General features: G+C 34.4%; 6 protein-coding genes and 1 pseudogene across 13 annotated transcripts; 2 read left to right on the top strand and 5 right to left on the bottom strand.

Annotated features, from left to right (window-relative positions):
- Positions 1 to 86,654: 86,654 nt before the first annotated feature.
- On the bottom strand, positions 86,655 to 91,292 carry LOC115708145 (uncharacterized). 7 transcript variants are annotated; one of them, XM_030636350.2, is made up of 11 exons: positions 91,052 to 91,292; positions 90,454 to 90,513; positions 89,960 to 90,054; positions 89,719 to 89,839; positions 89,265 to 89,529; positions 89,032 to 89,139; positions 88,708 to 88,836; positions 88,459 to 88,508; positions 88,261 to 88,358; positions 87,860 to 88,144; positions 86,655 to 87,316 (listed from the first exon to the last, which is right to left on the bottom strand). In XM_030636350.2, the coding sequence occupies exons 3-11, from the start codon at positions 90,044 to 90,046 to the stop codon at positions 86,807 to 86,809; spliced, it is 1,653 nt and encodes a 550-aa protein (XP_030492210.1). In that variant the 5' UTR covers positions 90,047 to 90,054; positions 90,454 to 90,513; positions 91,052 to 91,292; the 3' UTR covers positions 86,655 to 86,806. The 7 variants fall into 7 exon arrangements, with proteins under 7 accessions (XP_030492210.1, XP_060964669.1, XP_030492208.1 ...); XM_061108686.1 differs by having other exon boundaries at positions 89,999 to 90,054; positions 91,052 to 91,288; XM_030636348.2 differs by lacking the exon at positions 91,052 to 91,292 and adding an exon at positions 90,705 to 90,843.
- An 80-nt stretch (positions 91,293 to 91,372) lies between these two features.
- Positions 91,373 to 94,587, bottom strand: LOC115704087 (uncharacterized). The gene is made up of 4 exons (XM_061108687.1): positions 94,261 to 94,587; positions 93,028 to 93,976; positions 92,815 to 92,942; positions 91,373 to 92,674 (listed from the first exon to the last, which is right to left on the bottom strand). The coding sequence occupies exons 2-4, from the start codon at positions 93,877 to 93,879 to the stop codon at positions 92,284 to 92,286; spliced, it is 1,371 nt and encodes a 456-aa protein (XP_060964670.1). The 5' UTR covers positions 93,880 to 93,976; positions 94,261 to 94,587; the 3' UTR covers positions 91,373 to 92,283.
- LOC115708147 (uncharacterized) lies at positions 91,601 to 91,841 on the top strand (annotated as a pseudogene).
- A 1,589-nt stretch (positions 94,588 to 96,176) lies between the features above and the next one.
- Positions 96,177 to 100,130, bottom strand: LOC115708322 (probable glycosyltransferase At3g07620). Its single transcript, XM_061108685.1, has 5 exons — positions 99,418 to 100,130; positions 98,525 to 99,292; positions 98,296 to 98,426; positions 97,519 to 97,867; positions 96,177 to 97,252 (listed from the first exon to the last, which is right to left on the bottom strand). Exons 2-5 carry the CDS (start codon positions 99,242 to 99,244, stop codon positions 96,584 to 96,586), a joined length of 1,869 nt encoding a protein of 622 aa, XP_060964668.1. The 5' UTR covers positions 99,245 to 99,292; positions 99,418 to 100,130; the 3' UTR covers positions 96,177 to 96,583.
- Positions 100,131 to 101,308: 1,178 nt separating this feature from the next.
- Positions 101,309 to 104,526, top strand: LOC115705634 (CRS2-associated factor 1, chloroplastic). The gene is made up of 5 exons (XM_030633028.2): positions 101,309 to 102,388; positions 102,503 to 102,630; positions 102,721 to 102,946; positions 103,060 to 103,187; positions 103,291 to 104,526. The coding sequence occupies exons 1-5, from the start codon at positions 101,542 to 101,544 to the stop codon at positions 104,383 to 104,385; spliced, it is 2,424 nt and encodes an 807-aa protein (XP_030488888.2). The 5' UTR covers positions 101,309 to 101,541; the 3' UTR covers positions 104,386 to 104,526.
- A 156-nt stretch (positions 104,527 to 104,682) lies between these two features.
- Positions 104,683 to 107,968, bottom strand: LOC115705635 (sugar transport protein 14). Of its 2 annotated transcripts, none has more exons than XM_061108683.1 (5): positions 107,827 to 107,968; positions 107,035 to 107,214; positions 106,079 to 106,401; positions 105,349 to 105,978; positions 104,683 to 105,257 (listed from the first exon to the last, which is right to left on the bottom strand). In XM_061108683.1, the coding sequence occupies exons 2-5, from the start codon at positions 107,171 to 107,173 to the stop codon at positions 104,799 to 104,801; spliced, it is 1,551 nt and encodes a 516-aa protein (XP_060964666.1). In that variant the 5' UTR covers positions 107,174 to 107,214; positions 107,827 to 107,968; the 3' UTR covers positions 104,683 to 104,798. The 2 variants fall into 2 exon arrangements, with proteins under 2 accessions (XP_060964666.1, XP_030488890.2); XM_030633030.2 differs by lacking the exon at positions 107,827 to 107,968 and adding an exon at positions 107,468 to 107,778.
- Positions 107,969 to 123,533: 15,565 nt separating this feature from the next.
- Positions 123,534 to 126,117, bottom strand: LOC115714745 (sugar transport protein 14-like). The gene is made up of 5 exons (XM_061108684.1): positions 125,887 to 126,117; positions 125,635 to 125,801; positions 125,214 to 125,536; positions 124,428 to 125,057; positions 123,534 to 124,144 (listed from the first exon to the last, which is right to left on the bottom strand). Exons 2-5 carry the CDS (start codon positions 125,771 to 125,773, stop codon positions 123,689 to 123,691), a joined length of 1,548 nt encoding a protein of 515 aa, XP_060964667.1. The 5' UTR covers positions 125,774 to 125,801; positions 125,887 to 126,117; the 3' UTR covers positions 123,534 to 123,688.
- Between the last annotated feature and the right edge of the window lie 18,062 nt (positions 126,118 to 144,179).

Below are 144,179 nucleotides of genomic sequence, written 5' to 3'. Positions count from 1 at the left end.
AAGTGGGTGTACGGTCAGTTGAACATGAGATGTGAGGAAGGAGGAGTAAAGGGGTTAAGGAGGGGTCAATCAACAGCTGGCATTATTATATATATATATGATATATGATATTTGATATAACATTTTACAATGAGAGTGAGAATGCAGTACTATACCTCCAATCCAAGACAATAAGGATTAATATTACCTTGTAGTAGAATGGGATACTCTTCCTTTACTTTGTACTCTTCAATCTTCTCTGCCCTTTTAACTCTTTCCTTTTTTTCATTTTGGCTCTTATTTGTTCACGGGCATTTTCAAATGTCATATATTAATAATATGCAGTGAATGCATCATAAATATTTTCTTTAATATTTTCCCTTGATGGGAAAATGGTTCTTAGTACTCCATTTGTTGGGTGTTTTAATTATTTACTAACTTTGGAGTTTTCTACTTCTAATAATAAGTTTATTTTATGTTTGATTAGGTCATTTTTTGTTTTGGTATTAGTAAAACGTGTATACATACATATTTATTGATCATGTATCATCACTTGGGTTATCATGGTCCCCTAATTAGTATGTACTCGTGTACAAACAAGCATCAAATATCAGACCTGCATACACTTTATATACACTAAATTATTGGATGAATCCTTGGTATAATTGGCATTTAGTATTTATTTTCGTTGTACCTTTTATTAATCCTCATCCCTTAAATAGCTGCTGCTCTCACCTAAGAAAACGAACTACTTACCACCTAGAGGCATTGAAAACAGTAATTATAGCATAAATTTTAAAAATGCTTTTTACTCACCTTCTTAAAATGATACAATTATTAGTAAATCAAAAGTAAATTTTTCCACTGGCACTTTTAATTTAAAAATAATTAATTAAGAGTAATTTGTGGAGTTTAATTTTGGTGTAAATAAATATTTAAGTTTAATTTTTAGTTGTAATATTAAGTTAAATTTGTACCTAGCGGTTAAATGTTAAATTATTATGTGTTATTTTTTTATTAGTATATTTAAACTATTTTTTTTGTAAAAAAAATAAAAATTAAATGACTTGAACTAATAAAAAATTACCATAGTAATTTAATTACTGATAAAAATTAAACTTAGATATTTATTTATAATTAAAAATTAATTTAAGTATTTATACTACAAATTACTTATTAATTAATTAATTAATATTTTATACATATATATATTTATTATATATGAAAAAGGCAAATCAAAATTTGGTAAGTGTTGCTAAGTATTTTTTTTTTTGTCAACACCACCTCAATGAAATGAAAATATATAATTATGTGTCACCATTACATATAGGAAGAGGAATTTCTTCTAAAAAATATTTATTGTTTATTTATAAAATATGTTTAACCAATATTTTATAAACCACAACATTAAATTTACTTCAGTCTATCATGGAAGATAAGCCCCAAACTTTTCGTTCATACTGAAGAAATCACCAAAGTATTCATTTTGTACAAAAGGTGATGAGATAAAAATAAATAGGACATAATAAGAAATCTCTTAGAATTATAGTGCGGTAACTAAACTGGTAAATGGTAATGCTAATTAATTTATAATATTCTAATAATTTTCTAGAGTGTTACTTTATATATTCTTGAATAATATCATTTTCTAAAATAACATTTCTACAAATTTCCTAATAAATTAAAAGCATAATAGAAAACTGTAATGATTTTTTTTTTATAATCATAAATTTGGTGATGTCGTCATGAGTCACAGATTTCTTTGGGGTTAGGAGTCAATCTACTATTGGTTTTGCGGCAAGACATAATGACATGGATATTTCTACCACACATATCGCATCTAGTAAAAGTAAATAACATGGGGTAAAAAAGAAAAAGTTAATTTACAAAAGAGAGATGCTAAAGAGTATCAGTGGTGTTTTAGCACCTTTCTATATGTCACTATTGTTATTAATTTAACTAAATATCGGGTCTCACATAGTTAAATATCATAATTTTAGAAAGTATCGCTAGTTAATCGTAACGTAACATGTCGAGAAAGTGTTAAACATCACTAGTGTTTAATAGCAATGCTCTTTACAAAATTATAATAAAATGTTCCTCTCAAAAAAATGTAAGTGGAAATGGATTAATAAACAACTAGAGGGGGCTTTTATTGGTGATGTCATTGGGCTTTACTGATTTGGTCCCAGCTTGAGAAAAAGCTAAATTTAGGTTTCATCAATTGTCCAATCACAAGGATAATCAAAAATATATAATTTATTTTGCTCAAAATAGGATAATCAAATCCCTATATTATAATATATGATACAATAAAAGGCATGATAGAAATTGATATAATTAATCCAAGTTTAAATCATTAATTGTTTGCAGCTGTGGCTGATGGACCAATAACTGACACTGTAACCCCTTACCAAAAAAATAAAATAAATAATAAATAAAGTTTATAAAAAATCTCCACTCTAGAAAAGCTATATATAATATGCCTTTCTCCAAATAAAAAATAAATAAATAAAGCTATATATGATGTTACTACTATACTGTGGTCTCACTAATTAAATACAAGTCTAGAAATGAATGAATCCATCCAATAATCAGATTCAGACAAAAAAAGCCTTTATTATGAGTTAGTTGGACTATCTATATGTGTTTTGGAATCTCCATTAGGGTTTTATTTGATACTCCATTATTTTACTAATCTTAGATTAACATTCTTCTTTCTTTTCTAATTTGACCCCTTTCTCTACCTGTGTCGATATATACCAACCTTTTTTTCTGCTGCTTTATTTTTTAATGACGAAATTTAATCATCCAAAAAGTTTTACTTTGTACGGTATATATGAGTATGAGATATAGATGTAATTGTTGTGTTTTATGAGGGAGTACTTTGATATTATATATTAAATTAAAATATCTTAGATTTGATATTGATTTACACCTCACTTTTTTTTAAGAGGAAATTATATTTTATACTCTTTTTATATTGTCCTCTTTTATTTTTACCCTCTTTTTTAAAGTCTATCATTTTTACCTCTTTTTTTAAACATTGCACCAATTTTGCCCCTGTCACTTCAAGATACTCTTCATGTGACTCTCTTATGTCAGGGTATTTTGGATACAATACATATAAAAAGAGGTATGTTTCAATTAAATATAAAATTAGAGGTAAATTTGATCAATTGATTAATAAAAGTGGTATTTTCCAACTTACCCCTTTTTTTAATGTGTGGCACCATCCTCTTATCATTTCTCGTGGTTAAAAATTGAGATTGTATCATAATTATCCAAAAAAAAAAAGATAAAAATATTATAAAAATAGGATACATGATTTTTTTTTTCAAATATTTCTACAAATTATAATTAAAAAAATGTTGAATTTGACTTAAATATTTTATATATAAATATATTTTTAATATAGTGTAATAAAAGATATTTTGTGATTTTTATAATTATTAAATATAGAAATTAAAAAAATTCTTTTATTATTCGCCATTGAATCATAATCTAATTAATGGTTTAATATTGAAATATTTACACCATATATTACTTTTCTCCAAAATTTATATTATACTTTGACGAGGGAATTTTTACATTTATACTTTCTCTATCTTTATTTTTTTTTCTTTTTACTCTTTTACATTTATTAAAGCTTATATAGTTTTTTTTCTTTCTTATACCTCTTTGAATTTTTTTTTTCATTAACTTATTTTTTTTAATAGTTTATTGATCTTTTTTTTTTCTTTCTCTTCTCTCTATTTATTTTTTTTAATTTTTTTTCTTTTCCAATTCCCTCTCTCTCTCTCTCTCTCTCTCTCTCTCTCTCTCTCTCTCTCTCTCTCTCTCTCTCTCTCTCTCTCTCTCTCTCTCTCTCTCTCTCTCTCTCTCTCTCTCTCTCTCTCTCTCTCTCTCTCTCTCTCTCTCTCTCTCTTCCCACATTATTTATTTTCTAACACTTTTTCACTCTCACAAAAGTTTATTTTATTATTCTTTTTTAAAAAATACACAATTATTATATAGGCAGAGTTCTTTATTATTATTCAACCATGAAGTTCTTTCGTGATGGGCTACCGAAAAATAAGATGTACCTTGTTGATATAGGTAGTACCAATCAATCCATTTAAGTCCTTTTCAACTATATAGTCCCATACCTACACAATTCAGAAATCATCACACATGACCTTCCTCAGGGAATGTGAGATTGTACAGCTACCAGTCTTTCCCCTTCGCATCATGGGGCTCTGACTGTCACAATGACTAAGGCTGAACACAAGTGAGTGCGAGGAGATGAAAATTGTACATGTCGGGACAGTTAGACCTGGAGCGTACGATCTTCGAGACAGCAAGCTAAATATTGAATAGTTGCTAGGCGAAAACTTTTGTATCTAATATCTTTTGTAATACAGTTTTAAATATTTTAAATACGGGATTCTAATTTATGCGAAGGATATTTGTTTTTAATTAAAAAGTAATTAAGGAAAGTTTTAATTAATTACGATTTTCAACAAACTCGTTTATTAGCAACAGATTGCACAATTAATATAAAATCACGATAACAGGCCTAAACTAGTAGGATCTTACCTTTTTATTACTAACTAATTACTCATTAGTAACTAATTAGTAATCATTAGTAACTAATTAGTAATAAATTAACTAGTCATAAATTATACAACTACTAAGTAGTTAAATAAATAAATTTTTAATTTTGTAGTATTCTTTATGCTATAGGTTGTGAGGTCAATTTATAAATATCCGACTTATTTGATGTTGATCGGTTTCTAGCTAGCCTGGGGTATATATTTACTAACTTTTATTATTAATTAATTATTAATTCTTAACAAAGTTTGAATATCTTAAATATTCATCCGTAGTGAAGTAGGTTCTGCGAATACATGTACTACGGTCAAATGAGTGGTAAATTTTTGTATTGTTAAATGTTGTTGTGATTGTTTTATATTATTTTAGATTGTATTTTGTTATTATTAATAGCTTTAAATTTTTTGGGAACATTCAATTATAGTTGTTATATATGCTGCTAAAATTTTAGTAGCATTATGACTAGTTATTACTAGTTAGTAATTTAGTATGCTTTATGACTTAGGAAAATGTACAACATGTGGCGTTATGTGACTTTATTAGAAGTCAAGTATATAATTTTTGGTATAAGGTATGCTTAGATAACACTTAAATACTTAGAGTAATTTTAGAATAATATTGATGTAATACATAGGGATGCACACGAGGTGAAAAATTAGTGGGGAGTGCTCTCCCGTCCCCATTCCCACTTCATCCATGCTTATTTACTATCGAGGACAGGGCAGATAATTCTCAAATGGGACGGGATCTAAGCAGTGAATCCCCTAATGTAAAAATAAAGTTTATTTTAAAAATATTAAATTACATAAAAATTAAAAATATAATAAATAATTTATTATTCAATATACTAATTATTATACAGAAGATAACTTAAAAAAATTAAAAAAAAAATGATACTAATATACTAAAAAAATACAAACACATGTTATAAAATTATTAAATTACACAAACATTAAAATATTACACATTATTTATTATTCAATATACTAATTATTATACAAAACATAACTTAAAAATTATAAAAATAATATTAACATACTAGAAAAATACAAAACATATTATAAAATTAAATGTATAAAAATATTAAGAAAAATTAAAATATTACACATTATTTATTATTCAATATACTAATTATTATTCAAAATATAACTTTAAAAATTATAAAATAATAATATACTAGAAAAATATAAACACATATTATAAAATTTAAATGTATAAAATTCACCTAATATACACACACTTAGAGTAATATAAATGTGTATTTATTTAATTTTTTAATTTAATTTTTATTTATGCTTATTATATATAATTTATACTTAATTTAAATATATTAATAATAAAATAATATGTAATTGAAAAAATAAAATTAGATCTTAATAATAAATATTCTATTTACACAAAATTTCAAATCGAAAAAAACCAAAGGAAGGGCTATGGCGCAAGTCATTTAATAACAACTGATGCCATGGGATTAAGGTCCCTATTTCGTCGTTTATTTTTCCCTCCTATGGCCTCACCTGAATAGCGTTGGTAGCAAATTTCACTGTAACCAACACTGTAAGCCCCAAAAATCGTCTCTAAAGCTTATTTTTCTAGTAGTGTTTTTCTATTGATTTATAGTTGTTCTTTTGTTATTTTATAGTAGTTTTATAGTTGTTTTTTATGTTGTTGCTTAGGTGATTTATAATTATTTTCTGTTATTTTTATATTTTTCATATAGTTGTTGTTTAGTTTATTATTTGCATAGAAAAAGTGTATATTTTTAGTTTATTCCGCATAATTTTTTTGTTATATATATGTGTATTTGTTTTGTTATTTTTTAGTTATTTTAAGTGGTTTTCAGAATATTTTTTTATTCAACAGTTATTTTTTTATTCGTGTATATTTTTTTTTATGGTGTATATTTTAGTTTCTTCCTGATAATTTTTTTTGGTTGTATGTGTGTTGTTTTGTAGTTTAGATTCATATATTTAGTTTGTTTAACAGATTTTATTAAAATACAATGATAATTTTTTTTATTTTTTTTTAATTGACCGATATTGTCATATTAATTATATATTATATTATATACCTCATTTTAAAATTATAAGATTTTTTTATTTCTATTATTAATGAAATTATTTATTGGATAAAAAATATTTTGTACTTTGTGTTTTGTAAGAGTTGCAAATTGGACCTTCTATTTTGTTAAATGATAAAAGTAGATCCTGTATTTTTTAAAATTATATAAATAGGATTCTGAGCTCAATTTTCGATAATTTTTTTAGGGGCTTTTTCATTTTTACACTTCAAATATATATATATATATATATATTTTGTATTTTTACGGAATTCTACATAGAAATCCCTATTGCAACTAGCACTGCAACCTAAATTGCAACGAAAAATCGTATAGAAACTCCTATTGCAACTAGCGCTACAACTAATTTAGAAACCCAAACCGTAAATTTGAAAAAAAAAGTTAAAAAAATAGTATATGAGATAATTTTTTTTTTTAATATAATCAACTTGAAAACAATTCCTAATATGAACAAATGTAAAAAATTTAACCATTAGAGATGGTCTAACATTAATACTTTTGTAAATTAATAGTTTATGTAAATTATGTGCTGATAATGGTTTATGTAAATTATATGCTCATAATAATATATACATAATTTTTGTTAAAAAAAATAATATATACATAATTGGGCAATTTACACTAATATATACATTATATAATTTTATTACAATATATGTGCATAATAATTTATTTTCATATAATCATACATTTTATCTATTATGAAGAAAATTATTTTCAATTTATTATACAATATATAAATGGTAAGTATTTAATTATTTGATTTATTATCACTCATTATTATAGTTATTGAATGATGTTATATTAATAATTATTTTATATTTTTATATAATTTTAAAAATCAACCATTATTACAAATATTGAAAGTTTGTATTTAGATTAAATCACTATTTAATTCTTCCCTATAAAACTATTATTCAAATACATACTATATCCAAATATAATATACTCAAATTTTAAACATTTATGTTTATAAAAATTATAATAAGAAGATTAGTTTTTATTTATTTATTTACAACTGTTTTCTTTTTATTTGTATTTTTTTTTTTATTATTTGTGTTATAAATGTAAGCAAATTTTTTTGTTTATATTTTGTTGATATATTATCTCATGTTTATTTATTGTAAAATATATGATTCTCAATATGATTTTTTATTTTTTTTGAATAGAGTTAAAAATAATTTTTATTTTTCCATAAATAGTTTTGTGTTCATTAGGTAAATTATATGCCAATATACTTATCTACAATTTATATTTTATTTTTTCTAATTAAATAATGTTTGAAGTTTATAAAGTTATGTTTGTTTATTTATTTTTTGATGTAAGAATTATTTTTCAATAGATAAATTCGTTCACTAACTCATTTGAAAATAATCAACATATAGAAACAATAGAAAAAAAAATATATTTATTTTAGTACAGTATATATATTAGCTATGTCTATTTTTATGTTTACAATTATAATAAACATACCAATAACATAAAATATTTTGTATGTATATACGTGTTTATTTTATTTTTTATTAATTAAACATACTAATTTAATAAACAAAATAATAATATTCACATATGTTTATTATATCACTCTATGTGTGTCATGTTTATTTTTTAGAAAATAAATAATATATATAAAAAAATTGTTTATCTTTTTTTTGTGTCCTGTTTATTTTTTCTAATTAAATAATATTTGGAGTTTATAAAGTTATGTTTATTTTTTTATTTTTTGATGTAAGAATTGCATGTATTTCAATAGAAAATTCGTTCACTAACTCATTATTAGAAAATAATAAATATATAGAAACAATAGAAAGAAAATATATTTATTTTAGTATAGTATAAATTGGCTATGTCTATTTTTATATTTACAATTATAATAAACATACTAATAATATAAAATACTTTGTATATATTTTTATTTTGTTTTCTATTTATTAAACATACTAATTTAATAAACAAAATAATAATATTCACATATGTTTATTATATCACTTTATGTGTGTCATGTTTATTTTTAGTAATTTTAAGCATTGATTTATATTTATATACATTAATGTTCATAATTTTTATATTGTATTTTATTGAAAAAAAAAACTTATTAAATTATAATAATTCATACTCAAATAGATAATAAACATTTATTCTTTAATAAAAAAATATTTAATTTGTTTATTTTTATAAAACTATTTATTATTTATTTAATTAATTTTACGGAATTATTTATTTTGAATTTTAATAAACATATTTTATATATTATTAATAATTTTTAAAATATTAATATAATAAACATAAGGATAAGATATTATAAAATAATATTACAAATATTAAATATATTAATCTATTTATGGTAATTAGTTTAATCATTAATGATTTATATTATTTAATGATTAAAATGTATGGTTTTATGTAATAAGTTTTCAAAAAGTATAAATTTTTCAAATAATTTTTTTTTGCACATTTTTTATAATTATTTTATTTTTGTTGTATATTTATGAAAAAAGCCCTACATAATTTCCATTCACTCTAAAAAGTATAAAACGGTTGGAGCTATATCTTATATATCGTAGAATAAACCATGCATTATGAGCTACGTTTGGTAAGTATTTCAAAATTTGATATTTTCATTCGGTAAGTTAAAAAACATTATGAGCTACTGTTGTTGGTTTAACTCCAAATATTTTTCAATGCGACAAAATATCTTTAGGTAAGGGCTTTGGTAAATCAATTTACAAAAGATGAATTATGCTTAGTGTACTACTTTGTTTTTTTGGATCGTTAAGTAAAATATATAATATATAAAATATCAGTTGTGTATTTCATTAAAGGTAGCTCTATTACCACGTAAGGTATATTTGATTGGCATAAAAAAAAAGGATTCACAACCATAAAGACAATAAAGAAAGAGAAAAAGAAAATAAAGAAAAAAAAAACTTTTTATTTAAAAGATAAGGCCAATATTGCAATGTCCTTGAAATAAAGATAAAGCATATTCCAATTATCTTTTTAATAACTCAAACAATAATAATAATTATAATAATCAAAAGAAGTATATTTTTTCTAATTTTTTTTAGGGAAATGCTTTTGATTCTTATACTATCAAATATGTTTGGTAGCAGTCACTGTTTTTTATATTTTTTAATTTGTATTATATTATATACGCATACTATAAAGTATTTTCTTATTAGAAAAGGAAAGATAGAAAAGTCTTGAATGTTCTCTCGTGAAAACCCTACAGGAGCGAATCAGCGTCATGTTTCTCTCATTTTCTCGGCCTCAACTCGTCGGTCGGCGTCGCCAATCAATGATGGCCACCAACTGCAAGTCTTGTCTGTTGTGACATGGTGTGATTGTTTTTGATTTGTGTTCGTTTCTTGTTTTTCTGGGTTGAGCTTGCTTCTAGTTTGAGAGTCTAGGGTTTTGGTTCTGTCGTTATTTATTCCAGGGTGCGACTGTCTTCCTGGGGTGCGGTAGTTGCTAGGGTGCGACTGGCCTGCCGTTTGGTCTCTGGTTTTGGCTTTCCTGGGGTGTGACTGGGATGTGGTGTGCGACTAGGTTTTGTCGTTTGATCTCCAGGGTTGTTTTCTTCTTTCGTGGTTATTTTTCCCAGTTGGAGATTGTCTTCATGGGGTCCAGTTGTCTTCGAGTTTGTCAGTGTTCGTTGGTCTACGATCAGTCCTAGGTTGTGGTAGTCAGATTAATAGTTCGGTTGTCTTCGTGTCTTACTGTCCAAGGTTGTCAGTGTTTTGTTGGTGTGTGATCAGTCCAGGGTTGTGGCAGTCAAAAACTATTTGTTTTGTTGGTTGCAGTCAACGCAGAAGAGTGCTCCCTCGTCGTGGCAGTCAACGCAGTAGCACGTTTCTGGGTCATTTTTTGGGTTCGTGTTTGTTTTTTCGGCCATGGCTTCATCGTCTTCTCCGGTGGACCTTAATTTAGAGCGTGTGTCGATTATCCCTCTGGAGGAGGAGGAAGAGCATGCAGTCAGTTATGAGGGGCCCCTTATTGCCGAAGCGGAGGTTGATACTCAATGGAGTATTGTGGGACGTTTCTTGACGGATACGCCAATTGATTTCATGGCAATGCAGAACCTTATGGCTGTGCTTTGGAAGCCTGGTATGGGCATGTATGTGAAGGAGTTAGGAGGTAACAAGTATATTTTTCAATTCTATCATGAAATTGACATCCAAAGGGTGATGGATAGGAGTCCTTGGACGTTTAAAAATGCTCCTCTCATCTTTGAACGGTTGAAACCAAGGGATGTTCCTCGGGAGGTTCCTTTTGCATCATCTAGATATATGGGTGCAATTACATGATATTAGGTCGGGCTTCAAAATAGAACAGGTTGTACGGGATGCTGGGAATTATATTGGTAGCTTTATTAAGTCTGATGAGAATAATTTTAATGGTGTTTGGAAAGATTATTTGCGGGTTCAGGTTCGTTTAAACATTGAAAAAAGATTGAAGCGAAGAATGAAGCTACAACAGCTTGGTGGCGACTTGTTTTGGATTAATTTTCAGTATGAATTTGTGTCGACTTTCTGCATTATCTGTTGGGTGATTGGGCATACGGATCAGTTTTGTTCTCGATTGTTGTTCAACCAATCTCAACAATCGTTAAGCCTTATGGCACGTTTATGAAGGCATTGCCTCGTCGAACTCAGTATGCGATGGGAGCAAAATGGCTCCGGTCATGGGCACCTAGCTCATCCAATATTGGTGGCATGATGGTGGTTGAGCCCAGGCAGTCAGCGATGGGTGTGTTGGATTATATTTTACCACTATCTAGATTTACTACCATGTATATCATTTAACATCCTAAATATGAATCTCTAAAACAATGTAAATAAACACATATAAAGTTTCAGAAACCTTACAGTGGGTGCAACGGAATTAAATGACTCCTTCCGCTCAGATCTCTAACCCTTGTATCCTTTCTGTAGCAGAGTATCACCTAGATCTGAGCCCGATTCTCCTTCTCTTGAATTTTGGATTCTTCACAGTCTTACACACTATGATTGAGGACCACTTGATGTGTGTGGGCACTTACTCAATCACTAAGGCTTGAAAATATTTGTGAAGATAGGCTATAGTGTTTCGAAATTGAAGAGGAAGAAGAAGGAAGAGGTCTCATCAAACCTAGAGAGAAAACTAGGTTTTTAGCTTTGGAGGCATTAGTTGGATAATGAGACCATAACCTTCCTTTTATACTATCTTCAATAGGGTTAGGGTTGAATTATTAGAAATAAAAAAAATGATAAAATAGTGTAAAATACCACTTGATGGCCAGCCAGGCCCCACACAAGTTTGGGTTTTGTCATTTTTTCCCACTATTTTACCTATGTTTCATACCACTTTTTGTAACTTCAACCCTATAAATGCCAAAACTATTATTTAATAATTAAAATAACCACCAAATAAAATTGTCATTTATAATATTTATTAATTAGACTCCATAAAGTCTCTTAATTAACAAATAAACCCAAAACACTATTTCTTCACAATCAAGCCATATCTTAGTGAAAAATTCATAAACTAGACATAGTCTAATTTTAGAATTATAATTGATTAACTAAAATTAATTAACTGAGTCTTACAAGCAGTTTGTCTCAACTAGTATGGGAACCATGGGCCTATATAACTGAGCTTCCAAAAAGCAGATCTAGAATTTACCAAGTAAATTCACTAACTCATTAATTCCTCATTGCAACCACCACAGAACTTGGCATTGCACTCTCAGTTACATAGAACGCTCTATATGTTCCACGATATAGATACCATAGTAATTATTCATTGTTATAATCCCAATAATCAACGATCCTCTATAGATGATCTACATTGCATAGGGACAAAATTACTGTTACACCCTTTCAATGTATTTTATCCTTAAAACACTTGACCACCTATAAATGATATTTTAGTGAACTAATAAAATCACTAAAATGAGTGCTCTATCATTTATCTCTATTTAGCCTAGCTCGAAGGAAATCATCGTTTCACTTCTATGTCCAGATAGAAGCTATAGAGATTCCATATCTATGATTAGCGCTCCCACTCAATTGTACTACCATGTTCCCAAAATGTACGTATTGTTGGGTTTTATGCCCTAAATAAAACTCTTTACAATCTAATTAAGTTATCAATATAAGAAATTTGAAGTGATTTATGTTTGCATGCTAATGGTTTAATATGTTTATTACATTTACACACAAAACCATTTAAATCCAGATCATATGTTTATTCGTAATGACAATATCGTCAATACAGTGGAATGTAATTGTGATCATATGAATCAAAAGACTAAGTCCCTGTTTCATCAGTGTTTTGGATTTACACTAATGTGATAATCAGCGATGATGTATACTTACACTTGGAGTAAGTGTTATGTTCTTTCCAAGACATTAGTAAAGTATACTAGTTTCGAATGTATGGAGTATACATTGGACTGGACCGATATTGCAACTTAGTTAAGATATTATAAACTTACCGTTATATCTTTCCAAGTCAATATCAGTAGTTGATCTTAAGATTAAAAGAATCTAAATCCTGATATGCTTAGGCTCAACTCAGGAGTACTATTCATGTTCTTTGATTTATTAGTTAAGCCTACTTTTGGGTCAGGGTGATACGTATATTTTGGGAACATGATAGTATGATTGAGTGGGCGTGCTGAACATAAATATGGAATCTATAGCTTCTACTGGTGTATAGAAGTAAAGTGATGATTCCCTTCGAGCTTAGCTAAATAGAAGTAAATGGATGAGCTCTTATTTAAGTGACTAATTCTTAGATCACTAAACATCATTTACAGGTAGCTAATTGTTTTAAGGGGCAAAATACATTGAGGGGTGAGAACAGTAAAATTATCCCATCTCGATGTAAATCATCTATATAGAGGATCTTTGATCACAATAAGATTATAACAATGGTTAAATGAGATAGCATATCTATATCGTGGAACATATAATATGCTCTATATAAGTCTGAGAGTGCAACTCTAAGTTCTAAGAGTGGATTCAACGAAGAATTAATAAGTAGGAATTTACTTAGTAAATTCGGTTCACTTATTGGAAGCTCAGCATATAGATCCATGGTCCCCATTCTAGTTGAGAATATACTGCTTGTAAGACTCAATAATTGATTCGTGATTAGTCAATTATAATTCTAAAATTAGACTATGTCTAAATTTGTGAATTTTCACTAAGTAAGGGTGAAATTGTAAAGAAAAGAGATTCTAGGTTTATTTATTTATTAATGGACTTTATATGTCTAATTAATAATTAAATTAAATGACAATATTATTTAATAATCTATATTAGTTATTAAATAATTAGTTTTGGCATTTAAATGGTTAGAATTGGAAAATTGGCGTTTTTGAGAAAATAGAAATAAAATTTGTGAAAATTGCAAAACCAAGTGGGGCCCATTACACACACCATGGCCGGCCACTTTATGTGGATTTTCAAATTGATATTTTCATTATTTTAATGCCAAATAATTCCTAACCTAAACCTAGTAGTTGCCTATAAATAGAAAGTGATGGCTCAGTCAAAATATAACTCTGAATAATCTTCTGACAGAAAATTCTCTCTTCAGAAAACTGAGCCTTCTCCTTTCTCTTCTTTCGCCGAAATCTCTCTCTCTCTCTCTCTCTCTCTCTCTCTCTCTCTCTCTCTCTCTCTCTCTCTCTCTCTCTCTCTCTCTCTCTCTCTCTCTCTCTCTCTCTCTCTCTCTCTCTCTCTCTCTCTTTTCTTCTTCTTAATTTCGAACCTTAGTGATAGAGTAAGTGCCCACACAGAGCAAGTGGTAACTCAATCATAGATTGGAAGACTGTGAAGGATCACAAACAAAGAGAAGGACATTCGGGCTTAGATCTTGATAATACTCTGCGACAGAAAGGATACAAGGGCTAGAGATCTGAGTGGAAGGAGACATTAATTTCGCTGCATCAATGTAAGGTTTTCTTAACTTTATATGTGTTTGTTTTATCGTTTTAGGAAGTTCATATTTAGGGTGTTAAACAACATACTTGTGAGTAGATCTAAGATCCTGGTAAAATAATATCCAAGAACTGGCCTCAGAGCCATGGTAATTGATTTGCTTGCAAGAAATTTGGACTTTAAAACGATTGTTTGTTATTTGGATGGTTTCATGTTGTATTGAGTGTTATATGATGATTGATTGATGTCTGTGAATTTTCGTGAAAAATAATTGAAATTTTGTTTCTAGAATTATTTTTATTGGATAGTATGGAAAAATTTAAGCAATTTACCTTTTTATAGAACTCAATTTCGATTTAATTTGAATTAGTTATGATTTTTTGAAGTTTTGGAAAAAATTAGGGTCGTGCAACAGGGCCACGAGCGCGGACAGCACGCATTCAGACAAGCTGCTCGACGAGCGCTTGTCTGAAGCCCCTTACGCGCGCGGAAATCATGCAGATTTTCCCCTGCACCGTGATTTCTCGGCCCAGCACTCCTTATGCGCGCGCGGACGTGTATGCACAGCATACCGTCCGTACAGCTCGCATTTTTTTTCGTTTTTCTTTGATTTATCATGCTTTTTCATGGATTTAACTTTCGATTTTTTGTGTAGTTTTGTATTTAGACATTTACTATTCCTATTTCAATTCTAATTATCATAATTAAATTAATTAATATTTTTTTATTTTAATTCATGATATTAGTGTAATTTGAATTTAAAAATAGTAAATATCTATCTTTTTGCTTAATTATCTATCTTATTTTTAAATTTGATTATATCTTATCTTATTTTTTAAATTTAAGGTCAGATATTAAATTTTTTAAATTAAATATTTTTTTAAAATAATTTGGCCTTATTTAAATTTAAAATAAGATAACTATAATCATGATATTTTAAATAGATGTAAGATATTTTGCTAACTTTTAAATTTTGTTATTTTATTTATTTAAATTAAATTATAAAATCTGAAAAAGATATTTATTTGTCTTTTTTTAATTTTTTATTTAATTTTTATTTATAAAATAACATTTAATTTTTAAAACTAGTTAGCAAATTTTGAAATGATATTTATGTTAGTTGAAACCTAATTTTTTAAAATTGTAGGTTTAATTTTAAATATTTAATTTATTATTTTCAAAATATATATATTTTTTTAAATTTCAAAATAAATATTTTTTTATTATTTATTTAATCTTCGAAATTTATTTATTTAAAATTAAATAAATCCTACATCCAACTATCCAGCTAACCTTGTTCCAGGAGTATGTGTTTTTTAGCTTGTTTGTAAGTTTTTTAAAACCTATTATTGCTTGATTGCAAATAGCCATGGTTAACTTGTTGACAGATCCAATGATCTGATTTTAACTCATGGCTCCCTTGGTCAAGTAAATAATTTGTAACAGGTAAAATTTACAATCTTCTTTCATCTGTGTATGACCTAGCAACATGATAGGATCCATCCAAATGTGTGTCTGTGTGAGCCTATATGTTTATTTTATTATATAGATGCATATAGGTTGTTGCTAAATAAAATGTCACACCCTGATAGATTTTATTTAGGTCCATTTAGTTTTTGGATGTAATGACCGCTCTAGTAATGTGGATTAGAAAAGGCAATTAGCACTAATTTTTATTATTTTATTATTATTTGTGAATTAATTTATTTGTGGACCCCAATATTTAGAAATAAATGTTAGAGTTATAATTTCTCAATTCCGGAGATTTTATTAAACTCACAGGGGTATTGTTAGCTTATATGTGAAATATGTTAATTTTGTAATTTTTGCTCGGCGACAACGGAAAATGCGATGGATGGCTAGATAATCACATGAGTAAGTTTAGAACCCTATTTCATAGTGGGGAATATTTTAGAAGAAATAAATTATCGGGATTGAGCGGGGTTATAGAAATTGACCATTTTACCCCTAGTTTCAAAGAAATACCTTAGTTTAAGTCTAAGGGCATATTTGTCATTGAAAGGGATAAGTGATAGGTGGCTTTTTGGTTGATTGACACCTAGCAAGAATACTTTCAGCCAAGGGTTAGTTAATCCTTTTCCCAATTTGGAAAATCAAAGAAAAGAAATTAGAAGAAAGCATTTTCCTCTTGAACTCTCTCTTTATTCGGTTGAGGCAAACCAAAGGATTGAGCTGAATTTTTTCTTCCATTTCCTTGAATCTAAGCTAGGATTCAAAGTGGTTTTATCTAAGGTAAGCCCTAGAACTCTTGCTTATGTTAATTTTGAGCTTTTTACTTAGTTTGAGCATGTGATTTTGGGAGTAAGTGGCTGTTAGGTTTCAAGGTGTTTAAGGTTCGAATTTTAGGGTTTAGTTGAGTTGATTCTAAGTTCTAGCTGCTGGTTTTAATGGTGTAGATGGTTTTTATGCAATTTTAGGTGTAAAGTTCAAAGCTTTACTCATTAATGGCAACTTGAGTTGTAATGGTTTATTCGCTTGAATTCTTGCTGGAAATCATTGTGTATGCATTGTATAGGTATCTTGGAGAGTTTGGTAAAGTTTAAGATTGAATTGAATTAAGGGGGATAATTTTTGGTTCCCGGCGGATGATAGGAATTGGGTTCGTTAGTGCAATACCAGCCGTGTCGGTTGGTGACCACAGCTCGGGATGCGGTTAGAGCACGATTATTTTGTTGGGGGGATTCTCGGGAATTTTTAGTTTTGGCCAATTTTGAGATATTTTCGGGTATTGCCATGAGGTTTATCGATAGGGAAACTTTTAGTTTCAAGTTTTAAGTCCGGAAAGTGATTTAGCGAGTCAGCGGTACGCTTATTCATAGTTATTGTGATTAGGGCATCCATCGCACGTGAATTCGCGTTCGGGTCGGCCGGCACGCAGATTCGGAAAACGGTAAGAGCGTAGTATAATGTATGATGTGATTATGCGAATGTGTGTATATGTGTTTATATATGCATGCTTGAATTATGTTAAACATTCTGCGACACTTGTATGATTAAGTTATAGAGTGTATTGGTACGGTGATTGTTGTTGATTTGAGTACGATACAGTGATACCAACACAAGCATAGGAAAATGCTAAGGTGTGTGGTACATCAACTCGGTGTTACTCGGTGATCGGATAAACCCTACCCAAACAACTCGTACAGTGCAGTGTGTGTGTGGTATAGTGGTTGTGTCTGGTATTGAACGTTCATACTCATGTTAAGCTACGTAAATAGGTGTATGGCGCCTATTTACGGAGTCCAGGAAAGTATATGATATGTTATATGCATTTCTTCTGGGTACGTTGACTCACGGTTTATAACTTCCATGTGTAGGTAAAGGAAAGGCGAAGGGTTAACGGGAGTGAACACCGAGCTCGGGTGAATTGTACATGTCGAGCGGCGCGACTTTGGAGTGTTCGGTCTCGGGACATACGGGAGTTGTATTTTGAAAGTCGGCTGTGCGACTTTTTTTATTAATCTAACATATTTTGGATTGTATGCTTGAAAAGTAAAGTTTGTAAGTTTTAAAAATAGGGATCCGTACTTGTAAATATTTTATTAAATTACAAAGTTTAGTATTTAATGCAAAAGTTTTAATTTGACACATTTTTCGAGAAATTTCTTTGATTAGCAAAGATTGCATAATTATTGAAAAAGCACTGTAGCGTGCCTTAGCATTAGGGCGTTACAATGGACCTATACAATTAATAACAGTTATTTATTTTAAGGTTAAATTCCTCTCTTTTGGGCCTTGTGTGAGAATTGGGGGCCAATAGAATTGGATACGACATACTGAACCCAGCTCCCCCTCACATGAATTACCCCAATTGTGAAGGCCCATTTGCCTAATTTGAATAACTGTGCTAGGTTAATTAAATTAGTTTAACCTAATAAAATTGAATTAGCAACATAATTAACTTTTAAAATATATGAAATTTATTTTCATTTTAATATTTTAAAGTTAATTTTAAGAAAAACACTTTTAGTTTTAGATATTTTTTCTAGACAAACTATTTGTATTTTTCTTGTATTTAATTAAATAAAGAATTTTAACTAACTAGATTCTTTCTGGAGCTTATTTAATTAAATATTCCTATTTAAGTTATAAATTAGTTATTTTGAATAATTTTTCTTATCTAACTAAAATTTGAATATTTTATTTAAATTAAAAATTAAGTTGAGGAATCCTAGGCATTAGTTATTAAACATTCTTAAGATATTTTTTAAGTTAGCTTTAAACTTAAAATGGAATATTTTTCAAATTAAGTGGTTACAACTTAATTTTTGATATTTAATTAAATTTAAATTTGAAAATATTTAAGTTCTAGATTTTTTCTATAACAACTTAAATAAGATACTTTTTCAAATTTTTGTTGAAAAGATACTTAGTCAAATAAGATATTTTCTAGATAGTTATTTCTAGACTAGTTATTATTTCTAATATTTAAATAGGAAAATATTATACATTGTGAAATTAATTATTTAAATAATTAATTTTGGTACAATTTATTTAAGTATATTTTTTCCTAGTATTAAACTAGAAATTAATAATTAAGCTTTCTCTACACTTAATTATTTATTTCTTGAATCTAATACATTTAATTAAATTGAAAAATTTAAATATCTAAGTTGATTCTCATCATGATACTTAAATATTTACTTTTCATGACACTTAATTAAATAGAAAATTATTTTTTAGTTGAAATTTAATTTTTCAACTTAAATTTAAATAATTTTCAAAATATATTTTTTCTTTATTTTATTAATCAATTTCGAAATTGCATTTTAATTATGCAAGATGATTTTTGAATTTATCTTGAAAAATAGATTAAGTTGTAAATTAATTATTTATTTTTAATTAATTCCTGGACCAACTTAAATCAATAATTTTTTAATTTATTGATTAATTTAAAAATAAATGAATTGAAATATATTGTTTTTTTTTTTTTTGATTAAGGAAAGTGCCATAGGCACAAAACAAAGGCACCAACGCCCCAGCACAAAAAACAACATGAATAGAAACTCAAACAGAAAATAGGCAAAACAAAGCTAACAAAGAAACAAACAACGAAACTAGCTAGAAACATTCCCTAATCCTAAGGTGTCCCTCCCTACACCAGGATCCCACTTCCTGAGATCATCAAGGACAGAATCCTCAAATTCGACATGGCTGATGTTTCCCAAGACATTCTTCAAAGCCGCCCATTTTGCAATGTTATAGGCCATGTAATTGCACTTGCGAGAGATATGGACAATCCCCCAATCACTCAACTTCGAGCAAAGCTTGTTGAACCTCGCCTTAGTCTCCTGCAGCATGAAGTCCATACATATATCCATAGGTGCCTCAAACGCCTTCACTACACCGAGGTTGTCACTTTGGAATATGACTTTTTTCAGCCCCAATTCTTTCGCTTTTTCCGCTGCCAAACAGACCGCTTTTGCTTCAGCCAGTTTTGGAAGAGTCACTCTACTTTCTTGAGAGGAAATAGAGATAATATTTCCCGAATCATCTCGGATTACAGCAGAGAGTATAGACCCAACTGGAGAGACTGCGACATCCGAGTCACTCTAATTGAAATATATTGTTAGAAATTGAATTAATTAGTCAAAAGAAAATCTAGATAGGTGATATTTTGCTTGAAATATTTTTCCTAATTATTTATTATTTTTAGTATTTTCAAAAATTTTGTATAGTTTTATACTTTATTTTTCAAAAATACAATAAATATATTCTTATGAAAATTTATTTTAAGTTGCTAATTAATTCAAATTAATACAACTTAAATTAATTTTCTTAATATTTAAATTTAAAATTACTACTAAGATAGAAATAATTCATTTATTTCAATTCCATTTAAGTATAATTTTATAAATATTAAATTAAATTCTTATTTAGAATTTTAATTCTAAATTCGATATTTAATGAATATATTTATTAGAATAATAAAGAAAATACATATTAAAGAATGAGCTTTATTATTATTAAGATATTTGATCTCCATTGTTGGTTTTACATCGCGTTTGTTTTAGTGAGTAATCTTCCCTAATGGATGAACGTTCATTAGCAATTTCGCACCATTTAATCTCGAAAGATGAGTAATTTGTAAGTGGTTTATATGGTATGGATCACCCTAATGGTGGCGACCATATTTGACTTGCAAATTATGAAACAATGGTAGAAGCTCATAAGATAGAATAGCCTTGACTCTCGCCTAAACGGGACAACGCTGGATTCCAATCTTGATCGAATAAAAGGTTGCTAGAATGTTTAACATTTTAGATGAGCTGACAACTCTATTCAATAGATGGTAGCTTTGACTCTCGCCTAAACGGGACACTGATATCAGTTTGTTGAAAAACCTTGGAAATTATTTAGGATTGTATTTTTTAGTATTTTCTCTTATCATTCCTACATGCTATGTGCTTATAATTTCTGAATTGATTTTGTGTTAAACCATTATTGATTTCTATTTATTATTTTGTAGTATCTTGTATAACCATGATGAATTCCATGTTATCACTGTTGACTGAAAATAAGCTAAATGGATCTAACTTTCCTAAATGGAATGAGAACATTAATATTGCTCTCATAGGAGAAAGTGCCTTGTTTGTGTTAACTGAGCCGTCTCTTGAAGTGCCTGGGGATAATGCATCCAAAGCTGTGAAAGAAAAGTATGAGCGTTGGCAGAAAGCAAATGACAAAGCTCTATACTTTATGCTTTCCAGCATGGTTGACACCCTTAAAACTCAGTTTTCTAAAACCGAAAAGGCTGCTGAAGTAATGACGAAGTTAACTGAGCTATTCGGTAGGGCATCTCTTCAGTCTCGCTTTGACGCGACTAAGAAGTACATCAATGCACGGATGGAACCCCATCAAAACGTGCGTGATCATGTTCTCCTCATGGCAAGTTATTTCCAAGAAGCCCAGGATCATGGTGCTGAAATGGATCACACTACTCAAGTAAGTCTTATCTTGAATAGTCTGACTCCAGCATTTCTGCCATACACATCAAATTATGTCATGAATAAGAAGGACATAGACTTTCATGAGTTAGTCAATGATCTTCAGACTTATGAAAATTTGATTGGAGGACCCCAAGAAGAAAGGGAGTAAGCCTCAAAATTCTGGGAATGGTAATGGGACGATCAAACCTGAAGCAAATGTTGCCTCTACTTCTAAACCCAAATCGAAGAAGAAGTGGAAAAACACCAAGAAGCGTGCAAAAGCCATGAAAAACAAAAAGGCTGCTGCTTCTGGTGATGCTATACTCAAAGGAAAGTGTTTCTACCATTGAAAACCCCAGTGTCCTAAACTTCTTGCAAAGACACAAGGTATTTCTTTTTATAAACTTTAAGAGTTTTAGTGAATTATTATCCAATTGGATTTATGATTCTGGACTAACTTTGTTTATTCGTTTCTTCTTCTTATAGATCAAGCTACTTGAACTCAAAAGAGTTGGATCGGAAAGTTGGACAAAGGGTGAAGTCGTCCAAGATGAAGATGATGTTCTTTTATCTATTTTTGAATTAATTGTTTTAGTTTAAACACAATTTGGATCTCGAATTTTAGTTAGGGATATTTATCCCTGTTTTTCTCATATTGTTGCAATACATTTTTTTTTTTATTAATAAAGTTTATTCTATTTTTCTATTCAAACAAATTGCAATTTATGAGATTGAGCTTCATTTACTTTATCTTTCAACAATTACCACATTATATTTATATGGTTGTATGTGTAAGTGTTTTTATTATTGATGCAAATTCTATAATATTTACAACTCTTCATAGAGTTATATTAAATAAACACTAGAAATTATTTCTATGTTTATTAATAATTGTTAATCCTAATACAATTATTAAGAATTTGTTTAATAAAAGGATCTTTTGATCTGATAAGGGTGGAGAAAAGTTAAGAAAACTATGCAGTTCAACGATCTTTTATATCTAATGAACTTTGGATAGTATTCAACTCCACATAAACTCTATAACACTTAGAGAATCGTGATCTTTACAACCTTTAGGGGTGGATCATAATCTCTATATACTTAGAGGTGGAGTTTATCCACAATACTCTATGTACCACATATTTTCTTTAAACATGGAAGTAATATAATGAATTAGCTATTATCAATATAAATCCTTGATCTTGATTGTATGTTCCCATTCGTTTTACTGTTGTAGTAAAAATTGATACCTATAAAAGTTCTTTGATAATGTTTCACACTACCTTAATTGAGTGGGAGAATTTTAAAATTCCTTACCCATCTTCATTAGGTTGATACTTGTGATAGGAACTTAAGAACACTACTGAAAAGTAAATCTAACCATTCATGTGGATAGATATAACTTATTAGAATTATGAGAATTAGATAATAGAACTCTAGTTCAGTCTATTCGAATGACTTCAACTATGAATTCTTAATCCTCATAAAATTTTATGGTATCTTAGTTTTGATTACTTAATCTCTAGCAAGTATTTTTTCACTTCAAATACTAATCTGCTATGTTGATGACTTAGTATTAAAAGAAACTTAATGTTTTTGACTAATACAATAAGTCACAACTAGATAACTCTCCAAACAATAAAGAGGTTAAATGCATTATTTAACCAGACATCTGCTATTGAGTGGGAGCTATCTGAGATGTAATCAATTAAGGAACATTAGAAGATATTCAAGAAAGATTTATGAAAGTGATCTATATGTTAGATATTAAGGAACTGTATATCAGTTATCCTTCTATCTTCACCAACTCATTTGAAATTATGAGATGGTGGTTACTTTGGGGGTGAAGGAATTATTCTATAATAATTCAAGCTCTACCAGAGAAGAATTATAACTTTGTAAATTCGAAATTACCAGAAAGTTATATTACTGAAGAAAATTCTACGCTGTATTATCTCAATTTCATATTTTATGAGAGATATGTCTTCTGTTTATTCAGATGTACTTTAAAACAGTAAGATTTCAGTATCCCTTGATGAGTAAAGCATATAGTAAAGGATGTTTCATAAATGTATTTATGAACTAGTTTCCAGAGGTTTGGGTAGATTCAAATATACTTGATAGCCACTTGATAGCCAGCCACTTAATGGGCCCCACACAAATATCAACCAAACGAAGATGGGTAAAGAATTTTAATATTCTCCCACTCAACTAAGGTAATGCGATACATTATCAAAGAACTTTAATGGTATCATTAACTATTACAATAGTAAATCTAAACTGGAACATATAATCAAGATCAAGGATTTATTCTGATAATAGCTAATTTATTATATTATTTCCATGCTTAAAATTATGTGTCACAAAGAGTACTGTGGATTAAAGTCCACCCCTAAGTTTATAGAGATTATGATCCATCCCTAAAAGTTGTGAAGATCATGATTCCCTAAGTGTGATAGAGAATATGTGGAGTTGAATATAATCCAGAGTTCATTAGATATAAAAGATCGTTGAACTGCATATTATTCTTAACTTTTCTCCACCCCTATCAGATCAAAAGATCTTTTTATTAAACAAATTCTCAATAATTGTTTTAGAATTAACAATTATTCATAAACATAGAAATAATTTCTAGTGTTTATGTAGTAATAACTCTGTAAGGAGTTTAAATAACTATAGAATTTGTATCAATAATAAAAACACATACACATACAAACATAATAAATATAACAATTGGTAATTGATTTATAAGATAAAATACTGAAGCTCAACTCATAAATTGCAATTTATTTGTAAAAAAAACTTTATTATAAACCAAAAAAATTGTTTGCAATATTATGAGAACCAAACAGGGAATAAATCCCAAACTTGAAATCCAAATTGTTTGAAAAATTAAACAATTAATTCAAAAAAAATTAAATGAGCTTCTTCTTTATCATAGACGACCTCCATCCACCATCCAGCTTTCAGATCCAACTCGCTAAGACAGCATCCGAGTTTAAGAAGCTTGAGCTATAAGAAGAATAATAAACAAGGTTAGTAGTCCAGAATTAATAATCCAAATGGATAATAATTCACTAAAACTCATCAGTTTATAAAGAAATACCTTGTTTCTTTGCAAGAAGCTTAGGACATTGGGATTTCCAATGGCCTTTCTCATTGCAGTAGAAACATTTTCCTTTTGGTGTATCACCAGAAGCTCCAGCCTTTTTGTTCTTAGCTGCTTTCGCAACTTGAGCTCGCTTCTTGGCATTTTTCCACTTCTTCTTATTATTGGATTTGGAAGTAGAAGCAACGTGTGCCTCAGGATTACTCGTCTTATTACCATTTCCAGAATTCTGAGGTTTATTCCCTCTTTTCTTGGGACCTCCAATCAAATTTTCATATGTCTGAAGGTCGTTGACTAAAGTATGAAAGTCTTGTTCCTTCTTATTCATGACATAATTTGATGTATAGGGCAGAAAGTCTGGAGTCAGACTATTCAAGATGAGACTCACTTGAGTAGTCTGATCCATTTCAGCACCATGATTCTGGGCTTCCTGGAAATAACTAGCCATCTGGAGAAGGTGATCACGCACATTCTGATGGGGTTCCATCCGTGCGTTGATGAATTTCTTAGTCGCGTCAAAACGAGACTGGATAGATGCCATACCAAATAGCTCAGTTAACTGCGTCATGATTTCTGCAGCCGTGACAGTGTTAGGAAACCTTGTTTTCAAGGTGTCAACCATGCTGGAAAGCATGAAGTATCGAGCTTTGTTGTTAGCATTCTGCCAACGCTCGAACTTCTCTTTAACAGCTTTGGTTGCGTTGTCACCTGGCTGCTCAGGGGACACCTCAGTCAACACAAACAAGGCACTTTCACCTATGAGAGCAATATTAATGTTCTCTCTCTATTTTGGGAAGTTAGCTCCATTTAGCTTATTTTCAGTCAACAGTGATAACATGGGATTCGACATTGCAATTCAGGATACTACAAGATAATAAATAGATATCAATTATGGTTTAACACAAAATCTTATTCAGAAATTATTAGCACATAGCAAGTAGGAGTGACTAGAGAAAATACTAAAAAATGCAATCCTAAATAATTTCCAAGGTTTTCAATAAACTGATATCACTGTCCCATTTAGGCGAGAGTCAAAGCTATCATCCATTGAATAGAGTTGTCAGCTTATCTAAAATGACAAACATTCTAGTAACCTTTTATTTGATCGAAAAGAGAATCCGACGTTGTCCCGTTTAGGCGAGAGTCAAGGTCATTCCTATTTCATGAGCTTCCACCATTGTTTCATACGTTTGTAAGTCTTATACAGTCGCCACCATTAGGGTGATCAATACTAATATAAATAACTTACAAATATACTTATCTTTCGAGATTAAACGGCGCAAACTTGCTAATAAACGTTCCTCCATTAGGAAGGATTACTCACTAAAACAATAGCTATGTAAAACCAACAATGGAGATCGAATATCTTAATAATAATAAAGCTCATTATTTAAAATGTATTTTCTTCTATTATTTATTTATTTTAAATATATATATCTATTAAATTTTAAATTTAGAATAAAATTCTAAACAAAATTTAATTTAATATTTGTAAAATTAAACTTAGATGGTTAATAAAATGAATTATTTCCATCTTAGTATTAATTTTCCAACAAATATTAAGAAAATTACTTAATTTAAGTTGTATTAATTTAAATTAATTTGCAACTCAAATTAAAATTTTCTACAAATATATATATATATTGTACTTCCAAAAATATACAATTTTCGAAATACTTTAAAATAAATCAAACTTTACTAGAAAAAATACTTCAAGCAAAAATACTATCTATCTAGATTTTCTTGACTAATTAATTCAATTTCTAATAATATATTTTAGTTCATTTACTTTAAATTAATCATTAAATGAAAGAATCATTGATTCAAGTCGATTCAAAATTAATTAAAATAATTAATTTACAACTTTAATCTATCTTCCAAGATAAATTCAAAATCATCTTGCATAATCAAATGCAATTTCAAAAAAAAAATGATTAATAAAGTAAATAAAATATATTTTGAAAAATTATTCAAATTTAAGTTGTTATGGAAATACCCAACTTAAAATAATTTTCTATTTAATTAAATATTATGAAAATAACAATATTTAAGTATCATTATGAAAATCAACTTAGATATTTAATTTTCAATTTAATTAAATGTATTAAATTCAAGAAATAAATAATTAAGTGTAGAGAAAGCTTAATTATTAATTTCCATTTTAATACTAGGAAAAATATTCTTAATTGAATTGTACCAAAATTAATTATTAAACAATTAATGTAATGACCGCTCTAGTAATTTTTGATTAGTAAAGGCAATTAGCACTAATTTTTATTATTTTATTATTATTTGTGAATTAATTTAATTGTGGACCCCAATTTTTAGAAATAAATATTAGAGTTATAATTTCTCAATTCCGGAGATTTTATTAAACTCTAGGGGTATTATTTAGCTTATATGTGTAATATGTTATTTTTGTAATTTTTGCTCGGCGACAACGGAAAATGCGATGGATGGCTAGATTGATCACATGGGTAAGTTTAGAACCTTATTTCATAGTGGGAAATATTTTAGAAAAAATAAATTATCGGGATTGAGCGGGGTTATGGATTTTGACCATTTTACCCCTAGCTTTAGAAATGCCCAAGTTATAACTTTAAGGGTATTTTTGTCATTTGAAAAAAAATAAGTGATAGGTGGCTGCCCTAGGTTTTTGACACCTAGCTAGGTTGATTTCAGCTAGGGAAATAGGTTTTTCCAACCATTTATTTCATTTAGTAAAATTAAGAAAAATCAAAAATTGAAGAACAACTCTTGTCTCCCTCTCTCTCTCTTCGAAGGCAGCTACAACAAGGGGAAGGGGCTGTGATTTTCTTGGATTTCAGACAAAGATTCAAGGGGAAATTCAACTAAGGTAAGCTCTAGCAACTCTTAGCCCTAATTCTTGAATTTAAGCTTAGGTTGAGTATGTGAAATTGAATTTCAGGGGCTGTTAGGTTTTAAAAGGTTTAGGGTTCGAATTCTAGAGTTAGTTTGAGTTGATTTAAGTTCCTAGTAGCTGGTTTTAATGCTTGATATTAGTTTTAAGCAAGCTTGAGTTTTGAAACTCAAGCTTTGAGCTTTAATGGCAACTTGAATTATAATGGTTTGTTCTGTGAAATACTGCCTGGATTTTATTGTTTATGCATTGAATAGGTGCTTTGGAAGGTTTCATGGCAATTGGTGGAAGATTGAGCAACAAATGAAATGCTTTGGGGAAACTGGTGCAAACCTGGCCAGCTGGCGGTTTGCGGTACAAAAATCGGCTAGCCGGTTTTGGCAGGGTTCCCCGAGCCTTTCATTTTCTCAATTTTTGCCATTTCGATGCCTCGGTTGGGTGTTTCCCCATTTCCAGAGTTAGAATAACCCTTTAAGAGCATAGCAGAACCTAGGGTTTTGGTTTTGGATTTCCCGGGATTAGCGTTTTAATCATGTGACGTACCCGGTTACAATATGTGATTAGGGCATCCATCTAGCACGAGAATTCCGTTCAGGTCAGCCAGCACACTTGAATTCGGAAAACAGGTAAGAACTGTGTATTATGTATGATGTGATTATCTGAATGTGTGTATATGTGTTTGTATACGCATGCTTAAATTATGTTATGCACTACCAACACTTGCATGAATAAGTTACAGAGTGCATTGGTATAGTGGTTATTGTCATTGTGAGTACGATACAGTGATACCAACACTGGCACGGGAAAATGCTAAGGTGTGTGGTACATCACTCAGTATTACTCAGTGTTCGGGGTAAACCCTACCAACACTCGTACAGGGAGGTACGATGTGTATGTGGTATAGTGGTTGTACCCTAGTGTTGAACGTTCATACTCATCTGTTAAGCTCTGTAAATAGGTGTATGGGCGCCTATTTACAGGTCGGAAATTTATGATATGTTATATGCATTTCTTACTGAGTCTGTTGACTCACAGTTTCTGCTTCCTTGTGTAGGTAAAGGAAAGGTGAAGGCTAAACAGGAGTGAACCTGAGCTCGGGTGAGATTGTACATGTCAAGCAGTGCGACCTGGAGTGTTCGGTCTCGGGACATCTGGGAGTTGTATTTTGAAAGTCGCTGTGCGACCAGTAAATTTGTGTATTTTGGAATGTATATTTTGAAAAGTAAATTTTACAAAGATTGAAAACGGGATCCCGGAATTTGTAAATATTCTATTATATTACAAAGTTTAATATTTAATGCAAAACTTTTAATTTGACACGTTTTTTGAGAAACTTCTTTGATTAGCAAAGATTGCACAATAATTGAAAAAACACTGTAGCGTGCCTTAGCATTAGGGCGTTACAATTAATTTCACAATCAATGATATTTTCCTATATTAGAAATAATAATTAGTATAGAAATAACTATCTAGAAAATATCTTAATTCAACTAAGTATCTTTTCAAGATTTGGAAAATATCTGATTTAAGTTATTATAGAAAGAATCTATAATTTACAACTTAAAATTTTCCAAATAAAATTTAATTAAATATCAAAATTAGGTGGTAACAACCTAATTTAAAGATATTCCATTTTAAGTTTAAAACCAACTTAAAAAACATCTTTTAAGAATCTTCAATAACTAATTCCTAGAATTCCTCAACTTAATATTAAATTCAAAATATATTCAAATTTAAGTTAAAAAGGAAAATTAGTAATAACTAATTCATAACTTAAATAGGAATATTTAATGAAATAATAAAAGTAAGTTTCAGAAAGAATCTAGTTAGTTAAAATTCTTTATTTAATTAAATACAAGAAAAATACAAATAGTTTATCTAGAAATAAAATTCATTAAACTATGTTTTTCTTAAATTAATTTCGAAGAAATTAATTATGTTGCTATTCAATTTTATTAGGTCAAACTAGTTTAATTAACCTAGCACAGTTATCCAAATCAGGCAAATGGGCCTTCAAAATTGGGGTTGTTCATGTTAGGGGGGCTGCGTTCAGTATGTCGTACCCACTTCTAAGGCTCCCAACTCTCACACAAGGCCCAAAAGAGAGGAATTTAACCTTAAAATGAACAACTGTTATTAATTGAATAGGCTCTATCAAGTTATGGCATTTTATTTAGCAACAACAACCTATATGTGTCTATAACTGAAATTAAACATATAGGCTCACACAGGCACACAGATTTGGATGGATCCTATCATGTTACTAGGTCATACACAGATGAAAGAAGAATGTAAAAAATTACCTGTTACAAATTATTTACTTGATCTATCATCAATTGAACCATGGGTTAAAATCAGATCATTGGATCTGTCAACAAGTTAACCATGGCAATTTAGATCAAGCAATAATAGGTTTTAGAAAACTTACAAACAATCTAAAACACATACTCCTGCAACAAGTTAGATTTGGATAGTTGGAAGTAGGATTTATTTAATTTTAAATATTAAACTTTATTTCGAAATTTAAAAAAAAAATCAGTTTTTAAAGAATTAAATAAAAAATATTTAAAATTAAACCTACAATTTTGAAAAATTAGGTTTTGAGTAACCTAAATATCATTTCAAAATAAATTTGCTAACTTTCCTTTTAAATTTCATGTTATGTAATAAACATCTTTCATTAACTTGTCGTTTACCATGAAAGAAGTTATTCATATCATAATGATGATCATTAGTAGATCAGCCTGAATCATGAGTATACATGAACTCCTAGTTGTGTTTATTGAGTTCTTTAATTCATTCATTAAATTATCTCAAAGAAGATGATTTTTACAACTTCTGTTTTGGGAGCTTAATAACATGAGTGGCTGGGAACATGTTATACAATAGTGGAATCTAAGCTTTCCTAACGGATCGAACATTAGTTCCCTTATAGTGTTAATTCTGAGAGTGCTAACAGTTAGATCCAAATCTATAATAAGTTATAGATTAATTGTTCACATTGAATTAATGGTACCTAAGGAATCAAGAGATAATTAAAAGGATAAAATAGTATTTTGACCAACTCTAATTATGAACTAATCATTGGAGGGCGAACTACTTATATTGATTATATCAATGGACTGCAAGTAAGAATTCTATAAATTAATTTTATATTGTCAAAGAGTGCAATTCTATATTTATAGTGGAGTAATAATAGAATTAATAAACTAAATTATTCTATTGATGAGATTGATAATAATCTTGGATTTATTGGAGCTTTGAAACATAGGTCCATAGTCCTCGAGTCACCTCTATACAACATTGTATGGGGGAAGGTTTTATTTGATAAATAGATTTTGAGTGAGAATTAATATTTATGGAAAAAAAATTCTTAAGAGCAAAATAGTAATCTGTAAAATTATTATTTTGATTAATTATGGCGATTAAGAATTGTATAATTAATAGTATTTTTTATCTAGTTTATTGGATAAAACTATATTAACTAGTTAAATATAATATTATTCTTAAAAAATATTAAAGAGAGAAATATATTATTTTGGAGAAAATAATATTTATTTAATTTTTTTGAATAATATTTATTTTAATCCTTGTGAAATAAGGGATTAATGAGAATTAATCAATTATTAATTATTGTCAGAATAAATAACAAATCTTATTTATGGTAAAATTGAGAAATTAATTTTGGACCTTAAAATATAGCCAACACGTGCATGCCCATTCTACATGTGTAAGGTGACATATAAAGACTCATGATTAATTTAACTTAATTATTTTATTATGGGAAATTTGCGGCAAAAGTCCCCAAAAAGTTCACGTTGATGCTGATTAGTCCCCAAGGTCCAAAAATAGCGGCAATAGTCCTCAAGGTCACACTTTTTATTTGTCCGTTGGTCTCCAAGTTAACAGATCTGTTAAACCCAATTCAAATGCCACGTGTCGAAATATTATTGGTGGGTATTATTATTTTAATTTAAAAAAGTAAAAATAAAAATAAATAATTTTAAAAAAAAATTCTTTTTTTCTTTTTCTTTTTTTTTCTTTTTTTTCTTTTTCTTTCTTTTCTTCTTCGTCTTCTTCGTTTTCTTCTTCGAGACCCAACACTAACCTAACCAGCCACCAGAGCACCACCACGACCCCACGGCCAGCCCTAACCCCACTCCAGCCCCGATCCCACGACCCCACGGCCAGCCCTAACCCCACTCCAATCCCATCCCCACGACCCCAACCACAACCCCGACCAAATTTGTTGAAATACATCAAATTTACTAAAAATTTCAAAATAATCCCCTCATTCACAGATTCAAACCCACAACAATTTCAAACTTAAAAACTACAAAATCAAGAATGCAAAACAATAACCAATAAAAAAGAATCAAATCAGATGAATGGATCAAAAAAAAAAAAAAACTAACCTTTGGAATCATATTTATATTTGGGACAATCGCAGATCCCCATGGGTCTTAACGACAGCTGATCAGTTAGAGGAGGAGGCTAGGGTTTCAGGAGGCGGTCAACGGTGCAATAGTGGGTCTCGACGGGGCGGAGGGTGGATCAGTTAGAGAGATGCAGGTGCAACGGTGACTGGTGTTCAGCGAGGGTGGGTCTCGACGGGGCGGAGGAGGGTAGGCTATCGGGTCAACGTGGTAGAGGTCTGGCTGTGGGGTCGTGGGGTCGTGGTGGCTATCGGGTTGGGTCTCGAAGAAGAAAACGAAGAAGACGAAGAACAAAAGAAAGAAAAAGAAAAAAAGAAAAGAAAAAAAGAATTTTTTTAAAAATTATTTATTTTTATTTTTATTTTTTAAAATTAAAATAATAATACCCACCAATAATATTTCGACACGTGGCATTTGAATTGGGTTTAACAGATCTGTTAACTTGGAGACCAACGAACAAATAAAAAGTGTGACCTTGAGGACTATTGCCGCTATTTTTGGACCTTGGGGACTAATCAGCATCAACGTGAACTTTTTGGGGACTTTTGCCGCAAATTTCCCTTTTATTATTTAAATTATTTAAATTAAATTGATTTAATTATCTTCTAATTATTAATTAAATGAATTATTTGATAATTATTTAATTGAAATGATAATTATTAAAATAAAAGATCTAATATTTGATATTCAGTTATTAGATATTTATATTTGAATTTGAATTCTAAATTTAAATCATATCAGATATTTTAAATAATAATTAAAAAAAATATTTATAACACTATATATAGAATATATAGTATCATAATTCAATAATCTGAAACAGATAAAAAATGCATAATAAATTGGGTAAATTGCGGCATAAATACCTAATGTTTCAGAATTTATACACTTAAATACCTAATGTTTATTTTTGGAGGCAAAAATATCTAATGTTACAATTCTCTTACAATGTTACTACTATTTATTCCGTTAACTCATAAATATAGACATGTAAAGGGTTTAGATGCATTACATTTATTTTTATTTTATTTTAAAACTTAATGTTCTTTATATCATAAACTAAATGCTACTTGTTCTAAAGAAAAGAAAAGTTCTCATAACAATTTTCACATGATATTGGTACTTCAATTCGATAATCATGTTCCATATATTGCACTGGTTCACTCAGCTATGATAATTTAGTATTGCATCTCTTTTTTTTTAAAAAAAAAGTAGTATTTAGTTTTTGATATTAAGAATATTAAATTTCAAAATAAAATAAATAAATGTAATGCATTTGATGTTGGGTTTTGTGCCCTAAATAAAACTCTTTACAATCTGATTAGTTATCAATATAAGAAATTTGAAGTGATTTATGTTTGCATGAATTTTACATGCTAATGGTTTAATATGTTTATTACATTTACACACAAAATCAGTTAAGTCCAGATCATATGTTTATTCACAATTACAGTATCGTCAACACAGTGGAATGTGATTGTAATCATATGAAATCAAAAGACTAAGTCCCTGTTTCATCAGTGTTTTGAATTTACACTAATGTGATAATCAGCGATGATGTGTACTTACACTTGGAGTAAGTGTTGTGTTCTTTCCAGGACATTAGTAAAGTATACTAGTTTCGAATGTATGGAGTATACATTGGACTGGACCGATATTGTAACTTAGTTAAGATATTATAAACTTACCGTTATATCTTTCTAAGTCAATATCAGTAGTTGATCTTAAGATTAAAAGAATCTAAATCCTGATATGCTTAGGCTCAACTCAGGAGTACTATTCATGTTCTTTGATTTATTAGTTAAGCCTACTTTTGCGTCAGGGTGATACGTATATTTTGGGAACATGATAGTATGATTGAGTGGGAGTGCTGAACATAAATATGGAATCTATAGCTTCTACTGGTGTATAGAAGTCAAGTGATGATTCCCTTGGAGCTTAGCTAAATAGAAGTAAATGGATGAGCTCTTGTTTAAGTGACTAATTCTTAGATCACTAAACATCATTTACAGGTAGCTAAGTGTTTTAAGGGGCAAAATACATTGAGGGGTGAGAACGGTAAAATTATCCCATCTCGATGTAAATCATCTATATAGAGGATCTTTGATCACAATAAGATTATAACAATGGTTAAATGAGATAGCATATCTATATCGTGGAACATATAATATTCTCTATATAAGTCTAAGAGTGCAATTCTAAGTTCTAAGAGTGGATTCAACGAAGAATTAATAAGTAGGGCCTATTACACACCATGGCCGGCCACTTAAAGTGATTTTTCAAATTGATATTTTCATTATTTTAATGCCAAATAATTCCTAACATAAACCTAGTAGTTGCCTATAAATAGAAAATGATGGCTCAGTCAAATTACAAGTTTTCACATGCTTTCATAACCTTTTCTATCAGAAAATTCTTTCTTCAGAAAAAACTGAGCCTTCCCTTTCTCTCTATATCCGAAATCATCTCTCTCTCTCTCTCTCTCTCTCTCTCTCTCTCTCTCTCTCTCTCTCTCTCTCTCTCTCTCTCTCTCTCTCTCTCTCTCTCTCTCTCTCTAAATTTCGAACCTTAGTGATAGAGTAAGTGCCCACACACAGCAAGTGGTAACTCAATCATAGATTGGAAGACTGTGAAGGATCACACACAAAGAGAAGGACATTCAGGCTCAGATCTTAATAATACTCTGCGACAGAAAGGATACAAGAATTAGAGATCTGAGTGGAAGGAGACATTAATTCCGCTGCATCAATGTTTAACTTTATATGTGTTTATTTTATCGTTTTAGAAAGTTCATATTTAAGGTGTTAAACAACATACTTGTGAGTAGATCTAAGATCCTGGTAAAATAAATTCCAACATTTGAACCCTCCACGTGTCTATATTTATGATCAGTTAACAGAAGTAGTAGTAACGGTGTAAGAGAAATGTAATATTAAGTATTTTTGCCTTCAAAAATAAACATTAGGTATTTAAGTGTATAAAATCTGAAACATTAAGTATTTATGCCGCAATTTACCCTAACAAATTAGAAAGAAATAAGAATTGATTTTCTCACTCTTATTTCTCTCTTTGTCTCATAAGTGTACACACATTTTTAAGTGTTGTGAGATCAAAATTTTAACTCAATTAGAGTGTCTCATAATCAAACTAAGATATAATCCATTTATATCCATTTCAAATATATATAATAAGGCACTTTAATGAGAAAGTTAAAAGTGAATTTTTTATTTTTCTTTAATAAGTGTAACGTGCCAAAAATGGTAAATCTTTCCATTTTATGGTAAAGTAAGAATCTCTCTATTAATAGAACACTAGATAAAAGTTGTAGTACAAAATAGGTTATGATGTACAGTAACATTTCATCTTTTTATCAAGTACAGACAACAAGATAAATTACTAGTTATATCCAAGGGTCATTATGTATTCTTCTTCAATTTTTTCTGCATCACTCCAATTTATGTTGGTACAAAAACAAAAGAAACTTACACATTTCATGAAATGGTGTTAAATTGTTTTTAATCATACAATGTCTCCCAGGGAATCCTTGTCAAAAAAGTAGAGGTCCAAGCACCCTCAATTATACATGAATGCTAAAAAAAAGTCAAATGCCTTCATTTTCAAATAAAATTTAACATTTTGGGTCGATGTAATTTTATTTAATAATTTGAAAATTACTATGATAAAAAAGTTACAAAAATATATTATTTATAAGTTTGTCACTTTCTTATAGTAATTTTTTACCTTTACAATTTTTTTATAGTATTTGATATGCTAAAATTTTTGTAAATCTAATATTAAAATTTCTATTTTATATTTTTGTTTCTAGCCCAATTAATTTTAACTTTTTCTTTAATTTATTTTGTATTTACATTCTTCTATTCTAATATTTTTAGTGGGTTTTATATTTATTTGAGGTGTTATTTAATTATTAGCGGACTCGTTTGGTATGCCGTATAAGGGTCATATTGTATTAAATAATAAATAACACTATGTTTAGATAAAGCAACGTATTGTATTAATTATACTAATAAAATTTTTAATACAATGTATGTTGTATTATTTAATATATAACAAATGATATGTATTAGTTTGTATTATAATATTTACAAAGGATTATGGGTCAACCTCAATCTTCGATCAGACTCGAAACCCAGTCCTGATTTCAAACTCGGACTCGGACCTGGACTAGACTCGGGACCTGAACTCGAACCAGGACCCAGACTCGGGACCTGGGACCCGGATCCCGAACCCAGACACAGGACACGGGGCCCGAACCTAGACTCGGATCTCGAACCCAGACACGGAACACGGGACCCGGACTCAAACGCGGACCCGGGGTCCTGACGTAGACCCGAATCCTGAACCCAAACCCAAACGCGGACACAGACCCTGGACCTAGACCCTAATCTGGAACCAGGCCTGGACACGGACCCAAACTGGCGCACAAACACGGACCCAGGCCCAGACATAGACCTCGAACCCAGACCTTAACCCGAACTCGGACCCAAACCTAGACCCAGGACTGGGACCTGATTATGAACCCGAGACCCGAATTCGCTCCCGGTCTCGGATCCATACCTGAACCTGGACCCTAGATCCAAGACCCGGACTCGAATCCAGACCCGAACTCGGACCTGGACCCCACTAGACTCGGGACCCGAACCCAGACACGGACTCGAGACTCGCTCTCTAACCCGGACCCGGACCCAAACCTCCCTTCCAAACAACTTCTATCATTCTACGAGACTCCTTTCGGATGGACAAGTTAAAATTTCGGGAATGTCTTTCTGAATGACTTTTAACTTTTTATAACAAAAATAACTTTTAGAGACCTTTACATTTAGAGAAACTATACCACAATATTAATAAAATTTCATGATTTATTAAAAAAATCTCAAAAATTATAATATATATTATATATTTTTATGGTTTTTCACTTCACATTTATACCTCGTTTAATAATATTACAATCTTGAATTCGGTACAAAAATCGCAAAGTCTTCATTCATGTGCTAAAATAAAACCTTAATATTCATTATGAAAGAAGACCAACAACCACATATATTTTTATATAGATATTTATCTAATAGTGTCTAGCACCACTTAAAAATAACTCCTTGTGATTGATGAGTAGTATTTAATAAAAATTATTAAATTATATGAGATATCATACTCAATTACAATAGTCATATCACCTTAAAGGGTGTTAGATACCACTTATTTCTTTTAACATTTCACACTTTTATATATGTATGAGGTGATAGTTTTTAATCTATTACCTATAAATAATAATTTTTATAATTTTTACACATAAATAAATAATAAATATATTTTATACATGACAATATATAATGTAGTTAATTACAAGAAATATGCATATATTTTTTAAAAAAATTATAATAATTTATAATGTCAAAATTATAATTTAAAGAACTTATACCATGCTCGGATAAATATTAAAACAAACACAAACGTTCAATTAACTGATTGAATGTTGGTTAAAAAAAACTTACTGAATGCTAATTTTGGTATGTTAAATTAACTATAATTCTTAACCAAAGTCAATTAAATTTTGTTAATCAAAGTTTGTGCTATGTGGATAGGAGATAATTTTCAATGTGCTTGTGACACTATTAGCCTTCAGTTACCAATTCTATATTGTTTCATGTGAATGAATTATGTTTCAGAAAAGATTAACTATAATTTTGGAAAATTTTAGAATTATCTCATGTAATTATATTAGATGCCATCATTTAAAAAAAAAAACATAAATTAAAATTATTTGTATACTAAAACTACCTATTGATAATAATTAAAACAATCACTATCCACAATTTGTGAGATATATAATATTTATTGTGCATTTATTTGTTTATTGAGGTTTGTTTTCTTTTGAGATTGATTGTAAGTTGTAAACAAATCTTTTTTTTTTTTTAAAAAAAAAAAAGTAAATGAAAAAAAAAAGAAGGGAAATTCTAGGTATGAAAAACCATTGGGTGTGTTAGTAATTTTATTCTATTATTTTTTTTTTATCAAGCATTGGGTGTTAGTAATTGAATATATTAATGGAGATGGCGACTGAAGTACATGATATTCTGAGTAGTTAATAGTCACTCAGGCCCACCAGGGCCCAACACCATTTCTTTCTTCTTCTTTTTTTTTTTTTTTGCATCATAAATACTGTGAATATATAATTTGTTATTTCTTTAATTATTTTTCTATGTGCACTCTGATTTCTACCAAGAACTATATAAATACCAACTTTATGCAATCTCATCCACATGCCAATCATGTGTCACCCATGCTACTATAGTTCAAGTTGTCATAGTTTTGATATTTTATTCTTTTTTTTCATAAATGTATATATACATATATTTATACTAGTATGTATGTGTATCTCAGTATCTGTATTAGGTTTACTGCCACCAAGGTTCTTGAAATCGTGTTATGTTTGCATGGCAGCACATTGTGGACCTATTCTTTTATTCATATATATTTATGAAGGTTAAATTTAATTCACTAGAAACACTCATATGTTTTGTAAACTCTCCACAAAAATTACATAACAAAAAATTATATGAAGGTTCTTGTACTTTCGTTTAACCTTTTGCTAGCTGTTTCGACTTGTACTTGTTTCTTATTTTTGACTAAAAGAAAATCATTTAAGGCTGGGACAGTGGGCCTACTCATTTAATGTTTTGGACTGGGATCTTGTCATTTTATGGGCCTTGAAAAATGAGTCTCGCGTGGCCCATAAATGTTTTCAATGATTATTACAACAAAATAATTGCATTCTCAAATTTTGACCACCAGAAATTTATGATGGGGTTACTTTTACACAATAGAATGACACTACTATTTCGATTTTGGACTGGTGATATAAAATGAAAAAATTATTTGGAATATTAGTAGCAAAACTACATTGTACTATACATTTTGTTACACTTTTTCAATAGAAAAAACACTTTATTAGGCACATGCCAAAATATTCAAAAACACTTGCACAAAGTCGGGTAACTTCGACTACCAAACTCTCGCAACATCTAAAGAATGAGCTGAAGTAGTGAGTTTATGAACAATGTGTTGGAATTTATTTTATTAGGATCTTAGATCTACTCACAAGTATGTTGTTTAACATCTTAAATATGAACTTCTAAAACGATAATAAACACATATAAAGTTTAGAAAACCTTACATTGGTTGCAGCGGAATAATATGTCTCCTTCCACTCAGATCTCTAACCCTTGTATCCTTTCTGTCGCGGAGTATCACCAAGATCTGAGTCCGAATGTCCTTCTCTTCAATTTGGATTCTTCACGATCTTCCAGACTATGATTGAGGTACCACTTGATGTGTGTGGGCACTACTCTATCACTCAAGGTATTCGAAATTTTGAAGAAGAAAAGAGAGAGAGAGAGAGAGGGGGGGTCGACTATAGAAGGATAGTGAGTGGCTCAATTTTCTGAAGGCAATCTCTTGATTCACTAGAAAACTCTTATTTTGGTGTGAGCCATCACTATCTATTTATAGGTAACCACTAGGTTTAGGTTAGTAATTATTTAGCATTAAAATAATAAAAATATTAATTGGAAAAAGCCTATCCAAGTGGTCGGCCATGGTGTTAATGGGCCCCACTTGGAATTTTGCAATTTTAACAATTTTTATTTCTATTTTCTCAAAAACGCCAATTTTCCAATTCTAACCATTTAAATACCAAAACTAATTATTTAATAACTAAAATAAATTATTAAATAATATTGTCATTTAACATAATTATTATTAGACATATAGAGTCTCTTAATTAATAAATAAAACCTAGAATCTCTTTTCTTCACAATTTCGCCCTTGCTTAGTAAAAATTCATAAACTAGACATAGTCTAGTTCTAGAATTATAATTGATTAATCAAAAAAAAAATCAATTATTGAGTCTTACAAGCAGTATGTTCTTAACTAGAATGGGGACCATGGACCTATATTACTGAGCTTCCAATAAGTTGAACCAAATTTACCAAGTAAATTCCCTAACTTATTAATTCCTTGTTGAATCCACTTTTAGAACTTGGAATTGCACTCTCAGTTATATAGAACGCTCTATATGTTCCACCATATAGATGCGCTATCACATTTAACCATCGTTATAATCTTAATTTGATCAAAGATCCTCTATATAGATGATTTACACCGAGAAGGGATAAATTTACCGTTTCACCCCTCAATGTATTTGGCTCCTTAAAACACTTAGCTACCTGTAAATGATGTTTTAGTGAACTAAAATATAATCACTGAAACAAGAACTCATCCATTTACTTCTATTTAACTAAGCTCGAAGGAAATCTGACTTCTAAACACCTATAGAAGCTATAGATTCCATATTTATGTGTAGCGCTCCCACTCAAATCATGCTATCATGTTCCCAAAATGTACGTATCACCCTGACCCAAAAGTAGGCTTAACTAACAAATCAAAGAACATGAATAGCACTCCTGAGATTGAGCCTAAGCATATCAGGATTTAGATCTTGTGATCTAAGATCAACTAGTGATATTGACTTGGAAAGAAACAATGATAAGTATTATAATATCTTATCTAAGATCAATATCAGTCCAGTCCAATGTATACTCCATACATTCGAAACTAGTATACTTTACCAATGTTCTGGAAAGAACATAACACTTATGCAAAGTGTAAGTACACTTCATCGTTGATTATCACATTAGTGTAAATCCAAAACACTGATGAAACGGGGACTTAGTCTTTTGAATCATATAATCACAATCACATTCAACTGTGTTGACATCACTGTAATTGTGAATGAATATATGTTCTGGACTTAACAGATTCTGTGCATATATTAAACCATAAGCATGAAAACTACATGTTAACATAAATCACTTCTAATTCTCTTATTGATAACAAATCAGATTAGACTGTAATGGGTTTTATTTAGGGCATAAATTCCCAACACAATGTCATTAGCAATACTATTATAAACCATAAACTTAAACATGGTAGAAACATTGCAAAGCTTAAGAATATCATGCAAAACCATACCGAATTCCACTAAACAACTCTCTTTTTTAGCAAGAAGTAAAACCACCAGCGCTGACAATCCTTTTCAACATTCACCTCGACATACCCCAACCGAAGACACAACTAAATATCGTGAAATACAACAAGAGCTTCAACAATAGGCAGGGACAAAGAACCACTCGTTGGTGTCGAAGCAGACGCCAAAACATGGTTGTCATGGTCTCGGATCACTGCTCAGAACCCCATACGCCTCTCCACCAACCTAAAACATGCATCTGTATTCAATTTAACATGTCCTTTAGTTGGAGAAAGCCACAAAGGGACACCAATAGCAGCAGGGGACGAACGAGCAGACTTAAAAAGTGACATCGTTTTCTTGTTTGCATCCTGAAAACTACTAGTAAAAGTCGAGGCCCATCCAACAACTTCCTCAATATTACATAAGTTCTTTCGATACCAAATACGTCCCAAAAGCACCAATAATAGTTTTATTTCATTTTTTTGAGAGAACAACCTCATGTTCCCTAAGTAAAGCATAGATGTTAGTTCTAAGTAAAGAAGTCAAAATAAGAACAAACTCAATTAACTCCACAATATGCATGAGATTTGAGCATCCCCAAAGAACATGGAATGAAGTTTTAAAATTTTTACCACAAATGGGGCACACTATATTAGTGGGAACCTTGTGAGTAGTCAATTTGAATGAAGTGGGAAACCAATTAAAGCAAGTTCTCCAAATAAAAATCTTAACTTTTGGAGGAATACAGAGACTACAAAGGTACTTCCACCAAGATGAAGGATAGGAAGAAATCACATTGCTCTCAACTAGGGGTATTCGCGGTGCGGGTGGTGCGGTTTTTGACCATTTTTTCAAACTAACCTGCACATGCAGTTTTTTTAATTTCCTAAATTGCACCCTCAGCGTGAAACTAAAAAATTGCAGAAACCGCACTGCAAAAAATAGTACGGTGCGGTTTTTACAGTTTCTGTAGTTTGGACTATCACCAATAATTAAACTATCACAAATGCAACAAAGCTTGAGCAACACTTGTTAAAAATATCATAAGACTTGAAAATAAATAAAAAATAAATTAAGGGTTTGATTGGTTTGTGATTCAAAAATTGTATTTTTTAAAAATGTGTTTTGGAAACAAAAATTTAAATTTTGTAAGTGAAAATTTGTTTTTAAATATGTGATTGGTTGTAGTGTGATTTAATGTTTTTGAGTTTTAAAAAATTGAATATGTGATTCATTGGGAATCTCAAAATAAAAAAAGTAAGAGAATAATTGGAGAGTTTTTGGATTCAATAATTTGAAAACACAAAAAACATAAAAATGGTGTTTTCATTTTTTAGCCTAAAACTCAAAATAGTATTCAAATTTTGTTTTTGAAAACACTCAACCAATCAAGAATTCTTAGGTGGACCCCCACTATTTTAATTTTCAAAAACATAAAATAATTTTCAAATCCTAAACCAATCACACCCTAAGTTTCAATAATACAATAATTAGTGAGCTTTGGGTTAGACATTCACATATTGGACCTAAATAAATATAAAAGTTGGTATTTTTATAATGTGCGGTGCTATGCGGTTTGAACCGCATATTAACAATTCAAAACGACAAACCGCACTCCACCGCGCAGTTTAGGAAAAATTCAAACTACGACCGCACCGCAAAGAATTTCAAACTACAATTTTTTACGGTGTGGATGGTTTGAGCGGTTTGATGAACACCCCTACCCCCAACAAAAAAAGTCTAATAGCATTTCAATATCCACTTTTGACGGAGTAGGCGTCAGATGAATTGTAATGCCAAATTAAATAGTTGGAAACATGATGCGACCTCAGAATGTACAAAATTTGCTCATCTTCTTCAACAGAGAAGAGTTCATCAACCAGGTCCCCATCCCAATTACCATTAGCATCCTTCAAATTACTAATCATCACAACGTGAGGATGACCATGGAAAGAGTAAGATAGAGAGGAAGTAGGTTTAGGAATCCAAACATGATCTTTTATATTCACCGTACTCTCATCACCAATAATCCAATGACCCCTATCAGTTCTTTTCCCGAAAGAATACTTTTCTAAATGTATGAATCTTTATATGAATTATCCACATTCAAAAAATCTCCATTAGGAAAGTATAAGCCCTTCATAACACGAGAAGCTAGAGAATTTAGAACCGAATAAATTATCCAAGCTTGTTTAGCAAGAAGAGCTTGATTGAACACAAACAGGTCTTGGAAGCCCATACCCTCATCCGTCTTATGCCAACAAAGCCTTTTCCAAGTACACCAATGAACTTTCCTATTGTCATCATCACCGCCCCACCAAAACCTTGCACAAAGCGTATGAATTTCCTCAACAAGCTTAACTGGTAGCTGAATAAGATTCATATCATACGTTGGGATAGCTTGAATAACTGATTCAAAAGAATCTCCCGATCCTCGACCAAAAAAAAAAGATTTAGCCTTCCAACTAAATAAATTATTCCACACTCTATCATGAATAGATTGGAATAAACTAGAGTTACTTTGTCCCGCAAAACAAAGAAGACCCAAATATTTTTCATGACAAGGAATGCTCTGTACTCCTAACAAGGAAGCCAAAGAGGACACCATGTCGCTATCTATACTAGGCAAAAAACAAACTGAAGATTTAGATAAGTTAACTAATTGGCCTAAAGCACATTCATAACACTCCATGATTTCTTGAAACTGAGAACAACTCTCCCTAGTAGCTTCCATGAAGAAAAAGCTATCATTAACAAATAAGATATGGGAAATGACCGACCCTCTTCTACCACATGGCAACCCCTGAAGACCCCCAACCTAACATTCATGATTAAAGGTCGTTGAAAGACTTTAAGCACAAATGAGAAATAAAAATGGAGATAATGAATCCCTTTGTCGAAGACCACGAGAAGATTTTATATTCCCCACAGTGTTACCATTAATGTAACACCCTAATGCTAAGGCACGCTACAGTGCTTTTTTCAATTATTGTGCAATCTTTGCTAATCAAAGATTTTTCTCGAAAAACGTGTCAAATTAAAACTTTTGCTTTAAATATTAAACTTTGTAATATAATATAATATTTACAAATTCTGGGATCCCGATTTCAAACTTTGTAAAATTTACTGTTCAAGCTTTACATTTCAAAATACATAATTTTCAGGTCGCACAGCGACTTTCAAAATATAACTCCCAGATGTCCCGAGACCGAACACTCCAGGTCGCGCTGTTTGACATGTACAATCTCACCCGAGCTCAGGTTCACTCCTGTTCAGCCTTCGCCTTTCCTTTACCTACACATAGAAGCAGAAACTGTGAGTCACCGTACTCGCAAGAAATGCATATAACATACCATATAATTTTTGACCTGTAAATAGGCGCCCATACACCTATTTACAGAGCTTAACAGATGAGTATGAACGTTCAATACTAGGGTACAACCACTATACCACATACACATCGTACCTCACTGTACGAGTGTTGGTAGGGTTTATCCCGATCACTGAGTAACACTGAGTGATGTACCACACACCTTAGCATTTTCCCATGCTTGTGTTGGTATCACTGTATCGTACTCACAATCACAATAATCACTATACCAATGCACTCTAAAACTTATTCATACAAGTGTTGGTAGTGCTTAACATAATTCAAGCATGCATATATAAACACATATACACACATTCAGATAATCACATCATACATTATACACAGTTCTTACCTGTTTTCCGAATTCAAGTGTGCTGGCCGACCTGAACGGAATTCACGTGCTAGATGGATGCCCTAATCACAATAATAGTAACACAGATGAGTGACTCGCTAAATCACTTTCCGGGACTTAAACTTGAAACTAAAAGTTTCCCTATCGATAAACCTCATGGCAATACCCTAAATATCTCATAATTGGTCAAAACTAGGGTTCTGGAATTTCCCCCAACAGTGCATCGGCTTCCCAACCGCAATCCGGCTTACGGGTCACCAACCGGTCGACCGGTTGGTACTGGTCCCCCAGAACCGGAATTCCGGTTTTGAGCTGGGAACCCAAAATCATTCTTCTTAACTCAAATCAAGTCCAAACCTTACCAAACTCTCCAGTACACCTATACAATGCATACACAATAGAATTCAAGCAGTATTTCACAGAACAAACCAATAAATCCAATTATGCCATTAAAGCTCAAAGCTTGAGTTTCAAAACTCAAGCTTGCTTAGAACCAATATCAAGCATCAAAACCAGAAGCTAGGGACTTAAATCAACTCAAAATAACTCTAGAATTCGAACCCTAAACATTTTAAAACCTAACAGCCACTTATTCTCAAAATCACAAGTTCAAACTAAGTAAAAAGCTCAATAATACATAAACAAGAGTTCTAGGGCTTACCTTAGATGAAACCTCCTTGAATCCTAGCTTAATCCCAGAAAAACAAGATGAAAACTCTGATTCTTTACCCTTGTTCTGTCCCAGCCGAAAGAAAGAGAGAGAGAGAGTTCAAGAACAACTCAAATTCCAATTTCCTTCTTTCTTAATTTTCTTTTCTTCAAAGTAATCTTTTTTTTTCTTTTTTTTAATCACTAACTAAATTAAACTAGGTGTCATCACCCATGGCTGCCACCTACTCCCACCAAGGAAAAGACTAAAATACCCTTTAATGTATAACTTAGGTATTTCTAAAGCTAGGGGTAAAATGGTCAATTTCCATAACCCCGCTCAATCCCGATAATTTATTTTCTCTAAAATATTTCCCACTATGAAATAGGGTTCCAAACTTACCCATGTGATCAATCTAGCCATCCATCGCATTTTCCGTTGTCGCCAAGCAAAAATTACAAAATTAATATATTTCACATATAAGCTAAATAATACCCCTAGAGTTTAATAAAATCTCCGGAATTGAGAAATTATAACTTTAATATTTATTTCTAAATATTGGGGTTCACATATAAAATTAATTCACAAATAATAATACAATAATAAAAATTAGTGCTAATTGCCTTTACTAATCCACATTACTAGAGCGGTCATTACAATTATCCCCCCGTTAATAGGATTTCGTCCCCGAAATCTAACCTGAATAGCTCTGGATGTTGAGTCCTCATATCTGACTCCAATTCCCAGGTGGCTTCTTCCACCTTACTGTTCCTCCAGAGCACCTTAACCAGTATAATAGTCTTGTTCCGAAGAACTTTTTCTTTTCTATCCAATATTTGAACAGGTTGCTCTTCATAGGATAAGTCTGGTTGTAGTTCAAGGGCTTCATAACTCAAGACATGAGTCGGGTCCGACACGTATTTCCTTAACATAGAAATATGAAATACGTCATGAACAGCCGATAATGCTGGTGGTAAGGCTAGCCGATATGCTACCTGCCCGACCTTCTCGAGTATCTGAAATGGCCCAATGAACCTAGGGCTTAACTTACCCTTCTTCCCGAAGCGCCTAATACCCTTCATTGGTGAAACCCGCAGGAAAACATGTTCCCCTGCCTGAAATGTAACATCTCTGTGCTTCGGATCAGCATAACTTTTCTACCTGCTTTGAGAAGCAAGCATCCGAGCCTTGATCTTATCAATAGCTTCATTGGTCCTCTGCACTAACTCTGGACCCAGGTACTTCCTTTCTCATGTCTCGTCCCAATGAATAGGAGAACGACATTTTCTACCGTATAACATCTCATAGGGAGCCATCCCTATTGTACTCTGGTAGCTGTTGTTGTAGGAGAATTCAATTAAAGGCAAGTACTTACTCCATGAACCCTCAAAGTCCATGACACAGGCTCGAAGCAAGTCTTCCAAGATCTGGATAGTTCTTTCTGACTGACCATCAGTCTGAGGGTGAAAGGCTGTACTAAACTTTAACTTGGTACCCATAGCCTTCTGAAGACTCACCCAAAATTTCGATGTGAACTTTGGATCCCTATCTGACACAATAGATTTAGGGGCTCCGTGGAGACGAACTATCTCCTTCACATACAATTCAGCATACTGATCCACTGAATATGTAACTTTCACTGGTAGAAAGTGAGCCGATTTTGTGAATCTGTCCACGATGACCCATACAGAATCATACATCCCCGTAGTTCTAGGCAAACCAGTTACGAAGTCCATTGCAATGTCCTCCCACTTCCATTCTGGAAGGACTAAAGGTTGCAATAACCCTGCCGGCCTCTGATGTTCAGCTTTAATCTGCTGGCAGGTTAAGCACTTGGACACATAATCCACCACATCTCTTTTCATCCCATACCACCAGAAGTAGGGTTTCAAATCCTGATACATCTTGGTGGTTCCCGGATGCAACGAATAAGGCGTGGTGTGAGCTTCATCCAGTATTTCTTTCTTAAGCTCATCAACACTAGGAACACAAACTCGAGCTTTATATAACAACATTCCACTGCTCGAGACTGAAAAGCCTCTAGGCCGACCAGCCACTACTTCGTCTCGAACTTTAACTAGCTCGGGATCTTCCAGTTGTGCCTTTCTGATTCTCTCCAACAGATCAGATTGGAGTGTTAAATTATGTAACTTCCCGACCACGAACTCAATCCCTGCACTAACCATTTCCGAAGCTAGTTGAGGGACTATCATAACCGTAGAACAAACTTGCCCTGGACCCTTTCTGCTCAAAGCATCGGCCACAACATTGGGTTTCCCGGGGTGATACAGTATTTCACAATCGTAGTCCTTAACCAACTCCAACCACCTTCTTTGCCTCATATTCAGATCTTTCTGGGTGAAAAAGTATTTAAGACTCTTATGATCAGTATAAATCTCACACTTTTCACCGTAAAGATAATGTCGCCAAATCTTTAAAGCAAAAACCACAGCAGCGAGCTCTAAATCATGAGTTGGGTAACGCTGCTCATAATCTTTCAATTGACGAGAGGCATAAGCTATGACTCTGTCAGCTTGCATCAGAACACATCCCAGACCCTGTCTGGATGCATCACAATAAACCACAAATTTTTCTTGATCTGATGGCAAAGCTAACACCGGAGCTGTTATCAAACGTTGCTTCAATTCCTGAAAGCTTGTCTCACACTTATCTGACCACACAAATCTCTGATTTTTCTTGGTCAATTCGGTTAGGGGCATAGAAAGTTTAGAAAATCCTTCGACGAAACGTCGATAATACCCTGCTAACCCGAGAAAACTTTGAACTTCCGTCACAGACTTAGGCCTCGGCCAATTCTTCACTGATTCTACCTTGTTTGGATCGACCATAATTCCATTCTTCCCAACAATATGACCCAGAAAGGACACCTCGGACAACCAGAATTCGCACTTTTTGAACTTGGCATACAGCTTGTGATCCCTAAGTCGCTGTAACACCATTCGAAGATGATGCTCGTGCTCCTCTTCTGACTGAGAGTATACAAGAATGTCATCGATAAACACTATAACGCAGTTATCGAGGAAATCCTTGAATACCCTATTCATGAGATCCATAAAGGCCGCAGGAGCATTAGTCAATCCGAACGACATTACCAGAAACTCATAGTGCCCATATCTGGTTCTAAAAGCAGTCTTCGGTATGTCCTCCTCCCGAATTCTGAGTTGATGATAACCAGACCGTAAATCAATCTTCGAAAACACTGTCTTTCCCTGAAGCTGATCGAACAGATCGTCGATCCTGGGCAACGGGTACTTGTTCTTAATCGTCAGCTTGTTTAGTTCCCGATAATCGATACACATTCTGAGGGAACCATCTTTCTTTTTCACAAAGAGAACCGGAGCTCCCCAAGGCGATACACTGGGTCGAATAAACCCAATATCAAGCATCCCCTGGAGTTGTAACTTAAGCTCCTTGAGTTCTGCTGGAGCCATCCTATATGGAGCTTTAGAAACAGGTTCGACTCCAGGTGCCAAATCAATTACAAAGTCAATCTCTCGCTGTGGCGGCAATCCCGGCAACTCCTCGGGAAACACATCAAGAAAATCTTTCACCACCCGGACTACCTCAGGCCCAAATGTTTCAGGTCTGCTGGAGTCAAAAACTACCGCTAGAAATCCTACACAACCATTGCATAGTAAATCCCTAGCCCTCAGCACAGAAATAACCGGGATCCGAGACCCCTGATCTGATCCAACATAAACAAATGGATTTTCACCTTCCGACTGAAAAGTCACCATTTTACGCCTACAATCTATACTGGCCGAATACTTGGATAGGAAATCCATTCCCAGTATGGTATCAAACTCAGTTAATTTCAATTCTATAAGGTCAGTACTCAATTCCCTATCTTCGATCCTAATTGGCATAGACCTAATGCGCCTATTAGAGATAACCAATTCCCCGCTAGGCATTAGGGTTCCAAACCCTCTTTCTAAAATATCACAAGGCCTACCCAAAAGGTCAATCACTCTTGTAGCCACATATGAACGTGTAGCTCCCGAGTCAAATAATACTGTAAATAACAAGTTGTTGACGGGAAGCTGACCTGTCACAACAGAAGGACTGGCTGCAGCATCAGCTTGGGTAATGGCAAACACACGAGCAGGAACCGGTTTCACCTCAGCTTTCGGCTCCTCTTTCTTTGCCTGGGGGCAATCTTTCTTGAAATGCCCCACCATGCCACACAGAAAGCATGTCCTCTGGTTACACTCTCCCGGATGATGTTTCTTGCACCGTGGACACTCAGGGTAAGAGTAACCCTGGCGTCCTCCTCTGCCTTGGTTCCCTCGGAACCGCTTGCTTTGCCCCGAGCCACTAGAAGCTGGAACAACTTTTCTTTTCTGCTCAGTGGTGGAGTCACCACCATCCCTACCATAAATAGGAGTAGGAACAGTGGGGGTTCCACCAACACTCGGAGTCACCCGGGGCTCCTGAAGAAATTTCACAGCACCCTCGGCTCTCAAAGCCTTTTCAACCATCTCCGCATATGTGGTTGCTTCAGTGGTAGTAATCACTAGGTCATGTCGAATCTTTGCACTCAAACCCGCCAAATATTTTTCTTTCTTGCTAAAATCAGTCGGCACAATTCCCGCCGCCAACTTAGCCAACCGATCAAACTTTGTCGTGTATTCAGTAACCGACATTCCCTCGGTTTGAACTAGATCAGTGAACTCTTTCCGCTTTGCACTGCGGTCTGCTTCATTATAATACTTGGAGTTAAATAACTCCTTGAATTCTTCCCAAGTCATCAGCGTGACGTCTCGAGTGAGGGTTATCAACTCCCACCACACGAGAGCGTCTTCCTGAAACTGGAAAGTGGCCCAGGTCACCCGATCATTACCAACCACTCCCATAAAATTGAGAATACGCTCGATCACCGAAAGCCACTGCTCGGCCTTCATCACATCAGGACCTCCCAGAAACACTGGAGGTGCCTGTTTCCGGAATCTTTCGTACAACGATTCCATAAGGTTGCCAACAACAGGTTGTTCTGCTGGCACCGCAGGAACTGCAACGGCCTGAACCACTTGAGGAGGCACGGCAGGAGGACCCTGCTGCCTCTATCTTTGAAACTCTTCATCTTGCTGGCGGATTCTATCTTGCATCTCAGCAAATCTTTGCTCCCAATCAGGAGGAGCTTGAGGTGGATTTACAGGGCGACCACCCTGAGCTCTGCCACGGCCACGGCCGCGACCACGAGGATTTTGAGGATTCCCCTGACCGCCTCCGGTCTCAACCATGCCACCCTGACTTCTTGTATTTCGCGGGGCGTCCATTTAATAGGACTTAGCCTGTGAATCCATAAGCCAGGCAGGTTAGACAACGATCAAAACTTAACACCGCTCTTTAAAGACTTAAAAGGCAACAAACTTTTTTTTTTAAATAATTAATTAAAATCTAATATGCTTCCTATCATGCTTTCACATTCACATTTATTTAAAATACTAAACAAGTACAGGCTTACTGAACCGTGAACCGATGTAACACCCTAACTATCTTAGGCGTATTACGTGATTTTTAAACGTACTGTGCAGCTCGTTGCTAATCAACGAGGTTTATGGAAAAACGTGATTAATTAAAATTTTGCTTTTTAATTAAACTTATAAACCATATTACAAAAGTCTCGGGATCCCGATTTATAAAATCATTTACAAAAGTTTAACTGTATAACTGTTACATCAAAATAAAAGTCGTCTAACGACCAGTTACAAAAAACTCAGCCTTGCTGTCCCGAGGATCGTACGCTCCAGGCCTAACCGCCCCGACATGTACAATCTCATAAGCTCGCTCACGGTCCATCAGCTATAGCCTTGCCTTTACCTACACATGAACATAAACTGTGAGTCGACAGACTCAGTAAGAAAAGCATAATAATATCATACATAATACTAACTGTCGTGTCCAACACGATACTGAGTCCCGCTACTGCCATGTCCAACATGGTACTGAGCCACTACTGCCATGTCCAACATGGTACTGAGTTTTGAACGTTCATAGGGACGGTACTATTGACAAGTATCCTCCTGATCGGTCGAACCGGTCATACTCCGGCTGCTGGTCATACTCCAGCCTGTACCGACGGGATAGGTCAATAGCACTGAACCACCAACCAAATGTCAGCCTGATCGGTCGAACCGGTCATACTCCGGCTGCTGGTCATACTCCAGCCTGTACCGACGTGACAGGGTTGGATGGTTCGAAGCCTAAATACATAACTAATGTAATCTAGCAGGCTTCCTACATGCACGCTAAACATGTAATCTACATATGCATACTGTTATACTAATCTTACCTGGATTCCGATTTCAGGTGTGCCGGTCAACCTGACTGGAACTGAAGCTGAGCGGCGGATTACTGGCTCCTAAACCATAAAAATCACAGCGCTATAAGTGACACGCTAAATCACTTCCCGGGGACTAAAACTAAGAACTAAAAGTTTCCCTATCGATAAAAAGCATATACCCCCTAAAACATAAAAACGAGGAAAACTAGGGTCCCTGAATTTTCCCCAACCGGTAGACCGGTTGCCCAACCGGAATTCCGGTTCTGGAAAATTCAGAACCCTCATCCGGAATTCCGGATGTACAACCGGAATTCCGGTTCCTCGCAGGCAGCCAACTAAAATTTTCATAACTCGACCAATTCAACCCCAATTGGTACCAAACTTTCCAGACCTGCTCTAAACACCCCAAAGAACAAATCTAAGGCCTCAAAACCACCCAGAAAACACATATACAAAAATCACCATTGGAGCTCAAGCTTTGAGTTCCAAACTCAAGCTTGAGCAAAACCACCTAAACATGCATTCCACTAGCTTAAATCTACTTAAACTAGCATATAATCACCTCTGAAAACTATAAAGAACATCCAGCAACTTCACAGCAACAAATAGAACCATTTCATTCAAAAATCACATATTTTAACATAGAAACTAAAAGCTTTGAACAACCTAACTAACATGCTTCAAACAACTCAATTAACATCAATTAAACATGCTTTGAACCACAGAAAACATCAACAAAACACAGCAGCAACAACCTCAATTAATCATGCATGCATCATCATTTTCATCATTTTTTTCAAGAAATTACAACAAGAAAGGTTAGAGACTTTACCAAGGATTAGAAGAACACTTACATTGGATGAAACTAGCTTGAAAATTGAAAGAAAACTAGCCCTTGAACCCCAAGCCTTCAGCCGAAAAAGAGAGAGAGAAAAGAGAGGTTTTCCAATTTTCTAATTTTTCTAAACTTTGAAATTTTTGGATAAATGAATTAAACCCCCATTACATAACCCTTATTTTAGCCAAATAATACTAAAAATTAAACATTTAATTTTCAAATAAAAAGTCACTAAAAGACAAAACACTAATGGGGCAAAAAGACCATTTTGCCCCTTCACCATAAAATCATGAAAATCATACTAAAGGGGTATTTTTGGGAAATTCTAAATTCCCGGCCATTCCCGACATTCCCAATGTCTAAAACCCGTCCCCAAACTACTAACATATTAAGTTGTGATTTCTACTGAGCCAAACGCTGAGTTCCAAAATACCGGACACCGGAAATGCAAAATATGCAAGATACTGAATAACATAAATAACCGAATAATAAATTATTTAAATAGCTATAAATAATTTCATAATTAATCATAACCAACTAATAATTTCCAAATTAACTAAGCGGGCTTTACAACTATCCCCCCCTTAAAAGGATTTCGTCCCCGAAATCTAACCTGAATAACTCTGGATATTGAGCTCTCATATCTGACTCTAGCTCCCAGGTGGCTTCTTCCACCTTACTGTTTCTCCAGAGAACCTTGACCAATGCTATGGTCTTATTCCGAAGGACTTTATCCTTTCTATCCAGGATCTGCACTGGCTGTTCCTCATAGGTCATGTCTGGCTGAGGCTGAAGACTCTCATAACTGAGTATATGAGAGGGGTCTGAAACGTATTTTCTCAACATCGAGACATGGAATACGTTGTGCACTGCTGACAAGGCTGGAGGCAATGCTAACCGATATGCCACTTGACCTATCTTCTCGAGAATCTCGAAAGGTCCTGTAAATCTAGGGCATAACTTGCCTCTTTTCCCGAAACGTTTAATCCCCTTCATCGGAGATACTCGTAAAAACACATGTTCCCCTACTTGGAACTCAACATCTCTGCGTTTCGGATCCGCGTAACTCTTCTGTCTGCTCTGTGAGGCAAGCATTCTAGCTTTTATCTTTTCTATCGCCTCATTGGTCCGCTGAACTGACTCTGGACCTAGGTATTTCCTCTCCCCTGTCTCATCCCAGTCGATAGGGGATCTACACTTCCTACCGTACAACAGTTCATAGGGAGCCATCCCTATCGTACTCTGATAACTGTTGTTGTACGAAAATTCTATCAACGGTAGATATTTACTCCATGAACACTCAAAGTCCATAACACAGGCTCTCAACATATCCTCCAATATCTGAATTGTCCTTTCGGACTGACCATCTGTCTGAGGATGGAATGATGTACTGAATTTTAGCTTTGTACCCATTGCCCGTTGCAAACTTTGCCAAAATTTGGAGGTGAACTTCGGATCCCTGTCCGAAACTATAGACTTCGGTACCCCGTGAAGTCTCACTATCTCTACGACGTACGGTTCGCCAACTGATCCACTGAAAATGTTGTTCTAACCGGCAGAAAATGAGCAGATTTCGTAAATCGATCCACCACTACCCAGATGGAATCATACAAACCCGTGGTCCTAGGTAACCCGACCACAAAATCCATCGTAATATCCTCCCATTTCCATTCTGGTAGGGTTAGAGGCTGCAACAACCCTGCTGGTCTCTGATGTTCAGCCTTGATCTGCTGACAAGTGAGGCATCTCGATACGAATTCTACCAAATTCTTCTTCATACCATTCCACCAGAAGTACGGTTTCAAATCTTGGTACATCTTGGTGGTGCCGGGATGCAGAGAATACGGAGTAGAATGAGCCTCCTCAAAGATCTCATTTCTAAGTTCCACACTGTTCGGAACACAAACCCTGGCTTTATACAAAAGCATCCCACTGTCTGACACTGAAAAGTCTTTGGCTTGACCAGCCAATATCTCACCTCGGATCTTCACTAACTCCAGATCTGTCATCTGAGCGACCTTTATTCTTTCCAACAGATCAGATTGCAGCGTTAAGTTGTGAAGCTGACCTACCACAAACTCAATGTTGGATCTAACCATATCCTCTACTAGCTGAGGTGAGATCTGAACCATGCTAGCTACTTGCCCGGGACCCTTTCTGCTCAGGGCATCGGCCACAACATTGGCTTTTCCGGGATGATAGAGGATCTCGCAATCGTAATCCTTCACTAATTCCAACCAACGCCTTTGTCTCATGTTCAAATCTTTCTGAGTAAAGAAATACTTGAGACTTTTATGGTCGGTATAGATCTCACACTTCTCCCCATAAAGGTAATGCCGCCAAATCTTCAGTGCAAAAACCACTGCGGCTAATTCTAAATCATGAGTCGGGTATCGCTGTTCATAATCCTTTAACTGACGGGAGGCATAAGCGATAACCCGATCGGCTTGCATCAATACACACCCCAAACCTTGTTTGGATGCGTCACAGTAGACTACGAACTTCTCCTTGTCCGAGGGCAAAGCTAGTACCGGAGCAGTAATCAACCTCTGTTTCAGCTCCTGAAAACTAGCTTCGCATTTATCTGACCAGATAAACCGCTGATTCTTCTTTGTAAGCTCGGTTAGGGGCATTGAGATTTTGGAGAACCCCTCCACGAACCTACGGTAGTATCCAGCTAATCCCAAGAGGCTTCTGATCTCTGTCACTGTCTTCGGTCTCGGCCAATCCCTGACGGATTCAATCTTCCCGGGATCCACCTTGATCCCATCTTTACTCACAATGTGCCCTAGGAAGGACACCTGAGATAGCCAGAACTCGCATTTCTTGAACTTGGCATAAAGTCTATGTTCTCGAAGCCGTTGCAGTACCATCTGCAGATGTAACTCATGCTCCTCTTCTGATTGAGAGTACACGAGGATGTCGTCGATAAACACAATCACACAGATATCGAGGAAATCCTTGAATACCCTATTCATCAGGTCCATGAATGCTGCAGGAGCATTGGTTAGTCCGAATGACATAACCAGAAACTCGTAATGTCCATACCTAGTGCGGAAAGCCGTCTTCGGAATGTCCTCCTCTCGGATTCTCAACTGATGATAACCCGAACGGAGATCAATCTTAGAAAAGACCGTCTTTCCCTGAAGCTGATCGAACAAGTCATCGATCCTAGGTAATGGATATTTATTCTTCACCGTCAGCTTGTTCAACTCCCTGTAGTCGATGCACATCCTCATAGATCCATCCTTCTTCTTGACGAACAAAACCGGGGCTCCCCAGGGTGACACACTGGGCCGAATGAACCCTATGTCAAGCAACCCTTGGAGCTGAATCTTTAATTCCTTAAGTTCAGCTGGAGCCATTCTATACGGGGCTTTGGAAACCGGATCCACCCCTGGTGCCAAGTCAATCACGAAATCAATCTCCCGCTGAGGTGGTAACCCTGGAAGTTCTTCGGGAAAAACGTCCAAAAATTCCCGAACCACTCTGATGTCCTCTGGCCGAATGGTGTCTGGCCGAGTGGTGTCCACCACCACGGCCAGAAACCCTAAGCGCCCGCCGTGCAACAATTCTCTCGCTGACATAGCCGAGATCACCGGGATCCGAGATCCCTGAACTGAACCCACAAATACAAACGGTTCTTCACTTTCCGGTTGGAAGACCACCATCTTCCTTTTACACTCAATGCTCGCCGAATATTTAGATAGGAAATCCATTCCTAAAATAATATCAAATTCGACTAAGCTCATCTCTATCAGATCAGCGCTTAACTCTCTACCATCTATCCTGATCGGCATAGACCTAATCCACCTATTGGAGATAACCAATTCTCCGCCAGGTAACAGGGTTCCAAACCCTGATTCATATCTATCATAGGGTCTACCCAACTTACTAAAGACTCTGGCCGCCACATAAGAATGTGTAGCCCCAGAATCAAACAGCACTGAATATAGCGAGTTGTTAATAGAAAGCTGACCTGTGACTACTGATGGGCTGGCATCTGCATCAGCCTGCGTGATAGCGAACACCCTGGCTGGAGTGGGTATCGCTGGAGCTCTCGGTGCCTCTGGTCGGAGCTGGGGACATTCCCTCTTGAAGTGTCCGGGCATGCCACAATGAAAGCATCCCTGACCTTTGCACTCGCCCCGATGGTGCCTCTTGCAGCTAGGGCACTCGGGATAGGAGAATCGGGTCTCAGTACCACCAGGACGACTCCCTCTCGTTGCGGTTCCCCCGGAACCTCTTGTTCTGACTCGAGCCGCCGGAAGCAGTGGGTGCCCTCTTCCTCTGATCAATGGCCGAACCACTACTCCCCCTGCTATAGCCTGATGCAGGAGGGGTAGGAGCCCCGCCACTAACCGGAGTACTCGCTGATTCTGACATGCACCCCACTGCGCCCTCAGCTCGCAGTGCCTTCTCCACCATCTGAGCATAGGTGGTGCTATCGTCTGTGGTGATCATCAGGTCATGCCTGATCTTGGGATTCAACCCGTCCAGATACTTCTCCTTCTTGCTGAAGTCGGTCGGCACAATTCCCGAGGCTAACCTCGCCAACCGATCAAACTGAGTAGTATACTCAGTGACACTCATGTTCTCCCGCTGGGTCAGGTGAACGAACTCTTTCCTCTTGGCGCTTCTGACCGCCTCATTGTAATACTTTGCGTTAAAGAGTTCCTGGAACCTTTCCCAGGTCATGGTGGTGACGTCATGGATGCCGAGACACCATGTCCCACCATACCCGGGCGTCCTCTGGCCCGAAACGTGGCGCACACCACTCGTCGTTACGGTGACACCCATGAAGTTCAAAATCTTGGTGATCACCGTCGCCCCTTTGTTCGGCTTTCATCACGTCCGGACCTCCCAGGAATACGGAGGTGCTTGCTTCGGAACCGCTCATACAATGGTTCCAATCTATGGGCCGCCACCACTATCTCGGCACAGGCGGCGAGGCGGTGCCCGGAACTATGGGCCGGGCTGCAGGAGCACCTGCCGTCTCAACCTACGAATCTCGAGGTCTTGTTCTTCGATCCGGCTTGCATCTCCGCAAACCGTAACTCCCGATTCGGGGCTCCCCGATCGGCCGGGGGAGCCCGGGCAGCCCGTGGCGGGTTCTCATCACCCCGCCACGAGCCCCCGCCTCGGGGACCTCTACCTCGCCCCTAGCAGTGGGGGAAACCGAGCTCCCCGTCCTTGGTTCGACCCCACGGAGTTGCCCCGACTCTGGTAGTCCGCCTGGCGTCCATCTAGTTAGAACCGCCTGCGAAACCAAGAGTTGGCATATCAGGTCGTATTCAAGGCGAGCTTACTAATGCCGCTTAATTTGGAAATTAAAAACGAAACATGCGCCTATTCTACTATCAGGCTACTAACATGCTTCCTAACAGGCTTTTCTTTTTCATAACTGAATAAAATAAACTACTAAAGCAATAAAGGCTTACTGAACCGTGAACCGAGCTAACTGCTGATGATGATTGTACATGTCGTGACGATCTTCGGAAGACAACACAGCGGCTCGATACCAAATTGTAACACCCTAACTATCTTAGGCGTATTACGTGATTTTTAAACGTACTGTGCAGCTCGTTGCTAATCAACGAGGTTTATGGAAAAACGTGATTAATTAAAATTTTGCTTTTTAATTAAACTTATAAACCATATTACAAAAGTCTCGGGATCCCGATTTATAAAATCATTTACAAAAGTTTAACTGTATAACTGTTACATCAAAATAAAAGTCGTCTAACGACCAGTTACAAAAACTCAGCCTTGCTGTCCCGAGGATCGTACGCTCCAGGCCTAACCGCCCCGACATGTACAATCTCATAAGCTCGCTCACGGTCCATCCCTATAGCCTTGCCTTTACCTACACATGAACATAAACCGTGAGTCGACGGACTCGCAAGAAAAGCATAATAATATCATACATAATACTAACTCGTCGTGTCCAACACGATACCGAGTCCCGCTTACCGCCATGTCCAACATGGTACCGAGCCACTACCGCCATGTCCAACATGGTACCGAGTTTTGAACGTTCATAGGGACGGTACTATTGACAAGTATCCTCCGATCGGCCGAACCGGTCATACTCCGCCGTCGGTCATACTCCAGCTCGTACCGACGGGATAGGTCAATAAGACCGAACCACCAACCAAATGTCACTGATCGGCCGAACCGGTCATACTCCGCCGTCGGTCATACTCCACTCGTACCGACGTGACATGGTTGGATGGTTCGAAGCCTAAATACATAACTAATGTAATCAGCAGCTTCCTACATGCACGCTAAACATGTAATCTACATATGCATACCGTTATACTAATCTTACCCGGATTCCGATTTCAGTGTGCCGTCAACCCGACCGGAACCGAAGCCGAGCTACGGACATTGGCTCCTAAACCATAAAAATCACAACGCTATAAGTGACACGCTAAATCACTTCCCGGGACTAAAACTAAGAACTAAAAGTTTCCCTATCGATAAAAAGCATGGCAATACCCCTAAAACATAAAAACGAGGAAAACTAGGGTCCCCGAATTTTCCCCAACCGTAGACCGGTTGCCCAACCGAATTCCGTTCGGAAAATTCAGAACCCTCATCCGGAATTTCGGATGTACAACCGAATTCCGGTTCCTCGCGAGCAGCCAACTAAAATTTTCATAACTCGACCAATTCAACCCCAATTGGTACCAAACTTTCCGTACTGCTCTAAACACCCCAAAGAACAAATCTAAGGCCTCAAAACCACCCGTAAAACACATATACAAAAATCACCATTGGAGCTCAAGCTTTGAGTTCCAAACTCAAGCTTGAGCAAAACCACCTAAACATGCATTCCACTAGCTTAAATCTACTTAAACTAGCATATAATCACCTATGAAAACTATAAAGAACATCCAAAGCAACTTCACAAAGAACAAATAGAACCATTTCATTCAAAAATCACCTATTTTAACATAGAAACTAAAAGCTTTGAACAACCTAACTAACATGCTTCAAACAACTCAATTAACATCAATTAAACATGCTTTGAACCACGAGAAAACATCAACAAAACACAAAGAAGAACAACCTCAATTAATCATGCATGCATCATCATTTTCATCATTTTTTTCAAGAAATTACAACAAGAAAGGTTAGAGACTTTACCAAGGATTAGAAGAACACTTACATTGGATGAAACTAGCTTGAAAATTGAAAGAAAACTAGCCCTTGAACCCCAAGCCTTCAAAGGTAGAAAAGAGAGAGAGAAAAGAGAGGTTTTCCAATTTTCTAATTTTTCTAAACTTTGAAATTTTTGGATAAATGAATTAAACCCCCATTACATAACCCTTATTTTAGCCAAATAATACTAAAAATTAAACATTTAATTTTCAAATAAAAAGTCACTAAAAGACAAAACACTAATGGGGCAAAAAGACCATTTTGCCCCTTCACCATAAAATCATGAAAATCATACTAAAGGGGTATTTTTGGGAAATTCTAAATTCCGGCCATTCCCGACATTCCCAATGTCTAAAACCCGTCCCCAAACTACTAACATATTAAGTTGTGATTTCTACCGAGCCAAACGCCGAGTTCCAAAATACCGACACCGAAATGCAAAATATGCAAGATACCGAATAACATAAATAACCGAATAATAAATTATTTAAATAGCTATAAATAATTTCATAATTAATCATAACCAACTAATAATTTCCAAATTAACTAAGCGGGCTTTACAACTATCCCCCCCTTAAAAGGATTTCGTCCCCGAAATCTAACCTGAATAACTCTGGATATTGAGCTCTCATATCTGACTCTAGCTCCCAGGTGGCTTCTTCCACCTTACTGTTTCTCCAGAGAACCTTGACCAATGCTATGGTCTTATTCCGAAGGACTTTATCCTTTCTATCCAGGATCTGCACTGGCTGTTCCTCATAGGTCATGTCCGGGCCGAGGCCGAAGACTCTCATAACCGAGTATATGAGAGGGGTCTCGAAACGTATTTTCTCAACATCGAGACATGGAATACGTTGTGCACCGCCGACAAGGCCGGAGGCAATGCTAACCGATATGCCACTTCGACCTATCTTCTCGAGAATCTCGAAAGGTCCCGTAAATCTAGTGGCATAACTTGCCTCTTTTCCCGAAACGTTTAATCCCCTTCATCGGAGATACTCGTAAAAACACATGTTCCCCTACTTGGAACTCAACATCTCTGCGTTTCGGATCCGCGTAACTCTTCTGTCTGCTCTGTGAGGCAAGCATTCTAGCTTTTATCTTTTCTATCGCCTCATTGGTCCGCTGAACCGACTCGGACCTAGGTATTTCCTCTCCCCGTCTCATCCGCCGATAGGGGATCTACACTTCCTACCGTACAACGGTTCATGGGAGCCATCCCTATCGTACTACGATAACCGTTGTTGTACGAAAATTCTATCAACGGTAGATATTTACTCCATGAACTCTCAAAGTCCATAACACAGCTCTCAACATATCCTCCAATATCTGAATTGTCCTTTCGGACTGACCATCTGTCTGAGGATGGAATGATGTACTGAATTTTAGCTTTGTACCCATTGCCCGTTGCAAACTTTGCCAAAATTTGGAGGTGAACTTCGGATCCCTGTCCGAAACTATAGACTTCGGTACCCCGTGAAGTCTCACTATCTCTCTGACGTACGCCCGCCAACCGATCCACCGAAAATGTTGTTCTAACCGCGTAAAATGAGCAGATTTCGTAAATCGATCCACCACTACCCGTATGGAATCATACAAACCCGTGGTCCTAGGTAACCCGACCACAAAATCCATCGTAATATCCTCCCATTTCCATTCCGGTAGGGTTAGAGGCCGCAACAACCCCGCTCGGTCTCTCGATGTTCGGCCTTGATCCGCTGACAAGTGAGGCATCTCGATACGAATTCTACCAAATTCTACTTCATACCATTCCACCAGAAGTACGGTTTCAAATCTTGGTACATCTTGGTGGTGCCGGGATGCAGAGAATACGGAGTAGAATGAGCCTCCTCAAAGATCTCATTTCTAAGTTCCACACTGTTCGGAACACAAACCCTGGCTTTATACAAAAGCATCCCACTGTCTGACACTGAAAAGTCTTTGGCTTGACCAGCCAATATCTCACCTCGGATCTTCACTAACTCCAGATCTGTCATCTGAGCGACCTTTATTCTTTCCAACGTATCGATTGCGGCGTTAAGTTGTGAAGCCGACCTACCACAAACTCAATGTTGGATCTAACCATATCCTCTACTAGCCGAGGTGAGATCCGAACCATGCTAGCTACTTGCCCGGACCCTTTCTCGCTCGTGGCATCGGCCACAACATTGGCTTTTCCGGATGATAGAGGATCTCGCAATCGTAATCCTTCACTAATTCCAACCAACGCCTTTGTCTCATGTTCAAATCTTTCGAGTAAAGAAATACTTGAGACTTTTATGGCTCGTATAGATCTCACACTTCTCCCCATAAAGGTAATGCCGCCAAATCTTCAAAGGCAAAAACCACCGCGGCTAATTCTAAATCATGAGCTCGGGTATCGCCGTTCATAATCCTTTAACCGACGGAGGCATAAGCGATAACCCGATCGCTTGCATCAATACACACCCCAAACCTTGTTTGGATGCGTCACAAGAGACTACGAACTTCTCCTTGTCCGAGGGCAAAGCTAGTACACGGAGCAAAGAATCAACCTCTCGTTTCAGCCCCGAAAACTAGCTTCGCATTTATCCGACCGCATAAACCGCCGATTCTTCTTTGTAAGCTCCTGTTAGGGGCATTGAGATTTTGGAGAACCCCTCCACGAACCTACGGTAGTATCCGGCCTAATCCCAAGAGGCTTCGATCTCTCGTCACCGTCTTCGGTCTCGCCAATCCCCGACGGATTCAATCTTCCCGGATCCACCTTGATCCCATCTTTACTCACAATGTGCCCTAGGAAGGACACCTGAGATAGCCAGAACTCGCATTTCTTGAACTTGGCATAAAGTCTATGTTCTCGAAGCCGTTGCAGTACCATCTGCAGATGTAACTCATGCTCCTCTTCTGATTGAGAGTACACGAGGATGTCGTCGATAAACACAATCACACGTATATCGAGGAAATCCTTGAATACCCTATTCATCAGGTCCATGAATGCTGCAGGAGCATTGGTTAGTCCGAATGACATAACCAGAAACTCGTAATGTCCATACCTAGTGCGGAAAGCCGTCTTCGGAATGTCCTCCTCTCGGATTCTCAACTGATGATAACCCGAACGGAGATCAATCTTAGAAAAGACCGTCTTTCCCTGAAGCTGATCGAACAAGTCATCGATCCTAGGTAATGGATATTTATTCTTCACCGTCGCCTTGTTCAACTCCCCGTAGTCGATGCACATCCTCATAGATCCATCCTTCTTCTTGACGAACAAAACCGGGCTCCCAGTGGTGACACACCGGGCCGAATGAACCCTATGTCAAGCAACCCTTGGAGCCGAATCTTTAATTCCTTAAGTTCAGCCGGAGCCATTCTATACGGGCTTTGGAAACCGGATCCACCCCCGGTGCCAAGTCAATCACGAAATCAATCTCCCGCCGAGGTGGTAACCCCGGAAGTTCTTCGGGAAAAACGTCCAAAAATTCCCGAACCACTCTGATGTCCTCTGGCCGAATGGTGTCTGGCCGAGTGGTGTCCACCACCACGGCCAGAAACCCTAAGCGCCCGCCGTGCAACAATTCTCTCGCTGACATAGCCGAGATCACCGAGATCCGAGATCCCTGAACTGAACCCACAAATACAAACGGTTCTTCACTTTCCGGTTGGAAGACCACCATCTTCCTTTTACACTTAATGCTCGCCGAATATTTAGATAGGAAATCCATTCCTAAAATAATATCAAATTCGACTAAGCTCATCTCTATCAGATCAGCGCTTAACTCTCTACCATCTATCCTGATCGGCATAGACCTAATCCACCTATTGGAGATAACCAATTCTCCGCTGTGTAATGTGGTTCCAAACCCCGATTCATATCTATCATAGTGGTCTACCCAACTTACTAAAGACTCGGCCGCCACATAAGAATGTGTAGCCCCGTAATCAAACAAAGACCGAATATAGCGAGTTGTTAATAGAAAGCCGACCCGTGACTACCGATGGGCCGGCATCCGCATCACCGCGTGATAGCGAACACCCCGGGCCGGAGTGGGTATCGCCGGAGCTCTCGGTGCCTCCGGTCGGAGCCGGGGACATTCCCTTCAAGTGTCCGGGCATGCCACAATGAAAGCATCCCCGACCTTTGCACTCGCCCCGATGGTGCCTCTTGCAGCCTAGGGCACTCGGGATAGGAGAATCGGGTCTCGCACCACCAGACGACTCCTCTCGTTCGGTTCCCCCGAACCTCTTGTTCGACTCGAGCCGCCGGGCGTGGGTGCCCTCTTCCTCTCGATCAATGGCCGAACCACTACTCCCCGCTATAGCCCGATGCAGAGGGGTAGGAGCCCCGCCACTAACCGAGTACTCGCCGATTCCGACATGCACCCCACCGCGCCCTCGCCTCGCAAGGCCTTCTCCACCATCCGAGCATAGGTGGTGCTATCGTCCGTGGTGATCATCGTGTCATGCCCGATCTCGGGATTCAACCCGTCCGCATACTTCTCCTTCTTGCCGAAGTCGGTCGGCACAATTCCCGAGGCTAACCTCGCCAACCGATCAAACTGAGTAGTATACTCAGTGACACTCATGTTCTCCCGCTGGGTCAGGTGAACGAACTCTTTCCTCTTGGCGCTTCTGACCGCCTCATTGTAATACTTTGCGTTAAAGAGTTCCTGGAACCTTTCCCAGTCATGGTGGTGACGTCATGGATCCGAGACACCATGTCCCACCATACTGTGGCGTCCTCCCGGAACCGAAACGTGGCGCACACCACTCGTCGTTACCGTGACACCCATGAAGTTCAAAATCTTGGTGATCACCGTCACCACCGTTCGGCTTTCATCACGTCCGACCTCCCAGAATACCGAGGTGCTTGCTTCCGAACCGCTCATACAATGGTTCCAATCTATGGGCCGCCACCACTATCTCGGCTCGGGCAGCAGGGGCAGTGTGCCACCGGAACTATGGGCACCGGAACCGGCAGGAGCACCCCGCCGTCTCAACCTCTCGAATCTCGAGGTCTTGTTCTTCGATCCGGCTTGCATCTCCGCAAACCGTAACTCCCGCGGGGCTCCCCGATCGGGCCGGGGAGCTCGGGCAGCCCGTGGCGGGTTCTCATCACCCCGGCCACGAGCCCTGCCTCGGGGACCTCTACCTCGGCCCCTAGCAGGTGGGGGAAACTGAGCTCCCTGTCCTTGGTTCGACCCCACGGAGTTGCCCTGACTCCTGGTAGTCCGCCTGGCGTCCATCTAGTTAGAACCGCCTGCGAAACCAAGAGTTGGCATATCGTGTCGTATTCAAGGCGAGCTTACTAATGCCGCTTAATTTGGAAATTAAAACGAAACATGCGCCTATTCTACTATCAGCTACTAACATGCTTCCTAACGGCTTTTCTTTTTCATAACCGAATAAAATAAACTACTAAAGCAATAAAGGCTTACCGAACCGTGAACCGAGCTAACCGCCGATGATGATTGTACATGTCGTGACGATCTTCTAAGACAACCCGGCGGCTACGATACCAAATTGTAACACCCTAACTATCTTAGGCGTATTACGTGATTTTTAAACGTACTGTGCAGCTCGTTGCTAATCAACGAGGTTTATGGAAAAACGTGATTAATTAAAATTTTGCTTTTTAATTAAACTTATAAACCATATTACAAAAGTCTCAGGATCCCGATTTATAAAATCATTTACAAAAGTTTAACCGTATAATTGTTACATCAAAATAAAAGTCGTCTAACGACCGCTTACAAAAACTCGGCCTTGTCGTCCCGAGGATCGTACGCTCCGGTGCCTAACCGCCCCGACATGTACAATCTCATAAGCTCGCTCACGGTCCATCGCCTATAGCCTTGCCTTTACCTACACATGAACATAAACCGTGAGTCGACGTACTCGCAAGAAAAGCATAATAATATCATACATAATACTAACCGTCGTGTCCAACACGATACCGAGTCCCGCTTACCGCCATGTCCAACATGGTACCGAGCCACTACCGCCATGTCCAACATGGTACCGAGTTTTGAACGTTCATAGTGACGGTACTATTGACAAGTATCCTCCTCGATCGGCCGAACCGGCCATACTCCGCCGTCGGTCATACTCCACCGTACCGACGGGATAGGTCAATAAGATCGAACCACCAACCAAATGTCACTGATCGGCCGAACCGGCCATACTCCGCCGTCCGGTCATACTCCGGTACTCGTACCGACGTGACATGGTTGGATGGTTCGAAGCCTAAATACATAACTAATGTAATCTGGCAGGCTTCCTACATGCACGCTAAACATGTAATCTACATATGCATACTGTTATACTAATCTTACCTGGATTCCGATTTCAGGTGTGCCGGTCAACCCGACCGGAACCGAAGCCGAGCGCGGACATCGGCTCCTAAACCATAAAAATCACAGCGCTATAAGTGACACGCTAAATCACTTCCCGGACTAAAACTAAGAACTAAAAGTTTCCCTATCGATAAAAAGCATGGCAATACCCCCTAAAACATAAAAACGAGGAAAACTAGTGGTCCCCGAATTTTCCCCAACCTAGACCGGTTGCCCAACCGAATTCCGGCTCGGAAAATTCAGAACCCTCATCCGGAATTTCGGATGTACAACCGAATTCCGTTCCTCGCAGCAGCCAACTAAAATTTTCATAAATCGACCAATTCAACCCTAATTGGTACCAAACTTTCCGCACCGCTCTAAACACCCCAAAGAACAAATCTAAGGCCTCAAAACCACCCAGAAAACACATATACAAAAATCACCATTGGAGCTCAAGCTTTGAGTTCCAAACTCAAGCTTGAGCAAAACCACCTAAACATGCATTCCACTAGCTTAAATCTACTTAAACTAGCATATAATCACCTCTGAAAACTATAAAGAACATCCAGCAACTTCACAAAGAACAAATAGAACCATTTCATTCAAAAATCACATATTTTAACATAGAAACTAAAAGCTTTGAACAACCTAACTAACATGCTTCAAACAACTCAATTAACATCAATTAAACATGCTTTGAACCACGTAAAACATCAACAAAACACAAAGAAGAACAACCTCAATTAATCATGCATGCATCATCATTTTCATCATTTTTTTCAAGAAATTACAACAAGAAAGGTTAGAGACTTTACCAAGGATTAGAAGAACACTTACATTGGATGAAACTAGCTTGAAAATTGAAAGAAAACTAGCCCTTGAACCCCAAGCCTTCAGCCGAAAAAGAGAGAGAGAAAAGAGAGGTTTTCCAATTTTCTAATTTTTCTAAACTTTGAAATTTTTGGATAAATGAATTAAACCCCCATTACATAACCCTTATTTTAGCCAAATAATACTAAAAATTAAACATTTAATTTTCAAATAAAAAGTCACTAAAAGACAAAACACTAATGGGGCAAAAAGACCATTTTGCCCCTTCACCATAAAATCATGAAAATCATACTAAAGGGGTATTTTTGGGAAATTCTAAATTCTGGCCATTCCCGACATTCCCAATGTCTAAAACCCGTCCCCAAACTACTAACATATTAAGTTGTGATTTCTACTGAGCCAAACGCTGAGTTCCAAAATACCGGACACCGGAAATGCAAAATATGCAAGATACTGAATAACATAAATAACCGAATAATAAATTATTTAAATAGCTATAAATAATTTCATAATTAATCATAACCAACTAATAATTTCCAAATTAACTAAGCGGGCTTTACAACTATCCCCCCCTTAAAAGGATTTCGTCCCCGAAATCTAACCTGAATAACTCTGGATATTGAGCTCTCATATCTGACTCTAGCTCCCAGGTGGCTTCTTCCACCTTACTGTTTCTCCAGAGAACCTTGACCAATGCTATGGTCTTATTCCGAAGGACTTTATCCTTTCTATCCAGGATCTGCACTGGCTGTTCCTCATAGGTCATGTCTGGCTGAGGCTGAAGACTCTCATAACTGAGTATATGAGAGGGGTCTGAAACGTATTTTCTCAACATCGAGACATGGAATACGTTGTGCACTGCTGACAAGGCTGGAGGCAATGCTAACCGATATGCCACTTGACCTATCTTCTCGAGAATCTCGAAAGGTCCTGTAAATCTAGGGCATAACTTGCCTCTTTTCCCGAAACGTTTAATCCCCTTCATCGGAGATACTCGTAAAAACACATGTTCCCCTACTTGGAACTCAACATCTCTGCGTTTCGGATCCGCGTAACTCTTCTCGTCCGCTTCCGTGAGGCAAGCATTCTAGCTTTTATCTTTTCTATCGCCTCATTGGTCCGCCGAACCGACTCGGACCTAGGTATTTCCTCTCCCCTGTCTCATCCCAGTCGATAGGGGATCTACACTTCCTACCGTACAACAGTTCATAGGGAGCCATTCCTATCGTACTCTGATAACTGTTGTTGTACGAAAATTCTATCAACGGTAGATATTTACTCCATGAACTCTCAAAGTCCATAACACAGGCTCTCAACATATCCTCCAATATCTGAATTGTCCTTTCGGACTGACCATCTGTCTGAGGATGGAATGATGTACTGAATTTTAGCTTTGTACCCATTGCCCGTTGCAAACTTTGCCAAAATTTGGAGGTGAACTTCGGATCCCTGTCCGAAACTATAGACTTCGGTACCCCGTGAAGTCTCACTATCTCTCTGACGTACAGTTCTGCCAACTGATCCACTGAAAATGTTGTTCTAACCGGCAGAAAATGAGCAGATTTCGTAAATCGATCCACCACTACCCAGATGGAATCATACAAACCCGTGGTCCTAGGTAACCCGACCACAAAATCCATCGTAATATCCTCCCATTTCCATTCTGGTAGGGTTAGAGGCTGCAACAACCCCCGCTGGTCTCTGATGTTCAGCCTTGATCTGCTGACAAGTGAGGCATCTCGATACGAATTCTACCAAATTCTTCTTCATACCATTCCACCAGAAGTACGGTTTCAAATCTTGGTACATCTTGGTGGTGCCGGGATGCAGAGAATACGGAGTAGAATGAGCCTCCTCAAAGATCTCATTTCTAAGTTCCACACTGTTCGGAACACAAACCCTGGCTTTATACAAAAGCATCCCACTGTCTGACACTGAAAAGTCTTTGGCTTGACCAGCCAATATCTCACCTCGGATCTTCACTAACTCCGTATCCGTCATCCGAGCGACCTTTATTCTTTCCAACGAGATCGATTGCGGCGTTAAGTTGTGAAGCCGACCTACCACAAACTCAATGTTGGATCTAACCATATCCTCTACTAGCCGAGGTGAGATCTCGAACCATGCTAGCTACTTGCCCGGACCCTTTCGCTCGTGGCATCGGCCACAACATTGGCTTTTCCCGGATGATAGAGGATCTCGCAATCGTAATCCTTCACTAATTCCAACCAACGCCTTTGTCTCATGTTCAAATCTTTCTGAGTAAAGAAATACTTGAGACTTTTATGGTCGGTATAGATCTCACACTTCTCCCCATAAAGGTAATGCCGCCAAATCTTCAGTGCAAAAACCACTGCGGCTAATTCTAAATCATGAGTCGGGTATCGCTGTTCATAATCCTTTAACTGACGGGAGGCATAAGCGATAACCCGATCGGCTTGCATCAATACACACCCCAAACCTTGTTTGGATGCGTCACAGTAGACTACGAACTTCTCCTTGTCCGAGGGCAAAGCTAGTACCGGAGCAGTAATCAACCTCTGTTTCAGCTCCTGAAAACTAGCTTCGCATTTATCTGACCAGATAAACCGCTGATTCTTCTTTGTAAGCTCTGCTAGGGGCATTGAGATTTTGGAGAACCCCTCCACGAACCTACGGTAGTATCCAGCTAATCCCAAGAGGCTTCTGATCTCTGTCACTGTCTTCGGTCTCGGCCAATCCCTGACGGATTCAATCTTCCCGGGATCCACCTTGATCCCATCTTTACTCACAATGTGCCCTAGGAAGGACACCTGAGATAGCCAGAACTCGCATTTCTTGAACTTGGCATAAAGTCTATGTTCTCGAAGCCGTTGCAGTACCATCTGCAGATGTAACTCATGCTCCTCTTCTGATTGAGAGTACACGAGGATGTCGTCGATAAACACAATCACACAGATATCGAGGAAATCCTTGAATACCCTATTCATCAGGTCCATGAATGCTGCAGGAGCATTGGTTAGTCCGAATGACATAACCAGAAACTCGTAATGTCCATACCTAGTGCGGAAAGCCGTCTTCAGAATGTCCTCCTCTCGGATTCTCAACTCGATGATAACCCGAACGGAGATCAATCTTAGAAAAGACCGTCTTTCCCCGAAGCCGATCGAACAAGTCATCGATCCTAGGTAATGGATATTTATTCTTCACCGTCGCCTTGTTCAACTCCCCGTAGTCGATGCACATCCTCATAGATCCATCCTTCTTCTTGACGAACAAAACCGGGCTCCCTGTGGTGACACACTGGGCCGAATGAACCCTATGTCAAGCAACCCTTGGAGCAGAATCTTTAATTCCTTAAGTTCAGCTGGAGCCATTCTATACGGGGCTTTGGAAACCGGATCCACCCCTGGTGCCAAGTCAATCACGAAATCAATCTCCCGCTGAGGTGGTAACCCTGGAAGTTCTTCGGGAAAAACGTCCAAAAATTCCCGAACCACTCGATGTCCTCTCGGCCGAATGGTGTCTGGCCGAGTGGTGTCCACCACCACGGCCAGAAACCCTAAGCGCCCGCCGTGCAACAATTCTCTCGCTGACATAGCCGAGATCACCGGGATCCGAGATCCCTGAACTGAACCCACAAATACAAACGGTTCTTCACTTTCCGGTTGGAAGACCACCATCTTCCTTTTACACTCAATGCTCGCCGAATATTTAGATAGGAAATCCATTCCTAAAATAATATCAAATTCGACTAAGCTCATCTCTATCAGATCAGCGCTTAACTCTCTACCATCTATCCTGATCGGCATAGACCTAATCCACCTATTGGAGATAACCAATTCTCCGCTGTGTAACAGTGGTTCCAAACCCCGATTCATATCTATCATAGGGTCTACCCAACTTACTAAAGACTCGGCCGCCACATAAGAATGTGTAGCCCCAGTAATCAAACAAAGATCGAATATAGCGAGTTGTTAATAGAAAGCCGACCCGTGACTACCGATGGGCCGGCATCCGCATCGCCCGCGTGATAGCGAACACCCCGGCCGGAGTGGGTATCGCCGGAGCTCTCGGTGCCTCCGAGTCGGAGCCGGGGACATTCCCTCTTGAAGTGTCCGGCATGCCACAATGAAAGCATCCCCGACCTTTGCACTCGCCCCGATGGTGCCTCTTGCGCCTAGGGCACTCGGGATAGGAGAATCGGGTCTCGCACCACCAGGACGACTCCTCTCGTTCCGGTTCCCCCGAACCTCTTGTTCCGACTCGAGCCGCCGGCAGTGGGTGCCCTCTTCCTTCCGATCAATGGCCGAACCACTACTCCCCGCTATAGCTCGATGCAGGAGGGGTAGGAGCCCCGCCACCAACCGGAGTACTGGCTGATTCTGACATGCATCCCACCGCGCCCTCGCCTCGCAAAGTGCCTTCTCCACCATCTGAGCATAGGTGGTGCTAGCGTCTGTGGTGATCATCAGGTCATGCCTGATCTTGGGATTCAACCCGTCCAGATACTTCTCCTTCTTGCTGAAGTCGGTCGGCACAATTCCCGAGGCTAACCTCGCCAACCGATCAAACTGAGTAGTATACTCAGTGACACTCATGTTCTCCCGCTGGGTCAGGTGAACGAACTCTTTCCTCTTGGCGCTTCTGACCGCCTCATTGTAATACTTTGCGTTAAAGAGTTCCTGGAACCTTTCCTGTGTCATGGTGGTGACGTCATGGATCCGAGACACCATGTCCCACCATACCGTGGCGTCCTCCTCGGAACCGAAACGTGGCGCACACCACTCGTCGTTACCGGTGACACCCATGAAGTTCAAAATCTTGGTGATCACCGTCGCCCACCGTTCGGCTTTCATCACGTCCGGACCTCCCAGAATACGGAGGTGCTTGCTTCCGAACCGCTCATACAATGGTTCCAATCTATGGGCCGCCACCACTATCTCGGCACGGGCGGCCAGGGGCGGTGCCACCGGAACTATGGGCACCGGAACCGGCAGGAGCACCCCGCCGTCTCAACCTCTCGAATCTCGAGGTCTTGTTCTTCGATCCGGGCTTGCATCTCCGCAAACCGTAACTCCCGCCGGGCTCCCCGATCGGCCGGGGGAGCCCGGGCAGCCCGTGGCGGGTTCTCATCACCCCGGCCACGAGCCCCGCCGGGACCTCTACCTCGGCCCCTAGCAGGTGGGGGAAACTGAGCTCCCTGTCCTTGGTTCGACCCCACGGAGTTGCCCTGACTCCTGGTAGTCCGCCTGGCGTCCATCTAGTTAGAACCGCCTGCGAAACCAAGAGTTGGCATATCAGGTCGTATTCAAGGCGAGCTTACTAATGCCGCTTAATTTGGAAATTAAAACGAAACATGCGCCTATTCTACTATCAAAGCTACTAACATGCTTCCTAACAGTGCTTTTCTTTTTCATAACCGAATAAAATAAACTACTAAAGCAATAAAGGCTTACCGAACCGTGAACCGAGCTAACCGCCGATGATGATTGTACATGTCGTGACGATCTTCTAAGACAACTCCGGCGGCTCTGATACCAAATTGTAACACCCTAACTATCTTAGGCGTATTACGTGATTTTTAAACGTACTGTGCAGCTCGTTGCTAATCAACGAGGTTTATGGAAAAACGTGATTAATTAAAATTTTGCTTTTTAATTAAACTTATAAACCATATTACAAAAGTCTCGGGATCCCGATTTATAAAATCATTTACAAAAGTTTAACTGTATAACTGTTACATCAAAATAAAAGTCGTCTAACGACCGCTTACAAAAACTCGGCCTTCGTCGTCCCGAGGATCGTACGCTCCTGTGCCTAACCGCCCCGACATGTACAATCTCATAAGCTCGCTCACGGTCCATCGCCTATAGCCTTGCCTTTACCTACACATGAACATAAACCGTGAGTCGACGGACTCGCAAGAAAAGCATAATAATATCATACATAATACTAACTGTCGTGTCCAACACGATACTGAGTCCCGCTACTGCCATGTCCAACATGGTACTGAGCCACTACTGCCATGTCCAACATGGTACTGAGTTTTGAACGTTCATAGGGACGGTACTATTGACAAGTATCCTCCTGATCGGTCGAACCTGGTCATACTCCGCCGCCGGTCATACTCCACTCGTACCGACGGGATAGGTCAATAAGACCGAACCACCAACCAAATGTCGACTGATCGGCCGAACCGGTCCATACTCCGCCGTTGGTCATACTCCGACTCGTACCGACGTGACATGGTTGGATGGTTCGAAGCCTAAATACATAACTAATGTAATCCAGCAGTGCTTCCTACATGCACGCTAAACATGTAATCTACATATGCATACCGTTATACTAATCTTACCCGGATTCCGATTTCAGTGTGCGGCCAACCCGACCGGAACCGAAGCCGAGCTTGACATCGGCTCCTAAACCATAAAAATCACAGCGCTATAAGTGACACGCTAAATCACTTCCCGGGACTAAAACTAAGAACTAAAAGTTTCCCTATCGATAAAAAGCATGGCAATACCCCCTAAAACATAAAAACGAGGAAAACTAGGGTCCCCGAATTTTCCCCAACCGTAGACCGGTTGCCCAACCGAATTCCGGTTCCGGAAAATTCAGAACCCTCATCCGAATTCCGATGTACAACCGAATTCCGGTTCCTCGCAGCAGCCAACTAAAATTTTCATAACTCGACCAATTCAACCCCAATTGGTACCAAACTTTCCGTACCCGCTCTAAACACCCCAAAGAACAAATCTAAGGCCTCAAAACCACCCAGAAAACACATATACAAAAATCACCATTGGAGCTCAAGCTTTGAGTTCCAAACTCAAGCTTGAGCAAAACCACCTAAACATGCATTCCACTAGCTTAAATCTACTTAAACTAGCATATAATCACCTCTGAAAACTATAAAGAACATCCAGCAACTTCACAGCAACAAATAGAACCATTTCATTCAAAAATCACATATTTTAACATAGAAACTAAAAGCTTTGAACAACCTAACTAACATGCTTCAAACAACTCAATTAACATCAATTAAACATGCTTTGAACCACGTAAAACATCAACAAAACACAAGAAAGAACAACCTCAATTAATCATGCATGCATCATCATTTTCATCATTTTTTCAAGAAATTACAACAAGAAAGGTTAGAGACTTTACCAAGGATTAGAAGAACACTTACATTGGATGAAACTAGCTTGAAAATTGAAAGAAAACTAGCCCTTGAACCCCAAGCCTTCAGCCGAAAAAGAGAGAGAGAAAAGAGAGGTTTTCCAATTTTCTAATTTTTCTAAACTTTGAAATTTTTGGATAAATGAATTAAACCCCCATTACATAACCCTTATTTTAGCCAAATAATACTAAAAATTAAACATTTAATTTTCAAATAAAAAGTCACTAAAAGACAAAACACTAATGGGGCAAAAAGACCATTTTGCCCCTTCACCATAAAATCATGAAAATCATACTAAAGGGGTATTTTTGGGAAATTCTAAATTCCCGGCCATTCCCGACATTCCCAATGTCTAAAACCCGTCCCCAAACTACTAACATATTAAGTTGTGATTTCTACTGAGCCAAACGCTGAGTTCCAAAATATCGGACACCGGAAATGCAAAATATGCAAGATACTGAATAACATAAATAACCGAATAATAAATTATTTAAATAGCTATAAATAATTTCATAATTAATCATAACCAACTAATAATTTCCAAATTAACTAAGCGGGCTTTACAACTATCCCCCCCTTAAAAGGATTTCGTCCCCGAAATCTAACCTGAATAACTCTGGATATTGAGCTCTCATATCTGACTCTAGCTCCCAGGTGGCTTCTTCCACCTTACTGTTTCTCCAGAGAACCTTGACCAATGCTATGGTCTTATTCCGAAGGACTTTATCCTTTCTATCCAGGATCTGCACTGGCTGTTCCTCATAGGTCATGTCTGGCTGAGGCTGAAGACTCTCATAACTGAGTATATGAGAGGGGTCTGAAACGTATTTTCTCAACATCGAGACATGGAATACGTTGTGCACTGCTGACAAGGCTGGAGGCAATGCTAACCGATATGCCACTTGACCTATCTTCTCGAGAATCTCGAAAGGTCCTGTAAATCTAGGGCATAACTTGCCTCTTTTCCCGAAACGTTTAATCCCCTTCATCTGGAGATACTCGTAAAAACACATGTTCCCCTACTTGGAACTCAACATCTCTGCGTTTCGGATCCGCGTAACTCTTCTGTCTGCTCTGTGAGGCAAGCATTCTAGCTTTTATCTTTTCTATCGCCTCATTGGTCCGCTGAACTGACTCTGGACCTAGGTATTTCCTCTCCCCTGTCTCATCCCAGTCGATAGGGGATCTACACTTCCTACCGTACAACAGTTCATAGGGAGCCATCCCTATCGTACTCTGATAACTGTTGTTGTACGAAAATTCTATCAACGGTAGATATTTACTCCATGAACTCTCAAAGTCCATAACACAGGCTCTCAACATATCCTCCAATATCTGAATTGTCCTTTCGGACTGACCATCTGTCTGAGGATGGAATGATGTACTGAATTTTAGCTTTGTACCCATTGCCCGTTGCAAACTTTGCCAAAATTTGGAGGTGAACTTCGGATCCCTGTCCGAAACTATAGACTTCGGTACCCCGTGAAGTCTCACTATCTCTCTGACGTACGCTCGCCAACCGATCCACCGAAAATGTTGTTCTAACCTACAGAAAATGAGCAAGATTTCGTAAATCGATCCACCACTACCCAGATGGAATCATACAAACCCGTGGTCCTAGGTAACCCGACCACAAAATCCATCGTAATATCCTCCCATTTCCATTCTGGTAGGGTTAGAGGCTGCAACAACCCTGCTGGTCTCTGATGTTCAGCCTTGATCTGCTGACAAGTGAGGCATCTCGATACGAATTCTACCAAATTCTTCTTCATACCATTCCACCAGAAGTACGGTTTCAAATCTTGGTACATCTTGGTGGTGCCGGGATGCAGAGAATACGGAGTAGAATGAGCCTCCTCAAAGATCTCATTTCTAAGTTCCACACTGTTCGGAACACAAACCCTGGCTTTATACAAAAGCATCCCACTGTCTGACACTGAAAAGTCTTTGGCTTGACCAGCCAATATCTCACCTCGGATCTTCACTAACTCCAGATCTGTCATCTGAGCGACCTTTATTCTTTCCAACAGATCAGATTGCAGCGTTAAGTTGTGAAGCTGACCTACCACAAACTCAATGCTGGATCTAACCATATCCTCTGCTAGCTGAGGTGAGATCTGAACCATGCTAGCTACTTGCCCGGGACCCTTTCTGCTCAGGGCATCGGCCACAACATTGGCTTTTCCGGGATGATAGAGGATCTCGCAATCGTAATCCTTCACTAATTCCAACCAACGCCTTTGTCTCATGTTCAAATCTTTCTGAGTAAAGAAATACTTGAGACTTTTATGGTCGGTATAGATCTCACACTTCTCCCCATAAAGGTAATGCCGCCAAATCTTCAGTGCAAAAACCACTGCGGCTAATTCTAAATCATGAGTCGGGTATCGCTGTTCATAATCCTTTAACTGACGGGAGGCATAAGCGATAACCCGATCGGCTTGCATCAATACACACCCCAAACCTTGTTTGGATGCGTCACAGTAGACTACGAACTTCTCCTTGTCCGAGGGCAAAGCTAGTACCGGAGCAGTAATCAACCTCTGTTTCAGCTCCTGAAAACTAGCTTCGCATTTATCTGACCAGATAAACCGCTGATTCTTCTTTGTAAGCTCGGTTAGGGGCATTGAGATTTTGGAGAACCCCTCCACGAACCTACGGTAGTATCCAGCTAATCCCAAGAGGCTTCTGATCTCTGTCACTGTCTTCGGTCTCGGCCAATCCCTGACGGATTCAATCTTCCCGGGATCCACCTTGATCCCATCTTTACTCACAATGTGCCCTAGGAAGGACACCTGAGATAGCCAGAACTCGCATTTCTTGAACTTGGCATAAAGTCTATGTTCTCGAAGCCGTTGCAGTACCATCTGCAGATGTAACTCATGCTCCTCTTCTGATTGAGAGTACACGAGGATGTCGTCGATAAACACAATCACACAGATATCGAGGAAATCCTTGAATACCCTATTCATCAGGTCCATGAATGCTGCAGGAGCATTGGTTAGTCCGAATGACATAACCAGAAACTCGTAATGTCCATACCTAGTGCGGAAAGCCGTCTTCGAATGTCCTCCTCTCGGATTCTCAACTCGATGATAACCCGAACGGAGATCAATCTTAGAAAAGACCGTCTTTCTCGAAGCCGATCGAACAAGTCATCGATCCTAGGTAATGGATATTTATTCTTCACCGTCGCCTTGTTCAACTCCCCGTAGTCGATGCACATCCTCATAGATCCATCCTTCTTCTTGACGAACAAAACCGGGCTCCCCAGGGTGACACACTGGGCCGAATGAACCCTATGTCAAGCAACCCTTGGAGCTGAATCTTTAATTCCTTAAGTTCAGCTGGAGCCATTCTATACGGGGCTTTGGAAACCGGATCCACCCCTGGTGCCAAGTCAATCACGAAATCAATCTCCCGCTGAGGTGGTAACCCTGGAAGTTCTTCGGGAAAAACGTCCAAAAATTCCCGAACCACTCTGATGTCCTCTGGCCGAATGGTGTCTGGCCGAGTGGTGTCCACCACCACGGCCAGAAACCCTAAGCGCCCGCCGTGCAACAATTCTCTCGCTGACATAGCCGAGATCACCGAGATCCGAGATCCCTGAACTGAACCCACAAATACAAACGGTTCTTCACTTTCCGGTTGGAAGACCACCATCTTCCTTTTACAGTCAATGCTCGCCGAATATTTAGATAGGAAATCTATTCCTAAAATAATATCGAATTCGACTAAGCTCAGCTCTATCGTATCGCCGCTTAACTCTCTACCATCTATCCCGATCGGCATAGACCTAATCCACCTATTGGAGATAACCAATTCTCCGCTGGTAACAATGTGGTTCCAAACCCTGATTCATATCTATCATAGGGTCTACCAAACTTACTAAAGACTCTGGCCGCCACATAAGAATGTGTAGCCCCAGAATCAAACAGCACTGAATATAGCGAGTTGTTAATAGAAAGCTGACCTGTGACTACTGATGGGCTGGCATCTGCATCAGCCTGCGTGATAGCGAACACCCTGGCTGGAGTGGGTATCGCTGGAGCTCTCGGTGCCTCTGGTCGGAGCTGGGGACATTCCCTCTTGAAGTGTCCGGGCATGCCACAATGAAAGCATCCCTGACCTTTGCACTCGCCCCGATGGTGCCTCTTGCAGCTAGGGCACTCGGGATAGGAGAATCGGGTCTCGCACCACCAGACGACTCCTCTCGTTCGGTTCCCCCGAACCTCTTGTTCGACTCGAGCCGCCGGAAGCAGTGGGTGCCCTCTTCTTCTGATCAATGGCCGAACCACTACTCCCCCTGCTATAGCCTGATGCAGGAGGGGTAGGAGCCCCGCCACTAACCGGAGTACTCGCTGATTCTGACATGCACCCCACTGCGCCCTCAGCTCGCAGTGCCTTCTCCACCATCTGAGCATAGGTGGTGCTATCGTCTGTGGTGATCATCAGGTCATGCCTGATCTTGGGATTCAACCCGTCCAGATACTTCTCCTTCTTGCTGAAGTCGGTCGGCACAATTCCCGAGGCTAACCTCGCCAACCGATCAAACTGAGTAGTATACTCGCGGACACTCATGTTCTCCCGCTGGGTCAGGTGAACGAACTCTTTCCTCTTGGCGCTTCTGACCGCCTCATTGTAATACTTTGCGTTAAAGAGTTCCTGGAACCTTTCCCAGGTCATGGTGGTGACGTCATGGATCTGAGACACCATGTCCCACCATACCAGGGCGTCCTCCTGGAACTGAAACGTGGCGCACACCACTCTGTCGTTACCGGTGACACCCATGAAGTTCAAAATCTTGGTGATCACCGTCAGCCACTGTTCGGCTTTCATCACGTCCGGACCTCCCAGGAATACCGGAGGTGCTTGCTTCCGGAACCGCTCATACAATGGTTCCAATCTATGGGCCGCCACCACTATCTCGGCCTGGGCAGCAGGGGCAGGTGCCACTGGAACTATGGGCACTGGAACTGCAGGAGCACCCTGCTGTCTCAACCTCTGAATCTCGAGGTCTTGTTCTTCGATCCGGGCTTGCATCTCTGCAAACCGTAACTCCCAGTTCGGGGCTCCCTGATCGGCCGGGGGAGCCTGGGCAGCCTGTGGCGGGTTCTCATCACCCCGGCCACGAGCCCTGCCTCGGGGACCTCTACCTCGGCCCCTAGCAGGTGGGGGAAACTGAGCTCCCTGTCCTTGGTTCGACCCCACGGAGTTGCCCTGACTCCTGGTAGTCCGCCTGGCGTCCATCTAGTTAGAACCGCCTGCGAAACCAAGAGTTGGCATATCAGGTCGTATTCAAGGCGAGCTTACTAATGCCGCTTAATTTGGAAATTAAAAACGAAACATGCGCCTATTCTACTATCGTGCTACTAACATGCTTCCTAACAGGCTTTTCTTTTTCATAACCGAATAAAATAAACTACTAAAGCAATAAAGGCTTACCGAACCGTGAACCGAGCTAACCGCCGATGATGATTGTACATGTCGTGACGATCTTCTAAGACAACCTCGGGGGCTCGATACCAAATTGTAACACCCTAACTATCTTAGGCGTATTACGTGATTTTTAAACGTACTGTGCAGCTCGTTGCTAATCAACGAGGTTTATGGAAAAACGTGATTAATTAAAATTTTGCTTTTTAATTAAACTTATAAACCATATTACAAAAGTCTCGGGATCCCGATTTATAAAATCATTTACAAAAGTTTAACTGTATAACTGTTACATCAAAATAAAAGTCGTCTAACGACCGATTACAAAAAACTCGGCCTTGCCGTCCCGAGGATCGTACGCTCCAGTGCCTAACCGCCCCGACATGTACAATCTCATAAGCTCGCTCACGGTCCATCGCCTATAGCCTTGCCTTTACCTACACATGAACATAAACCGTGAGTCGACAGTACTCGCAAGAAAAGCATAATAATATCATACATAATACTAACTGTCGTGTCCAACACGATACTGAGTCCCGCTACTGCCATGTCCAACATGGTACTGAGCCACTACTGCCATGTCCAACATGGTACTGAGTTTTGAACGTTCATAGGGACGGTACTATTGACAAGTATCCTCCTCGATCGGCCGAACCGGTCATACTCCGCCGCCGGTCATACTCCACTGTACCGACGGATAGGTCAATAGCATCGAACCACCAACCAAATGTCACTGATCGGCCGAACCGGTCATACTCCGCCGCTCGGTCATACTCCAGCCGTACCGACGTGACATGGTTGGATGGTTCGAAGCCTAAATACATAACTAATGTAACTGCGGAGCTTCCTACATGCACGCTAAACATGTAATCTACATATGCATACCGTTATACTAATCTTACTCGGATTCCGATTTCGTGTCTTGGCCAACCCGACCGGAACCGAAGCCGAGCGGCTGACATCGGCTCCTAAACCATAAAAATCACAGCGCTATAAGTGACACGCTAAATCACTTCCCGGGGACTAAAACTAAGAACTAAAAGTTTCCCTATCGATAAAAAGCATGGCAATACCCCCTAAAACATAAAAACGAGGAAAACTAGTGGTCCCCGAATTTTCCCCAACCCAGACCGGTTGCCCAATCCGAATTCCGTTCGGAAAATTCAGAACCCTCATCCGAATTCGGATGTACAACCGAATTCGGTTCCTCGCAGCAGCCAACTAAAATTTTCATAACTCGACCAATTCAACCCCAATTGGTACCAAACTTTCCGGACCGCTCTAAACACCCCAAAGAACAAATCTAAGGCCTCAAAACCACCCGTAAAACACATATACAAAAATCACCATTGGAGCTCAAGCTTTGAGTTCCAAACTCAAGCTTGAGCAAAACCACCTAAACATGCATTCCACTAGCTTAAATCTACTTAAACTAGCATATAATCACCTCTGAAAACTATAAAGAACATCCAAAGAACTTCACAGCAACAAATAGAACCATTTCATTCAAAAATCACATATTTTAACATAGAAACTAAAAGCTTTGAACAACCTAACTAACATGCTTCAAACAACTCAATTAACATCAATTAAACATGCTTTGAACCACAGAAAACATCAACAAAACACAGCAGCAACAACCTCAATTAATCATGCATGCATCATCATTTTCATCATTTTTTTCAAGAAATTACAACAAGAAAGGTTAGAGACTTTACCAAGGATTAGAAGAACACTTAGATTGGATGAAACTAGCTTGAAAATTGAAAGAAAACTAGCCCTTGAACCCCAAGCCTTCAGCCGAAAAAGAGAGAGAGAAAAGAGAGGTTTTCCAATTTTCTAATTTTTCTAAACTTTGAAATTTTTGGATAAATGAATTAAACCCCCATTACATAACCCTTATTTCAGCCAAATAATACTAAAAATTAAACATTTAATTTTCAAATAAAAAGTCACTAAAAGACAAAACACTAATGGGGCAAAAAGACCATTTTGCCCCTTCACCATAAAATCATGAAAATCATACTAAAGGGGTATTTTTGGGAAATTCTAAATTCACGGCCATTCCCGACATTCCCAATGTCTAAAACCCGTCCCCAAACTACTAACATATTAAGTTGTGATTTCTACTGAGCCAAACGCCGAGTTCCAAAATACCGGACACCGGAAATGCAAAATATGCAAGATACTGAATAACATAAATAACCGAATAATAAATTATTTAAATAGCTATCAATAATTTCATAATTAATCATAACCAACTGATAATTTCCAAATTAACTAAGCGGGCTTTACAACCGAGCTTTCTCTGATGAAGATTGTACATGTCATAGCAAGCTTCGGTAGACAAAGCTGGCGGCTCTTATACCAAAATTGTAACGCCCTAATGCTAAGGCACGCTACAGTGCTTTTTCAATTATTGTGCAATCTTTGCTAATCAAAGATTTTTCTCGAAAAACGTGTCAAATTAAAACTTTTGCTTTAAATATTAAACTTTGTAATATAATATAATATTTACAAATTCCGAGATCCCGATTTCAAACTTTGTAAAATTTACTGTTCAAGCTTTACATTTCAAAATACATAATTTTCAGGTCGCACAGCGACTTTCAAAATATAACTCCCAGATGTCCCGAGACCGAACACTCCAGGTCGCGCTGTTTGACATGTACAATCTCACCCGAGCTCAGGTTCACTCCTGTTCAGCCTTCGCCTTTCCTTTACCTACACATAGAAGCAGAAACTGTGAGTCAACAGACTCAGTAAGAAATGCATATAACATACCATATAATTTTTGACCTGTAAATAGGCGCCCATACACCTATTTACAGAGCTTAACAGATGAGTATGAACGTTCAATACTAGGGTACAACCACTATACCACATACACATCGTACCTCACTGTACGAGTGTTGGTAGGGTTTATCCCGATCACTGAGTAACACTGAGTGATGTACCACACACCTTAGCATTTTCCCATGCTTGTGTTGGTATCACTGTATCGTACTCACAATCACAATAATCACTATACCAATGCACTCTAAAACTTATTCATACAAGTGTTGGTAGTGCTTAACATAATTCAAGCATGCATATATAAACACATATACACACATTCAGATAATCACATCATACATTATACACAGTTCTTACCTATTTTTTGAATTCAAGTGTGCTGGCCGATCTGAACGGAATTCACGTGCTAGATGGATGCCTTAATCACAATAATAGTAACACAAATGAGTGACTCGCTAAATCACTTTTCGGGACTTAAACTTGAAACTAAAAGTTTCCCTATCGATAAACCTCATGGCAATACCCTAAATATCTCATAATTGGTCAAAACTAGGGTTCTGGAATTTCCCCCAACAGGCAGACCGGTTCCCAACCGGCAATCCGGTTCTGGGTCACCAACCGGTCGACCGGTTGGTACTGGTCCCCCAGAACCGGAATTCCGGTTTTGAGCTGGGAACCCAAAAATCATTCTTCTTAACTCAAATCAAGTCCAAACCTTACCAAACTCTCCAGTACACCTATACAATGCATACACAATAGAATTCAAGCAGTATTTCACAGAACAAACCAATAAATCCAATTATGTCATTAAAGCTCAAAGCTTGAGTTTCAAAACTCAAGCTTGCTTAGAACCAATATCAAGCATCAAAACCAGAAGCTAGGGACTTAAATCAACTCAAAATAACTCTAGAATTCGAACCCTAAACATTTTAAAACCTAACAGCCACTTATTCTCAAAATCACAAGTTCAAACTAAGTAAAAAGCTCAATAATACATAAACAAGAGTTCTAGGGCTTACCTTAGATGAAACCTCCTTGAATCCTAGCTTAATCCCAGAAAAACAAGATGAAAACTCTGATTCTTTACCGTTGTTCTGCCCCAGCCGAAAGAAAGAGAGAGAGAGAGAGAGAGAGAGAGAGAGAGAGAGAGAGAGTTCAAGAACAACTCAAATTCCAATTTCCTTCTTTCTTACTTTTCTTTTCTTCAAAGTAATCTTTCTTTTTTTTTTTAATCACTAACTAAATTAAACTAGGTGTCATCACCCATGGCTGCCACCTACTCCCACCAAGGAAAAGACTAAAATACCCTTTAATGTATAACTTAGGTATTTCTAAAGCTAGGGGTAAAATGGTCAATTTCCATAACCCCGCTCAATCCCGATAATTTATTTTCTCTAAAATATTTTCCACTATGAAATAGGGTTCCAAACTTACCCATGTGATCAATCTAGCCATCCATCGCATTTTCCGTTGTCGCCAAGCAAAAATTACAAAATTAATATATTTCACATATAAGCTAAATAATACCCCTAGAGTTTAATAAAATCTCCGGAATTGAGAAATTATAACTTTAATATTTATTTCTAAATATTGGGGTTCACATATAAAATTAATTCACAAATAATAATACAATAATAAAAATTAGTGCTAATTGCCTTTACTAATCCACATTACTAGAGCGATCATTACAATTAATGTTGACCAGATTCCGAATAGAAGAGATATACTTGAAAACCAGGAAAACCCGTAATTTAGGAAAGCCCAATCTCCTCATCATACCACAAATGAAGTTCTATTCCATCCTATCATAAGCCTTAGTCATGTTAGCCTTGAGAGCCAAGAAACCCTTTTTTCTTTTCGTGTGCCTTTTGATAAGGTTTAGAAATTTAAAAACAATCATTGCATTGTCAGGATAAGTCTTCCAGGGATAAAAATACTTCTCTTCTCTAAAATCACGTCACTTGAAACCCCCCATAGTCGGTTCGTCATCATCTTGGTAATGATCTTATAAATCACATTACATAAGAAAATAGGTCTAAAGTCAAGCTCTTTAATCTTTGAAATCAGACAGATAGTAGTATCAATGACACAATCTAAAGAATCATAACCATTTGGAACCCCTAAAGCATCCAAACACACGTTATTACCAATAAGATCCCAAAATTTCTGATAGAAGTCGGCCCCCATACCATCAATACCATGACTCTTATACGGACTCATATGAAAAAGAGCATATTTGACGTATGACTCCGCAACAAGCACAAGAAGTAAATCAAACATCTCAGGAAAAACCTTAGCATGAACCAAATCAAAAACTCTTTACATATCTTCTATAAGAGGGGAATCAGACGTGAGCAGATGATTAAAATAGTCAATAAACTCTTTTTCAATGCCACAGTCTAACACCACCCAAACACCCATACCATTTAAAATCCCCTTGATTAATTTTTTTTTCTTACGAGCAAAAGCAGAATTATGGAAATAGAAAGTATTACGACCACCAACCTTCAACTAAGAGGGCTTAAACCTGGACGTCCAATACTTATCATCCTTCTCCACTATGACATTGAGCTCTTTCTCTACCTTTTGATGCATCTTCCAAGACTCTTCAGTATTAAAATCTTCAAATTTGGAAAACTCAACGTTTTTCTTTTTGATTTCTTTCTTGGTACGTTTGAAAGTATTCATAATCCACTTAGCCAAATTCTTGGAAGCATATTTGAAACGATGAGGAATACCCTCTAGACCTGAACCAACATCACCCACCACTCTTCCAGACAGCAAACACCAACTCCCTACAGTCATCTTCATTAGCCCAAGCTATTTCAAAGAAAAACCTCTTGCTTTTGGAGAAAACTGGAACCACATCTCCACCCTTACCGATAGAAGTAAGCAACAGACAATGATCGGACCTCCAAAGACCAAGATGCTTGACCAAAGAATTATAAGAAATTAGACTCAACATTATTACACACTATATAATCAAGACGGTCCTGAATTAAACCACTTTGCCCACATTTCTTAGCCTAACGGAGAACCATCAAACCCCATATCAAATAATTCTATGCCAGAGAACGTATTACGAAAATTATCCATCAGCTTTGAGCTTTTAGGGACCCCTCCTCTTATCTCATGGTTGAATAAGATTTCATTAAAATCTCCCCTTCACAACAAAGGCCATTGTAACCATGAGCAAATTTAGAGAAAAATTCCATAGCCACTCAACATGAACTTAGCCATGCATGGGGAAATGTCACTCGCGTCATGAGTTACTTGACATGCCCTTCTCAACAACATAGCTATACTTAGTGAAATTTGTGTAAGTATTGAAGAAGAAGGAAACGGGGTACGATCACAAGGACAAGGTGTGCATGCAAGGAGAGTACAATCACACCTCCTGCAAGTTCTGAAGGCAAAAAGGTAAGAGTAGTGAAGGCACCACACTTGCAAGGCCTGACATCCCGACCAAGGATGCACAACAGTCATTACCCCTGCAACTCGGGACCACCTAATACCAAGCAAAGGTACAAGGCGTGAGGCCTCCACCTACACCTCCAGCTCATTGATGTCATCTTGTCCCTTGGGACCACAATTGTATCCCAAGCCATTAAAGCCTATAAATACCTCTTTCCCAAATGTGAGAGGAGATTGGAAAATCATTGTAACTTTTGACTCTAAGAAATACAAGCATTCCTCTCCCACTATTGTTGCTCTAAGCATTTCCTTAAGTTTTTTAATTTCTTTACTTTTATCTTCATTTTAAGTCTCTAGTTTAAAGTTTGATTTTTCGGTCTTAAGTTCGTTGATGGGTTTTCACTGTCAACATGTAGTATGCCAATAAAATTATATACATACATTCAAATGTATATATTATGCTAACAAAATATATACCACTATTATACAAAAGAAAAAAATAATAAATATGTATGTAAGAATAATAATAATATATCATACAAAAAATAATAATGTACAACAAAATATGTATACTAACAATCCACAATGGTCCGTAAAAAAAACATAACTTTAAAATAAAAATAATTTTAATAAAATTAATATAAATATACCATGATATTTAAATAATATGCTTGTAAATCTTGGAAAAAAAATATATGAAAAAGAAATATAAATCAAACCTAAAAAATATAAAAACTATAAAGAATTTATGTAACAAAAGACCATATTTAAGTAGTAAATTTTATGTAACAACAGACAATTACCTACATTATAATATGTTTTTGGGTCATCTACTATAACAAGACAAGAAAAAGTAATTCTTCTTGATCTACTACCCCAATTATAACGTACAATGTATTATAAACACTTTTTTTTTTCTCTCTTTCATCTGAGTATTAAATCAAAACAACAGGTTTGTCAAAAGGAAAAATCAGGTTCACATCTACAGGTTGTTTGTTCCAAGAACTTCAACAAGAATAAAGCAAGTCCATGAATTGCATATCAAAATATTTGTGATTCTGATTTCAAAACAACAAATCTTTTGCCAAACAATATAATATTGTAAAAAAAAGAAAAAAAGAAAAAAGAATTGCTTATGTTGAAGTAATTGCTTGGTTCTCAACTTTGTCCAATTTCTTCTTGCTTCTTCTTGCCAATCTCCACAAGGAGAGTCAAAAGAGCCTCACACATTTCACAGGCATCTGGCTCCATGGGATTCTTCTTCGAAGAAGAGTAAACCATCCAAGCATGGTCAAGCTTCCTATCTGGTTTGACAACAACTGAACCCGGGACTTCAGCATCTCGACGTGTTACCAAACCATCACTCTTCTCTCCGTAGCGCAGCTGCAGGTGGAGTGCACACAAAGCCATGGCAGCAGATATAGGCATCACCACAGGCACCTGGCGTCCTGCTCGAAGAAAACTATCAGACTCCTCGTTGTCAAACTTGAGGAGAGGAAGCCAAGGAAGCTCTGCATGAGCTATCTGAGTCATGGTAGCAAGGACACCAGGAGCCGTACTAGCCTCGGTGTGGAAAGAGATTAGAGGGACTTGTTCTGGTAGCTTGTATTTCATGATAAATTCCTTCCTTTTCTCATATGTCAGATCCTCTAGTGCTCGTATGTCACCCTATAAATTATACAGAGATCAGTTTGAAAGTAATTTTCCAAAACATCCAAATAAGTTTCATGTCATTTTCCAAGAGCTTCAGAGTGAGTGATCCCATGCATACACATAAGAGAAGAGAGAAAAGTTTATCACTAATGCATCAAATTATATCAAATATAGCTCCCTAGTAGTGGCTACTAAATCCTTTGGTAGAAGAATTATAGATGGGCTTGTTTCATTCTCTTCATGAGCATGCAGCTCATGCAATATTAAAGCTTTGACCCATGAACTTTCTGGGTACAAGGAACCCAAATCATAGCATTTTATAGTGTAATAATATGAACACCAAATAACCCCTGAGGCTAAAAATGGTCTAAAAGCATAAACATCCAAAATTAGCATCAAACAAACCCAAATTATAATTAAGTTTATTTCATTTACATCATTTCCTTCTTCTAAGGAAAAGCTACTCATATAAATTCCAGTTTTATTCCCTTCCAATTCCCCCACAAATAAATAATTAATGAGTTTTTAGACAAATAATTTGAGAAAAGAAATTGTTACCTTGATCAATTTGCATATTAAAAGCTCCATAATTCTCCTGGTTTCCTTGTCAGCAATCTGGCCTTCTCGAAGAGTATCAGAAGCTATTGGGGTGCCACCATATGGGCTTTGTACCAGTGCTAAACCAGCCACTTTGTCCTTCAAATCACTCCAATAGATTGATAGAGCAGCTGCAGCATCAACTCCACCCTTACTGTGGCCTAGAAGCATCACGGGTTTGCCAGATCCCCAGTAAAGCTCCTCAATGTATTGCTTAAGTTCCCAGGCATTGTGCTCTACAGACGCCTTCATGCAAAAAATAAAGCAATGTGAGTGAAGATGAATTACAAATGGTTCAAGAAAACATTTGACAAATCGGGAATGTTTAATCTGCACTTATTCAAGAGTAAATCATTCGATACCTCACTGTGAATCTTTGCAATATGGCAAGCTAGACCCATTTTTGAAAAGAACCTTTTAGTTCCCACGAAGTACAAAGGACCATGGTTACTAAAGAGGCCTGGCAAATCAAAATTTGTAGAAGATGTTATTAAATTTACATGTTCAATGAGCCGAGATAAAGTCATGTTAAATGTCGTGACAAAGGGATCTTCCCGTACCAGGTATTAGTAGATAAACATATGAATTAGGGAGGGAGTGCTCTCCATTCCTAAAGTGAGTACAAGTAATAATTATTAAACTAAAAGTTAGCAAACAGCTAATAATAAGATGAACTATGAAGAAACCAAACTCCATATGAATTCTATCAAAGCACCTATAATGGTTAAGCTCCTAAAGTCATTACTCAAATACATATAATGAATTTAAATGAAGAGTTAATAAGTATCAAATTATTATGGAAATGGCACCTTATTTCAGCAAGCAATTCCAGAAATCTTGCTGTACCATCTGTCACAGAAGGCATTCCTGGAGTTTGCTGTAACCATCCTATATCATCAGAAGAGCCACGCAATGTCTTCCGTATTCGAGATAGGATACTGCAGATAAAGGATTTAATGACCCGTGAGATGCTAAATTAAGCAACAAATAATTGTAGAAGTAAATAAGTCACAATTCTTAGAAAGTTAAAAGAACGTGTCCTAAAATAAAAAGCTGAAAGAAAGCCATCAAACGCTCTTCAATAGGTATAAGAAACCCACTAATTTGAGTAAAGACTGAATTATTTTATTTACCTACGAATACGAAGTTCAGCACATCTAATGTAAGATAAAGAGCATCTACAAGAGTCCAATGCCAACCTCCAGACAAACTGCAATCCGAATATAGGGAAAATCAACAACCTTCAGCCAAAGAAAGAAATGCAAATAAGATCATCAGCAAATGCATTAAAGCTTATGCTAAAAAATTACAAAAACTTTCAACCATTCAAGAGCTTTATAGATAAGAAGTAAATATTTTTAATTACCCTTGAAAAATGATAAGCGAACCCGCATAATAATCAATAATTTCTACAATGTCAGAACTTGTATTTACAGTAAACTCTTCCCTGGGTTCTTGGGCTCTTCTTCCACGAAGTCTGGGCAATGTACAGTCATAACAAGGTTTGGATGATGAGGAAGAACCTTTAGAAAATGTTTCACATATATTTCTCAAATCTAATGAATCTTGTTCAGGAGAATAATACACTAAATTCTCTAGGCATCTATTAAGATCTCTGAGCACAAGATCCTCTGCAATAACATCATCAAACCCAACACAATAAGAGCAAAATTAGGTTTCATGGGCATAAGTATAACATAGATAATGGGTAAACTTTTAAGTGAATTCGTGACTTGCCGAAAACAATACATCTTGCATATCGAAGGAATTGATCTTATTGTGACAAATACATGAACAGCCATCACAGGCCAATAACTCACCAATAAATTGCATCAATTGTTCACCTATACAGCTAGTCAATGTCCACAGACTGGTGAAAATGTCGTCTATTGACAAGTTGAATTCAGTAACATCTGTATTATTCACAGCATTGTCATGAGCCTGATACAAGGATCAATATTAGAACTAAAAAAGCAATCGTGCATCACTCATTAGGCAAAGAGGTACTAATATATTTGTCAAGAGAGATTCATCAACACAGAGAGAAACAAACACATTTACCCTAAGATAAAAAGGATGATATGAGCTATTTGCACTTACAGCTGAGGGTATTTCATATATTTCATTGCTCACGTGTACATCTCCCATCAAATCTTCTGCAAACAAAAATAGAAACTTAAAGCTAAAAGAGTACAAGAGTTGATATCAAAGATGAACTCAGTTTATACAATATGAAGAACTATGACAATATGAATAGCTTCCATAAGATCATACAATATGAACAATTTCTATGACACTACGGGCAAAAACACTATTGGAACATTCAAACAGAACAAAAACAAATATTCATATTCAAACTCATTGGATTTGAAGACCCATCAATTAGTAACAAGTAAAAAAACCAAAAGAAGCAAGAGATTATAAAATGCATAGATATAACATTACAAAAACAACCAATTTAAACTATCAAACTAACTCACATTCAGGTATGCTACTAATCATTAATTTGCAAAAAGAAAAGTGCTTGTAGACAAAGGTATAAGAGAATGAATTACACTAAATACAGCTCCCCAACTCTGAACTTGGAAGCCCAACAATGAAAGAGACACTCAAATCTGCAAAACCCAGAAACGGTTTAGTCTCCAGAAGCCAATAACCAAATCGGAATCGAACTTAAAGCGGGAAAAGGGGACAAGAAATAAAATCAGAAACCCATTTCCAAGAAAAGAAAGTATTGAAATTTAAACTTTAAAGCAATAAATTAAAGTTGAATCATGAAAGATAAATGTTTTGAAAGTGTACCAACCGAACCAACAAATTATAGATTTAGTCATGAGAAAAAAGGGGATGGTGAAGCAATTGATGATCGTTATCCAGTTGCTTTAATTTCCACATCTGATATGGCCCACCCACAAATAATTAATAATAAATAAAAGATTATTCCATCTACGTACATCGGTATGTAGATTCAAATTCCTCTCTTTAAAAATGGTCAGAAAAGATAAAAACCGACCTAGAAGTAGTAATCACATGATTTATTATTGGTGTTTAATCGAAAAAACCACCAAGTTTAATGTTAACATTTAAGTCTATAACTATAACTTTCTTTAGGGAGAAACTTGAGAAAGAACAGAAAATGGATTATGGACCCACCAAAAGATCTGGAACTGGATTGCTGAAGTTTGAAGAAAGGGACACGTGTCGTGTTGGTACTCTGTGTTTGGGGGTGGCGTGGAAGAACATCATTGGATAAGTTCCATAAAAATGGTGACTTGATTGATGCCCCTTTAGTTGCATGCGTGGTTGTTCAAAATGTTATATTTTGGATAGAATTTGTCGCTTAGTAAGAAAAAATAACAAACAATAATAAAGAAAATTCTTTTGGCTCTAATCCAATCCTATCCATGTTTACTTCTTTTGAATAACTTCACCACCTAAGACGATTAAAGGGCCTGAAAAAGATTAATGGAAATATGAGCCAAATTGGTCGAGTAATCCAGAGAAAGAGTCATAAAATTCCTGACATTACAATAGGTAACAGACTTAACAGTTACATTCATAAACATATTATGTGTTTCACAAGATCGTACAGCAAAATATGTACAGGCAGATATGTTACCCAAAAAAAAACCATTTTTTCTTTCATAGACTAGCATTATTTTATCTGGGTTTTATCTGAAAAACTCTATTGTACCAAATTGAATGAAGGGTCATATGGAAGAGGTCATACTTCATGGGTTTAGCATGCCATAGAAAATGCTTCTGAGCCTTCCTGACTGCAAATTGCATCTCCAGATACTTGTCTTTCGGTATTGCGAGTAAAATGTCTTTCAACCTTGGAATGTCTTTCTCAGCAAGAACTACAGAGAATGCTTCCCAATTCAAGACATCAAAAAATGGAGGCACAAAATTGTCAGATATGATCACTGGAACACATTCATAAAAGATGGCTTCGACGACCCTTGGGCTATTCACTTCATAACCTTTGGGGCAGAGGCAGTATTTGCTGCTTTTCATGAGCTGGATGTAGTCCATTTTGCTTGCAACACCAAGAGGCATTCGACCAAAGATTTTCATATCAGGGTCTTTATCTTTCCAGTACTTCAACAAGTTCGGGCGTAAGTAGCCATGCAAGCTCCCTGCATAGAAGGCAAGAATGTGCCTTTGAGATGGAGGCTTTCCACCAAGATCTCTTAGAGGGTTCCTCGCTGACCGGACATATGTTTCAGGAAGTGATACATCTCTTCCAATCTTGAAGCCTGCAGTTACATCAGCATTGCAAAGGGCCTTCATACAACGCTCCATGTGGTGCCTTGTTTCATATGGAGCCTGTAATGTAAGAATCCAATTTACATCTTGTTAGAATTGGTCAAAGTTAAATGAAATTAGCTGTCTATAGACAAGAGTTGCACAAACAAAGAGCTTACCCAGTCATGGCAGGCGACAAGAAAATGATCAGCTCCACCAGTTCTGTTGAAGTAAGGATACTTTGCAGATATTTTTTCTGTGTACTCCTTCAAATATTGGCGCAGGTTTGTTCGATTGTGAGAGTTCCTTACGTACAGGGTGTGTTCTAGCATTCGTGAACTAAATGGCATATAAAACAGATGAGCCCTCCGAGGGTCCTTTACCACAAAACGCCTATTTCCCTCCATCAGTTTCATAAACCATCCCTCTGAAGCATATAATCCTTTTAAAATTGGTTGATGGAAAATAGGTTTTTCGCCATCCTTGTAGACATAGACTCTGAGGGTTCGTTCCATGAGCTCATAACTCCTAGAGAAAAATTAAGCAAGTTTTTGACATCAAACAATTTTCAGAAAGAGACTGCTTTTATTCATCCTCTAATTTTAACACATTGAATTTAACTAAGTTTGAAACTAAGAGCAATGGTTGAAAATGGTTACTTTGCTTACTTTTTGAACATGGAAACATTTCGAAATAGAGGAGCATAAAGCTCCTGATCATTTGTTGTAGGAGCATGCTCAATTTGTGGCTTCAAAGCCATAATGTCACGATCGCGCACAGAGGACCACCTTGGTCTCTACAATAACCATAATCATGTTAGTTCGAAGTTAATAAGAAACAAAAAGTAAATGTCTTGATCAATAAAGTCTATATCTTCATACCATTGAACGCGATTTGGCACGATGCTTTACTATTATGAGGTTCATCTCCTGAAACGTGGTTATTGACTTTGGGGGCATGTCACACCTCATCTTCTTTCTTCTTGGGACACTAACAATTGCAGAATTGTTCTTCGAGATTTGTTGATCACTTTGATTGGAAGCAGAAGCTAAAGAAGGGTTTTCACTGAATGTTGAGGTAGTTAAATATGTCATATTGTTTGAAGCCGAAGCAGAAGATACAAGCGTAGAATGTTTGAAAGGAGTGTCTGAGCCACCATCAATTGTTTTCTGCACCAAAGTTATACCATCCACTACAACATTGTCCTTAGAAATTTCAGTATCTTGTTCCTTAATCTGCTCTACAGAGAATTCTAGCTGATCTCTGCTAGCATCATCATCCATTACAGGATCACTCTCCTCATTTTTTATGCTTACAAGTGCTGTGGACACCACATTTGAATCTCTAGAATCCTTGAATGGAAGACTGTTATCTACAAATCTATCCAGAACATTATAAGAAGTTCCATCAATGCCAAAGCTAATCTCCTTATTATCTATGTCATTTTCCTTTTCTTTTGTATCAAACCCCAGTTCTCCTCCAGCATAAACTGTAAGAGGGTTCCGAACCATCACAGATTTGGAGGAAGAGGAAGAACGAACAGCAGTACTAAGCACATTATATTTCACATTAATGGGAAATTCTCTCTCGGGAAACAAAGAGCGAAGGGCATTCCCATATGGGAACAGGAAAGACTGAAACAACAAATGTGTTACAGCCACTAACACCACCACAAAAATCCATCTATGAGCTCTTTTTCGACCAAGCTTGCCAAACTGGAACTGGTACCCCATGATCACCCAACACTTAAAACCCAATTCAAGTGGAAGTTAAGTTATCATGTTCAAGCTAGACTAGAGGAGATACAAACTTGGACTTGCTTCTTAGTTGCTGCAGCATAAATTTTAGAAGCAGTTAAGCTAAGCTAAGCTTTTGTAGATCAAACTATGCACATGGGTACTCCCCATTTGCAAGTGGGAATACATTGTACAACTCTAATCCTTGCTATTTTAAAGCATAATTTTGTAATTAAATGTTAGGTTAGAATCTAATGGTATAGAAATTAGCAAGTATAACCCAGTACTACCGTTAAGCAAACAAAGAAAAATCTTGATTAGAATAGTAAATACATCTAGTTGAGAGAAAAAGACATTTGGAGTTGAAAATTAACTTACTATTGTGAAGATTCCATGAGATGAGAGTGAGAAATCCAAAGAAGGAAACAAATAGGTTGGGTAGTATAGTGAAAGTGGAAGTGTTGGAGTTGAGGCAACCTGCGGAACGGAGGAGGATTCCTCTGGAATTTTTGAGTTGATTAAAGAAGTGAGTTTTTGGAACAGTAAAAGAACATGATAATGATACACAAAGATCGAGCTTTTCTATTGTTTTAACTTTTACGACACTCTTTACCATTTTTTTTTTCTGGCAAAATAATATTATTTTTGATAGTGGCGATTGGGAAAATAATATTATAGGAGCCGAATCTACCTCATCCTTTTAAATGTATAGTCGTAATATTTTAAAGAGAAATGTTAAAGATTACTATTGGTATTGCTTATCACTTTTTTCATGTGTTAATATTATATAAGAGTTTTTTTTTAAAATTTTAATTAAAAAATAAATAACATTATAAAAATATTTTAAGTTGGCAAAATTAATAAATATACAGTACAAATAAAAAAAATTACACAAATATCACTTATACACACCTTCAACTTACGATTCATACTTTTTGGGATTGAAACTTTCGTCTAATGTAACTTTTGGGCAACCACCCAATACCACTGAAACAAAATCCAACCAGAAAAAGAACCACCATTACTCCGGCAACTTTACATGAGGAGATGACTGGAATCAATCAAAACAGGGGTTGCTTCGAATTCATGAAAAAAAAAGTGCAGAAAAACTATTACGATACTAAAATTCAACTAGAAATCTAATTTAATGCTCATAAAACTAATGTTCTAACTTCAATTTTCAGATCTATGAAATGCAGATCTCAAAAAGTTGAACTGGAGTTCCCAAACAATCTAATTCAAATATAATCCAAAAGATCACATCAATATACTAAAGTAAAATATTTATCCTGGTGTATTTTTCGTTGTTTTCCAAATTTCTAATGGTGAATTTATTCATATTAAATCATGAAGAGACATGTAGATAGAGTTACGTACGTGAAAATATTATTTTGATTTTTAATATTTCATAACAGTTGCATAAATATTTTGCTAACAGTTATTTATCCAAATATTACTATTAAGATACAAGTAATTATCGATTAGTGACAAAAAAAAATACTGACAAAATTTAACATTTTTAGTTGCAATCACGTTAGTTGAATAATGGTTTTCCTACAACAATATCATAGAATTATAAAAATAGGGCTTAGAATTTTCAAATACACGACCTGAGCAGATAAAACACAATTGTTGTAATATTTATTTGTATTAAATATGTGGAATTATTAGTTGTTTTGTGGTTTTATGTTAGTTGGCTCGCAACAGATATAACTGTTGCATTACAATTTCATCACAGTTGCCTTAAAAATTGACTTCTTCTTTCCCTTTTGCCCGTGAAAGTTGAATTTTTTTTAGGCAAAGACACCTTCGACTTCTTCTTCACTAGATGACAACCACATTTAGCCACGGGGGAGCGAGATTTGAGTCAATATTACAAAAAAAAAAATTCAACCGACCAAATAAATAAATGTACAGCCCAAATAAAAAAAAAATTAAACAAATACCTCTTATATACACCTTCAACCCACGATCCATGCTTCCTGAGATTGAAACCTTCGTCTGATGCAACATTTGGTCAACCACCCAGTAACCTTCATCTGATTATGTGCGTAAGTGATAGTGTAAGAGATATTTTGGTAATTAAAAGCACATAAAATGTATAAATATTATTTACACTTATTTTGTAAATAAAGTGTCAATTTGTATTTTTCATGTAATAATTCCAAATTAAAACTCATAAACATAAATCCATTGTTATATTTTTCTTCTATACTAAAATTAATAAAGAAATTTACAATTTAACTAAAAAAATTGCAATTTAATTTGATTTTTCCCAACTTTTAGACAGAAAATTAATAAGTTTGATCATCTCTGTATTTATTTATTTTATGAAACTGCTCCTTTATTATACAAACTACATTTGGAGGATCGTATATTGGTGAATGCCAAAGCCAAAACTCTCAATTATGTAGGCTCTACATTGAATTTTTCATTATTTAATTTACAATTTACAAAAATTTATACACGTATCCAATGACTAAGTAGCTTATTTTGCAATTCCCATTCAAGAATGGGAAAAAGAGCAACCCCAAAATGGCATTTCATTTGAGAAATTTGTATTCTTGGCCTGGCTCAAATAATTTTTCTTCAACTTCAAGGCGATGCCAACCAAAATTGCCTCTCTATTGTTAATAATGGCATGAAAAAAAACAGCACCATCAGACTTGTCAAGGCCAACTATGCCCCTCTCATGTCATATTCATATGGGTTTTACCTGAAGAATTCTATTGTTCCAAACCGAGTGAAGTGTCATGTGAAATAAGTCATACTTCACAGGTGTTTTGTGCCAAAAGAAATGCTTCTGAACCATCTTAACTCCTAATTGCATTGCTTTGTACTTCTCATTCGGGATTGAGAGTAGAATATTTCGCAAGTTATGAACATCCTTCTCTTGAACGAAGACTGAAAACGCCTCCCAGTTTAAAACCTCAAAGAAAGGAGGGAAATAGTTATCTGATATAATAACAGGCACACACTCATAAAAGATGGCCTCAATAACTCTTGGTGTGTGAACCTCATAACCCCTGGCGCATATGCAATACTTGCTGCTCTTCATGTACTCCCTGTAAAGAGTTTTGCCTTCGATATCACGTGGCATTGGGCCAAAAACCTTCATGTCTGGTTCTTTGTTCTGCCAGTAGTGCAACAGAATTGGCCGGAGATAGCCGTGCATTCCACCTGCAAAGAAAGCCAAGATAGATCTCTCTGAAGCCGGTTTTCCTCCAACGTCCTTCAAAGGGGCTTCTCCAGAGCGAATATAAGTAACAGGTAGACTACTGTCCTTGCCAATTTTGAAGTCTTTACCAACATTGGCATTACAAAGAGCCCGGATGCAATTCTTCATGCACTTTTCTGTAATATAAGGGGCCTGAAATTTCATATGCACAATAGTTGTAAGTGGTACTATTATAGGTTGTCGCCTTGCCACTGATAATACTTTTGGAAAGGTGTATTATGAGACATAAGTATACTACCATTTGAACAGTAATCAGCTTACCTTATCAATTTTACAAGGTACAAGAAACTTGTAGTATGTAAGCTCCCAACTATTTCAATTTGAAGATTAAAAACAGCCTTACTTGATACTGGCAAGCTATAAAATAGAAGGTAAAAATGATGGGAAAAGCAGCTTACCCAATCATGACAAGCAACAAGAAAGTGATCTGCTCCTCCAGTTCTGTTCCAAAATCGATATTTTCTTGAGATTAAACTCACATAGCTTGTTAGATATTTCTCAAGGTCCTTCTTGCCCCCAGATTTTTGTTCAGAAAATGTTATCCTTAGCATTTTTGAGCTGAAGGGTAAATAAAATAAATGAGCCTTCTTAGCGTCCCGCACAACGAACTTTTTACTTCTCTCCATCAGTTTCAAAAACCATCCTTCTGAGGCATAAATTCCTCTCAGATAAGGTTGATGGAATCCGGGCTTTTCTCCTTCCTTGTATATATAAACTTTTAGCAAACGTTCCATCAATTCATAACTCCTGCAATGGAAATGTGAAACCTTTAGCATAAGTAGTATAAAGAACAATGGGTCAAACAGAAGACCAGAAATCCTTATATTCATCAGTCTTGAAAGTAATCTATATAGCTCATAGATTAGAATAATTAACTCTTCTTTGGCTGTAAGAGAGTACTTGCTTGTCAGATGCCACTACTAATCTAATTTCAAATTATAATTGGAAAGACATTTGGAAGAGATTACAAATGAAAATAAGTGTTAGAAGACTTACTTGCAAAAGAAACATTGTGCTTAAATAACAAGAATAAGAAAGCATTATTTGGAGAAACATAGCAAAGTACAATACTTCCCAAAACTTAATAGACCATGTATCACTACTATAATAGCAAAAAGAAGTCAATGCTCATCTCAGTACCAAGAAATACTAAAATAAAAAAAGTTGGTGTTCACCTCTTAAACTTAGAAACATTTCGGAAGACATATGCACTGAGTTCTGGATTGTTTCTGATGGTAGGTGCATTCTCAATCTCCAGCTTAGCAGATTGAAGTTCACGATCACGAACAGAAGACCACCTTGACCTCTATCACCAACAAAAGGTATTGAGTGAGAAACTAGGACATATCGAATCATGCTTATCACACTAATCGAATATCCAAACTATAGGTGATAGATCCATACCATTGAGTGAAAAGAAAGTGTACTTTGAAGCAAAAGTGAGTTCATTTGAGATAGTGTTGTTGGATTGTTAGCCCACCTCTTTGGCATGAACAGACTAGAGTTTGCCATATTTTCTGAATCAGTGGTTATTCGCAACTCGGTCTCCCTAATATCACTTTCTCTTTTTATATCCAAATCTCTTATGCTGTCTCTAAAAACAGAAACAACTTGATTCCTAGCTTCACTAGAAGTTGTTCTTGAACCAATTGCAGGTTCTGCTTCTTTCTCATAACTCTCATTTTTCATACTAACCTGATTAAAACCATTGTATCTACTAGAATCAGATTCCATTCCAAAACCCTTTACTCCCTTCTCAGATATGGACATTTTGCTTAAATTGCCCAAACCATCTGATTCTAAATCATTGTAATCCTCATTATCCACACCATTTTCATATCTGAATTTGTTGTCCAAATTAGAAGGGCTAGAATCATTACCGGCCACTACTTCAACTGCATAAATTTTAGCCGATTCTAAATTGCTTAAACCATCAGCAGCATTGGCAATAAGCATAGGAGTTGAACCCATATTAGCAGATAAAAAGTAAAGGGTTTTCCCAAATGGAAAAGTCCAACACTGTGAAACAACCATAAGAGAAACTAAAAGGCCGACAATGCAGATCAGTCTCCGCATTTCAGCACGAAATATCATCTGGGTAACTACAGAAATATCCACAATCATAATATTTTGCAGCGTAGCCAACCTATTATATAGATTGCTTTGTCAATGCTGAAAGAAAAAGCTATAAATCTATGACAACAAAGACCCATAAAATGTTAAGGTGTAGTTGGGTAATTTTCTTTGTAACTAAAGGATTAAACTTTCGTACTAGAAACTGATAAAAGGGAGAGTACCTGAAACATTTTCCTGAGAAAATATTAGAAATGGAGGAATCTGGTAACTGGTAAGCAGCCAAAAGTTAACTGAACTGGCGTCTCTGTACTTAAAGTTTAACAGTAAGAAAGAAAAGAGGAAAGATTCATTATTGGGCACTGTACTCACTTAGTCACTGAGTAACTGGGTTGTTTAGTATGGGAAATTTGATTTTTTATGCTTACATGTGGTTAAAATTTTTTTTCTAAACAAATAATAACTAATATTTATAAAATATGACAATTTTTATGATATCCCTAAAATACCCCTATTTACATCACCCTATTTACACCATCGAACCACCCATCGGGCTACCCATCGGACCATCCATCGGGCCACCCCATCGGGCCACCATCGGACCACCCATCGGGCCACCCATCGGACCCATCGGACCACCCATCGGACCAAATCTGCTACTAATTTTTTTTTTTTGTTTTTGTACATACAAAAGTAGCATCAGGTGACCATCGGACCACCATCGGACTACCATCGGACCCCATCGGACTACCAATTTTTTTTTTTTTTTTTTTATGTTTTTGCACTAAAAAAAAGTATGGAAAATTTGAGAGTGGTATTTTTGGGTTTTAGATAAAGTGGTCATATATTTTCAATGATGATATGTATTAGTTTAGAAATAAAATATTAGGTATATGTAAGTATAGAAAATCAAATTTCCCTTTAATATTTACTAAATTTTATTCCTATTATGCCCTTCTATTATTTAATTAATCTTTTTATTTTGAGAATTATTATTTAATTAATCTGTATCTTAGTTTCTAAAATAAAAATAATAAATGATTTGGTGATTCGTGCATAAAATTAAAGAAAAAATGTACGGATACATTTTTACTGTTTTGATAATTAGAAAAAAAAAAGTACCATTTTTTTAATAATTTATATATGTAATAGTTATTTAAATTTAATACACTTAAAATTTTAAAAATTTCAAAATAGTTTATAATATAAAAAAAGTCTTCGTCTACTTTATTTGGGAAATTTGATTTTTTATGCTTACATTTGATTAAAAAAAATTTTATAAACAAATAATAACTAATATTTGTAAAATATGACAATTTTTATGATATCCTTAAAATACTCTCATTTACATCACCCCATTTACATCATCGGACCACCCATCGGGCTACCCATCGGACCATCCATCGGGCCACCCCATCGGGCCACCATCGGGCCACCCATCGGACCCATCGGACTACCATCGGACCAAATCTGCTACCAATTTTTTTTTTATGTTTTTGTAGCATCAGGTGACCATCGGACCACCATCGGACCCCATCGGACTACCAATTTTTTTTTTTTTTTATGTTAAAAAAGTATGGAAAATTTGAGAGGGGTATTTTTGGGTTTTAGATAAAGTGGTCATATATTTTCAATGATGATATGTATTAGTTTAGAAATAAAATATTAAGTATATGTAAGTATAGAAAATCAAATTTCCCCTTTATTTATCTATAAAAAAAAAAAAGTGGTGCATGTAATTTAATATTTTAACCTTATTTTTAGTATGTTAAAATTTTATAAATTATCTTAAATAACTACAAGAATATAATTGTGAAAAAAATTAAAACGAAAAAAATTGTATGCACCATAAAAATTGGTTCAAAACAATTTTCTAAATTTAAATAAATTTTATAATTTTTAATTTGAAATTAATTTTTTAAAAAATAGTTGTTCACTTGAAAAAAATAATAAAAAAAAATCATATCATTGTTATATAATTAGTTATCATATTCATAGTTGAGATTTCAAAGAAAAAAAAAATTAACTACCATATTTTTATAAAAACGACAAGTAGATTGTGAAGGAATAAAAACATTTGAAGATGAAACGGTTTGTCGTTTTAAATAATTTAGTTGCCAGGAAGATAATAAAGGAGTTCTACCATATCCTCTGTTATATCTTCTACTTCTCTGTTAAACCCTTCTTCTCATAATTGTGAGCCACAAAACCCCGCCAAAAAAGCCACCGGAAATTACAGTCAGTCCAGTCCAATCCACCGGTCCGACTACCTCCGCCCTGGGTCCCCATTTCTTCTTATCCAATCCAAATATGTCTGTTCACTGAGCTTCTTCTACATACTCTGAAAAATGGCGCTAAAGTTCCCCATACAATTCCCCATTTTCTCGCCTACCGCGAACCCGAACCCGAACCCGTTTCTCAATCCGCACCACCATCGCTCTCCGTCGGAGCTTCGCTTCGCCAGATGGAACAACGCCAACGCCGAGAGGTTTAACGAGCAACGCAGGTCCCTCCAAGATATCGAGGATGATATCCGCCGAGAGCGTCGCTTTGATTCCGCCACCAGGATTGCCACTGTTTACGACTCCGCCTCCACCAGAACCACCAACGGCGACGACGGTTTCAAATCCATTGGTACACCTTCTTACCCGTCGACTCCTTCTATCCCTGGTAAGAAGTCCAAGTACTCTAAGAACCCTAATCCTCCCACCGATTCGCACCCGGCATTTCGCCGGGCTTCAAAATCCGCTAGAAAGATCTCGAAAGTGACCAAAGAGAAGCCCACAGGCGATCGTGCAGCTCGTGTTCAAATTGGTGAGGATGGGATGTCGTATGTGATCGACGGAGCTCCATTTGAGTTCAAGTACAGTTATACAGAGACTCCAAAGGTGCAGCCTCTTAAGCTCCGGGAGGCGCCTTACGTGCCGTTTGGGCCCACGACTATGCCCAGGCCGTGGACCGGTCGTGCCCCATTACCTCCGAGCAAGAAGAAGTTGAAGGAATTTGATTCTTTTCAGCTGCCGCCGCCGCATAAGAAGGGAGTTAAGCCGGTACAGGCGCCCGGCCCCTACTTACCGGGGTCGGGGCCAAAATACGTGATGTCAAGGGAGGAGATATTGGGGGAACCATTGACACGGGAGGAAATTAAGGACTTGATTGATGGGTGTCTCAGAACCAGGAGGCAATTGAATATGGGTATGGAACTTGAAGAGGAATAAGCTGTTTTGTTTAGTTTGATTGTATTTACTATTTGTAATAGTGACCATGAAGCTTATGGTTTCTATGCATTCAAATTATGTGTCTTTTTAGGTAGAGATGGCTTGACACATAACATGTTGGATAATATACATGCTCTTTGGAAGAGGCGGAGAGTTTGCAAGATCAAATGCAAAGGAGTGTGTACGGTCGACATGGACAATGTTCGCCAGCAGTTAGAGGTTGGTTTAGTTTGGCATGTAATATTATGTGTCAGGCGTTCCTTTAGTTGGATGTCTTAGCTCTTGGGTTCACTTTTTGGTATTTGACAGGAAAGAACTGGAGGAAAGATAATCTATAGTAAAGGGGGAGTAATATTTCTTTTCAGAGGCAGAAACTACAACTACAGAACTCGGCCGAAGTTTCCTCTCATGTTATGGAAACCTATTACACCTGTATATCCTAGGCTCATTCCGCGGATTCCTGAAGGTCTGACATCAGAAGAGGCATTTGAAATGCGCAAGAAGGGACAGAATCTGATACCAATATGCAAGCTAGGTATCTTTTTTGTTCGATTTTCATAGATGATTTCAACTTTGGATTAATGGACTTTAAAGTATGAGTAAATGAAAAAGAAAGGAAACTTACAACTGCAATGACCTTTGAGACAGGGAAAAATGGTGTGTATTGTGACCTGGTACAACATGTCAGAGAAGCGTTTGAAGAGTGTGAACTAGTACGGATTAATTGCCAAGGAATGAATGGTAGTGATTACCGAAAGATAGGTGCTAAGCTAAAGGTCTGCAAATTTAATTTGTTTGATTATTCACATATTTCTTATATGAATAACAGAATACAAATGTGATAAATAAATAAAAGTGCTTCTCTTAATTTGAATATAGGATCTTGTCCCTTGTGTGCTGTTATCATTTGCTAACGAGCACATACTTATTTGGAGAGGACGTAATTGGACATTCTCCCTCTCAAAACCAGAAACGGATTCTGAGGATGCCAAGGAATCTGGTATTAATAGCGAAGGTTCCGTTGCTTCAACTATGGAAAACAAATTAGTAACCACGATGACAGGCTCAATTAGTGATTCAAGTTCTGATTTGCTCAGTACAAACACAATGCAAAGAGGATTTGAAGTTATGGGTACAGAGGGAAATGAGGATTTATCATCTGTACAACATGTTGAATTATCCTCTTCAACTGGTGAAGTTTCAAATGAAGTAACGACATTTGAAACTGAAAATAGATCTGATATTAAAAGCCCTGTAGATGATGTTTCAGGAGCTACGAGGGAAATGTACTACAATGCAAGTGTATCAGATAGTCCTGGCAGGACTGATGTGGAGCCTCCTATTAATACTGATGCATCTAGAACTGAAACCATATTGGATATAGCCCCAGATGATCAATTGTCGATGACAAGGTCAGGATCTGATACCATACCGCCCGATGTTGGTAGTATTGAAACGAAATTGGACTCTGCTGCAACAGTTTCCTTAGCTAATGAGAAGCAGCAAGTTACTTCAGAAGCCTTGCTAGATGCTAGCCAGCCATCAAAGATTTATGCGCCTTGTACAGAGGGAGTATTAGCACTCTTGCAACAAGCTGTTGAGGGTGGGATGGCAATTGTTTTAGATGATCCACAGTTAGATGCTGACATTGTCTATCAAAAGACAGTTGCCTTTTCTCAGTCTGCTCCCCCTGGCCCTGTCTTTAAGCTTCAGCCAAAGAAAGTGCGGATCAAAACGGCTGAAAAAGAAGATAACAAGAAGCAAAATGTTGAGGACGTGGAACCAAAGAAGACATTAACAGTAGGTGTAAAGGAAAGAAACACGAAAAAGGAAATATTGACAGTGGCTGCAAAGGAAAGAAACACAAAAAGGGGTTCAAAAATTCTTAGGAAAAATGATTTTGATGAACCTTTACAAAATGTTGTACCTTTGGGAAGCTTAAGAGTTGATGAACTAGCCAAACTATTAGCATGATGTATATCATTTCTGAAATGTATTATATCAATAATTACATTCATTCATTACCTTAAGCTATAAAGTTCTGCATTTACTTTTATGCAGCTCCTATATTTGTCAATTGTTTTGGCTTTAATGAAATTTTCCGTTTCAAATGAATAGAGTGAAACAACAGCAATAGTCATAACCCTTTTTTTTCTTGCGGCTTGATGATAAATGACAGTGTTCATGTACAACTTTACATCAATTGTTTTAACTAATGTAGTTTTCTGTTTTGGCTTCATTTGTAACTGAATGTTGTTCCGAAACCTCTACTAGGCAGGCATCAATGGTAAGCTTCTTTCATAAATATTTGTACAACTTACAAACAAAATAAGTATAGGCAACAAATTTGGAAATATTTATTAAAATGCTAAACTCGTGTTCTTAGTTTACTTCCCATCAACTTTTCCAGGCATCACATTATGTCCAACTTCGTCCCCATCGTTTACATATCTTTTCCAAAACCAGTGGTTTTGGAACAAAAGATAAATCTCTTCAATAGGAACTTGCTTTGTTTCAGGCAAGAGGAAATAGATGAAGCTGCTCATAATGAATATCAAACCAGCAAATAGCAGAAAGATCCCATATTGAAGATGGCAAAGAGATACAAGGAAACACTGTGCTATAAGAGCTGTGAAGAATAGGTTGACACACACCACCACACTTTGTCCAGCTGATCTTGTTTCCAAGGGGAAGAGCTCACTCGGAACTAGCCACCCCAGAGGGCCCCAAGACCTTCCGTAACACAGAACGAATTGAAAGATCAGAATAACAAGGAAAATTCCAATTCCCTTGGGAAGAATCTCTCCTTGTCCGAATTTCAGAGCTAGAGTTATGGCCACAGCAATCTGTAAATGAAAAAGGTTGGTAAGTGCTATGACATAACATTATGGTTTGCTAAATGTAAAATTGGACTTGTAAATTTTGAAGTTGATTTACCAAGCAGCATATCATTTCACAACCAGCTTCCAAGAAGAAAGCTCTTCTGCCAAACTTGTCAACGAATCCCATCGAAATGAATGTGGCAACAACAAGGGCTACACTGGTGATGACAGAGGAATACAGAGATGCACCTGAACCAAAACCCAAGCTCTGAAATATAACAGGAGCGTAGAAGAGTATGGAATTCATGCCAGTGAGCTGTTGGAAGGCAGGAATTCCCAGAGCCCCAAGAACCAACTGAGGACGGTTTTTCCTTTGAAGGAGATTCCTGAAAGGGTGCTTTATAGCTCTTGCTGCATTGCTGGCATCGATCAAATCAGCAAACTCGGCATCAACTTTTGTAGTTCCTCTAACTTTCTCAAGAACTTTTCTTCCTTCATCTAATCTGCCTTGTTCTACAAGACTGTTTGGTGTCTCAGGAAGGAAGAGACCCCCAATGAACATAAGAGTAGCTGGAACTGTAGCCAAACCAAGTGATAATCTCCAGCCCCACGGATGGATCTTTTCAGTTCCATAGTTTATTAAGTTTGCTACTAGGATTCCTAGGCAGGTTGTCAGCTGAAATAGTTGGTTAACTGCTCCACGAATTTTCGCAGGAGCCATTTCTGATAGGTACAAGGGAACTGCCTGCACAATCGGAACAAGAAAGCATTACTTTTTAGTGAATGGACAAGTTTCTTATTATAAGTGTCTTTCGATCATTGTTTTGTTAGTAATTTAGACTTACTTGATTGCCAAATCCAATGCCGATTCCAAGGAAGATTCTTCCTAGGATCAACATGGCAATGTTAACCGCAGATGCATTTAGGATCGCTCCTATGAAGAAGCTGATTGATCCAACGATGATGCTAGCTCGCCTGCCTTTGTTTCTAGTAACATAAGAGGCAGCAAAAGTAGAAACAAGCCCAGCAAAGTACAAGGAGGAAGTAAACAGAGTCAGAATCTGATTATCATATTTACAATAATCTGTTTCTTTCAAATGCAGTTGCTTCCTTCTATACACTTTTGGGAAAAACTCTTTCAAGAAATCGTCCATGGAAGTCACTCCACCTAAATTTACCATAAAAAAGTATCTTTGTTAGTTTGTTGCAGTAGTGTAAAACTAAAGGAAAAGTGTAAGTTTTGTTACTTTAATCCTGAGAATTAGTAAGCAAACAGTATTATGGGACTAGTTTTAGTTTGAATCTTCTCGTTTGTTTTCATGGATAAATGAAATCATTAAAAGACGTCATTATTGTTAGGTGAGGCAGCAAGCAGCACATGATTGACTTTTTTAGCATTTGGAAAAATACTTGATATTATGGACAAAAATGAGCTATTAAATTATTAGCTATCTCCAACAAATTTCAAAACCAGGACAGTAAAGTCTAAAAGAGAAAGGTTTAAGTGAAGAGTTCAAACCAATCTTGTTAATCATTTCACCAAACAAGGCCTATTTGTACTGTACTCACAAGTTACATTTTACTATTCTCATGGAAATTAAATGTCATATAATCATTTCTGGGTTTTCAAATAATATACATCATGAAAAAGGATAATGAATTTTGTAATGAACAGCTAGCATTTCAAAGATGAAAAAAGAGCAGTATACTTTGATCTCATGAAGTTTATTTCATCAAAAACCCAGATCAAAGAACAGGCTAAAGTTTTAAGATTTACAGAGAAAATCAACAAAAGAGTAACCTGAAACACCAAGATCATAGCCAAAAAGAGAGCCTCCAAGAGCTGCAACAATGCAAGCATAGATGAAATATCCAGTTATTCTATACTCATAAAGATGAGCCCTTTCAGATACTCCTCCACCCACAAATCCTCCAGCCATTTCTCCACTCTCTCTCTCTCTCTCCCCTGATATTTCACTATCTGTGAAACAAGCACATGAATGATTTAAAAGCAGAGCATATAACAGTATAGCACACACATATATATACTGAAGAGAGGACAACTTGAAGCTTTAAGCTCTAGAGTCAAACTTAAATGAGGTCAGACGTCTAAAATACAAAACTCTTTTCCTTTGAAATCTACTCAATCAATTATTATTACACATAAATACATATTTATATATTTATATTTAAATATCCAGTCTACTAGTAGAAAAGAAAATTGAGAAAATGACCTGTGGGGAAAGCTTTGAGGAATTAAATAATATTATTTGATTATCTGTATTCTTGGAATCATTTTATATCTATAACACCTAAGCCACCATTACCAAAGTCAACAAATTGCCTATTTTCTTTCATCTCTGTCCTATGCCATGCCAATTTGTATAAATCTTAGTAGACAGACTTAAAAATATAAACTGGGAATTAATGCAATATTTATGTGACAGAAAACGATTTTTTGGTAGACGATTTACACGAAATGACCTGTTTGGATAATAATGAAAAAAAAAACAATTAATTGATTAATTTAATTGAAAAATTAACAGATTTGATTATAAATTGCATGATACAACTTATTTTCAACCATACGCACCAGCTAGCTACGATGAAGATAAGATAGATGACTTTGTGTTTGACCAAAACGCCCTCATCTTACTATTCTATAATACAAATCAACATCCATGCTTATCCAAGATTTTTTTCTTTTAATATATTTCCAACTTGGTCTACTTTTACCATTAATTCATTTTCACACTTCTATTTATTTAATTTATATTTGTTGTATTACTGTATGTGAATGGGAGTTTTCAAGAACAGAAAGTTTGTTTCTGTATGTATCTATATATAAAAACAGTTGTTGTGTTGTGTAAGAAGATAATTAAGTTTTGTTTTGGGGATTATTTTTATACACTCTCAAACTGCAGACTATTTCTGTATGTCTCGTTATTTTATCCATTACGTAATACATGGACAATTTTAATTGGGAAATTTACAGAAATTATTATTTTTTTAATTTTTATGTTTTTAATTTTTTTTAATATTTTTGGAGTGTTCATAAAAAAAAATCACATGAAAATAACAAAAAAAATAACATTCAAACAACATCAAAATAACATAAAAAAAAATGATGTACAAATACAAAAAGCCAATAATAAAATAACAAGAGTATAACATAAAACTACATCAACTTAATTTATGTAAGTAAAATCTTAAAATCCAAAAAGAATGTTTAAAATACCATTCAACTGTATTTTTGTAATTTTTAGTTGTTGTTTTTGTGTATTTTTAAAATAATCTTATTTTAATTTTAGTTATAAATAATTTGACATCCCTACTACAAATAAAATAAAATAAATACACATCATACTTAGTATGCAAAAATAGTGTATAATTTTGAAAAATTTACAAAATAGACTATAATTTTAAAAAAAATTACAAAAATACTTTAACACAAAAAATTTTTATTTTTACTTTTTGAACTTTTTAATTTTCAAAAATACATATTTAGTAAAAATAATAATTTTTTTTATAATTGTATTATAGTTGTCATAAAATTATTTTTCTATTTAGTTTATAGTTTATTTATGGTTATTAATTTATAGTTTATGCTAGGGGCGGACTCACATAGAACCGAGGGGGTAGTCGTCTCTAACAAAATTGGAAAAAAAAAATATATGTGCATTTTAGTTAGTTACGACATATATTTGTAATAAAAATTAAAATTTATATACATAATATTAATTTTGGTGTAATAGTTAAGATATATTGCAAATGTGAATGGTTCAAATCCCAAGAGCAATTTTTTTTCTTTTTAAATTTACTTTTGCTCCCTACCTTACAAAAAAAAAAATTACACTCCCCTCAATTGAAATTTTAGGTTTGCCATTGGTTGTCATGAGATTGATTTTTGGTTGTTTTTAGTTTATTTTATATATTTTGCTGAGCAAAGTATATTTTTACAATTTTGAAACTTAAAAAATGTATAATTGTAAATACAAATTTTAGGTCATAAAATTGTAAATAAAATATAAAAAAGAGTACTTTTAAAAATTAAGGTGGCGTTTGGTTGAGAGGAATGAAAATATAGGAATAAGAATCGGAATTGGAATAAGAATGGAATGGAATAAAATTTAAAATGCATAAAAAAATTGATAAAAAAAATTATTAAATTTATTCAAATATTGTATTAGAATGGACTTTCCTTCCATTTCAAAATAGAATAGTCATTCCACTAAAATGATGGAAAGGTCATTCCATCGGAATGGTATTCCAATGATTTTAAAATACAACCAAATAAAGGAATGGAGTAAAAATTGTTTCCTTTCCATTCTATTCCATTGCATTACCTCCAACCAAATGTAAGCTATAAGTATCTTTTTGCATTAATCTAATGAAATTTAAATTATCTAAAAACATATAATATATATCAAACTTCTCACAAAATAAAAAAAACAATTGTAGGAATTATTATTATTATTATTATTATTATTATTATTTTGAAGGGAAACCGATACAGGTTAAAATAACAACAGTAACAAAGTTACGTAAGCAGATGAGGATTTTCTTCCATCTATAATAGTTCATTGTCTATCCTAAGGGCATGAAGAGATACCCTAAGAGAACTAGACATTAAAACCATAATATCAGAAAAGAAAACCTCCAAATTAAGAGTTTTTACTTCCAACCCACTAATAGAACACCTACAAAATAAAGAGAAAAAAATCAATACATAATAAAACCATAATATCAGAAAAGAAAACCTCCAAATTAAGAGTTTTTACTTCCAACCCACTAATAGAACACCTACAAAATAAAGAGAAAAAAATCAATACATAATAAATATTTAATAAAATATGAAATTTCCCTTACAAATAAAATAAAATAAAATATGAAATTTTATATAAATAGTTACATACAATTCTCTGATGTAAATACTAGAACTTATCTATTCTCTTCTCCATTGCTGACAGTGACTACATTACATTGTTGTGTTATTATTAGACCAAACTGACCTTACAAAATTAAAACTAGTCATACAATAACTTTACAAAACTTTTTAGTCATGTTAGCCTTACTAAACTAAAACTAGTCATACTATCCTTACAAAATTTAAAATTAGCCATACTAGTCTTACAAAACCAGAAACTAGTCATGCTAGCCTTACAAAACCAAAAACTAGCCATACTAGCCTTATAAAACCAAAACTAACCATATTGACCTTACAAAACCAAAAACTAGCTACATTGACCGTACAAAAGAAAACTAGCCACATTAACCATACAAAAAAACTATCAATATTGGCCTTACAAAATTAACAAACAAACCACTTACAAAACTAGACATATTGCCTTACAAAACTAAAAGGCACATTAACCATAAAAACTAAAAACTAAAAAGCCATATTAGTCATAATTATAATAATTATGTGAAAAAAAATTATTTAATATAGAACTACTATATACAAAAACATATACAATCAATAATAAATGAAATAAATACTGATACCAATCATACTTCAAAAAAGGCTCAACATTAATTTCAAATTAATAAAAGACCAAATTCTTAAATTATATTTATATCATTGAGACTAAAAAGTAAAAAAACCTATTAGTAAATCATAATTCAAAAGAAAATCGTTAAAAACAAAAGAAAAAAATAAAAAAATTATAAAAGGAAAACAAATTACATAACTTACTCAAAAAATAGGAATAATTACATAAGGCACCATTTTTTGTAAAATATTTACATTTTTACGTTCAAAAAATGTTTTTTTACAATTTTACAGTTTTCCAAAAAATAACACGAGAACAACATATAATCAACAAGATTACTACATAAAAGTAACATGAAAATAACATTAAAATAAAAATAAAAAATAACATACAGATAACAAAAATCAATAACAAATTAACAAGATTACAACATAAAAAAACCGTATTTTCTGTAAATAAAATAAAAAAATCGTGAAAATGTTCAAAATTCCGTGAAAACGTATTTTTGTAATTTTTTTGTTGTTTTTATGTTTTCGTGAAATAATCCCAAAAAAATACTAATACTAAAGATTGACTTTATCTCATAAAATAAAACTAATTAATAGTCAATTAATAAAATAACAAATTTCAAAAGGAATAAAATAGGCAGGTCACCAAAATAATTAAATTTAATACTAGTAAAATAATTTGACTTTAACAATAAATAAAATTAATAAATAATAAATACAAAATAATACTAATAGGCTGGCATATAAAATGCACAAAATATAATTATTGAAAAACACACAAATTCACGCTAAAAAATACAAAAGCCAAAACATAAACATGTAATTAATTACCAAAAAAAAATCAAAAAATGCCACAGGAAAAAAACTTTTCATCTGTTAAAACTTGTTTGAAAAACAAACTTTAATGCTAATAAATAGGGGTGGTCATCATCCAATCCAATTACAATTATAAAAAGTTAGATATCCAATTACAATTGGATTAGATTGAATGCTAAAAGTTGGATTCTAATTGGATTGGATCGGTTATTAGATGTCAATCTCAATATCCATTTAAAACCGATCCAATCCAATTACATTTATATATATTAAAAATTATTTATATAATAAAAAATATTGAAAAATATTTATTATATTTTTATTAGATTTTTTTTTGTATGTTAAATTTGTAACACTTGATTGTTTAGTGTATTTATTTTCATGATGTTTTGTTCTATTTTATTACATAGAAATGTTATTATTTTAATTATTTAAAACTTTTAGCTACAATAATCTTGTAAGAATATTATATTTATGAAGTATTAAACTTAAATAGACTGTTTGGAATAAGTTAATCCTAGTAAGGGAATGATAATGTGAAACATTACCTTGTTTGTTTGGAGGGTTTAGCCTTGGAATATTATTCCCCTAGTAATATAACTACCCTTGAGGAGATCAATGTTCATACCTTAAAAAAGGGTAGGATTGAATTATTACCTTCCATCATATTAATTTGAATAATATTTTTGAATTAATAAATAAATTTAAATACCAATAATATTATCATTTATTATAAATAAAATATTACGATATAGATATTTAGTCTGTGAGATCATTTTTTTTAACTGAGTTATTTTATATTATTAGCAATAACATATATATATATATTTATTATACAAAAAAATTATGCGGATGGTGTACATAAATAACATATCGAACAAAAATAAATAACATAGTAATAAAATATATAGAAATGTATTATGAAATAATATAAAATAATATAAAGTAGATGAGAAGAAAGAAGAAGAAGATGAAGAGAGAAAGAGAAAGTGAATGAGAATTTCTGAGTTGTTTATTCCAATGGGGTGAACCCCTATTTATACAAATACAAGAGTGAGATATTAAGAAACTAAGAAAAAGGGAAACTAAGGAAAAGAGGAATGTTGATTACAATTCATGGTAATAAATAAAAGATTTGGACATCCACATAATTATTAATATTTATAACACTCCCCATTGGATCTCCATAATAGCTGCCTTATTAAAAATCTTGCTGAAAACTTGGTCAAAGGAAAAAGAGTATAGTGTAAACTAACTCCCTCCCCCTCATTTAGGCATTTGTGGAGATCTTCTAATTGACGAATTTCGATCTTGTCTGCCGTCTTCTCAAATGTTGATGTTGGTAATAACTTTGTGAATAAGTTTGTAAGATTGACACTTCATTGAATATGTTGAACACCAATATGCATTTTCTTGAAGCGTATAAAGAAGAATTTCGTGAAATGTGTTCTAACTCTATCTCCTTCAATGTACCTCCTTTTAGTTGAACGATGCAAGCAGTATTATCCATAGAGAATTGCTTGGGTTGATACTTCTTTATTGAGTGCAATCCATATGTTTCCCGAATATGCTATGTCAATGATCTCACTCACACACATTCTCTACTTGCTTCATAAAATGCAAGTATGTTAACATGATTTATAGTTGCCTCGTTAAAAACCTTGCCAGAAAAACCCAGTGGGACAAAATCTGAGCTAGGAAAAAGAGTACAATATATATTTCATATTCATAATTATTTGCAAGTTGCCTCGTTAAAAACCTTGCCAGGAAAACCCATTGGGACAAAACCTGAACTAAGGAAAAAAGAGTGCAACATGAATATGTCTCCCCCTCATGCACATATGATCCATAATTCTTTTGGTGATAATATATCTCATAAGATTATTGTTATCACTTTTAAAATATCACCATATATAATCTTTGATCATATATTTTCTACAACTCTTCCAGAGTATGCATGGACTTCTAAATTATAGATGAGGGGTTCGTGGAACATTAGTCTTTATCCAACTAATTGTATCATTCATGTGTGTACACAACTTTGTTCATACGAAAATTTAAAATTTCAAGTAGATATGAACATAACACATTAATGGTACTACAAATTTTCATTTGTGACAATGATGGTACTCCAAGACCATATATTTATTCCATCTTGTTTTATGATCTTAATTTCCATATCAAATGATCATATATTTATAATTCTTGATACATATGAAGTACTTCAGGACTTCAATACTAATGAACAAACTTTATACATTAATATTTCTCGAAATACAAAAGAAATAAAAGTTTGTTCTTCAATTAATCAAAAACTCTTAAAGAGTCTATCACAACGTATAATTTACGTATTTATATTGCATAGACAACCATAGGTATTTTTCAAATAATAATTTACTTACATGTCTTTATTTCATACAAAGATCTTTGTCATATAGTGCGCGCGACTTTGAATTTATATCACTTAAGACATGTATTAAATTCTTCTAGAATTTTTAGATAAGGCTTATTTCAAATTCTCACTACATTAGGAGCTCCAAATAAATAACCTTTTGTTGCAACATTTATGTGACGCTTATAAATCCTCATAAAATATATTCCAGGCTATAATCAAATCATGATTATATTTTCTCAATATTTAAGCCTTACTTCAATCAATCTCATGTCTATGCAAACTTTGTACAACAATTCATTATGTACAAATACATATATGCAAATTTCTCATTAGAAATATTTATTTGCACACCCTACAGGTCTTACTTCACTTTATGTGAGTGAATTTGCCTGGATTGCGTCATAATATTTTGGCAAAAAATCAAAATGTATGTCGATAATTCTCGACAAATCTAATACAATGATCCTTGCTATCTCATGTTAGTTTATTGCATATGCACACATTCAATATTTATTGTCGACAAAAATTTCAATAAATGATAATTTCCTCCCATATTGACATAACTTATAGAGATCTCTTTAAATTACATATTTTCAAATATGTTTATCATTTATAGGTACCTATAACGAATCACTTCAAGGATTCAATTATGTCTAACTTCTCTTGGGAGTCTCTTCGAGTACCGTTTTCATCACGGTTATCATTTTAATACTTTATAACATTAAGGTATCTCCATGAGTACCTCTAGATTTAACAACTTCAGGGCAAATCAAATGAACATTTACTAATAATTTCTATATTGTTCATTTACGCTTCAGGCGTTTTCAACTCATTCTATCTCAACTTTGAGTAATATTGATTTGCAGTTGGTATATATCATTTTGAACTATATCGTTCTTATAACTTTGTGCAAGGATCATTTTTCAAAAATTATCATCGATCCCAACTGCTTCTCTCCCCCTGATCGAGAGAATTTTAAGAAATTGTGATATCTAATAATATTAATACACCTGTAGGGATTTCAATACATCACAATGAATCAATATCTATTTAAACTCATATATATTATATGACATTGAACTTCAGGTTCAATAACTTCAGTTTCAAGTTCAATACTTATGAACTTAATTCATTTCTAAGAATGAGTCATACGTGTATAATTAGAAATACATAAATTTACACATTTTGTAAATGCATGATCATATAATCTTATCACATCGATAAGAAACTATGCAATAAAAATCTAATAATGGCTCAAGACTGTTAAAGAAATATAATTTAAATATTTTCTATGTGCAAATATATGCACATTCTTCTTTTGAGCCTTATAAATTAACAATGAGAAGAATCTTCTGGTTCTTCAACAAAATTTAGTCAAATTCTTTGACAATTTATTGCATATGATTGATCATGTCGAAAAATTCAATTCATGAACTTCAGGTTCACTATAATTTGTATTTCAATGAAACTTTCAAAAGGTAATGTAAATTCATTACAACATAATCATTACAAGTTTCATTTTATATACACGAATAATATAATTATATTATTCTCCAAAACATATACACTCTTCAGGAGTCACTAGTATGTTTATCAAACTTTATATTTCTTCAGGAATCACTATCATCAATTCAATGATGTGTATAATATAAAATGTACATGACAACTTCATCATGTTGTTATAATGGTCAAATAGCTATAACCATAATATATCATTCATGTTTCCTGGTATCTTTTTAACAAGTCGTCTAATTTATTAATAGACTATTCATCAGTCTAATTATCATGACTTGATATATTATATATTTAAATGTACAACCAGTACATATAATAAGTTTTACTTATTATACTTTCATAACTAGATAAAAGTTATACATCTAGGTACATACAAATATATTTTACTACTCTAAGTAGCAATTGTATGTAAGACTTCTTTAGGAAGCTTTTCAAATAATTATTTTGTGATTCTTTATCACTTTGATTATATTAGATCACTAACAAATATTAGTAAATTATATATCCACTTTTGGGAATATGCAAACTAAATTATATAGTAACTATATATATACACATATTCTGCACCAACAATAGTTTGAAACTATTGATTTCAAGAAATAATAAAATATGTATATATTAATTTACTTCTGGCATTGCCAATATATGTGAAATCTATATTCTTTGAAATAGAATTTCATGTCTATTCATTCTCTTTAGGTAATGATATTTAAATATTCTAAATGTACAATAAGTTTGTACAATTCACATTCTATTAAATAATCAAGTATACTTTTATCTTGATTATAAGTATGTCCGTACTACAGGTACGCGACCACTATTATTAAATTCCACACATGATATATAAATTTCATGCACTTTGATTATGTGTGGTATCTCATCTTTTAGTTGTTTCCACTTTTTCTGGAAATATTTGAGTAGTAAATAATGTCATTGATTATTTAAAATCATTACATTCACTTCGGGGAATGACGTTGAACAAGTAGAACATTATTATAAATTTCTTAAAAATTTATTACTTGTTCATCCATAAAAAATATAAGAAATTATTCAACAATTTCTTTTACGATATTTCAAAGAATATATGAATGCAATTTTTGCATAGTCTCCAAGATGTATGCAAAATTTAATCTTTAACATATGTCAGATTCAATAATTTCCAACATTGCAAGTAATAACAATGTATAATAACATGACTAATACGAGGAATCTTTAAAAGTGATTGACTTCAATTCGTATCATTCTCTCATGGGGAATGATGAACAATAAATACTGCCTCATGTATTTAAATAACATTAGTCATGCTCATTGTTATTCTTATACTTTAATGTTTCAATGCAATTTTCTTAACATTCTTTTTGGGTATTCAAAACCCACTATAAAATTGCATCAATAATAATCATTTTTAATGATTCTTTAGTTGTATTCACATAAATACAATCATTTTTTTTTCTTCGATAAATATAAAACATTTACTTCAGAAAATGTTTGTCAAAATCTATATCGATATTAGATTATTTTTCATTGTCCTCAAAGAATACAAGAACATATATATAAATATGTATTCATCTCTTTCATTATATATTCATCAACTATATAATGAATATTACGTTTGCATAATCTTCAGGATATATGCAAGATTTTATTGAGGACGCATAATCATCAGGATGTATGCAATATTTTATCGAGGATGCATAATCTTCAGGATATATGCAATATTTTATCGATGATGCATAATCTTCAGGATATATGCAATATTTTACCGATGATGCATAATCTTCAGGATATATGCAATATTTTATCGATGATGCATAATCTTCAGGATATATGCAATATTTTATCGATGATGCATAATCTTTAGGATATATGCAATATTTTATCGATGATACATAATCTTCTGGATATATGTATAATTTATATAGATTTTCTCTATCATATCATAGGCACACATATATTGTAAATATTATGAATGATAAGACCATTATATATATATGAAATCAATAATAAATATATAAAAATATATACATACATATATAATATATAGATATATAGATAAAAAGAAAAAAAGAAACCAAATAATTCTTGAAATTGTTTCAGTCAGAGGAGTATATATATAAATATATATTTAGTGTATTTTGACTTTGAAACAATTCAAGAACTTTAACAAGATACTTACATTGGGACTTGGGCAGAGACTCATGCTTGAAGCTTGGGCAGAGACTCATGCTTGAAGCTTGGGCAGAGACTCATGCTTGAAGCTTGGGCAGAGACTCGTGCTGATAACGTATTATGAAATAATATAAAATAATATAAAGTAGATGAGAAGAAAGAAGAAGAAGATGAAGAGAGAAAGAGAAAGTGAATGAGAATTTCTGAGTTGTTTATTCCAATGGGGTGAACCCCTATTTATACAAATACAAGAGTGAGATATTAAGAAACTAAGAAAAAGGGAAACTAAGGAAAAGAGGAATGTTGATTACAATTCATGGTAATAAATAAAAGATTTGGACATCCACATAATTATTAATATTTATAACAAAATGTTCATTTTAATTAATAAAAAATACAATAAAATTTAATATTTACTAATTAATAAATATATTTCTTTAATAAATAACTATTTTATTTTTATATGTAATTAACATTAAATAGATATAATAAAAAATATTTTTATTTTAATTTTTCAAAATAATATATATATAAGATTCCTGTACTCAATCAAACAGTGTAATTTAATTAACAGTAATATGATTACATATTACCCTACACAGCCAAACACAGTTTTACACATTTCCCTATAATCATATTCTCCTTCATAATATTCCCTATAATCAAATTATTTTGAACACCTCATACCAAACGTCCCCAAAAAGTTATACTTAGTTTTTACGTAATTTTCTTTATATTTTTAAGCTAATATTAAAATTTAGGTGTGTAATTGGATATTCAATTAAAAAATTGATCCAATCCAATTAGTAATTGGATTGGATTGAGGTCTAATTGGATTGGATCGGATGATAATTTTCCAAATCCAATTACTAATTGGATTGAATCGGATGAGGAAAAAAAAGTTGGATTAGATCGGATGCCCACCCCTACTAACAAATAACATAAATCCAACAAAATTGACTTTTTAAGGTTATAAATTGTAAAAACATTTCGAAAAAATTAGATACTATATAAATATACAATAAATACATTAAAAGGCCATGAATAATAATAATAATATTATTATTTTCTGATTGAGGATGAAATTGTATCTATTAAAATTTCTCCTTATATACTATAATAGAGTGTAATTACATAAAAGCTAGGTTTGGTGTGATTTTATATTGTATTATTTTGACATTATACGGTTGAGTAACTGAGTTTAAAGTTAAATTTGTACTTTTGTAATTTTAAATAGGGTTTTTTTTTTTTTTTAACATTTTTAAACATTTTTTTTTTTTTTGCATTTTTACGTAATTCTGTATATAAATTCCTATTGCAACTAGCGTTGTAACTTAAATCGCAATAAAAAATCGCATAAAAACATATATTGTAACTAGCGCTATAGCCACTTTAGAAACTCAAACGGTAAATTTAAAAAAAATAAAATAAAATAAAAAACAATATATAATAATTCCCCTTATAAATATCAAGAAAGGTTAAGCATATGTCGTACGTTCTTATTTTATTTATGTTAATTAATTATATATATCATTATTAAGCCAAGAGGAATATGCTTAATAATTATATGTCTTCGATTGTGGAATCTTAGTTGTCGTTTTGGTGGTTAAATAAGAGTATATATTAGATAAAATTTAAAAGTATTGGTTTGTGCTATTGAGTTGAGACATTATGATTATAAAGACGTGGCAAAGGTTAGGTTGATATGATTGAAGTTGAGATATTCTTCCATTACCAATCACAATCCATGATTATATTTTCCAAATCATCTACTACTTCTAAGTTCTAACTACAAATTATCTCAAAAAAGAAAAGAAAAGAAAATTCTAACTACAAACATCCCATTCTTAAAAAATACAGAAAGAACCCCATAGAAAATATACTAAAATTGAAAGTTTAAGTGGGAATCTTTATAGCACTTATTCTAAGAATCCCTTTTTGTTTTTATTATTAATTAAGATGTGTAAAGAAATTTCTGCTACCAAATTCTACATTCATGCTATGTAGTATGTAATGTGGTTGAAGATGAGAGATGTAAGTCTAAAATAAATCTTTAAGACTGAAATGAAATACTAATGGTGAGGAATGTGAGTATCTAGCTTCTGCCCATTTTCCTATGACAAAGAAGCCATTACTTGTCAACTTCAATTATATCAAATCTATATACCACTCAAATAATTACTGTCATCATTTATATATGTAACTATAAGTGAATTGATTTGAGTTTTCAACAATTAAAAATACCTCAGTCAAAAATTTATAACAAAAACTAGAAATAAATAGTTGACTGAAAAGAGGTGCGAACAGAAAAACAAGAAAATTTATAGAACACTATCACTTAATTGAGCCTATTTGTCATTTTTTTAATGAAAGAAATTTTATTAATCAGAAACTTTCGCTACTAAATAGGATAGCAAATCAGTTGGAACATGTTCTAAATTAAAACGACGATCAAGAAATAAGATAACAATCTTAGCAAAATTATGAGCTACTAAATTAACAGATCGTTTGACAAAAAAAATAGAATCATTCGTAAGAGAAGCAAGCAAACTTTTACAATCTTTTACAATCAAACCAAAGACAGAATTCATATTTAAAGAGCTTCAAATGGCTGGGACCGCGCAAAGACAATCAAATTCTAACATAATATGTTGCCACTTCATTTCTTTAACCCAATTGAGCACCTCTTTGATACCCAAGACCTCCGCCAAAATTGGTTCAACCACACCATGTACCAACCGTGTACTCCCCTTGTCACGACCCGAGCCCTAGGCTGTGACAGATGTGTAATATCCATAACTTGGGTGGTCAAAGGTCACACTTTGACCCTTGTAGGAAAATAAAACTTATAAATGATCCTTTTATTTATATTACAAAATACTAATTTAAAAGATATGGATTAACTCCTATATTAATAAGAAAATATTAGTAATAAAATCAGGACCACTCATCAATATAAAAGAACAGTAATATCCCCACAGTTATGTAATCACCAAATAGATAGATTTAATAAGTCAATAAAATACCAAAATAATATCTAGCATCCATCTTTTCTCATTTCTAACTAGTACATAGCTAATTTAAGTCATCCAGACCATCCATTTGTTCTTAAATACAAAATCAGTCTCATTAGAAGGTGAAAGAGTAAAATATGACTAAACTAATAACGATATTCCTTTCCCAACGGTACCATCCTCATCCACTAGCATCAAACTGAGTTCCTGGAATGGGAGAAAATAGTGAGCTTATAAAGCCCAATAGGAAAACAACTAATATCAAAGGACCCTTGGTTTAATAAAATTCTTGCATGGTTAGCTTTATAAAAATAAAATGTCTCATCAACAGTATGAATATGTACAAATAAAATAGAGAGACCACAAATAATCACAAATCAAACGTCAAATGCATATCACACCGTCCACTAGACCCTTAGCTCTCAATACTAAATCATAGAAAACGACATCCAAAACCGGGTAGTCGCATCTGATATCCACCATAAATATCGGGGCTCAGATTTAATTCACTCCCTGTACAGATTCTAGGTCTTTCACCTACAGGTGAGTGCACACCTGATCTACCTATGATGACACAGAGACTAGGTCGTGAAACAACAATATGCATCGAACATGATCAACATGGCTCTCATCAATATAACCAAAGCAGGCAAATAATAAGCATAACAAAAGAACATATTCCTTTTTATTTTCTAGAAAATTCGGCAGCATAACAGCTGTATTTTGAATAAACCCAAAAATCATAACATGCATAAATATTTGCACACAAAAATATATTTGGCACTCAGTGCCCCAGAACAGTCCAGAAAATATGCAGATTAAGTTTTTAATTTTTTTTCAAACAATTTTTGTAAATCATAAAAATTGGAATATGTCTAATGTTATACAACGCATATAAAAATCAAGTCCAATAATCAAGTTGAGTCCCTACCTCTCCCGAGTCGTTAAACTTTTTCCAAAAGACGATCTTAAGCTCTCAAGTCCCGAGCTCCAATTGTTTAGTCCAAACTTACATATTACTCTCACCTATACCATCAAATGGTTAAATAATTATCATCATCGCATTCTACATTTAAAACCGAGTCCAACGACATATAATATGACTATATTTAAAATTTGGGGTTCCGAAACCTCACCTAAGCGGTGCACATTAACAATCGGTGGCGGTAAAAATTGGTGTACCGGAAATGTTGTCGAAAATAGGAGTAGTATATATCAAAACGACCACCTCGACGAGTAGATCACACCCATGCCAACCGTTTGTCAAAACGGTACACGGTGTCACCGGAAAGTCGCCGGAAAAGGGCGGAGCTACAAAAATGTCACCGGAAAAAGTAGTGAACCGGGAAAAATTGTTTAGTGTAGGTTGTTCTCCTCGACGAGCTGAGTTTAGTGGTGAAGACGATTCGTCAAACGGACGCCGGAGGTGACCGAAAAATCCGTTCAAAGTTTGAAATCCCAAACTTTGACTTGCGATCCCGAGTCAACGGCGGCGAGAGGAGCGGCGCCGCTTGGGGGTGAGGTCGCCGGCACTTGGGCTTTCGATTTGTCCGGCGCGTTGGGTCGGGCGGTGGCCGGAGGTGGGTCGCTGGAGTGTGGTGGTTATGGAGATTTATGGGTTTTATTTTTGTATTTTAAAGAGAGAGAAAGAGAGAAAAATAGATAGAATGAGAGAGGGGGACGAAGGGGTTCAGTATATATATATATATTTTATATATATATACATTTGACTCGGTCAAAAATCGAGTCTTTACACCCCTCAATAAGCAAGCCGCGTCACCTGATTGATAAGCAGACCAAGACGTATCTAAGCCCGACTGATGAGCATTTCTCCATTGATCAAGATACTTTTTTGCAAACCCAACTATGTAACGTGACATTTGTGGCTCTGATACCATGTTAGAATTTGGGGATAAGATAAATGGGGTTCCATCTCAAAACCAATTGGCAATGAGAGGTGTAGCCCATTCATCTTATATATCACAGTTTATTTCCATACATTAGCAATGTGAACTAACTCTTAATATATATTAACACGATTCCAATATTGTTGAATAACACGGCAAATGACCATTGATAATAATAAGTTAAAAAAAATTAAGAGTTTATTTTTTTTAGATTTAATTACAAATGAATAAATGTAGTATTTATCCAACACAAATCACTCACACAAAAAGTAAGAGTATTTTGATGTGGGCAATGCCAACACTCGAGAGAGATCGAATGTTTTGCAGGTGGATGGTGGTTGATGAATGGTAGGTTCAATGAAGCCTTCACTTAGTTGTTGTTGATTTTCATTTTTTTTATTTTTGTGTTATTTTGTTTGATTGTTTAGATTTTAATTTGTATGTTATGCCTATCTTAGACGGTACTTGGATGGATCACCTTTAGATTTGGATTTAAACATTGTTTAGGTATAGGTGGATATTCATTCTTAATTAGTATGTGGATTGTTGTTTCATTTTCAACAGTAGTGTTAGTTTCCCCCTTTATTTTTCGAACGATTATTATTGTTCTTTAGCCATTTGTAGGATTGATATTTTTTTGATGTTTTTGAACAATATTATAAGCGGCTCTAGCTCTATAGTATTCATTTAAAATTTCTTTTAAGTGATTACATCATTTCCTTTTTCTCAATTTCACATCCCCTTTTTCCTCACCACTTTCTATTTTCTCAATCATTTTCCCAATATTTTCTATTTCTAAATAGATTTATTGATTATACATTTGGAAGTGGAAAAATAAACTAACCAAGTTCTTATTGTCTTCATTAATCATATGTATGTGTGTTAATTATATTTCATCTATAATTTAACTCCTCATTCCTTTCACTGGTTTGGTTTGAGCATTATTTCACTTGCTGAAAATAAAACTATGCAATCCTCAATAACATAAAAAAAAAGAATAGAGTTGGTCATTATTACTACGACTGCTATATACCACGAATAATTACTGTTTAGTCATAGTAACAATAAGAAAGATAGGAGAAAAAATCCATGTCCTTGAGAGAAATAATAAACATAAACATGGGCTAATAATTAGTTAATTATTTACGTGCAGCAGGAGACATATCATCAAGTACTCCATCATCATCATCATTAACGTACTTTTTCCAAAACCAATGGTTCTGAAACAGAAGATATATCTCTTCAATTGGGACTTGCTTTGTTTCTGGCAAGAGGAAATAGATGAAGCTACTCATGATGAATATCAACCCAGCAAAGAGGAGAAATATCCCATATTTTAGATGGCAAAGAGAAACAAGGAAACATTGTGCAATAAGAGCTGTGAAGAGTAAGTTCACACACACTACCACACTTTGTCCAGCTGATCTTGTTTCCAATGGGAAAAGCTCACTTGGCACAAGCCACCCTAAAGGCCCCCATGACCTTCCATAACACAAAACGAATATAAATATCAGAATCACTAGGAAAATCCCAATCCCCTTCGGAAGAACCTCTCCTTGTCCGAATTTCAGAGCCAGAGTTATAGCCAAAGCAATCTGAAAAAAGGAAAAAAGGTTCAACAAAAAACATGTTAGTAAATATTCCTATGACATAATAAGCTAACATAATCTCAAACGTGATGCCTAATACTGTCAATAACCATAATGAGATGATTTAACACTTGTTAATTATATTAGTGGTTTTTTGACAGATTCATAGTGACAAAGAAATGACTCAAAGGGATGGAATGAACAATTTGGGAGGTATGTTTCAATTGTAGAATTAATGCTTTAAATAGGGTAATATGTGATTAAGTTTAACATTGGAAGCATTACTTACCAGGCAACATATCATTTCAGAACCAGCTTCCAAGAAGAAAGCTCTTCTCCCAAACTTGTCAACAAAAGCCATTGAAATAAATGTAGCAAGAACAAGGGCTACACTTGTGATAACAGAGGAATACAGAGATGCCCCTGAGCCAAATCCTAAGCTCTGGAATATAACTGGTGCGTAAAAGAGTATAGAGTTCATCCCAGTGAGCTGTTGGAATGCAGGGATACCGAGTGCACCGATAACCAACTGGGGTCGGTTTTTCCTTTGGAGAAGATTTCTAAAAGGGTGTTTTATGGCTCTTGCTGCATTGCTAGCATCAATCAAATCAGCAAACTCAGCATCAACTTTTGTTGTTCCTCTAACTTTCTCAAGTACTCTTCTTGCTTCATCTAATTTGCCTTGTTCCACAAGACTATTTGGGGTCTCAGGAAGAAAGATTCCTCCAATGAACATAAGAATAGCTGGAACTGTAGCCAAACCAAGTGACAATCTCCATCCCCATGGATGGATCTTTTCAGTTCCATAGTTTATTAAGTTTGCTACTAGGATTCCTAAGCAAGTTGTCAACTGAAATAGTTGGTTCACTGCACCTCGAATTTTTGAAGGAGCCATTTCTGATAGGTACAAAGGAACTGCCTACACAATTAGAAAATTTTTACATTGTAAATATTACAAAAAACAACAAAACTTAAATAATCCCCTAGTTTAATCTCATTCATAAGGTTTCTAATATCATTATCCAAAGGAGATGATAATGAGTGAATAAAAGTAAGAAAAGAAATGTAAAATTACTTGATTGCCGAATCCAATGCCAATTCCAAGGAAGATTCTTCCTATGATCAACATGGCAATGTTAATGGCAGCTGCATTTAGGACAGCTCCTAAGAAGAAACTGATGGATCCAACGATGATGCTAGCTCTTCTTCCTTTGTTTCTGGTAACATGGGAAGCAGCAAAAGTAGAAACAAGCCCAGCAAAGTACAAGGACGAAGTAAACAGAGTCAGAATCTGATTATCATATTTACAATAATCTGTTTCTTTCAAATGCATTTGCTTCCTTCTATACACTTTTGGGAAAAACTCTTTCAAGAAATCATCCATGGATGTCACTCCACCTAAATTCACCATATTAAAAAAACAAACATAAGATATAAAATGATTTGGTATTTATCTTTTATATAAAAAAAAGAGAGAAAATCAACAAAAGAGTGACCTGAAACACCAAGATCATATCCAAAAAGAGAGCCTCCAAGAGCTGCAACAATGCAAGCAAAGATGAAATATCCAGTTATTCTATACTCATAAAGATGAGCCCTTTCAGATACTCCTCCACCCACAAATCCTCCAGCCATTTCTTCACTCTTATCTCCCAAAACAATGCTGCTACACAATCAACTCAAAAATATATAAATATATGTATCAGACTAATAATAATGAATTGAGATTGATTTTATGTCTTCTTTACCTTAAAAGGTTTAATCTAAATCTCAGTCACTATAATATTTTTAGCTGTACTGCATCCAAATTCAAAAAAAAAAATCTTGCTATAGTGTTGATCGAGTCACCAGTTTAAAGATCTTTTAAATAATAATCAAAATTAACTAAAAATAGAGATTCGAAAGTGCAACAATGTAACAAAAACGTTTTTTTTTTTTAATTCTCTCCAAACTTTATGTTTCTTATTGTTATGTTTGTTATCGTAAGCCGCGTGATGCGAAATTAAAGGGTTTTATTTAAAAGAAATTAAATTAAAATTAATTAAGTTTTGAAAGATATGATATTCTTATCTAATTATCTATTTAGAAGGTTAAGGAGAATTAATCGGATTTTACAATGCAGGGTACACTTTCAATTTTTTATTTATTTTTTTTTTTCCTAAAAGAAAAATAGAGACAAAGGACTAAAAACCATAATCCATCCTTATCCAAGTTTCTTTCTTTCATACAATCTTTTCCTAGTTGGTAAAACTAATTATCTCATTCTAATTCATTTTCATGATTTATGTGTTAATTAGGGACACACAGTTTTCAAGAACAGCTTGCTTTTACATACGATTAGATCGTCTCAGAAAAACAGCTGGCTTTTTATTAGTAATTGAGTAACTGATGATAAATGAGTTCTTATCTTTTTCATGAATGATGAAATATATTTATATATATATACATAAATATTTTTATATATAGCTTATAATAGCATAACTAATTATTAATTAACAATTAAAAATTTTAAGCGGTCTGTCAGCACAAAATTTGTAACAATGGTACAATGCTCCTTTATAATTATCTTTTAAAAATAATAATAATAATGCATCGCATCAAAGAAGACCGTTACAAAATTCCTCCAATTAAGCATGTACAACTAATTTATAAGAAACATAATTAAAAGTATTTTGAAAAATTAAACATTGAAAATATCTAAAAAAAAATCCTTAAGCTTAAGAAGAAGAAATATTATCCATTATCATTTATTTTTTCATGAGAGTAAAATAGAAGGATAACCAAATCATGTATGAAAACAAGAATAATAAGATTCAACTAAAAAAAGAAATATAGATTAGTGCAATAATTTTGAAACATAAAAGTAATAATAACAATGAGATATTTATTAACAAAATTGTACTTTTTTTATTAGAAATAAATTAATATTATAATAATACACTAGATTTATATTACATTATCATATATAATCAATTTTTAATAAAAGCATGTAATTAATACCACAAAATCAAATGACCTTCCTTTTTTAAATCTGATTACAAAATTTATAAAAGATTCAACTAAACTTTCCTTTTATGTATTGATATATGGGGATTTTTTAATTATATACCAAATTAACAAATTAATATTATAGTTACCGAATAAAATAAATATACCTTATATATGTATATTTGTACCGAAATTTACTGAAAATATTCCTACCGAACCGAAAAAAATAAAATCTCACAAATTTCAATCAACCACCGTCCCCTCAAAACAGTGCGTAACCTCCTAGTGCTGAATCATATATAACTATTTGAGAACAAAAAAAATTAAAAAGAAACATTCGACTATTCAAACCTCCATTAAAGCTCTGCAAAAATATCGGTGGAATCTAAAAAAAAAATCACCATTAAAGCTTGACAAAAGCTTCAATCCACAAAATTCTAAAACAAACTAAAACCATCAACAAGAAACTAAATGGTAAACTTTGATAAACTTAAAAACAAAAAGAAATACAATAGTAAACTTTGATAAGTCAAAACTACACAATTTTTATCAATTTCAAAATCAATAATATCTTTCTTGAAACACATACAAGAACAGTAACAAGATGATGTATTAGAAACTAAACAATAAATTTCTAATCTCTGAATAACAAATAACAAAAAAAAAACATAAAGACTAATACAATATAAACTACTTAGTATATCAACTAGATCGCTAAACAAAAAAACTACTACATCATATATACAATAAAATAGGTTAAAATTCAAACTACTATAACAATAAACGGCTAAAACCACATCCATTACAAAAAAAAAAAAAAAATTATAAAAAACACTAACATATCTACGATTCATTATCAAACAAAAAAAATTAAAAGAAAAATAAACACATTCATTATTTCAAACAAAAAAATAATCTCATTAATAAAAAAACTACTAAACAATAAATTGACAAAAAAATAAAAAAACAAAAAAAAACCCTAAAAAAGATACCAGTCATTATCAGAGAAAAATAAATAAAAAATGAAAAGAAACCCAAACACTGATTTGATTAACAAAAAACAAAAAATACTAATGAATAAATTCACATATAAAATGAAACAAACAAACATACTAACTTTTATTTTCTTAGGCAACACAATAAGAGCTTCATCACACTCGGAATCGAAATCATCTTCATCTTCTACAACACTCTTCATCTTCTTAGAGCACAGATCATCAGAAGAAGGCTTTGACAATCCACTCCTCTTTGAAATGCAAGCTGTCTTATTTTTCTTCTCCATCAATATCGACATCCTTCAAAGAAGACCCATTCATTTTTTTTTAATTACTCTCCTCTGTTTTTTCTATATTTTTTCTTTACATTAGAAGCCTCTGGCGACGGCGACGGCGAGATCGAACTCCTTGTAAGCACCATCTCCTCTGAACAAATATCCACACACAATGTAAACCCTAGCAAAAAAAATGAAACCCTAACAATGCTAATGAAAGAGAAAAAAAAAGAAAGAAAGAAAGAAACTGAGAACAAAGAGAATATGAATCAAACTGAAAAAGTCGGAAATGATATGTTGAAATGAAAGACAGTAAAATCATGTATAACACGCCAAATACCCCCACGTATACACGTGTCCAAAATAATTGAAAAGTACCGCTACTTTTCATTAATAATATATGTAGCGGTAATCGTGGGAATAAAATTCAAAAATGGTCTCTGTGCGTAAATATCTCTTGATATATTAACATTAACAATTAATAAAAGACAATAAATAAATAATATTTAATATTAGAAAAATTACTTTATATACTTTTTTTTTTTTTTACTTTTTTTTTTTTAAAAAAAAATACGAGGTTGTTTTGGTAGTTTCTTCAGTAATTTCTATGTGGGTTGCTATACAGATTTTGATTGCGATTTAGGTTTCTCCGTTAGTTGTTATAGGAGTTTCTGTGTGAAATTTTGTAAAATGCAAAAAAAAAACTATTTTAAAGTATAAAAATAAAAATACTTCTTAACATTAATACATCCCAAATTTGGCAGATAATATTTGGCAGTTTATATCAAAAGAAAAAAAAATGAAAAATTATTATTAGTCAAAAATATATAAACATGTAGAAAACTATAAAAAAAAAAATAAACAGATTAGTATGTTAATAAATATATAATAAATTAATAAAATAATTAAACACATTAATTTATTAATAAATATATATATATAAAACAAAAATATTCAATATTCATATTTTAACAAAACAAATACATTAATAATTTAATAAATAAATACAGTAGATCAATAAAAAAATAAACACATTGTTATAAATATTAATAATTTTGTGGATGTCCAAATCTTTTATTTATTACCATTAATTGTAATCAACATTCCTCTTTTTCTTAGTTTCCTTTTTTTTAGTTTCTTAATATTTCACTCTTGTATTTGTATAAATAGGGGTTCACCCCATTGGAATAAACAGCTGATAAATTCTCATTTACTTTCTCTTTCTCTTTTCATCTTCTTCCTCTTTCTTCTTATCTATTCTATATTATTTTATAACATGTTATCAGCACGAGTCTCTACCCAAGTTTCAAGCATGAGTCTCTGCACAAGTCCCAATGTAAGTATCTTGTTAAAGTTCTTGAATTGTTTCAAAGTCAAAATACACTAAATATATATTTATATATATACTCATCTGACTGAAACAATTTCAAGAATCATTTGGTTTTCTTTTTCTTTTTATCTATATATCTATATATTATATATGTATGTATATATTTTTATATATTTATTATTGATTTCATATATATTATGTTCTTATCATTCATCATATTTACAATATAAGTGTGCATATGATATGATAGTGAAAATCTATATAAATTATACATATGCCCAGAAGATTATGTATCCTCGATAAAATATTGCATATATCCTAAAAAGATTATGCATCCTCGATAAAATATTGCATATATCTTGAAGATTATGCATCCTCGATAAAATATTGCATATATCCTGATGATTATGCGTCCTCAATAAAATTTTGCATATATCCTGAAGATTATGCAAACGTAATATTCATTATATAGTTGATGGATATATAATGAAAGAGATGAATACATATTTATATATATGTTCTTGTATTCTTTGAGGACAATGAAAAGTAATCTAATATCGATATAGATTTTGACAAACATTTCCTGAAGTAAATGTTTTATATTTGTCGAAAAAAATGATTTTATTTATGTGAATACAACTAAAGAATTATTAAAAATGATTATTATTGATGCAATTTTATAGTGGATTTTGAATACCCAAAAAGAATATTAAGAAAATTGCATTGAAACATCAAAGTATAAGAATAACAATGAGCATGACTAATGTTATTTTAATACATGAGGCATGTATTTATTGTTCATTCCCTACAGAGAATGATACGAATTGAAGTCAATTAATTTTAAAGATTGTTCGTATTAGTCATGTTATTATACATTGTTATTACTTGCAATGTTGGAAATTATTGAATCTGACATATATTAAAGATTAAATTTTGCATACATCTTAGAGACTATGCAAATATTGCATTTATATATTCTTTGAAATATCGTAAAAGAAATTGCTGAATAATTTCTTATATTTTTATGGATGAACAAGTAATAAATTTTTAAGAAATTTATAATAATGTTCTACTTGTTCAACGTCATTCCCCGAAGTGAATGTAATAATCTTAAATAATCGATGGCATTATTTACTACTCAAATATTTCTAGAAGAAAGTGGAAACAACCAAAAGATGAGATACCACACACAATCAAAGTGCATAAAATCTATATATCATGTGTGGAATTGAATAATAGTAGTCGCGTACCTGTAGTACGGACACACTTATAATTAAGATAAAAGTATATTTGATTATTGAATAGAATGTGAATTGTACAAATTTATTGTACATTTAGAATATTTAAATATCATTCCTTGAAGAGAATGAATATACATGAAATTCTATTTCAAAAAATATAGATTTTACATATATAGATAATGCCAGAAATAAATTAATATATACATATTTTATTATATCTTGAAATCAATAGTTTCAAACTATTGTTGGTACAAGATATGTATATATGTAGTTACTATTTAATTCAGTTTGCATATTCCCAGAAGTGAATATATAACTTACTAATATTTGTTAGTGATATAATATAATCAAAGTGATAAAGAATCACAAAATGATTATTTAAAAAGCTTCCTGAAGAAGTCTTACATACAATTGCTACTTGGAGTAGTAAAATATATTTGTATGTACCTAGATGTATAACTTTTATCTAGTTATGAAAGTAATAAGAAATAACTTAGTATATGTACTGGTTGTACATTTAAATATATAATATATCAAGTCATGATAATTAGACTAATGAATAGTCTATTAATACATTAGACGACTTGTTAAAAAGATACCAGGAAAAATGAATGATATATTATGGTTATATCTATTTGACCATTACAATAACATGATGAAGTTGTCATGTATCTTTTAAATTATACACATCATTGAATTGATGATAGTGATTCCTGAAAAAATATAAAGTTTGATAAACATAATAGTGACTCCTGAAGAGTGTATATGTTTTGGAGAATAATATAATTATATTATTCGTGTATATAAAAATAAAACTTGTAATGATTATGTTGTAATGAATTTACATTACCTTTTGAAAGTTTCATTGAAATACAAATTATAGTGAACCTGAAGTTCATGAATTAAATTATTTTGACATGATCAATCATATGCAATAAATTATCAAAGAATTTGACTAAATTTTGTTGAAGAACCAGAAGATTCTTCTCATTGTTAATTTATAAGGCTCAAAAGAAGAATGTGCATATATTTGCACATAAAAAATATTTAAATTATATTTCTTTAACAATCTTGAGCCATTGTTAGATTTTTATTGCATAGTTTCTTATCGATGTGATAAGATTATATGATCATGCATTTACAAAATATGTAAATTTATGTATTTCTAATTATACACGTATGACTCATTCTTAGACAAAAATTAAGTTCATAAGGATTGAACTTGAAACTGAAGTTTATTGAACCTGAAGTTCAATGTCATATAGTATATATGAGTCTAAATAAATATTGATTTATTGTGATATATTGAAATCCCTACAGGTATATTAATATTATTAGATATCACAATTTTTAAAAATTCTCTCGATCAGGGGGAGAGGAGCAGTTGGGATCGATGATAATTTTTAAAAAATGATCCTTGCACAAAGTATATAAGAACAATATAGTTCAAAATGATATATACCAACTGCAAATCAATATTATTCAAAGTTGAGTTAGAATGAGTTGAAAACGTCTGTAGCGTAAATGAGCAATATAGAAATTATTAATAAATGTTCATTTGATTTATCCGTGATGAAAACGGTGATGAAAACGATATTGATGATACCTTAATGTTATAAAGTATTGATGATTAAAATGATACCTTAATGTTATAAAGTATTGATGATTAAAATGATAACCGTGATGAAAACGGTACTTGAAGAGACTCCCAAAAGAAGTTAGACATAACACATTTGATCATAATTGAATCCCTGAAGCGATTCTATATAGGTACCTATAAATGATAAACATATTTGAAAAATATGTAATTTAAAGAGATCTCTATAAGTTATGTCAATATGGGAGAAAATTATCATTTATTGAAATTTTTGTTGACAATAAATATTGAATGTGTGCATATGCAATAAACTAACATGAGATAGCAAGGATCATGGTATTAGATTTGTCGAGAATCATCGACATACATTTTGTTTTTGGCCAAAATATTATGACGCAGTCCAGGAAAGTTTACTCGCATAAAGTGAAGTAAGACCTGTAGGGTGTGCAAATAAATATTTCTAATGAAAAATTTACATATATGTATTTGTACATAATGAATTGTTGTACAAAGTTTGCATAGACATGAGATTGATTGAAGTAAGGCTTAAATATTGAGAAAATATAATCATGATTTGATTATAGCCTGGAATATATTTTATGAGAATTTATAAGTGTCACATAAATGTTGCAACAAAAGGTTATTTATTTGGAGCTCATAATATAGTGAGAATTTGAAATAAGCCTTATCTAAAAATTCTAGAAGAATTTAATACATGTCTTAAGTGATATAAATTCAAAGTCGCGCACACCAATATGACAAAGATCTTTGTATGAATTAAAGACATGTAAGTAAATTATTGTTTGAAAAATACATATGGTTGTCTATGCAGTATAAATTCGTAAATTATACGTTGTGATAGACTCTTGAAGAATTTTTTTATTATATTATAAGTGATTGAAGAAAAAACTTTTATTTCTTTCTGTATATTGAAAAATATTAAATATATAAAGTTTGTTCATTAGTATTGAAGTCCTGAAGTACTTCATATGTATCGAGAATTATAGATATATGATCATTTGATATGGAAATTAAGATCATACAACAAGATGAAACAAAAATATGGTCTTAGAGTACCATCATTGTCACAAATGAAAATTTATAGTACCATTAATGTGTTATGTTCATGTCTACTTAAAATTTTAAATTTTAGTATGAACAAAATTGTGTACACACATGAATGATACAATTAGTTGGATAAAGACTAATGTTCCACGAACCCCTCACCTATAATTTAGAAGTTCATACATACTCTGGAAGAGTTATAGAAAATATATGATCAAAGATTGTATATATATTTTAAAAGTGATAACAATAATCTTATGAGATCTATTATCACCAAAAGAATTATGGATCATATGTGCATGAGGGGGAGACATATTCATGTTGCACTCTTTTCCCTTAGCTCAGGTTTTGTCCCACTGGGTTTTCCTGGCAAGGTTTTTAACGAGGCAACTATAAATCATGTTAACATACTTGAATTTTATGAAGCAAGTAGAGAATGTGTGTGAGTGAGATCATTGACATAGCATATTCGAGAAACATATAAATTGCACTCAATAAAAAAGTATCAACCCAAGCAATTCTCTATGGATAATACTGCTTGCATCACTCAACTAAAAGGAGGGTACATTGAAGGAGATAGAGTTAGAACGCATTTCACCAAATTCTTCTTTATACGCTTCAAGAAAATGCATATTGGTGTTCAACATATTCAATCAAGTGTCAATCTTGCAAACTTATTCACAAAGTTATTACCAACATCAACATTTGAAAAGACGGCAGACAAGATCGAAATTCGTCGATTAGAAGATCTCCACAAATGCCTAAATGAGGGGGAGTTAGTTTACACTATACTCTTTTTCTTTTGATCAAGTTTTCAGCAAAATTTTTAATAAGACAGTTATTATGGACATCCAAGGGGGAGTGTTATAAATATTAATAATTATGTGGATGTCCAAATCTTTTATTTATTACCATTAATTGTAATCAACATTCCTCTTTTTCTTAGTTTCCCTTTTTCTTAGTTTCTTAATATTTCACTCTTGTATTTGTATAAATAGGGCTTCACCCCATTGGAATAAACAACTGAGAAATTCTCATTTACTTTATCTTTCTCTCTTTATCTTCTTCTTCTTTCTTCTCATCTATTCTATATTATTTTATAACACATATTAGTTTATTAGCAAATATATATAAAATAAATTAACAAAAATATTTAATATACACATTTGATAAACATATTAATATGTTAATAAATATATATAATTGTTAGAAATTATTTTACCAAGAACTTAGATCTACTCACAAGTATGTTTATTAACATCCTAAATAAGAACTTTCTAAAACGATAAATTAAACACATATAAAGTTTAAGAAACCTTACATTGGGTGCAGCGGAATAATATGACTCCTTCCGTTCAGATATCTAGCCCTTCATTCCTTTCTGTAGCAGAGCATTATCAATATCTGAACCTGGATCTCTTTCTCTGAATCTTTGATGCTGAATCTCCTTTGCTGATGATCTTTCTTCACGATCTTCCTCACTATGATTGAGGTATCACTTGATGTGTGTGGGCACTACTCAAATCACTAAGGATTTCGAAATTATCAAGAGGGAAGAGAAGAAGTGGCAGCTAAAGATAGGGAGAGAGAAGGCTCAGTTTTTCTGAATCAGAAAGTCTGAAGAAAAAATGTGTTATTTTCCTGAAGCCTTCACTATCTATTTATAGCATTCCACTAGGGTTAGATTTGAATTATATGACATTAAAATAATGAAAAAATCAACTTAAAATATACATATAGGTGGCCGGCCATACATAAGTGGATTGGGCCTTGGGTTTTGCAATTTTGCAATTTTACCACCTTTTGTATCTGATTTTCTCAAAAATGCTAATTTCCTAATTCAATCATTTAAATGCCAATTCTAACTATTTAATAACTATAAATAATTATTAAATAATATTGTCATTTATCATATTTATTAATTGAACCATACAAAGTATCATAATTAACAAATATGCCCCTATAAACTCTTTCTTTACAATTTCGCCCTTACTTAGTGAAAAAATTCACAAATAGACATAGTCTAATTTGAGAATTATAATTGATTAATCAAAACCAATTACATGAGTCTTACAAGCAATATTATCTCAACTAGTGGGGGGACCATGGGTCTATATAACCGAGCTTCCAATAAGTAGATCAAGAATTTAGCACTAAAATTCACTGACTTATTAATTCTTCGTTGAATCCACGCATAGAACTTAGAATTGCACTCTCAGTATATAGAATGCTCTATATGTTCCACCATATAGACACATCATTAGTTATCCATTGTTATAATCCTAATTTGATCAATGATCCTCTATATGAATGATCTACACTGTAAAGGGATTAAATTACCGTTACACCCTACAATGTATTTATTCCTTAAAACACTTGACCCCGTATAAATGATATTTCAGCTTATGTGAAATGAGTACTCCACCATTTATGTTCGTTTGGTCAAGCTCGAAGGAGATCATCCTTTGCTTACTATTCGCCAGATAGAAGCTATAGATTCCATGTTTATGCTAGCGCTCCCACTCAATTGCACTACCGTGTTCCCAAAATGTACGTATCACCCTGACCTAAAAGTAGGCTTAACTAACAAATCAAAGAACATGAATAGCCTTTCAAGATTGAGCCTAATCATAACAGGATTAAGATCATTTGATCTAGGATCAACTAGGCGATATTGACTTGAATAGATTCTACGGTAAGTTTAATTAAATCTAAGTCAAAGTTCAATATCGGTCCCTTCCGATGCATACTCCATGCATCCAACCTGAGCTTTACTTTAACCAATGTTCTGGAAAGAACATAGTATTTCTCTAAATACAAGTAAACTCTTGTTGTAGATTATCATATCAGTAAAACCCTGTGTCTGATAAATCTAGGAAACTTTATTCACATAGTCATGTTTACTTTCCAATGTGTTGACGGCACAATAAACAGGATCAAGTATGTGAAAAGGGTTTCAGATGAATTTATACATTATGTACATATAATCATGAAATAAATCATGTGAACCATGCAACATTAAATGTTATTTCTGATCTATATTAATAAGTAAATCTGATTATATTGAAATGAGTTTTATTTAGGGCATAAAACCCAACAAACTCCCACTTGCACTAATATAAAACAAAAAGTGCGTTTCAAATAATCTCAACACCTTGATATACAAATCAAGTGTAGTAGTAGTAAACTCCTCGTAATAGGATCTGAAAGGTTGAATTAAACACAACCTTTTCTCCACCATTACTCTTCCTTTAATCACAAAATCATTGATAATGTGAAATTCCTCTCTATATGTCTACTCTCTTGGGATACTGGATTCTATATCTTTGGCAACTACTTTTGGTTAATCAGGAAATTAACACTAGTAGTTTAAGGCAATTTGGAATGGTGCCAAAAATGTATAGAACTTTCCTTAGACTGAATAAGTACCTTTCCTGCAACTTTAACATTCAGTCCCTCTCTGGTAGACCTGGAGACTTCAGATAGGTTTTTACACTTCTCCAAAATCACTATTCCACCCCCAGAGTAACCACCATCTTATAAGAAATATTTACTAGCACATAGGCAGATTTCGAAATCTGATATGGTGTAGTCTAAGAGTTTTAAACACATCCTTATAGACTAACATATAGTTCCTCTTCTTAATCTTAAGATTTACTTGATTGTCTTCCAATGTTCTTCTCCTGGATTAATCTGATACCTACTCATTACTCCCACTCAACAGCAGGTGTCTGGTTTAAGGCATACAAAAGCATATCTAAGACCTCTCACTGTTGATATAAGAAATTCTTTCATGGCTTTATCTTTTCTGGAATAGTTAAGACTTTTCCTTAGATAAATAAAATCTATGCCTAAGAAGTTGTGAAACTTCTATAGATTGCCATTAGAAAGAAAATGCTTCAGCATCTTACTAAAGTAAGTTGCTTGCATTAGAGTAAGTAATTACCAGGTATACCACAAGCCATAGGTTTAGATAAACTCAAACCTATAATACTAGGAACAGGAAGTTTTGTTAAGTCCATAGAATAGACTTATAAACGAAAATTTCCTTTTATGTCCTTGTAATAGAAAACTTTAGGTTATTCCATGTGAATGGATTAAACCATAGTTCTATTGGCTTTCTTCTTAGTTTCTTATCTTGACAATCCATTACTTGTTTAAACTCACAATGGATTTTAATCACTAGTGTCTCCCAAGTCATAAGAAGGTGAGTTCCTAGAAACTCTCCCACTACGACAAGGCACCGTGAATTATGTCTAAGAAAACTAAATGGTATTGATCTCTTCGGTTGTGACAACACAACAGAGGCAGTGGGATCATCATATGTTATATAAGATGATAGAACACTTTTGGAATCAAGAAAAATATCTCTTTTATTTGCTACTTGTTTTCAGACTTAGTCATTTTCTTAGAAAAGTAGTATTTGTTTGAACAAACACTTTCTTATCTATTGACTATGGGATGGTCCACCCCTAATCACTTAGAATAGCTAACAAACCATGGTTAACAGTTCTAGCCTTTCTTAAGATTTTGATTAGGTCATCCATGAATCTAGTAATGATTTACATTAAGTATACAACCATTACATCATTCTGAAATTGTATTACCATAGAAGGAATTAGGCAACGACTAGTAACTAATCATCAACATGCAACTCGAAATTTCTGGGGAGGTAAGCTTGGATATAATTCAAAAATCAATTTAATGATCTTTGAACTGCATATCTACTAACTATTTCTCCACCCCTATCAGTTCGCAAGATCTTTAACCGTTTACCTTAATAGTTTTAACCATTGCTAGAAATTAATGAAATTTTTCAAACATTTCAAATTTCTTTGCTAAAAGGTATAATCTAGAGTTATCGTTTGAAGAATACAACGAAAAACTCATATCCACCACTAAATGTACATCCATCTGCGAATGAGATGAACTACTTTCAGTGGATATAGGCATATTAACTCTTTGCAGAGATTGATCTTGTCAAATCCACTATGAACAAGATACAAATGCCATAGATTAAAAAAAAAGTGTGGTAGTGTCTTTTGATGACATAGGTTTATAAAAGAATTCTTAGAATAGTGTAAGTGGATCCTGGTCACAGAATGCCTAACTCATATTCCATACAGTTTGAATCCATTAATAAAAGATGGATATTAAACACTTGAGAAAGTGTAACTGTATTGTATCTGGAATTAGAAATATAAGAAAATTTCTGTTTGGATTCTAAAATTAAAGTCAAAGACTTAAATTCAACCAAATATAATGAGTAATTCTTTCTTGGACCACCACTACTAATACAAACTCTAAGTCAGATTTGCCCATACAAGTAGGAGATTTCTAAGATTGAGGATTTATATCAATTGAGAATAGAATTTCGGGATTATAATCATATGCGTCATTTAATTTCTTAAGAGAAAATATAATGACATGAAATGATTTATAGACCATTCGTCCAATGATATATTATGGAGCTAATTCGAAATGAATTAGCTAAGAGGAATTAGGATAATTTCGTTTATAAATAAGAATCCAACGATGCTTCGATTAGCGAAAGACAAAGTAATCTTATTTATGTAATCTTCTTGTTTCATATTGTAAAAATACTAGTCTAAGGTGTCATCAATTGATGAACAGCTAGATGTTGCATATACAATATTTATCTTTCGAGATCTTACACTATTATGTATGTGTAATGGTGAAAATCCATTAGGGATTTATCTCATTAGAAAAACAAACATGTTAGACCAACAATGAAGATTCGAAATTAAACTACAACTTAATAACAGAAAATAACATGGTTCAATATAAATTCATACACAATTTAGAAATTATAAACATATAGCAAGTAGGAATGACTAGTGAAAATACTAAAACATACAATCCTAAATAATTTCCAAGGTTTTCAACAAACTGATACAGTGTCCCTGTAGGCGAGAGTCAAAGTATCATTTATTGAATAGAGTTGTCAGCTCATCTAAAATAGAAACCATTCTAGCAACCTTTTATTCGATCAAAATAAGAATCCAACGTTGTTCCGGTAGGCGAGAGTCAAGGTTATTCTCATTTTATGAGCTTCCACCATTGTTTCATGTTTCATAAGTTTATCTCTAAGTAGTCACCGTAGGGGAGAGTCTAATAGAGACGAAAACTTACAAAACACTTATCAAATGAAATCTTACGGTGTTAAATGCGTTCAACGAATAACCATCCATAGGGGGACGAAGTCTAGCGTCTCGAGGTTATATTGAAAACATTTAACTTTTGTAAGACCAACAATGGAGATCGAATATCTTAATAATAATCAAGCTCATTATTTAAAGTGAGTTGTATTTTCTTTGATTCTCTTTATTTAATTTATTTATTTTAAATATATATTTATTTAAAATTTCCAATTTAGAATGAAAAATTCTAAATATAAATTTTAATTTCATATTTATAAATTTTACTTAGATGGATATAAAATAACATGAATTATTTCCATCTTAGTAATAATTTCCAATAAATATTTAGAAAAATATTCAATTTAAGTTGTTACAAAATTAATATAAATTAATTTACAACTCAAATTTAATTTTTTATAAATATATATTGCATTTCGAAAAATTAAAGTATTTAAGAATACAATTTTCGAAAATGCATGTTAAAATAAAAAATTAATCCTGGAAAAATTATTCTAATTTAATGTTGGCCTAAAATTAATTAATAAAATTAATTTACAACAAAAAATATAATTTTCCTATTTAATTAAATATATAAGAAAAATTTCAAATATTTAAGTATGATGATGAAAATCAACTTAAATATTAATTTTCTATTTAATTAAATATACTAGAAAAATACTTCAAGCAAAAATATCATCTATCTAGATTTTCCTTTGAATAATTAATTCAATTTCTAATAATATACTTTAATTCAATTTATTTTAAATTAATCAATAAATGAAAAAATCATTGATTTAAGTTGATCCAAGAATTAATTAAAATAAATAATTAATTTACAACTTAATCTATTTTTCAAGATAAAATTCGAAATTCTAGCATTTAAGAAATGCAATTTCGAAAATTGATTAATAAAATAAAGAAAAAAATATATTTTAAAAATTATTTAAATTTAGTTGAAAAAACAAATTTGAACTAAAAATAATTTTCTATTTAATTAAATGTCATGAAAAATAAATATTTAAGTATGATGATGAAAATCAACTTAGATATTTAATTTTCAAATTAATTAAATGTATTAAATTCAAGAAATAAATAATTAAGTGTAGAGAAGGCTTAATTATTAATCTCTAGTTTAATACTAGGAAAAAATATACTTAAAATAAATTGTACCAAAATTAATTATTTAAATAATTAATTTCACAATGTATAATATTTTCCTATTTAATATTAAAAATAATAAGTAGTCTAGAAATAACTATCTAGAAAATATCTTATTTGACTAAGTATCTTTTCTACAAAATTTGAAAAAATATCTAATTTAAGTTGTATTAGAAAAAATCTAGAACTTAAATATTTTCAAATTTAAATTTAATTAAATATCAGAAATTAAGTTGTAACCACTTAATTCAAAAATATTCCACTTTAAGTTAATATTCGAAAAGATATTAACTTAAAAAATATCTAAAGAATCTTAATAACCAATGCCTAAAATTCCTCAACTTAATTTTAAAATTTGAAATTCAAAAGATATTCAGATTTAAGTTGGTTAGTTGTAGATAACTAAATATCAACTTAAATAAGAATATTTAATGAAAAATTTAAATTAAGTTCCAGAAAGAATCTAGATGGTTATAATTCTATATTTAATTAAATACAAGAAAATACATATAGTTTAGCTTAGAATAAAAAATTCTTTAAACTATAATTTTCTTAAATTAATTTCAAAATAAATGAAATTAATTATGTTGCTAATCAATTTTATTAGGTTAAACTAGTGTAATTAACCTAGTACAGTTGTTCAAATCAGGCAAGTGGGCCTTCACAATTGGGGTGGTTCTGGTTCATGTGAGGGGGTGCTGGGTTCAGTATGTCGTACCCACTTCTATGGCTCCCAACTCTCACACAAGGCCCAAAAGAGAGGAATTTAACCTTAATAAGAACAACTGTTATTAATTAAATAAGCCCAATAACTAAATGGGCCTAAATAAATTCTATCAAGAACTATGATAATTTATTTTAGCAACAACAACCTATATGTATCTATAATCAAATTTAACACATAGGCTCACACATGCACACTTTGGATGGGTCCTATCATGTTGCTAGGTCATACAAGATGAAAGAAGATTGTAAATATACCTGTTACAAATTATTATCTTGACCAAGGGAGCCATCAGATCATTAGATCTGGCAAAAAGTAACCATGGCTATTTGCAATCAAGTAATAATAGGTTTTGAAAACTTACAAACAAGTTAAAACACATACTCCTGCAACAAGGTTAGTTGGATAGTTGGACGTAGGATTTATTTAATTTTAAATTAAATATTTAATTTCGAAATAATTAATTAAATAATAAAAAAAAATTCGAAAAAAGGTTAAAAAAAATTTGAAAAATTCGAAATTTTTAAAAAATTTAAATTTGAAATTAAACCTACAATTTTTTGAAAAATTAGGTTTCAACCAACCTAAATATCATTTCAAAAATTTGCTAACTACTTTTAAATTTTAAATGTTATTTTATAAATAAAAATTAAATAAAAAATTAGAAAAGATAAATAAATATCTTTTTCAAATTTTAAATGTAATTTAAATAAATAAAATAACAAAATTTAAAAAAATTAGCAAAATATCTTATATCATTTAAAAATTACATGATTATAAATATCTTACTTTTAAATTTAAAATAAGATAAGATATAATCAAATTTTAAAATAAGATAGATTTTTTTTTAAGCAAGAAGATAGATACTAATTCTATTCAAATTCAAATTACACTAATATCTTGAATTAAATTTAAAAAATATTAAATTAATTCAAAATGATAATTAGAATTGAATTAGGAATAGTTATAGTATAAATACAAAACTATACCAAAAATCGGAAGTTAATTCCATGAAAAAGCATGAAAAATCGAAGAAAAACAAAAAAAATTCGAAACTGTACGGACAGATTTGCGATCGCAGGAAAATATCAGCACAGCATTGATTTTTTCAAATCTTCAAAAAATCATAACTAATTCAAATAAAATCCAAATTAAGTTCTGTAAAAGGCTAACTTGCTTAATTTTTTCCATACTATCCAATAAAAATAATTCCAGAGATAAAATCGCAATTATTTTTCACGAAAATTTTACAAACATTAATCAATCATCAAATAACACTCAATACAACATGATACCATCCAAAGAACATACAAACAATCGTTTTAAAGTCCAAATTTCTAGCAAGTAAATCAATTACCATGGCTCTGAGGCCAGTTGTTGGAAATTATTTTACCAGGAACTTAGATCTACTCACAAGTATGTTTATTAACATCCTAAATAAGAACTTTCTAAAACGATAAATTAAACACATATAAAGTTTAAGAAACCTTACATTGGGTGCAGCGGAATAATATGACTCCTTCCGTTCAGATATCTAGCCCTTCATTCCTTTCTGTAGCAGAGCATTATCAATATCTGAACCTGGATCTCTTTCTCTGAATCTTTGATGCTGAATCTCCTTTGCTGATGATCTTTCTTCACGATCTTCCTCACTATGATTGAGGTATCACTTGATGTGTGTGGGCACTACTCAAATCACTAAGGATTTCGAAATTATCAAGAGGGAAGAGAAGAAGTGGCAGCTAAAGATAGGGAGAGAGAAGGCTCAGTTTTTCTGAATCAGAAAGTCTGAAGAAAAAATGTGTTATTTTCCTGAAGCCTTCACTATCTATTTATAGCATTCCACTAGGGTTAGATTTGAATTATATGGCATTAAAATAATGAAAAAATCAACTTAAAATATACATATAGGTGGCCGGCCATACATAAGTGGATTGGGCCTTGGGTTTTGCAATTTTGCAATTTTACCACCTTTTGTATCTGATTTTCTCAAAAATGCCAATTTCCTAATTCAATCATTTAAATGCCAATTCTAACTATTTAATAACTATAAATAATTATTAAATAATATTGTCATTTATCATATTTATTAATTGAACCATACAAAGTATCATAATTAACAAATATGCCCCTATAAACTCTTTCTTTACAATTTCGCCCTTACTTAGTGAAAAAATTCACAAATAGACATAGTCTAATTTGAGAATTATAATTGATTAATCAAAACCAATTACATGAGTCTTACAAGCAATATTATCTCAACTAGTGGGGGGACCATGGGTCTATATAACCGAGCTTCCAATAAGTAGATCAAGAATTTAGCACTAAAATTCACTGACTTATTAATTCTTCGTTGAATCCACGCATAGAACTTAGAATTGCACTCTCAGTATATAGAATGCTCTATATGTTCCACCATATAGACACATCATTAGTTATCCATTGTTATAATCCTAATTTGATCAATGATCCTCTATATGAATGATCTACACAGTAAAGGGATTAAA

Source organism: Cannabis sativa, chromosome 1 (genome assembly GCF_029168945.1).
Source record: "Cannabis sativa cultivar Pink pepper isolate KNU-18-1 chromosome 1, ASM2916894v1, whole genome shotgun sequence".
Lineage (NCBI taxonomy): Eukaryota > Viridiplantae > Streptophyta > Magnoliopsida > Rosales > Cannabaceae > Cannabis > Cannabis sativa.
The sequence above is the reverse complement of the archived record's forward strand: the minus strand, read 5'-3'. Positions and strand labels throughout refer to the sequence as shown.

Bases quoted from the DNA above. Each gene is read 5' to 3' on its own strand.
- LOC115708145 (XM_030636350.2), bottom strand. From the start codon at position 90,046: ATGGGAGATGTACACGTGAGCAATGAAATATATGAAATACCCTCAGCT. The intron at 89,140-89,264 runs GTAATTAAAAAT...CTTTGGCTGAAG, and splicing joins TCGCTTATCATTTTTCAAGG to GTTGTTGATTTTCCCTATAT. The intron at 88,837-89,031 runs GTAAATAAAATA...CTTTATCTGCAG, and splicing joins GCTGAACTTCGTATTCGTAG to TATCCTATCTCGAATACGGA.
- LOC115704087 (XM_061108687.1), bottom strand. From the start codon at position 93,879: ATGGGGTACCAGTTCCAGTTTGGCAAGCTTGGTCGAAAAAGAGCTCAT. The intron at 92,943-93,027 runs GTATGAAGATAT...TGGTTATTGTAG, and splicing joins GTGCCAAATCGCGTTCAATG to AGACCAAGGTGGTCCTCTGT. The intron at 92,675-92,814 runs GTAAGCAAAGTA...ATTTTTCTCTAG, and splicing joins AATGTTTCCATGTTCAAAAA to GAGTTATGAGCTCATGGAAC.
- LOC115708322 (XM_061108685.1), bottom strand. From the start codon at position 99,244: ATGATTGTGGATATTTCTGTAGTTACCCAGATGATATTTCGTGCTGAA. The intron at 97,868-98,295 runs GTGAACACCAAC...TTTCCATTGCAG, and splicing joins AATGTTTCTAAGTTTAAGAG to GAGTTATGAATTGATGGAAC. The intron at 97,253-97,518 runs GTAAGCTGCTTT...ATGAAATTTCAG, and splicing joins TTGTTGCTTGTCATGATTGG to GCCCCTTATATTACAGAAAA.
- LOC115705634 (XM_030633028.2), top strand. From the start codon at position 101,542: ATGGCGCTAAAGTTCCCCATACAATTCCCCATTTTCTCGCCTACCGCG. The intron at 102,947-103,059 runs GTATCTTTTTTG...CCTTTGAGACAG, and splicing joins GATACCAATATGCAAGCTAG to GGAAAAATGGTGTGTATTGT. The intron at 103,188-103,290 runs GTCTGCAAATTT...ATTTGAATATAG, and splicing joins AGATAGGTGCTAAGCTAAAG to GATCTTGTCCCTTGTGTGCT.
- LOC115705635 (XM_061108683.1), bottom strand. From the start codon at position 107,173: ATGGCTGGAGGATTTGTGGGTGGAGGAGTATCTGAAAGGGCTCATCTT. The intron at 106,402-107,034 runs GTTACTCTTTTG...TGGTAAATTTAG, and splicing joins CTATGATCTTGGTGTTTCAG to GTGGAGTGACTTCCATGGAC. The intron at 105,979-106,078 runs GTAAGTCTAAAT...CCGATTGTGCAG, and splicing joins GCATTGGATTTGGCAATCAA to GCAGTTCCCTTGTACCTATC.
- LOC115714745 (XM_061108684.1), bottom strand. From the start codon at position 125,773: ATGGCTGGAGGATTTGTGGGTGGAGGAGTATCTGAAAGGGCTCATCTT. The intron at 125,537-125,634 runs GTCACTCTTTTG...TGGTGAATTTAG, and splicing joins ATATGATCTTGGTGTTTCAG to GTGGAGTGACATCCATGGAT. The intron at 125,058-125,213 runs GTAATTTTACAT...CTAATTGTGTAG, and splicing joins GCATTGGATTCGGCAATCAA to GCAGTTCCTTTGTACCTATC.